Source organism: Dreissena polymorpha, chromosome 13 (genome assembly GCF_020536995.1).
Source record: "Dreissena polymorpha isolate Duluth1 chromosome 13, UMN_Dpol_1.0, whole genome shotgun sequence".
Lineage (NCBI taxonomy): Eukaryota > Metazoa > Mollusca > Bivalvia > Myida > Dreissenidae > Dreissena > Dreissena polymorpha.
Window position 1 is genome coordinate 33,275,332 of NC_068367.1, and position 144,179 is coordinate 33,419,510.

The window sequence follows — 144,179 nt, forward strand, 5'->3', positions numbered from 1 at the left end:
CGGCATTGTTTAATGTGGTTGTTAATTGACTTTAATCTACTACGTCATTATTTCCCGCTGCGTAAGGGCAAAGGATAGTTGTTCACACATCTGAAGTCCAACATCGCTGAGTAAAAAATTAAAAGCAGTTTATGTTCGCACGTTACTGTTTTGTTGTATTTGTTTTATTGTGATTGGTTGTATGTATTGTGAATTGATTTGAGTTGACGATCTAACTGTACTGTATTGTTGTAATTTTTCGGCGTAAGCTGTATTAAGCCAGCTTTTCACCCTGACTTGACCTTTGTAAGTGTCCAATAATATTCAAATAAAATTTCCCGCGGCTAGGTACGAATGAATACACTTCATTTATTCCATTGGCTGATTTGAGTATAACACCAGAACATTGGAAACATATCCGCGTCTTTGTAACACTGTTTTCCTGCATGAAACAATTTTATCTCTGATGAAAAGGCTCAATAGATAGAACAGTTTTACAATCAATTTTCGACATAAATACAGTTTGTGCGTTCACCTTTTATTTTCTGAGAATTACCAGCGCAAAAGCGTTTATACTAAAGGCTATATTCTCATATTTAGTACTTACTTGCATTGCATTTCAACCCGCGAGGTTTCGGGTCAATTCGCGGCCAGTGTGTGAAAGTCAGAGTTTATATACAGTTCATCACCGGAGTTCGCAGAAGGGGTTGCGATCTTTTCATTGAAGGAAAAAATTGGAATATATGCTGTTTTTGTCTGATGTAGTAAATAGTTCGTTTAGTCGCTTTGTCGATATATCAATATTTTAGGCACAGCTGTTGCCTTGGTCGTGTACAGTTGGCGTTAACAAGCCGTCGTTTCAGCAGCAGAATTGTTACCTAACTTTAATGCATCGCATTCCAATCCGCAAGGTATCAAGGTCAGTTTGCGGTCAGTTGCAGAAATCTTTATATAAACGCCGTCTCGTAAACTTTGTGCACTTGAAGTCTGTTTTGAACAGAAAGATACTAAATAAAGATATTCGGCGATATTATTGTGGTATGTCAATCATCGATATTTAATATGTTTTCAACATTTGCATGATAAGGACCAATTTTGATAAAATTAATTAGAAATATTTATCCATTTAGACCAGTTTATTAAGAATGAGCACAATAATTCACTATACTATAATTATGCAATTAAATAAGATTCGAGTATTGCCGGCTGACCTATATGCACTCGTTTATTTTCATTTTTCTTGTGTTTTTCTATTCTGTAAATATAGATATCTGAGTAATAATATCACATAAAGCAAAATAAGCCACGAAATCTGGCGCAACAACTCGTAATTGATTTGCTTGTGATGTAGCTAAGAACTGCGCAGAAAAAAGGCATCCGCTACTTTTTATCTCATAGAGATAACTTTTGATCGTTCATAAACATCGACCACAATCAACGCCGTATATCTTTTTTAAAGATATTTCTTGTTTATTATATAAATGTCATAAATGAATAAAGGCGTATCAACAACTACGCGTTACACACCGGTCTTAATAACAATAACGCAGTGACGTCACCATCTATGTTTAGAACGCTTTCACTGAAAACACGTGGCTTGTATCTAGTAACGGAAGTAGTAATGTTTAATTTGACGTTAATAGATCAAGTGTATTTCGGATAGGCTTTCGAACTTTTGCAATTAACGAATTAACGATGCGAAACAAAAAAAAAAGTACCCCAAATGCATATGTCTATAAATATCGCTACATTTTATACATGTCCCGGAAAATCGGCAAAAGTCCCGGACATTTTAACTCAATGTCCCGAAATTGGTCTGAAAAATTATGGCATGTATGAATTTTCAACATGAAAACATGCACCTTAGTATGAAAGTGAACCACACAAAACACACACAAAATATGTGCTAACAGACCCTGGCATACCAACCAACACAAAACTGTGTACTATATTAATGTCGTTGGCACACATTTTTTGGATTAATACCATTAGGCATCTTTATTTGATCTTAATTTGTAGATTTTTTCATAATTTATAATATAAAACTCTAGGCGTAAATATTTGTTTAACACATGATTTAGCAGGCCCACATAAATCCACAGAAGTGTCTAACAATTAATATTGGCTTTCATAGTAATAACCGTTGAGTGGTAATTATTCTACTTTTTTTCATTTCCCCAGAAACATGGATTTCATCAAATAATTAAAGCTTTTACTGGAAATGTGAGGTAGAGGGGCTAACATATTCTTTAACATAAAATAAAGACTGACATGTCAAACACAAATAAGCAGCAGTTCTTCACACAAATTAAGTTGGAAATACAAATAAATGCAAGGTCCTCTTCGTAACAAAACATATACATATTGAGAATTAAATGTGAACAGTCATTACATTATAAGATCACTTTATGATGATCTATCTGAATCTGTTTATATTTCTAGCAGTGTTAAAAGCATCAAGACTACAAGCCACACAAAATATACATCTCATAGAAACCATCCATGAAATGCTCTGTCAATTATCCTGTATCAAACCAAAGACAAATTAGCATTTTGTGTACAGGATACACTACAAATATTATCTTTTAAAGTGAGAGTAAGTGAAAATACTAAAGCTGAAATACCAAAGTCAATTATGGAGGCAATAAAATATTATATTACTTGCTTACTGTCAACATCCCCCACCCCACAATACAATAAGGCCACGACCTTCTGCTCAGATGAGCTAAAAATATGTCAGAAGGGAAATATATTAAATATATTTAAGACAACAATATATATTGCTCTTTTAGTAAAATAAAATAATTTATGCATCTTTAGGTATGGTAACTGAGTTTTGAGACACCTTTCATAAAAATCTGTATTAAACACTTTGATAAGCTAACAATATTAGACAAATAATTAATATTTAAACCCTAAGTAGTCATGTTACAAATAAATTGTCAAGGGTTATCACAATATCAGAACAAATATTTTCCACACATTAAAATTGCTTGATTATTTCATTAATTGATGAATATGTGCCAGTAGCAAAACCTATTACTCCAATTAGAACAATTGTTACATTCTTGATCCAGATCAAAGTTCCACGTTTGAAAGTAACAAGGTCTATGATTGGTGGAATTATGAGTGCAAGGGATGAGCAGGCAAAGGCTCCAACCAATGAAATCAGTAGATCCAGATGAGGCACTAGCACAGCCAGAGCAACTGAAATAAGAAATTAATATGTCTATTCAATTTAAGAGAGAACAAGTATAACAAGAGCTGTCAAAGGACAGCGCGCTCGGCTATTCTAGTGCTCGTCAGTATAACGTAAGCCATCATGAAGAGGGGGGGGGGGGGGGTATAATGTGGGTGTGTGATCATTTAATAGATCATCTTTCAAAAATATTTTTTTTTTGGGGGGGGGGGGGTTGGGGGGGGGGGGTGGGGGGAGAGGGGGGGGGTGTGTGTAATGTGGGTTTGTGCACATTTAATAGATGATCTTTCAAAAATAAGAAAAAAAAATATTGTTTTTTTGGGTGGGGATTGGGGGGGGGGGGGTTTCTGGGGGGGGGGGATGGGGATTTTGGTTTGGGTGGAGAGCATTGTGGTATGTCAGGTAAGTGTTGTTTTGTCAAACTTTAACATAGATGTATCAATAATATGCATATTCTAAGTATAAAAGGGGCCATAATTTTGTCAAAATGCTTGATACAGTTGTCTGCTCTTGTTTATAGGTTGGGGTCATGTTGGTAAACAAGTATGCAAAATATGAAAGCAATATGTCCAGGGACACAGGAAATATTTGGAGTAGTACGCAAACTTTAACATAGATTTATCAATAATATGCTTATTCTAAGTATAAAAGGGGCAATAATTCTGTTAAAATGCTTGATACAGTTGTCTGCTCTTGTTTATAGGTTGGGGTCATGATGGTAAACAAGTATGCAAAATATGAAAGCAATATGCTAAGGGACACAGGAAATATTTGGGGTAGTACGCAAACTTTAACATAGATTTATCAATAATATGCATATTCTAAGTATAAAAGGGGCCATAATTCTGTCAAAATGCTTGATACAGTTGTCTGCTCTTGTTTATAGGTTGGGGTCATGATGGTAAACAAGTATGCAAATATGAAAGCAAAATGTCAAGGGACAATGAAAATAATTGGGGTAGTACGCAAACTTTAACATTTCCATGCTCACGGAAACGCCAACGCCGGGGTGAGTAGGATAGCTCCACTATATATATTTCATATATAATAGTCGAGCTAAAATACAGTTTTTTGTTGTTTTTTCTTCTAGGAAATCATAAATAACTTGACTGTATTAATGTATTCTGAAAAATTGTAGGTGTATATTGAAAACTCAGCTTCCATAAGAATGTCAATACAATAAGCCCTGCTCTGCGAAATGTGGGCTTAATGAATATGCTTTAAGTATTAGCCCAGATTAGAATGTGCAGTCCTCAAAGCCTAATCAGGGACTACATTTGCCGCTTAATGAAATTCTTTCATTTAAAGGAAATCTCTTCTAAACAAAAATCCAGTTTGGCAGAAAGTGTTGTCCCTGTGAACTGCAAAGGCTAATCTGGGATGACACTTAACGCACATGCAATAAGCCTGATTGCTTCCAAAACAAGACTCAATTCATACAAGGTCATATAGCGTTTAAAAGCAACAACCTAAAAAATAATAATTGCAGAAATCATTTATAATCTGCATTTTATTATTAAAGATACCATGCAATTGGTCAAATAATAACAGTCTGGTAATTATGAATCATATACCATGGGTTTATGGTGTATGTACAAGCAACAACTGCTGCTTACTCTGGAGAAAATATTGAGGAGGTATAAAATGTATGAGCTGCTATTGCACTAGACCAGCCTGAGCATTTGTGCCCATTTTTGCAAGACACAGGTCATATACAAATTGTTTTTGTGTTTTTAAATTGTCATTTAGGAAATCTTTGATAAAGTGCCTTCAAAAAGTTTTTCATTATAAATAAAGTAGATACATGAACAGAGTTTTGTGACGAATAGCCTTCAGTAAGAATTAAATGCATATACGAGTATGTACTTACAAGGATACCATATATATTTTATAGACAAATCAAGCCATTTTATAATACTCCAAGATCAAGAGAAAATGACTCTGTGTAAAGAAACAAACACAGACTAATAAGGATCACACAGATCAAAAATATTCTTCGGGTCAGGTTGGCGGGTCAAAATTTAAATACCGGAAAAAAATTTGGTTCAGGTTGGGTCGGATGATACATAAGTTAATTAAAATAAAACTACATTAATTGTCATAGCATGTTTTAGCGTTCTTAAATATTCAACTGTTTGTCAAGTATATTGTTTAGAATATTATACTTTTTATTATTTTGATTTATTTAATTGTGAATGAAATACTGAACTGCATATAACTATTTATAAGGTTTACACAATGTTGTTGAACTTAATCAGCAAATGTTAGTATTACTTGGAATAGCAATCAAAAGTGCATGTATAGGAAAAACAACCTGTCAAGCAAAAATTAAGCTTGTCTCATTTTAAGGAGAGAAGCCAAAATAACTTAACCCTTTGCATGCTGGGAAATTTGTCGTCTGCTAAAATGTCGTCTGCTCAATTTCTAAAAATAGCATTTTCTTCATTTTTTTTCAAAGAATACTATCCGAAAAGCAAACAGTTTGGATTCAGATGAATCTGACGTTCTGTGGCGTCTCATCTGGATCCAAACTGTTTGCAAAGGCCTTCAAAATTCGGTTCCCGCACTGAAAGAGATAAACTGTAAGCTACCTTTTCTAATTTGAAGTCGATATATTTTATAATACAAGCTTTGTTTTTTTAACGTCGCCATATTGGGATCTGAATAACAAATTAAACGGTTCGTTAATGCTTGTGGTGCGTCACGTCTATTCATTTATGACTGTTTGTAATAACAACACTGCTTAAATGATAAAGGATGTGATTTTTTCTTCATTTGTTTAAAATAGATGATTTGACTACACGTTCAACATGTAATCTTGAACTTCGTAACTTGCGACTCGAACCGGTATCGTTTGCAGAAACTTTGACCCAGATCTGCAGGTATTTTTTTGACCCGCAGAATCGTTTTTTTTTGGGTACCTGTTTGAACACTACAGACTAACATTCCATTCAAGCATAAAATACAAAATTGAAAAATGTATATTTTATAGATTTTTTTTTTAAGCAGATCAACAGTTTGACACTCAATTCTTGATATTTTAACTCAAAATTCTTCAAATCTTACATGTAAATATAACAAGGCCAGCTCTGAATGCATATTCCATCTTCTTGTTGAGACGGGGATATTTCTCCTCTATGAAAGGCCATATGATGTATATGGGAACGTACAGCTGTAGAGCGTAGCTGATGAACAGCGACAAGGCAAACATCAGCTTCACCGACAGATAGAGCCTGAATTGGAAGGAAATTGAGTTAGAGCCTCGCTTTGGGAAAACAGTGTTTAACACTTGTGTTTAAAGTGCTGTCCTACATTAACCTGTGCCGTTTGTACAGGCTAATCAGAGACAACATTTCCCCTCAAAACTGGATTTTTGCTATAAAGAGACTTCCTTAACCCTGTGCATGCTGGGAAATTTGTCGTCTGCTAAAATGTCGTCTGCTGAATTTCTAAAATTAGCATTTTCTTTGATTTTTTTTCAAAGAATACTATCAGAATAGCAAACAGTTTGGATCCAGATGAGATGCCACGTTCTGTGGCATCTCATCTGGATCCAAACTGTTTGCAAAGGCCTTTAAAATTCGGTTCCCGCACTGAAAGGGTTAAAAAGAAAATACCATAAAAGCTGCAAGTGTCGTCCCTGATAAGCCTGCGTATACTGCACAGGCTCATCTTGGATCACACTTTATGCACATGCATTACGTACAGTTTGGGCGGAGAACAACTCTTATATAATTTTCTAAAATGGCAAGATCATCTCACAAGGAAATAATTAAACATGAGTATTTGATGCTAATTTTCATGTTAAAATAAAGTGCTGGGAAATCTGAACTGTCGTTGTTTACCATAAGTTGCATGAATTTATATATAGAAAGTTAGATGAATATCATATCATAATAATTTAATGTTTTTTTAAAAAATAAAATAACTTTGATAAGTCTAAATCAATAATTGCACTAAAACAAACATAAAGTACACCATGAAGCAAATTTCACGACAGCAAACTTAGTACTAGCACACGTATACTAACCACTCATCATTCGGCAAGTTCAAGGTCACGCTTCCCTTGGCATCGTCACCATACTTCAAGTAACCATAGAAACCCACCGCCGAGTACAGGCATATAACGATTGTTAGTCCCAGATTAAGGACACCAGCCTTCCCCAGAAATGCTTCCTTCTCCTTCATTTTGTTGTGAAGTGGTAGCACCTGAAAAATAAAAGTATAGAGTGAAAAAACAAACTGAACTGAGTGAAAACATTTCAAATGACTACCCATTAGCCCCATAAAAAGAAAATAGGATCTAAGAAATTTACATGGGCCTTTCTCTCGATAAATGAGGTTTAAAATTGTGAACGTCTTTTGAGGATTAACATCATTTCATTTACTGCTAATATTTATCTGCTTATAAACTGTATGTAAAACCCATGAATATTTTATGAACAATTTCTATTTAAGCAGACCATCTTGCTCGAAGGCCTGTTTCGCAGCTTGTTGAAACTGATCCTTACAATGAAAATATTCATTAAGAGTAGACATTTGATGTCTTGAAATATTAGATACTTGATGTATAAGCAGTGCTCCAGCTAGGATTTGAAAAGGGCAGGGGGGCTTTTTTGTCAAAAGGCCACTTTCAACGCGCAGTATTTTGTCAAAAGGGAACTTTCGAGCGCGCCGGCCTTTCAGGAATGCTTCCTGTTGCATGTTCATAAATATGTTATTAATAATTGTTATAATATATTATTCCCATTATTATTAAACCATTATTAAACCATTTAAGTATAATGGCATCAATGAGGAATAAATTAAATACAATGTAATAAGGGATTTATTAAAAATCATATGTAAACAAAAAAAATATTTGTGGGGGGGGGGGGGGGGGGGGCAGGGGGCGCCCTAGAAAGGACAGGGCGGAGGTTCAGAAAGGCAGGGCGGGGCGCCTTTCAAATAAGGCCTAGCTGGAGCACTGATACGACTTTGATACTTGATGTATAAGGCATTGATACTTGATGTATTTAATAAGAAGACCATTTATTATAAATTCAACCTAATTGGCTTAAAATATTTTGACATGTTTGTTTTACAGCCCTGACAACAAAGCTGGACTTCCTTTAAACAAAAAAGCCATAAAAGCGGAAAAAGTCATCCCTGAATAGCATGTGCAATTTGCACAAGCTAATCTGGGACGACAATTTAGGAACATGAATTAAGCACCATTTTCCCAGAGCAATACATATTTTAATTTTCTGTAAACAAAGATTGTCAGCTGTTCTATACACATACCAAACCAATCCCTTCGAAGGCGAACATAGCCTGACCAAAGAACACTGGCAGATTGGAGATATCCCCGGTGGCTGGTCTGGTAGGGAAGTCCGGAAACGTTTGGAACAAGTTCACCATGATGATCACCAGCCCCACAGAATTGAGCAGGTTGGCGAAGGTGGAGAAGGGAGCCAGCCGCTTCAAACTTCGCACCATCACATACGGAATCAAGAATGCGGTAACAAGGCTCATATAGATTTTCTTATCCAATGAAAAAGTGCCTTTATATTCAATTACCTGTAAAGAAAAAAAAATAATGATAATGAAATAGTTTCATCACATCTTAAACACTTTACCACTAATTTATGTATTTTAATGCATTTGTAGTCCCTTAGGAGTTTAATTTAATTAAAGACCTTTCTTACTAGATTTATTTTTTAAAGGCTTCATTTCCAACCCTTAGATATTGATGAGCAGCAAACAGCATAAAACCTGAACAGACTGCCAATTACTCGCAGGCTGTTCTGGTTTTATGCTGTTTGCACATAGCCATGTTCACTTTGTTTCTGAGTGGGAAAGCTTTAATACATGCTGTTCTCTAAAAGCAAATATGTTTAAGAAATGATTGCTGCCAGAATGCTCTTTCCAGAAAAATGGCTTTAATTTCTCAAACATTCTCACGCATGTATTAACAGTATTAATTGATCAAGTTGAACAGTTTCATCTTGCAACACAGTGTGCATTAATGTACATAGTATTCACCATATTCAATTTCAAATTAAAGAGGTGTTGCTGATATAGTGTCCTTCTAGGGACCGGGAGGTCATGGGGTTGATCCCACCTGTATGAGCGTTCTTTAAATTACTCAAAAAGACACCAAATACTAGTTCTACCGGAAAACAGACACAAGACGTTTAAATAAGCTTTAAATAATAAATATGTTTCAACTGAATAAGTCAGATGTTTTATACTTATAAATCATATTATCTGCTGTAACATGAACTGAAAATACACTTATCTGTAGAACTGCTATGCCCAATAAATTTTGGAAAAGATATCACCCATAGAACACCAAGTTTTGTGGAAGTATGAATGTTACCTGTTTCATATTCTCAGCAACAAACACAATGTACACACAGCAGAAGCCTAGCTGGGTGATGATCAGGAACACATTCACAAATTGCCTGAAATCAAGAACCGTATGAGATGTGCTATGGGAAAAGGGTGCTTAAGGCATATGTGCAAGCTGCGCAGGCTACTCTGGGTCAAATGTACATGCATGCGTTAAGCCCGCTTTTTCCACAGCGCAGCTCAAATACATGTCAGGGCCCTCAATCTATCAAATCTTCCGCTGAATTTCGGCCACAGTCCCCCACCTGAAAAGTTGTTTTTTTTTTCAAAAAAAAACCAACTGATTTTTTTCCCCTCAGAAAATAAAAATCAAAAGAAATCGCTGATTTATAGACCGTTTTCACGCTCAGCGAGCATGCGCGGCAGCCATCTTGGCGATAGAGCTTCCTGATCGAACAATAGCAGTAAAAATTGATTTCCGATTAATTCAACAAAATGGTAAATTATTGCCGTGTCATTGGCTGTCATAAAAGGTCGGACAGAGAAAAAGACAGGTCCTTCTACAGGATACCCGAAGTAATAACGAATCAATGTGAAAAGACCCATGAATTGTCCGAAGAAAGACGGCGAAAATGGCTTGCAAGTCTCAATCAGGATCTGACTGGCAAAACTGTGAAGAACATTCGAATATGCTCCGATCACTTTATTGGAAGTAAGTTGATTTTATAACTGATAAGAGCAGAACAGACAGTTTATTAAGACTTATACGAATGTGCATCGTCTAAATACACACAATATAATACAAAATAAGCACAAGTAGATTATATATATTATACATGCTTAAAAAAATGTTTTAAGAGGAATGTATTAAATACATTATTACTGATAAAATACTTTAAATACTTCCAAGTCTTATGAAGGAATGATTTCAAACCATTTATTTATTAATTCATTTAAAACCATATTAACCAATGTGTCATTTTGTTTTTCAGAGAAAAAGGCAGATCTGTTTGCCAGGGATAATCCAGACTGGACTCCTTCCTTAAACATGGGAACCAGTAGGCAGGTCAATACACCTGACAACATGTCCAGCCGGTACTTCCGTAAGAAGGGGCGTGCAGAGAAGTCTGACGCAGCCAAGACTTTATTAATGTTCGCTGAAAACATGTCGACAGATGAGCCGGTTGAAGATTTAACCCCACTACCTTCAGAAGAGCCATTGCCAGAAACTGAGGTAGAAATGCTACAAAAGCAGCTTGCTTTAGCCAAAGAGGAAAATGAAAAACTGAAGTGTAAAAATCATGAATTGAAGGAAAAATTGAAGAACACAAATCCTTATTCAGAAAGCGCCTTAGAAGGAAATGATGAAAAAGTAAGATCGCTAACAGGCTTACCATGCTTCGCATTGTTAATGGCACTGTTTCGACTTGTTGAAGAATGTTTACCACCGAAAATGACCTTGGGAAAATTTGAGTGCTTGGTTTTGACACTGGCTAGATTAAGGCTGAACTTGACTATTAGCTTCCTGGCCTTTCAGTTGGCGGTCTCAAAATCCACAATATCCAGAATTTTTGTAGATGTTATTGATGTGCTGTATGTACGGACACAAGGTATTGTCAGATGGCCAGAACGAGAAGAACTACAGAAGACAATGCCACTTCAATTTCAAAAGCATTTTGGGAAAAAGTGTTGTGTTATAATAGACTGTTTTGAAGTGTTTATTGAATGTCCCTCCAATTTAATGGCACGCAGTGAAACATGTTCCAATTATAAGCACCACAACACCGTGAAATTCCTTATAGGTATTGCGCCTCAAGGAGTTGTGTCGTTCATTTCTAAGTCATGGGGAGGACGGACCAGCGATAAATTCATTACCGAGCACTGTGGTTTTTTGAACAAGCTGTTACCGGGGGATTTGATTCTTGCTGACAGGGGTTTTGACATTGGCGACAGTGTTGGAACGCTTTGTGCATCAGTCAACATCCCAGCATTAACAAAAGGCAAGGGTCAAATCTCGCCACTTGATTTAGAAGAAACCAGGAAAATTGCTAATGTAAGAATTCGTGTGGAACGTGTCATAGGATTGGTTAGACAGAAGTTCACATTCCTTAATGGGACTCAACCAATTGATGTTGTAATGACCAAAGACGAACGCGGCCTAACAACTATTGACAAAGTGGCATATGTATGTTGTGCACTAGTGAACATGTGCGAGTCTGTTGTAGACTTCAACTAATCATGAACAGTATTATATGATTGGACAAATTTTATCCAACATAGTTGAAGTCACAATTAATTATGTCTTGACAAATAGTAGACATAGCTTTGAGACTTTTAGTGATGAATCAGTCTGCGTTTTGTCATTTTTATGCATTTTATTATATTTGGCATGCACATTTGTATTTATGATTAATAATGTTTTGTTTTTACTGTTACAAATAAATTAACCTTTTCCCACGTTGGTTAAAGTTTAAACAAGCTTTTTTAATTACTGACATTGTAGAAATTGAGTTATTAAGATGAAACCTTGGTTTTTATTCAGTTATCATTGCTTTCTTGATTTGAAATGACACATTTTAAAAGTACAATGGCATTTCAGAGTCTGACTCGCAGGAGTGACACCGGAGTGCAGGGTGTATTCCTGCTTATTTTTAATAGTATAGACAGTTATCACAACTGTATCTAAGCGAAAGATCTGAAGGAAATTAAATGCCATGTTACTATTAAAAATCGCAATCTATTAATGAGTATTATCAGCAACACATTCATAAAAGAAGAAGAGTCTTCATTAAACAACTATTTGTGTAGTGTTCTGAGAAAACTGGGCATAATGCATGTGCGTAAAGTGTCGTCCCAGATTAGCCTGTGCAGTCCACACAGGCTAATCGGGGACGACACTTCCGCCTTTATTGGATTTTTGCTAAGAAGAGACTTCATTTAAACAAAAAATGTCATAAAAGCGGAAAGTGTTGTCCCTGATTAGCCTGTGCGGACTGCACTGGTTAATCTGGGATGACAATTTACGCACAAGCATTATGCCCAGTTTTCTCAGAACACGACAAATTTTATTAGAAATAATGAATGCAGAAAACACAATCATGAAGAATGTGCAAAATACATTTAACAAATCAATCCACCTTTCTAAGCCCTGAAAACAATATTTCATAAAATCTGTTTTGATTTCAAACAACACATACAGATTTAATGTACACAACATTCATTGAATAACTGTTGTAGCATTTAAGATTTAGGTACTGAAACACATGTAAGGAGTTTTCATAATGAGTTTCAATACTAAACAATACTTATAAAAGCCACTAGAGTTAACATTTGTGTTCCCAAAGTTCAACTAATCCTGACATGAAGGGCAAAACCATAATTTGGTTTTTGGACGTTTGATCATCTTCAGACGTGAAGTGATACCACCCAATATCACAATTTTCATTGTCACAGCAGATCATTCTTCCCTTCTCTGGTCCATTGCACAAGCAGTAACACTCAGCAGGCGGGTCAACATTATCATCAGTTGCCACCATATTGTTGTTGGCACTACTGACACACAAAGCATTGGCTTTTGTAGTGAGGTTGTCATGAGGATCACTTGGCGTTGGAAGTCTCGTATATATTTTCCCTACCAACTCTGGCAATATCGCATACTTGAACAGTTTTTCTGCTTTAATTGTTGCCTCATTCTAGAATTTGACATCAAATGATATCAGTTCAATGAACATGTCTTTATCCGTCCACACAACAAAAAAACATGACTCAAGACCAGTTACTCCCATTTGTGTTTGAACCTGGTAATAATATTCATGGTCAATATCCAAACACAGTTCTCCATTCGAATTCTTCTGTAAGCATGACACAGAATCATCAATCATCATACCCTTTTTAGTGTAAGGACATTTCACTTCAAGACAGCTTACCCCGCAGCAGTCACAATGAACAAATCCATCTGGAGAAGCTGCAATGAATGACAGTGTTTCTGAAATATGAAGGCCGCTCATTTCCACGCGAAGATTAGAGTGTGATGTGCTCAATACTTCACAACACTGTCTGGTTGCTTTTTTCTCATTCTGGGTTCCCCATTTTGTGGCATTGTTGCTGAATTTGTCATGAGGGTAACAGATTTTCTTTATGAGACTTTTTGATGGATTTGACTCATCAGTTCTGCACACAGCTTTCATGTTAGATGCTGTTATGCGACCAGCTCTCAGATCAAACCAAATGTTAGAATATGATTGTTCTTTCGTTAGTTTTTCGCAGTTAATGACTTCTTCATCGGTTACACATATATTTGGGAAAATTGAGCAACATTTATCCCTAATTTCCTCATCGTATAAGTGATCCCAATCTTTGTTACGAAGTCCATTCAACAGTTTTGGGAGGTGAACTTTTTTTACAACAGGCACATAGTCATCTGAAAAGCCTGGCACAATTGACAACACAGCTGGTTTTTTTCCGGAGAGTTTTAACGCACTGAAAAAATCATTAAGTTCTTCAGTTGTTGGCGCTGGAATTTTTTTCTTTGGCTTCCTTGCACTTACTGGCTGGGTGACAGTCGGTGTGCCCGCCAATATGTCATTGAATTTCCTTTTCAAGTTTTTTTTACTGGTGAAGTCAATTCGACTGGTTTCTTTGTATTGGACGTTTTTAAGGTTAGGTGGGGGCTTCCAGTAGGCAGCTTTCTGTGTTACAGTACGCTCATCACGCATCTGAAAATAAAGAGGTTTATATTGTGCATTATTGTTTTACTTGTCCTGATTTTAATTATTATACTGTTTACATAAAGTTAAAACATTTTAGGTCCTTAATAATATGATTTCTTAAAAAAAAGGCAGATCTTATTCATAAATCGAAAAATTAAAGACTGTCCTTTGGACAACTGAAATACCGGTAACTAAAACTGGTTGTCCGATTTATATTTTGGTACTGGACAACCGTTTAATTTAGCTGACTGTTCAAAGCATGCGAATAAGATTTCTGGGCAAATACATCCTGACAGTTGTAAGTTAAATGACTCTTCGTTCTTACCTTGACGGTTGCGGATACCCAGAACATCAACGCTGCTACATGCGTACATGTTTCGCCACAGCCTGCCATGCAGTCGCAGTGGCTGGCCAAGACTGAACCATTCTTCTCCGCGATGAACCATGGGGTTAGGGCTTTGTCACGTAAACGTTGTGAGTGGAGCACCTGAAATAAATTTGATTTAATTGTTTTGATATCGTGTATCAAAGAAATAAAACATTAATTCTAAACTGGTACTTGTTTAATGTACCTAGTACATCAAATTATTGATGTAACTTATACATACATGTAATGATGTAAACATTGACTGCTGACTTAATTTACTGTGACTTTCTTATGAAATCGTTTAGCAATTAAATTAAATTTACATAATCAATACAATATCTTATATATAAATTTATTAAATATTATGAAATAAAACTTAAAAACAAAATTGAAAATATAAGATACCGGTACTAACACTTGAACAAATATGATAATGCAGTGCAAACTCACCCTTCCTCTAACCACATGTTTCTTGTCAATCACCACGGATTTTACGTCCGACACCCATCCACATTCAACCTGATTCACTGCATCTAAACTTTTATAATTCTTAAAATCATCATGCGTGTACACACTCGGAGTAAACAATAAATAAAACACAATATCTGGATACGACAACGCAGGCAGCAGTTCAACATCATTTGAGAGGATTTTCAGTTCAAATGGATCATTCTCTGATATTAACTTCAGCTTTTCGTCGTATCTTGCCTGAACAATGGGAATTAATTTATCTCTGTAGTGTTTACTTGCTATTTTTAGAGCTATTACGCTTCATAAATCATGCTGTTGAAATGAGTCATCCGCTATATTTAATTTAACTGAGAATACATGTACCCCCAAGATGGCCGCCAGCCGGTGTTACGGTAAAAAAATACCTCGTCGTGAAAAGGGTCTATTGTTGAAAATTTACTCCAATATATCAAACTAGTATTTTACCCTTTTTTCACCCACTTTAATTTTGAGTTTAATCCGACATTCATAATCCAGTTTTGACCAGATTGTATGCTTTCATTGTACATCAATAACACCATTTGCCAAACATCACAGGTCATTTTGGGTGTTACCATTCTCTCTTGAATTTGCTTTGAACTGCCGAAACACACCAGTGCACACATGAAGGTGTATAAAATAATAACTGTAAATGTCACAAGTCAATACTGACCTATCTCAACAATCTTTGCGTGTTAAATACAGTGTAAACTACTTGCTTTTAATTAAAAGGTACTATTAAAGCCCATGCTTTCCATGAGAATGAATGACGCCATTTTGTACATGGGTCTAATTTGTGCATGCTTTCTTGAACAATCAAACTTGACATTGTTTTCGGATCACAAATTTAATTATACGCATTTGAAAATACTTACATGGAATAATGTTTTGTTTTATACCAATGAATAACATATGGATATAACACATACTTCAATAAGGTAGGTAAATAGCGTGTTTTGAGATTGCCAAATTAAGCTAATACATACATAAACATGCATGAATAACCTGACAATTTATATTGCACGCTGGATATATCATGGTCGTGATCTTTGGTTTATGACAGACTTTGCATGCAAATGGACACAGCACTAGCTTGTTTTAGGAACAAAAAGGACATAATGGTGGACTTTTAAATAAGATTACTGTTATATAGATTGAGTAAAAGTCCACCTTTCTGTCCTATATAGACAGTCGCATATATAGAAATATATGTTTATAACAGTTAAACATAGTTGTTGTTTTCTTTCGTTATAAAAATTACCCCATTTACAAAAGATTCCCCCTCCTAAGGGCTGCAGACCCCTTTCCCCAAAGTTGTGTGAGGGTGCTGCATGTAAATGAGGTTACAGAACAAAATACTTGATGCACATGGTGCCCCCTTGGTGCTGGACAGCACTTTTGATAATAACAGGCTTATGGCATTTCTCCTTATATGTCCCTTGGCCCATAAAAACCACTGGTTTGGTACCTGTAAGTTGAATGTTGGTTCTGTTTTTTTCTCATTTTGATACTTCAGGATTTTGTTTTTTATTTTGTCATATTAATTTTAAACAAGCAAATTCATTGAATTGATATCCCCCGCCAATATACTTCTGTACATAAAAGTTTTCTGGACGGATGGACAACGCCAACGTGCATCATCCTCTTATCCATATATATACTCATACCAAGTTTGAATGAAATCCATCAAAGCACTTACAAGATATGGCTCCGGACACACAAAAAAAGCATTTTATCAAGATACAAAGGGCAATAACTCCTTTAATATCCAATGGTGTACAATGCCATCATTTGGCGTGCACCATCCTCTTATCCATATATATACTCAAACAAAGTTTCAATGAAATCTGCCAAAGCACTACCAAGACATAGCTCCGGACACAAAAAAGCATTTTTTTTCAAGATACGAAGGGCCATAACTCTGTTATTAATAGATGGAGTCCAATGCCATTTGGTGTGCATCATCCGTTTATCCATATATATTCTCATACCAAGTTTCAATGAAATCCGCCAAAGCACTTCCAAGATATGGCTCCGGACACAAAAGTGCCGGCCGGCCGGACAGAAAGATGGACGGACGGAAAGACGGACAAGGCCAAAACAATATCCCTCCGCCTATGGCGCAGAATATTTAAGCATCTAACAGTAGAAGGTTTATCAAAATACATATGTTTCAAAAGCATATATCCATACGCACAATCAAATAGCTTCACAAATTACAGCTATTATAGATACTGTATCGTGCAATACATAAGAAACAATGAGCCACACTTAACAAATATAAGGATTTATATGTTTCTAATGACTTGTCAGGGGAGGTAACTAACTATGGTAACTGACTATCGTCTTCTATTGAGATGAATTACAAGTATCCAATGGTCATGTATTCATAATATGGTGCAGGAGAAAATGGTTTAATCATGTTCAACATTACAGACGGACATATAGATTAATTGACATACAGGATAATCCCTATATGCCTTCTGCAGTCACAGAGACCAGGGGCTTTATCATATTTCTAAACAACATAATCTCACCACTTATGTTATAAAATGTGATAAACAATGAAGACATTGTCACATTGGATAGTCCTTCTGATATTTCTGGTGCACATGGCAACATATAACCTGTAGATTAGACATGTACCAGGTGCATGATAAGAATGTTTTTATTTCCTTCTGAAATAATTTTAAAAACATTTAATTACAAATTATCATGAGCATGAAAATAAAAAGTGCAGAAACTTTTTCATTATTTTTGCTGCACTTATTATTTTAATGAAAACAAAGTGATGCATATTTAAATCAAATTACTGTTGTAATTTGATTTATACCTAAAATAAACAAGGGCGGTTTGTAAAACACGCGTGCCCTCCAAATGGGCTGTCATTTGTAATGGCAGCCATTGTGTGAATACGTTAAGTTTTTTTCAGCATTTAGGGAAGATAGCCCATGGCTTTGACATTGGTAATTTTATATACATTTTCAAGAAATTGGGAAAATAAATTGGGATTTAAAACTACATGAAAGAGTTCAACATTTTGAATCACAAGCAGTAGCTTCTTTGGCAACACTACAGTACAACCATGTATACCTGGCCTCAAATTTTGTCAAATAAAACAATCCTGCATCAGGCACCATTTTATTAGGAGGCGCTTCTTCTTCTTCAGAAGAACTACTGCTTTCAACATGTTGAATGCCAGTCAGAACGTTGCTTTCAGAAATCAACGATGACGAGATTCAAGAGTCACTTGTTATTAAATTACTATCATTAACAATGGAAGGAGTTTCAATAATACGACTTGTACGAGTTGACGATGTTAGTTTATTTAATGACGCTTGCTTAAAAAAAATCAACAGTTTTCGTTTGACCAGAATTTTGCTAAAGAATCTTTTTCACGTTATATTTCGAATTGCGCAACATAAGAGTTTTTCATTCAGTCGCATCACAAAATGTTTGAATTTCATTGCAAATATCGTAAGCGCCTATACAACACGAAGAATATCGGGCACAAGAATAATGCAGATGTTATCCAAATCGAAGTCAAGTCGACATCCGGCACAAGACCGGATCGGACTACAATTCGTTAAAAAAGCAAAACAGCCGATGTCATAAGCATTTTTTTTTCTGATTGGGATTTTTTTAAAGCAAATTTTGGGAAAAAAGTATATTTTTTGCGATTGGAAATATAGTCTAATTTCATCTATAAAATCGGGTAAAAAAAACCCCTGATGTTAGACCTAAGTATCAATAGTAATATATACATATACATATATATATATATATATATATATAATATATATATATATATATATATATCATCCAGAAACCATTTTACTGCTTCAGGTCACTGTGACCTTGACCTTGGACTTTATGACCTGAAAATCAATAGGGGTCATCTGCCAGTCATGATCAATGTACCTATAAAGTTTCATGATCCTAGGCCTAACAGGCTAATTCAGGAATGACACTTTCTGCTTTTAAGTATTTTTTAAGTCTCTTCATAGGGAACATCCAGTTAAGGCCAAAAGTGAGGCTCATATTTTTAATCAAGAGTTGTCTACCTTCCAGCCCGACTCCATCTTTGCAGCAGATGATGTCTACTCAGTGCGACCTCCATCGTAGACGCAAAGTCCAGGTGTGTCCTGGACTGACTAGAATAATATATACAGACTAGAATAATATGCACAAACTTGTTTGTATTTACCATGTACTGTGAAACATTAATTATTTGTCAGGAATTAATTTGTGTTTATTTCGTCAGTGGACCGAGTGAAGAATTTAGGATCCCAATGAATAATTATGTCCAATGTTTAAACAAAAGTCAATTGAATTACCGTAGACACAAGGCATTAAAATCAACCGTATTGCCCACATACATACTTTGTCGATTTTATTATCAAGATAAATCCGGTGTTGACACAAAGGGGTGTACATAATACAGTGTACTTAACTGACACATGACATTGCTGTAAAACGCGAACGCAGTAAAAATGTATCAAATGCGTTGACTTCCTTTAGGTAGAATAGTAATGATTAGTGCTAATTGTTAACAACTTTATTACCCATTGTGATTATTGTGTTTTTCAGGGGGGCTGCAGATTATACAGCCTTCACCCAGCGGATCAAAGTCAAAGACAATAAACAAAATTAAAAGATGACAATGTGTGATCTACACCTGACTGAATTAAATTATGCATATTTATTACAAATTAATAAAGAACATTTTTATTTGTGTTGTTTGCATTTAACTATGAACTTGTAAATGACATACATTAATAAGGGTCCATTACTATCACCTGATAACAATAGATTCATTAATTGGCATGTGACAAACAGGCCTCACCTCCTGCAAGTGACTCCCAAGTGTCCTCCCCCTTTCCCCACCACAATTTGTATTACAAACAAATCGAATATTGACTGGCGCTTTTTTTCAAAATCAGACATTGGTGAATTTTAGTGCTGGCAAATAGTCCTTTTTTTATGACGAAATTTTGTGTTTGCAAAAATTAATGGTTTCACAGTATTTGCCCACCTTTATTTTTTACACTTCAGGCTTATACATGATTCATGTAAATTTATGAATAAAATATTAGCATATTTTGCTTTATAGTCAATTTTTTTTTCTCATCTCACAGTAGAATACAAGCCAGGCTTTAAGAAAAAAAGGCTAAATGCATGTGCATTAAGTGTATTGCAAGAGTAGCCTGTGCAGTCAGCACAGGCTAATCTGGGATGACACTTTTTGCCTTAACTATTATTTCTGTTTAAAGAGATTTATATAAATAACATTAATCCATAACAGCAGACAGTGTCTTCCCTGATAAGTCTTTGTGGACTGCACAGGCTTATCTCAGACAACCAGTTTATGCACACACATCAAGCCAAGTTTTCCCAGAACGCGACCAAAACTATACCCACTCTTTGCACAGTTTGTTGCCCGCCTCGACAAGCATGTGCATGCAGTGCAGGGAAGTGATCCCTATGAGGAATATGATCACAAAGCTGACCCAGAGCCCTCCATTCTTGAATGCCACGGGCATGGCCAGGATACCTGTCCCTATCATGCCCTTGAGAAGGTGCATCAATGTCTCCAGGTTGCTAGAAATATATAAGAAGAACATATCAATAATATAACAAATGCTTATATACATGTATGTACCATAATAAAAATGTTGTCTGATTTTTGTTTTTTTGCAAAGTAAGGTTTGCTAAGCTAAGCACGATATTTCATATAATTTATTAACTGCATGTGCACTCAAGTATAATATACATGTACCAATGAACATAAACGTGTATGTTACTTAAGCCATTAAAAGATTTCTTGCTTTCCGTGTTTGTTCCTTTTAATGAGGATGATACTATTCAGCTGACCAATCATTTCAAATGTGGCCACCTGCCTTACAAGGCCGCCTCCCGTGGCTGGCTGCTTAACCCTTTACAACTTAGATACGTATTTAACCCTTTACCACTTAGATACATTTATATACATGTATTTAACCCTGTACCACTTAGATACGTTTTTAACCCTTTACCACTTAGATATGTATTTAACCCTTTACCACTTCGATAAGTATTTTACCCTCTACCACTAAGATAAAATTATGTATTTAACCATTTACCTCTTATATACATATTTAACCCTTTACCACTTAGATACATATTTTGAGCATTTGTAGTCCCTTAGAAAGTTAAATTAAAGTAAAGACCTTTCTTACTAGATTCAAGTTTTAAAGGCTTCATTTCCAACCCTTAAATACTGTACTGATGAGCAGCAAACAGCATAAAACCTGAACAGACTGTGAGTTACTCGCGGGCTGTTCTGGTTTTATGCTGTTTGCACAAAGCCATTTTCACTTCGCTTCTGAGTGGGAAAGGGTTAACACAGGTTAGACTGTACACAAGTTTTGCTAGACTTCTTTCTCCAATATCTTGGTAACACAAACCGTAAAAGAATTATTGTTCTTTTTCCAATTAAATTTTTCGAAAAAAGTGTGTTACCATATAATTTTTGCAATCTTAAACTAGTAAGTTTACATTTGGAACAACTAACTTATTATTAAATCATAATATTTATCAAGCAACATAAATCTTTACACGATAATATTCCTGGTACTGCCTTATTTAAGCCCCAGGTCTTCTGTAATATTGAGTGATATGCATATATGACTACATATAATGTTATCAGCAGATAAGAAATTAACACTCAATGACGCAAACTTCGATGCACTTTGCAAGCAGATGTCAAAAGGAGCGATTGTTGTATAAACATAACTTGCTGTCCCTAAGCTCAGTTAGTCAGTTGTTAGGAACATAATCAGTCAAAGTGTTATCAGCACTTCATGGAAAACATGGACAAACATGGTGTGAATTTTGTTAAAATTTCATGCAATGCAGTGATGATTCATCACCAATTCATGATTCCCAAAATACACAGTGAATATATAGAGAATATTATGTGAGTTTTGGATAAAGATCAAGTTTATCATGCGAGGCTTATAGCCGAGGTAGTGCGAGGCTTGCTGAGCGCTAACATGGTTCGAGCCAAGCATGATAAACTTGATCTTTATCCAAAACTCACATAATATTCTATTTATTCTATTATTTCCTCCTATTTTCCATTAATACTTATAAAATATCGCATTTTTTGACGATTTTGTTTTTCTGTAGTTGACAAAAATGTATAATTCAATTTTTTGAAAAACCCAAATCTGATAAAACTAGAGCTTTGTCACAGACGTAACGAATACCCCCACATGCCGCATTGACACATAATATTTTGCATGTTGTTTTCACAAAAAACAGCGGACACCATGCTCAATTTTTAAAACGCACTAAGTGACCCCTTGACCTAGTTTTTGACCCAGAAAGGCCCATGTTCAAATTGGCCTTAAGATCATCTCCATAAAACTTCTGACCAAGTTTGATGAATATCGGATGTAAACTACTTGAATTAGAGAGCAGACACCATGCTGAATGTTAAAAACGCACTAAGTGACCCTGTGGCCTAGTTTTAGGCCCAGAATGGCCCATTTTCAAACTTGTCCTAGAGATCATTTAGATAAAACTTGTGACCAAGTTTGGTGAGGATTGGATGAAAACTACTTGAATTAGAGAGCGGACAACATGGCAAGGTTTAAAACGCACTAAGATACCCCGTGACTTGTTTTTGACCCAGCATGACCCATATTCTAACATGACCTAGACATCATCTAGATACAACTTCTGACCAAGTTTGGTGAAGATTGGATGAAACCTACTTGAATTAGAGAGCGGACAACATTGTGATGTTTAAAACGCACTAAGTGACCCCGTGACCTTGTTTTTGATCCGGCATGACCCATATTCAAACTTGCCCTAGACATTATCAAGATACAACTTCTGACCAATTTTGGTGAAGATTGGATAAAAACTACTTGAATTAGAGAGTGGACAACATGGTGACGTTTAAAACACACTAAGTGACCCCGTGAACTAGTTTTTGACCCGGCATGGCCCATGTTCGAACTTTACCTACAAATCATCTAGTTACAACTTCAGACCAAGTGTGGTAAAGATCGGATTTAAACTACTTGAAATAGAGAGCGGACACCATGCTCAATGTGTAAAACTTATTAAGTGACCCTGTGACCTAGTTTTTGATCTGGCATGGCCCATGTTAAAACTTGGCCTTCAGATCATCTAGATAAAACTTCTGACCAAGTTTGGTGAAGATCGGATGAAAACTACTTGAATAAGAGAGAGGACACCATGCTGAATGTTAAAAAACGCACTAAGTGACCCCGTGACCTAGTTTTTGACCCGGCAAGGCCCATGTTCGAACTTCGCCTTAAGATCATCTAGATACAACTTTTGACCAAGTTTGGAGAAGATCGGATGAAAACTACTTGAATTAGAGAGTGGACAACATGCTGAATGTTTAAAACGCACTAAGTGGCCCCGTGACCTAGTTTTTGACCCGGCAAGGCCCATGTTCGAACTTGGCCTAGACATCATGTAGATATAACTTCTGACCAAGTTTGGTGAAGATCGGATGAAAACTACTTAAATTAGAGAGCGGACACTTAATACGGACCGACAGACAGACTGACCAACCGACAAGTTCACTCCTATATACCCCCCTAGACTTCGTTTGTGGGGGTATAAAAATAGCGATAGTATAAAGCTCAAGTTAATACGATTGTTGTTATACTATTGATTCTCATCTGGTAATAGGATAAAAACATTAAGCATTGTGTGAATAATAGATTAAAAACTGTGAATACAGCATTAAACACAGTGAATAACAGATTAAACACTGTGAATACAGCATTAAACACAGTGAATAATAGATTAAACACTGTGAATGAAGCATTAAACTCAGTGAATAATAGATTAAACACTGTGAATGAAGCATTTAACACAGTGAATAATAGATTAAACAGGCTAATCTGCGATAATACGATAAAAAGAACATGCCTCATCCTGGGTGAGCCAGGCTTCCTCTAGTTTTCCAAGACAGGCTGATATTGTTTTCCTGTTTTGGGTGATATTTGTTTCAAATTGGATATATTATGAGCTTTGTAAAAAGTGACTAAAAGTACCCTTATAATACTGCTTTGTTAAAGGCAAAGCAGGCATGCCCATGTTTAAATTCAAGGGTACATAACTCAGCAAAATATAATTATAACATGTGACTTGCACAATCAGTCATTCTTCAATTAATTGTGATAACATACCGGTTTGTTGGGTTTCAATTCAATCACTTGAGAAATGTGATTTATTTTGCTTTAGAAACGTATACATTTTAAAATATTTAAGGTAAAGGGCATTTAACTCACAAACTTGTTGATCACTGGCATTTACACCCTTTACCACTTAGATATGAACAATGTATTTTAACGCATTAATTGTAGTGTCTTAGAAAGTTAGGGCCTTCCACAGGCCATTTAATGATCCCTCGCCGGGGCGCTTGAATTTAGAAATCAGAGTCCCCGGGGTGCTTGAAATTTTCCGAGCAGTGTATTTTTCAGTAAAAGAAAGTGGAGATTGTCAAAAAAAAGAAAGAAGGTTTCTCTATCAGTGTATCAATATGCCCTGTTTTAAAAGAGCACTCGGTACCTACTTCCGCAAGTAATCGCCATTAACACCACATGGGTTAATGGATAATCCACTGATAAGAGAATAGCATGATGCGAGTATCGATTATTCTAGCCACATTACACAATCATTTATGCTATCACAGGAAACTCTCAGGTAATATTCCAGTGGTCAAACTGTGATGTTCATTGTCGAATCAGTTACGCGAATGCTTATAAGGGCGGGTTAACTATCAGCCATTATTTTTTATTGACATCGGGCACGAAGTAAGAGTTTATCGCAGCTTGATTAGCAAGAAGTTGTACCATTTACTTAATATAAAACTGGTAACTAGTACAGTACAGTACATTTAAGACGGTTTCGGGCATCATCATCACACCTTTTTACTGTAAACAAGTGTTACCTATGACTTATAATGAATACGAGAAATTAATTGCAAGTGGTAAAGAATCAATTACTTATAGCCAGTAAGTTGTGCAAATAACTCCCGGTTACAATTATGCGATAACAATTTATTTCCAGTACATGTATATTTCATCAAGTCCATTTATAGAACTGATTTACCTCGTTTTTCTGACATTTATTCAACACGTAATGCGCTTTAACAAATTTTCGTTGAATTAATTACGCACACTTGTAAATGTTTTGTCCAATAATCGATACTAAGAAGACTGATGATGGCAACTGTTAATATTTGTTGAAATCTGAAATGGGAATAAATAAATTTGTAATCCGAAACCCATTCCCGTAAGTCGATGTTAACGCGTTTTTAATCCGAAACACACTTTCAAATGTAAATGTTACTGCAACGTTAAAACTTTAAATATTCTTGCTTTAAATTAGCAGTGAAATTTATTTTGTGTCAAATCTTTTTCTCAATTCAAAAGAGCGCGAAAATTATTCAGCATGTACAACGTCGCATCATTTGCATAGAAAGCGTGCGTGTAATTAGCGTTTTAACAAGCACACAACATGGGATAGATGCATGTTAAGAGGCAATATTTCATCAAATCTATAAATATTCACTTAAAATTTATTTGATACTATAGAAAATGGCAAGGTTTGTGTTAAAGAAATAATTGAGAGCTTTTATCGTAAATTTTTACCAGAAAGTGATTTATAAAAATGAAATAAACGGGATTATCGGGTAATAAATAGAAACTTGAAAAGTAGTAAGTATACAGTAATAGAGTTGGGTTTAAACTAATGTATTCGGGAATCTTTCGAGTTGGGATTTTACTATCTGTGCGGGAAAGTTTTAAAACAATTAAACAATATAAAAAATTATATATATTTTTAAATAACTGGGGGATTTTCTTGAAGAGTCATAGCGCACCAAATGACGTCTTTTGATTTTGTTTTTTTGAGTTATAATGCACCACAGAACGAGAATTTACACGTTGAATTAAAAAAAATAAAGTCGGCAGGAGACACCCCTCCCGAACCACCCCTATCAGCCCCGGGGCGCCTGACAAAAATCCTGTGGAAAGCACTGAAAGTTATATGTAATTGAATACCTTTCTTACTAGATTCAAGTTTTAAAGGCTTCATTTCCCACCCTTAGCTACTGATGAGCATCAAACAGGTGTCTTGCAATTCTACTTTTGATTGTAATGACATATCGATTATGGAATAATTTGAGCTTTCAATTCAATCACTTGAGAAATGTATACCATTTATAAAGTTCACTTTTGTTTTACATGCTATGCAATATTTATACGCTGCAAAATAGCGCCCCTTTGATGCCTCAGATCAATGGCTTCCTTGTAACATTTGGTTCAGCCTTTACCACTTAGATTATGTATTTTGTCTGATTTGTAGTCCCATAGAAAGTTACATTTAATTAAAGAACTTTCTTACTAAATTCAAGTTTTAAAGGCTTCATTTCCAACCCTGAGTTACTGATGAGCAGCAAACAGCATAAAACCTGAACAAACTGCGAGTTACTCGCAGGCTGATCTGGTTTTATGCTGGTTGCAAAAGCCATTTCCACTTTGCTCTTATGGGGGAAAGGGTTAACTGAAGATCACTCAAGATTTAAGTGTAGCTATCCTGTTTTTAATAATTTGTAATTGCAAATGCCCTCCATTTGTAGAACTTTGTACTGTTAAGTGTGTTGACAAATATCAATCAGCATAAGTGGCCAGTATTTCTCAACAAAACCTTAGAATTGCTAATCAATGAAATTGCTAATCAATGAAACACATACATTGCAAAATATATTAAATTCAGTTTAAAATTATTTAAATAGAATACAAAATACATGTATAACGTAAAATGTACCTCATTTTTTTCTGATTCTTATATTTAAGTGATTTCCACATTACACAAATTATTCAGTGGTTTTATCATTTTATCTCCGGATAGTTTCTAATATATATATAGTTATTTGTACAGCATAATATTATGTTTGTTTCTTACTCTGCCAAATTTTACTTTCATATCATACTTTTTGTAGTGAACATTTCATGACAGCTGCTTTATGGCCCTATTCCACTACGAAAACAAGCCCACAATTCGCTATGATGTATCCCATTTATTGAATCGGGAAGATTCGTGAAGTCTACGATACAGTTACGACACTGGTACGATCAATTGAGTTACAACAAATCGTGGAGTTTGGTTCAAATCTTGTGAATAGTGCCGCGACTTCACTACAATGTGCAAGTATCTACTGCGACTGTATAACTACGAACGATGCAGATCGGTCACGAATAAAGCTTGGACCTCACCGGACGCACCCATGAATTAGGCGCCAATATCTATTGATATTGATCATTCTTTACAATGTGACCTACATTCTTCTGTGCATGTACATGTGTAAGAAGCCCAGTGGGCATCCAATGTTGCTGCAACGTTGTATTTAGGTTGCATTCGAACGTTGCAGTTAGGTTGTACCAATGGTCTATATGAAAGTTTTCCTGACGTTTTTTCCCACGGTTGCTGCAACGTTTTTTCCCAACGTTGCTGCAACGTTGTATTTAGGTCGCATTAAAACGCAGTATTTTTAAATTCTATTTTTTTAAATAATATTAAAAAATAAATATTTACTGCCAACCGCTCTTTCGATTAGCATCGGCAGTTATGGACATTTTCAAGTTTGTTTCTTGAAAAGAACCATTATTTGGTGTCTATAGAGGAGTTAATGAAACGCTCCCTAAGTGGGAATCGAACCCACCAACTCCCAATCGCTAGGCGGACACCTCATCCACTACACCATGGCGACAATTGAAAGTTTCAGACAAAAATGTTGACTATTTATTTTTTGTTGAAACTTAACTATAGATTCTACCATTTTAATGCATAACACAACTTAAACAAAATATTTTATCCGGCTATTTTGAGTTAAAGTTCATCTTTAGCATCTTGAAGTTTAAGCAACTGATCTGTAAAATTTAAAAAATTGAATTTCTAAAATTTACAATAAATCATATTATTTTTCGTAAAGCCTACAGCTTTTCGCATATTTAATTTAGCATGTTTCCCAAACTGCTTTACCACTGCATTGCTGTTCAAAAAACGTGAAAAACGTGAAACGGGCACCTGCTGCTCCGTATATAACCATATGTAAACCCCGTCGCGCTCATAGTTTTCCAAGCGTTTCCGCTGCATCAATGTCTCTCGTGTTGACAGTGTTTTTCTTCGCCATCTTATTTTACGCTGGTTTGGGTAAGTTTGAGATGTTATGAATTGTTGTTTTTGAAATTTGTTGAAAGAAATGGTTGCTTTATAACCTAGGACATTGTGTCCAGGTAGTTTAAAGAAATTATTTACGATTTTTGAAGGAAAACTTGATCGATGTTTTCGAAAAGCGTTCGGACGTAGTCCGCGCATTTATGTCTGTAAATATTCGGACGTTGTCAATGTATTCACAAATCTAAATTGAAATAAAGTAATTAAGCTTTTATTTTTCTTATTTTCCTAGGACATGGTCCAGGAGATATGGCAGAACAACAGGTTCAGACCCGTAAAGTGGCTCACATATCTGTTGAGGAAATTGACGAGCACGTGGTTGGTGATCAAAATGATGTGCTTAGTCTTAATCAAGACTCGGAGGAAGAATTTTCAGGATTTGAATCCGATGACGTTCCTCGAAATATATCTAAGGAAAAGACAATTGGCAAGACAGTGAAGTCTGTCGTTAAAAAAGTGACGTCAAAGGACGCTAGTGGTGGTAAGAAACAGACTAGATCAAGTACTAAAAAACCACAGAAAAAAGGTAAATCTACTAATAACCCTAGTTGTATGGTTCAAATAGATTTGAACAATTTGTCATCAAGGAATCTTAACTTACTGAAGGAAAAATTAGGTTTGTCTCAACCAGAAAATTCCAATGATTGTTATTATGATGACTATGATGCGTATGAAAATGAGACTGAATGGGATGAAAATGTAGACATTCATACTGCACCTAATTTGCGTGTTCAGGTGGAAAATGATGAATCTGAAGATGATATTGGAATAATTCCTTCTGTAAGACCTAACGTAAAGGACATGTCAAAGAAATTGATGAATGACTTATTTGGCGATAAAAGCGATAAAGAAAATAACTCGGATGATGAAAATGAATGGAAGCTGCCAAAAATAAAAAAGAAGTCCAGAGGACCGCCAGTATCTAAATCATTGGCTGAATTAATGAATACTGCATGTACAGCGTCATGCGATACGCAATCAATTAGAGAAAGTCATTTAGTTCCTGAAAACTGTGACATGATGTTTCCACCCTCTGTTAACTTAGAAATGTGGAGAAACCTTGATAAAAGAACACGTTCAGTAGACCGATTATTCCAAGATTTACAGAATCTTCTGGCTGCCGGTATGGTACCAGTTATGAAACTGGCTGAGATGCTAAGGGGCAATTTGCCAGCAAAAGAACAAACTAAACAATTGGTTTCTGACTCGCTTACTTTGTTATGTCAGGTTCAATATAATTTGAGTATAAGGAGGAGGTTCTTGATTAGACCAAACATTCCAAACAAGAAGTATAGAGCGTTGTGCAACTTTGATACACCGATAACATGCCTGTTATTTGGTGATGACATTTCAAAGGAAATGAAAAACTGCGATGCAGGGGTGATGTTGAGTAACAGTCTCAGGGCCTATCAGAATTTTTCCATGCACGAGAATTTGAGAAGAAGTCGTGGGAGGTTTCCCCGTAATTTCCGGGGTCGTGGACGATTCATGCCATACGGAAACCCACATTATGGGAATCCCAATTTCAACACCCGAGGTTTCAGAGGTGGTTATGGAGGTGGTCGTCCGTTTAGAGGTCTGTGACGTTCGAGGACTTCTGCTATAGTGTCAAGTGCCCCAAACTAAGAACGGTAGGTAAATTAAAACACTGTTTGAATGTATGGAAACAATTTACAAATGACCCTTGGATTTTAGAAAGCGTTCAGGGCTATAAATTGGAATTTGAAACAGAACCGAGACAATTTTATATACCTAAAGAAATAAAATTTAACAAAGAAACCATGGAAATTATTGATAATGACATTTCTGAGTTGTTGTCAAAAGGAGCAATTATCAAATCTGATAATGAAGTAAATCAATTTATTTCCAATATTTTTGTGGTAAAAAAGCCAAATAATAAATTTCGACCAATTATTAACTTAAAGAAATTAAATAAACACGTATGTTATGAACATTTTAAACAAGAACATTTTAAAGTGGTGTTGGACCTTGTTCAAGAGAATGATTTTTTTTGCTCTGTAGACCTGAAAGATGCATATTTTTCTATACCAGTACATACAGATTTTCACAAATATCTTAAATTTTGTTGGAGGACTGTTTTGTATGCATTTGTTTGTTTACCTTTCGGATATAGTGCAGCTCCCAGGTTGTTTACAAAGCTTTTAAAGCCAATTTATGCGTGGTTCAGGTCTTGTAATATTAGATGTAGTTATTATATTGATGATTCTTTGACTATGAATCAAAACGACAAAGTGTGTGGTGAAAATGCACATACAATTTGTACAACATTAGAATCCTTGGGTTATACTTTCAATGAAAAGAAATCTGTTTTAGTGCCAACACAAAAAATTGTGTTTTTTGGTTTTATTTTAGATTCAGTTCAATACAAAGTTTTCTTGACAGAAGAAAAAGTACAAAAGATCCTTCTTAAAGCAACATTGTTGTTGAAAGCAGAACGAATTGTAGTCAGAGAGTTAGCTTCTTTTATTGGATTACTGATAAATGCATTTTTTGCTGTATTAGAAGCACCTTTGCATTACAGAAATTTAGAAAAATGTAAAATTTCAGGTTTAGGTCATAATATGAATTATGATAATAAAATTACTTTGGATGATAAAAGTATTTTAGAAGTAAATTGGTGGATTCAAAATGTCATAAGCGAGAATGGGAAAGCAATTAGGCCAAAAAAGGTTGACATTACATGCCAAACAGATGCAAGTTTGAGTGGTTGGTCTTGTTTTGATAAGGACACAAAATGTTATGTTAATGGTCGTTGGTCAAGAGATGAAGCTCAGAATCAAATAAACTATCTTGAGCTTCAAGCCATTTTCTTTGGTACATGTATTACATCCTTGAACAAAAATATTACCGATTCACACATTCATGTATGTTCAGACAATGTTTCTGCTGTAGCATATATCAATGATATGGGAGGTATGACCTCTTTCCTTTTGAATGAGTTAGCATTTGAAATATGGACCTGGTGCTTGGATAGAAATATATATATATCAGCTTCTTATATTAAAGGTTCAGAAAATCATCAAGCTGACTTTTATTCTCGAAATTTTACGGGATCAAATGAGTGGATGTTGAAAAAAGATGTTTTTCAAAGAGTCTGTTTAGACTGTTTTACACCAGATATAGATATGTTTGCATCTAGATTAAACTTTCAGATTGATAAATATGTTACCTATGGTCCGTCTCCAGGTAGTTTCAAAAATGATGCTTTCTCGTTTATATGGACAGGTTTTGAACCGTATTTATTCCCACCTTTCTCCTTGATTGGCAAGGTGGTGAATAAACTAACTCAAGATAAGGTGAAAAGAGCTATTTTGATCTTGCCTTTGTGGCGATCACAGTTTTGGTTTCCTTTGGTGTTAGATCTTTTGATGTCTATTCCTATCAGGTTACCACGACACAGGAACTTGTTGTCTCTCGCACACGATGGAACAGTACACCCACTTGGAAAGAAGATGACCATGGCCGCAGTGCAATTATCGGCCGATGTTTACAAGACCAAGGCCTTCAGAAAGAAGTTACAGACATTATCATTAAATCTTGGAGAGAAGGTACCTCCAAACAATATCAGTTGGCATGGAAACGATGGGTTCTTTGGTGTGATAGGACAGGTAATTGTGCCGATAAAACGTCTGAGGTTACGGTAATTTCTTATTTATACTCGTTGTTCAAAGACAAGAAGTCTTATTCAGTGATAAATACCCACAAATCGATGTTACTTCAGACTCTTATGATCCTTGGAAATAAGTGGTGTTCGAATCCGACATTAATTAGTCGTTTTATGAAGGGAGTTTTTGTTAAGAAGCCACCTTTACCAAAGTATAAATTCACATGGGATGTGACAGTAGTTTTGAGTTTACTATCATCATGGTTTCCTTTAGAAGATTTAAGTTTAAAAATGTTAACCCTAAAGTTGATTGCTTTAATTGCTTTGGCAATGGCGCCAAGGGCACAGACCTTGAAATCATTGAATTTGAACTATATGAAGGTTTATAAAAGTTATGCAGAGTTCTATTTTCCAAATCTTCTGAAATCTTCAAAAATTGGGAAAAGTAATAATTTTAGTTTGAAGTTGGAACATTTTATGGATGAACGAGTTTGTGTTTACCATACATTAAAACAGTATATTAAGGTAACTAAGCCTTTAAGATTAAATTCTCAGTATTTGTTTCGTATGTTACTTTTTTGGCTGTAACCTTGAGCACACTAGCTAGGTGGTTAAAATGTGTTTTGGAAATGGCTGGTATTGATGTCACTGTATTTAAAGCACACTCGTACCGGTCTGCCTCAACATCTGCAGCATTTCAGGGTAATTGTTCTTTGAAAAATATTCTAGACGTACACTGCTGGTTGGAAATCTGATGGGAATTTCTTTAAATTTTACCATAGATCAGTACTTAACAAGAAGGATGTGTCATTTATGGATGCAGTTTTTAAGAAATAAATGATATTTAGGGTATTAAATATTGTTTATTCAGTGGTTTTGAAAATGGATTATATAACTGTGTGGTATAACCGTTTATGGAGGAAATTAACTGTGAATTTTGATATAAACATGAAAGCACATGTTTTTGATGTTTTGTGATACTGAATATGTTGTACTTGAAGTATAATAGTGTTTCTTATTGTATGCATATATTGAGAACATGTGTTGTGACTATAATATGAGACATGTTTTGGTATTAAGTGATGCTTACAAGTACAATAATTATGATGTTATGGATGAACATGTGTATGTTTTGATTAATGTTCTACAAAATAATTATGGTCTATGAAGTTGATGTGTTTTGTTTTATTTTGTTGCCTTACTTTGAATATGCTAAATTAAATATGCGAAAAGCTGAAGGCTTTACGAAAAATAATGTCCCCCCATCCAAGCCTGGGTGATGGATGGGGGTCATTATTTAAGTGAAGCCGGAGGCTAAGCATATTTATTTACCCACCCTTTAATATTGGGTACTTAAAGATGTAATACAGGAGATTTTTGTTTAGCCCACCCTTGTTTCATGTCTTGCGGCAACAAATATTTATGCTTTGAATTATGAGCGCGACGGGGTTTACATATGGTTATATACGGAGCAGCAAATGCCCGTTTCACGTTTTTCACGTTTTTTGAACAGCGATGCAGTGGTAAAGCAGTTTGGGAAACATGCTAAATTAAATATGCTCAGCCTCCGGCTTCACTTAAAAAATGACCCCCATCCATCACCCAGGCTTGGATGGGGGGACATTTTCATTGATGCTACAGTCTAACCTGTCAATAAAGACCATTCAAGGGATTTGGTCGATGTGGTCTTTGTTCACAGGTGGTCTTTATTCCCAGGGTCGATTGAAACTTTGCAAAATATGCTAGTAGTTTTTTAACAGGTAGCTTATTTATGAATGTGCTCTTTTGTATAAATGTTTGAATACTTTTGCATGTATAATGAAATAAAAGGATTGAAAACACAGTTTTGTTTTTATATTTATTGTTTCCATTCGCTTATGTTTTTATTATTTATTTCATTAATCATATACATGTATAAATAACTATTGACATACACGTATATATGCATGTAATTCAGAATGTTTTGGATTTGATTTTTGTCTACACCAAGATCACTTTGAGCCACTTGTCTACAACTGCGTCCTTTGACTTACAAAATAATGACCTTAACGCGTTCTTCCAACGTCAGAACTTACGCTTGGAAGCCATGATAGTTATAATGAACTGAAAATTTACTTATCTATAATCTATTCACGACTTTTTACGGAGAATTTAAGAAGGGAATGACTATCAAAATGTTTTTACTAAGGCATCGTAATTGATATGAAACCGTTAATTTCCGCAATGAGTTGATGAAAGCCCCAAGCCTGTCTTTGATATTTTCGGCCATTAGTTCTTTAATCGCGAGTCACTTAAATACAAAGGCAACTTTTTACACTTTTGACAAACAGTCAAATTCATAAAAGAAGCAGGCGAATAATAATTAGCAATGCGTGTTAAATAAACAAACAACTGCTATCTAGAGCAATAAACTGTCACTTGCCAATATCTCCATAGCGACCAACAAGTCCACTGGTAAGATGTGTATCATGTGACTTCACAGCATCATGGCGGCCATTTTGTTTTTTTAAAGTTGCGAAATCGTTGATTTCTATGATTGCAGTGGTCGTTGTAAGCTATCAAAAAGGTCTTTTGGGAATGTAAAAGGGCGGTCTTTGTTCGCAGGTGGGCTTTATTCGCAGGTTTAATATATAGTGAAATCGTTCGGGAGGAAATCGGTGTGGTCGTTATTGACTGTTGGTCGCTATTAACAGGCGGTCGCTCGGGCAGGTTGGACTGTATGCATAAACTGTATTATTATAAAGTACGATTCCTACTCGGGCAGCGTTTTATTATCTCCTCTTTAGACACCAAGTACTGGTTCTTTCTAAGAAACGGACTTGACAGTGTGCATATCTGCCGATAATACTCGAAAGAGCGGTTGGCAGTAAATAGTTTGTTGATTTTTATTTTTTTATATTATTTAAAAAAAAGGATTAAAAAATACTACCTTTGAATGCAACCTTAATACAACGTTGCAGCAACGTTTGGAAAAAAACGTCGTGAAAACTTTCATATACACCATTGTGACAACCAAACTGCAACGTTTGAATGCAACCTAAATACAACGTTGGAAAAAAAACGTCTGGAAAACTTTCATTTACACCATTGTGACAACCAAACTGCAATGTTTGAATGCAACCTAAATACAACGTTGCAGCAACGTTTGAAAAAAACGTCGTGAAAACTTTCATATAGACCATTGGTACAACCAAACTCTAAAGTTCCAATGCAACCTAAATACAACGTTGCAGCAACGTTGGAAAAAAATGTCGGGAAAACTTTCATATACAACATTGTGACAACCAAACTGCAATGTTCGAATGCAACCTAAATACAACGTTGCAGCAACATTGGAAAAAAACGTCAGGAAAATTTTCATATACACCATTGTGACAACCAAGCTGCAACGTTTGATGAAACGTCCAGGTAATGTTTTGTATGCAACGTTGTGGCAATGTTCGGTAATGGTTGCCGACGTTGCGACCTAAATATTATGTTGCCACAACGTTGCATACAAAACATTACCCAGACGTCCGGTAATGTTTTGTATGCAACGTTGTGGCAATGTTTGGTAATGCTTGCCTACGTTGCTACCTAAATATTAAGTTGCAGCAACGTTCGCACAATGTTTGATGCCCACTGGGAGGCCTCCGTTCCTTTTTTGGCGGCAAAGCAAAAATGGAAGTTCGACGAAGAGCAGCTGTTGTATTTACCGGTTGCACCACAGGTCTCTGAATCTGCAACATCTAGTTCCACATCTTGATCTTCAAAATCCATAGGAGTCAGAGTTGCTCCTTTCGGAGGATTTTTTGTGCTTTCTATTTCGATTGTATTCTTACTGATCTCCCCCTGCCCTTGCCTCTTCTTGCCATTATTGATTATAAACAAATTACGTGTTATTCATACAAAGCCCTAACAACTGCATGACTGAACAAAATGAGAAGCTCTGTTTAGCAGGGGTGTGATTGAGGTGAAGTCTGAGGGGAGGAAAATTCTGAAGACTGATTTTGACTACCCAAATCGCGTGCATTACGCAATGACAAACCTTAAAACAGATTTTTTTAATAAACACCATCTTAAACTTATCAACAAGATTTTTTCTATGAAAATCTTTTTAAAATCCCTTTTAAAACATGTTATGCAAAGTCACCAGTATTAATTGTGATCAAAATCAACGAGTGTTCCGATACCTGTGAACGATGACGACAATCTTTTTACTTTGAGCTCAATGCCTTTATATTCTACATAAGGTCAACAATGTTACAAGTTTTAACTAACTACAATTTACCACAGTTTAAGTAGTTCAATATTTTTTCACAAGAATAGAATATGACTTCAGCCTTACCAAGACAGTAGATCTTCCGTACCCATTCAGAAAGTGGTATTGCTTTCTGATTTATATCCACTGTTGTTTCTTCCCTTTCCCATTTAAATTTGTTTTTCAATAGTTGTTAAATCTCCGAGATTTTGTGAGATTCGTTCGTTCGTCTTCATTAACGCTTCACAAAGTCGCCATTTGCAATCGAATCAGAAAAGAAATATGAAACACATTTTTAAAGACCGATTTTTATTGGAAGATTGGGAAACGACAGCCAACGCTCGTTTCAAAAAAATGCTAAGACAATATACCAGTGTAATATGCGGAGAGGTTTCCCAGGCCGCTAATCAAATACACCCTCAGATTCGGTCGTACTTTCAACCATTTTTTTCGAATTTACGCGAATTGCGGAAATGACCCTGGACAAGCCGATCCGCGGAAAAATCACACCCCATTTTATATACCACACCCTTTCTCCAAAAATCGTAACTGTTTCGTAACTAAATCGCGAGAATCTTAGCGGGCTTGCAACTAACTCGGGGACGAACTCGTGAGTCTTGCCAACGTCTTAGCTGATTCGTAGACAGATCACGTGATCACCGATTTCCTGATTGAGTAACGAATTACCTACGAATCCATTACGATGCCCAAGAACGCACTACAACGCTGTTACGAGTCAACTGCGATTAAATTCAGTCTTGGAGGTCCTGGCCAAATTTTAAACAGGTTTAAAATCTGGCCACGATTTTTCAGGAGTTCACAAGTTGCAGGAATCACTTACAACTGGCCCACAACTAGCTACAAATGAGTTAGGACTTTCGCCGATTGAGCTACGAATGTCCCCGACCTCAAAATATTGGAAATCGGGACAAATCGTGGGGAATCAGGTCGTAGTGAAATACCCCTATTAAATAGACCTTAATGATGTGACTGGGGTCACCCTGTGAATATTCAGTCAGGATCCAGCAAGTAATTACCTTTCAAAATACTATGCAAGAGTGGAATTTAAGTCTCTTTAGCAGGACATAGAAAAAGTGAAACAAAAGGTTTAGTACATTTACCTAATATTCTATGTCTCCCATCATTTTTCAAAAATGGTGTCTTTATTTTTAAAATAACTGATCGAAAGTGCCTTTAATAAAAAGATAAACAACACATGACATAATGAAATAAACCCAATATCACCATATTAGTCTGCATGTGACAGCTTTCCCTGTGCAATGGTGAAATATAAAAAAAAGAATCAATTGAGCCTTGTTCTTTGAAAACTGAGCTTACAGCATGTGCATAGAGTGAAGTGCTAGATTAGCCGAATAAGTCCCCACTGGCTTATAATGGACGACACTTTTCACCTAAACTTGATTTTTGCTAAGAAGAGTCTTTCTTGAAACAAATATGCCATCAAAAGCGGAAAGAATCCTCCTTGATTAGTCTACTCAGACTGCACATGCTAATCTAGTACAAAACTTTTCACAAATGCATTTAGCCCAAATTTCAAAGAATGATACACAATTTATTCCATGGGATTTATTTCGACATTATGTAAACCTGTTGATGGGACAAAAACATGTACTCACGTTGTGCTGCTTCCGAGTCCACCGTGGGCATCTTCCACAACAATATGGCTTCCTGAGCATGTCAATATAGATTCGCCTTTGTCCTCTCTAGTTGGGCCACTGTGCATCTGTTGATGAACAGGACTTGGCCTGGACTGAAGGTTTCCTATGTCACAATCATCTTCATACTCCGTATTGCTGTACGGCATAGATGATTTTTGTTTGCCAGCTGGTAACAACAGTGTCTCAGTGTCATTGTCATTGAACGACATCTTGTTCATAGCCACAGCATTAATATACAGAATTGAAATTCATTAATATTGAGTGACCCTCAATATACTAAGCAATAACACTGCTACTTTTCAGTTCATAATAACACTGCTACTTTTCAGTTCATAACAACACTGCTACTTTTTAGTTCAAAATAAAACTGCTACTTTTCAGTTGACAATAACACAGCTACTTTTCAGTTCATAATAACAGCTAATTTTTAATTCACAATTAATACTGAGCAGTTATGAATTAACATCGTAGATCATTTTAACATTGTAGTATTTGATTATTGGCACAGTAAATATTTTATCAGATTTTATCCATACACAATGTACATGCAGATACACATAAAATGCTTTTTACAAAGCTAAATATACTACTATCAATACACTGTAACATGCACACTATTCCTTGATCAAGTACTGTACTTGCTTTGACAGCTATCATCATGTGTATGGTGAGGTACCACCATCCCATCCTGATAAAGGTTTATAATGATGCACTCAGTTCGGTGTCCGTGTCCTTTATGTGGTTCAGTGGTATTGATACAGAGTGAATCTGTTCAAACTTTCCACTGATTACACCCACACTCAGCAGTTAAGAATCTGAAATGAACAGATAATGTCATAATTACATCAAAATTCAATGTAAGGCAAACATATCTAATGAATATCGTTTCATTCACTTACTCACCCTTTATCTTTAAGAACTAGAAAACAAAACTGTCACTGTGCCCTTTGATATAATCGTGACGCCAAAGGCTAAGGTTCATATACAGTTTTGGGCTGCCTTGATTGTCACTATAAGGTCACTCAGTCCAAATAAAGGTTTTCTATTTTGTGTATTGTATAGCAGTGTATAATTAACAAACTAAACTGCTCATCTTGACAAAATTGCATAAATATGTTTAATATGAAATGTATGATTTTACAAAAAAATCATGTTAAATAATAATTGATAAAAAATAATTGTTCATTGTTAAACAATTGCTACTGTTATACAACAAGAGATTGCCAAGCAATATGGTCCCCTACCGGTGAAACTCCACCATTGTCAGTAAAATAATAATAAATTATTTGTTGCCATAGCAACCAGAATTTTTGACGTAGGAACAAAATGATATGACGTGCATAATCTCCATATTGCCATCTATTCATGTTTCAAGTTTCAGGAAAAAATATGAAGAACTTTTAAAGTTATCGCAGGATCCAGAAAAATGTGACAGACAGACTGAGTGTAAACCATAAGTCCCCTCCGGTTTCACCGGTAGGGGACAATAAATAGCGCTAAGTGCATCTCAGCTAAGTGTAGCTATGACTATGATGTAATTTGTCAATACAAAAGGGACAGGTTATATGAAAGATATTTTACAAACAGAAGTTAAAAAGACATACTGCATGTTTATAATCAGGGGCCCTTCCTCAAGATGTGCTGAATGCCATTGGCATAGACCAACAGTTGACAATGGGTTCAATTTTTTCTTAATTTAATGTGTCTTATATAAATGGCTAAATTACTCAAGACCTTAAAAAAGGCAAACAAAGATAATGATTGGAAATTTAGATACAGGCGTACTCTGACCTTGAACGATGACCTTGACCTTTAGCCACTCAAAATGTGCAGCTCCATGAGATACACATGCATGCCAAATATCAAGTTGCTATCTTCAAAATTCAAAAAGTTATGACCAAACTTTTATGAAGGTTAAAGTTTTAAGAACGAAAAATATTTGACCTTTGACCTTGAAGGATGACCTTGACCTTGACTTTTCACCACTCAAAATGTGCAGCTCCATGAGGTACACATGAATGCCAAAGATGAAGTTGCTATCTTCAATATTGCAAAAGTTATAAAACTTTAACTAGGTTAAAGTTTTGTGACACACACAATGACTGCCTGACACAATGACAGACAGGCCAAAAACAATATACCCCCGATCTTTCGATCCGGGGGCATAACAATTCAGGCACAAGGGTTACCTGATTTCTATATTCAGGCAATAAGTTGCCACTGTGCATAAAAATTGGAAAGGAATACAATCAGAACACCACGCCATCTACTATGTATAAAAGTAACACTTTTATGTTATTTAGCATGCATGGTCCATATTTAGCGCAAGTGATCCATGTAAAAAAATCGAAACCGTACCAAGTACTTTAAGAGTCTGTTTTGCATTTTATGGACATAGATTGGTTAGAATCTTACCAATCTGTAGTACACAGTACCATATGTCACCACAAAAGACGAGCACGAAAACAGGGCAAGAAAGCCCATACTAAGAGATAGGACCCCAGACGAAGCATGGATATGGGCCTACACATATGGGTAAGCAACAGTGGCATTCAATAGAGGGAGAGCTGGAGCCTATCTGCAGTACCCATACAGACAGGCAAGGCAAAGGCAAAACTATCAGGTTTCTTCTGCACAAACTACAGACCTGATGCAGGAGCCTTTATCCTTGCTGCAAACACCATCAGAAGCAGAGTAAACCAAGACTCCTAGATAGTCTACTTAACAATGCTTTGTCAGTCCATGAAGTAGCAACAGCCAACAAACTGCCTCTCCTCACAGCAGCACTACAAAATAAGAAGTAAACAATTGTAATCTACTGTATCTCCTCCCACTGCGGGATGAATGGAAATGATGAAGCAGACAGATGGGCCAAGCTGGGAGCAGAAGCAGACAAAGAATGAACAAGAGCACTGCATAACGGGTGCCACGCTCGGCTGCGGGTGCAGTTTTGAATAAATGAAAGCTTGTCAGAATTATTTTTTTAGAGGTCACAGTGACCTTGACCTTTGACCAAGTGACCCAAAAATGGGTGTGGGATGTAGAACTCATGAAGGTGCAGCTACATATGAAGTTTCAAAGTTGTAGACTGAAGCCAGGCTTTTTCCGCTCCATTTTGGGAAAACGCCACACTGGAATTTTGGGAATTTCGCGTCGTGAAAACACCCATTTTGGGGAAAAAAATAATCGCAAAATTGGCTCAATTGGGAAAAATTATCGCATGTAAATAGTGTTTCTTATATTTCAAAGAAGCCGTTAACTGGTAAATAACGACTATTTTGATAACTTATTATTAAAATTTTACAAAATATTATGAACATGTGTGATAAGTGCAGGTTTTTTAATTTGAATTTGGGGAAAAGGCCTGGCCTTTTTTGAGTGGAAAAAAAATCGCACGAAGCGCCGGACTTTGAGGAAAATAAGGAAAGTCTTGAATAATCATTAACATAATTTACAGTTTTTAAAACAAATTCAAGGCAACAGATAATTTAATTATGCAATACTTTCTATTTTCTACACCGGATCAGGTTAACTTACATATTTTTAGGCTAAAAAAAATATTTTTTTTTTTTGTTTTTTTGTTTTTTTGGAATTGGTAATTTTTTTTTTCAATTGGGAAAAAAACAACCAGATTTGCATTGGGAATGGGGCCGAATTTCGGACCCGTGGCATAGGGCGGAAAAAGCCTGGAAGCACTTTGATTTTAGAGCCAATTTTCAAAACCTTAACAAAATGTTAAGGTCTTAGCACGACGCGGACGATGAGCTGGCTATGACAATACTTCGGGTTTTCCGAAAGTACATAAAATTAAAAAAATGAGTAAAAATCTCTGACCCGACCCCACCCCCATAACTTTTGACCCTGTGGCTGTGGTCAGATCAAAATTCCAAATAGTGCAGGGTCGCACATATGCTCAAAGATACCAAGTGTGTACGTTTTAAGGTTCTAGTGCTTATAGTGAAGGAGGAGATAGTGGCCAGGACGGACGGATAGACAGACAGACGGACGGCAGAGATCACCACAATATCCCCACGCTTTTCAAAAGGCGTGGGGATAAAAATTCAACTTGTGCCATCTCCATCATGCCTTTGTGCAGAAATAGAGCAAACAGCTTACCACATCCCCCAAAATGCAGGGAAACAAACCACTTAGAGAAGTATATGGCTGGAACTAGCACCCCTGCAGTCTAAATGTAGGCGTGATCGAAATAGATGAAGAAGAAGCACATCAATCCCAAAACCGATCTCCCCACAATTGGGGCAATTGAAATCACACTTAAAAGTTTTCAGTATTAAAATTAACCGCTTTTCGTATTTTTTTGTACAATTGTATAATTGAATATTCAGAAATAATAAGGGCATCATTAGGTGTATTGGGGGTATTGAAATTGAATGCTTTTGATGACACACAAATTAAAACAAGGGCTGATGGTAAAACATGTGTGCCCGGCATATGGGCTGTCAGTTGTAGTGGCAGCCATTGTGTGAATGTGTTTTTGTCACTGTGACCTTGACCTTTTACCTAGTGACCTGAAAACCAATAGGGGTCATCTGCCAGTCATGGTAATGTACCTATGAAGTTTCATGATCCTAGACCTAATTATTCTTGAGTTATCATCAGAAAACCATTTTACTGTTTTGAGTCACTGTGACCTTGACCATTGACCTAGTGACCTGAAAATCAATAGGGGTCATTTGCCAGTCATGATCAATGTTCCTATGAAGTTTCATGATCCTAGGCGTAAGCATTCTTGAGTTATCATCCGGAAACCAATTTACTATTTCGAGTCACTGTGACCTTGACCTTTGACCTAGTGACCTGAAAATCAATAGGGGTCATCTGCCATTCATGATCAATGTTCCTATTGAGTTTCATGATCCTAGGCGTAAGCATTCTTGAGTTATCATCCGGAAACCATTTTACTGTTTCGAGTCACTGTGACCTTGACCTTTGACCAAGCCACCTGAAAATCAATAGGGGTCATCTGCCAGTCATGATCAATGTACCTATGAAGTTTCATGATCCTAGGCCTAAGCATTCTTGAGTTATCATCCGGAAACCAATTTACTATTTCGAGTCACTGTGACCTTGACCTTTGACCTAGTGACCTGAAAATCAATAGGGGTCATCTGCCAGTAATGATCAATGTACCTATGAAGTTTCATAATCCTAGGCCTAAGCGTTCTTGAGTTATCATCTGGAAACCATCTAGTGGACGGACGGACAGACCAACAGACTGACATGTGCAAAACAAAATACCCTTCTTCTTCGAAGGGGGGCATAATTATTTAAAATGCAGTGCAAAAATATAACTGTAATTTATACTATATGGCATGGTATTTTTCAAGCGCGTGCTATTACCGGTAGTCGTTGATACAATGGACGCTTTTTTCGGACACTTTAATTTTTGACTCTAAGTTTTCGGACACCTGTATTTTGTGAGTATTTTTCGTATCTAAGTTTTCGGACACGAACAAATTTTTTTATTTTTAAGTGTCCGAAGTGTCTGTGTATAGAAATTACGGTATATCAAATTCATACATTGTATTTTGTTACAAATATTTGTTTTAAACTAAAAAGTCATTTAAAATCTCATTTTACAGCAGAGATTGCAAATGTGACCTGTAAATGAGTCCCATATTTATTGCAAGTGCTAGGTTACCTCTTCCCATTTGATCATTCTTGAATATTGTTTTTATAATGGGCCATTTAACTTAGCTTAAGCATAGTTATTTGTAGCCAGCACAAGGAAATTAATCAAGGCGTCTCTATAAACAATTGCAAGAACTCTTAATTATAGCTCCAGACTGTTCATTTGAATGTTCAACTTTGCATGACCTGTAAATGTAGCAACTTATGGCTGAGAATTCTCCTGTGTCCAATTCTCCACATCAAATTGATTTTAATCAGTCAATGTCTGGCACAAAGTAAATCATTTAAAGGGGGAGATTTTACTTTGCCTTCATGAAATTAATGTGCAAAATTAATATTCCCTGGGCGAACAAATCGCCCACTTTGCCCACTAGCGAGACCCCTGAAGTTTGCAACTCAAATTTTCACAAAAATGGGAAAAGGCCTTGATAAGATATGATAATTATTTGACTTAAAAACAAGAGCTGTCACCATTGTATGACAAATGCCCCCTAAAAACGCTTTGATAGAAGTTATGAGCATTTTTTGAAACCTAAACGCAGATTTCAAAACCTAAAGGCGGACCCTAAGTTCAAGGTCAAGGTCACAGGGGTAAAAATGTGTGTGTGTGTATTGAAAGGCCTTGTCCATATACACATGCATACCAAATATGAAGGTTATATCTCAAGGGATATAGAAGTTATAAGCATTTTTCGAAACCTAAACGCAGATTTCGAAACCTAAACGCGGACCCTAAGTTCATGGTCAAGGTCACAGGGGTAAAAATGTTTATGCGTATGGAAAGGCCTTCTTCATATACATGTACACATGCATACCAAATATGAAGGTTATATCTCAAGGGACATACATGTAGAAGTTATGAGCATTTTCGAAACCTAAACACAGATTTCGAAACCTAAACACGGACCCTAAGTTAAAGGTCAACGTCACAGGGGTCAAAATTTTTGTGCATATTGAAAGGCCTTTTCCATATACACATGCATACTAAATATGAAGATTACCTTAATTACTCTAAGCTTTCTGACATTCTAAGTTTGCGAAAACCCTCTTTTTTAGCACAAATAATTATTTTTCGTGACTCTTAATTTTCGGACATAGGAGTTTTCGTCCATAATAAATGTCTCTTAATTTTCGGACAGTATATTTTACCGCGCTTTTCTAAAGACTTCGGCCCTGTTTTCACTTATCCTGTGACACTTCGATCATGGATTTTTACAATGGGATTAAGGTCATAAAACCTGGCAGATTCAAGCGTGAGGGCAATGGACCATTACATAAGTGTAATTGGGTAAATAACCATGTATACCAGTATAAAATAATTACCCAACAGCATTTGAAACAGTGTAGTCCTATTAAAGAAGCAGAATGTTTTCTGTTTGAACGTATTTGTTCTATATCATTTCTGGCAAGAATTAGCAAAGCTGTGCAGTTGCTTTTATTTGTTTCAGCAGAAAAAGAAGAGTTAATCACAAGAAAATTATTGTACATTGATTTATTGCATTTATCTCAAAATAATTATAATTTTCGGACACCTTAATTTTTGTCTCTAAATTTTCGGACACCTGTCATTTTTGAATATTTTTCGTATCTAAATTTTCGGACATAAAAAAAATTAATTATTTATAAGTGTCCGAAAACATAGAGTAATTACGGTATATCTCAAGGGACATAGAAGTCATGAGCAATTTGAGAAACCTAAACACAAAGTGTGGCAGAAGAACAGACGGACGGACGGTCCGATCACTATATGCCCTCCTTCTGGGGCATAAAAAAAGAACAGTTCATTTTTTATTGAATGGGAATGAAAAAAATATTATTTTTTTTAAATAAATTTGTTTAATGGACCCATAGATTCACAGGCTTTTTCCTCCCTATGCCACGGGTACGAAATTCGGCCCCATTCCCAATGCAAATCTGGTTGTTTTTTTCCCAATTGAAAAAAAAAATCCCAATTCCAAAAAAAAAAAAAAATTTTTTTTTTTTTTTTTTTACCTTAAAATTTATAAGTTAACCTGATCCGGTGTAGAAAATAGAAAGTGTTGCATAATTAAATTATCTGTTGCCTTGAATTTGTTTTAAAAACTGTAAAATATCCTCGAAGGACCAAATTCCGTGGGGGTAAGAATCGATTTTCCAACACAAAATTGTGTACATACCTTGATGGAAAAATCCTCTATTTACATTTACCAAACCGAATTTGGCAAATATGTGCTTAAATAAATAAGATTCGGCTTCGTAAAGTAGCCCTGGTCGAAGCTGTCTGCCATTTTTTAGAGAGGACCTAATTCCGGTGACGTCATTCAAAGGGAAATTACTCAAACCTAATGGTGTATTTAGGCCAAGCAACTGCTATTTGTTAGTTTTTCTGTATTTTTTTTTAAAATTGGAAATATTCTTTTTTTTTTTATAACAGTCAAAATATATAAACTTATTTACAATTAGTTTATGAATTTGTATTTTCATTCGTTTTTTTCTTCCTTATCACAACACAAACAGAGTAAAGTGTCACCCCTCCTTAGAGCTCCAACTTATAAATATTCTTTTAAAATAACTCTTTTAACAGTCAAACACATAAATAGGTTAACTTATTTACAATTCATATGTGCCAGCAGTTTATTCTTCATGATCTTCACATTCAGCAATTAATTGCATATAATTGAAAAAATAGAAAAAAGTAGTCTAAGGGATACGACCAGCAACCTAATAGAAAAAATAGGTTGGCCTAATTGAAAAAACGAAAACTTCCGGTCTACTTCTACAAGTCAACTCCAGCCGACAATGCAAACGGACTGTCACATGTTTAAAAGCGAGTTTGGGACCAAATAAAGGGGTTTAAAGGGGGCCATGAATTAGGAATAGTAGAAAACATACAAATTAAGGTGTGAGAAACATTATACAGGAGTGTTACATGTTTTGGTCTCATTTCGAAAGTCTTTTCGTAAGTGACAGTTGCGTTGGCATCTGTCAATATTTATCGAACTGCGCGTGCGTGACGTCATCTTAACTCTCGCGATACGAGACAAAAACAAATGTCACCGGAATTCCGACCCCCACGGAATTCGGGCCTTCGAGGATATGTTAATGATTATTTAAGACTTTCCTTATTTTCCTCAAAATCCGGCGCTTCGCACGATTTTTTTCACCTCAAAAAAGGCCAGGCCTTTTCCCAAAAGTCAGATTAAAACACCTGCACTTATCTCAGATGTTCATGATACTATGTAAAATTTTAATAATAAGTTATCAAAATAGTCGTTATTTACCAGTTAACGGCTTCTTTGAAATATAAGAAACACTATTTACATGCGAAAATTTTTCCCGATTGAGCCAATTTTGCGAATATTTTTTTCCCAAAATGGGGGTTTTCACGACGCAAATTTCCCAAAATTCCAGTGTGGCGTATTCCCAAAATGGAGCGGAAAAAGCCTGATTCAATGGAAAATGGCCAGATGGAAGCTTTGTATCTTATGATTTTATAAACAAATCCATGTTATGTAACAAAATATAACGATATCAAAATAACTCTCCAAATTATTCAACCATTTCGCTTTTGTTATGCTTTTATCAATATCTAACCATGAAAGCGTGATTATTTGATAATGCCATTTCGGATTTTAGTATTTTTACTTAAATTTTTACTTAATAAACCACATTTCGGTAGTTCATTTCAAAACAAAATGTTGTACACAAGTTACAAGCAATGAAGATACTTACATATAGGTAGATGTTAAACGAATGCTGATTGTTTGTTTTACGTTGTTGTTTTTATCGCTAACTTTTACTTCTTTGAGAAAGTGAAAGTAACTCTCTCCTGCTCTTAAAATAGTGCGTCTAGTGGGTTACTCCGCTTTATATATATTTTTTCAACTATATATAAGTATATATTTAACATTTTTGAATAAGTCAAAAGAACTTAATAAACAATAAAGACGTGGCATTATTGTAAATATTTATTTTTATGATACAACTATATAAAAACTATAAATTTATTATGCACTATTTTATGGAGAATGTATGTTGTGACTGAATTGACAAAAGGGTCGTTTACTGCACAAAGACGAACCCCATTCTTTATTCGGCAAAGCTGTATACGCAAGCTTTTCCCCTTACCTGACCTTTGTAACTGTCCAATAAAATTCAAATAAAACTTCCCGCGGATAGTTTAGAATGAATAGACTAAATTTATCCCATAGGCTGATTTGAGCATTCCACCAGAACATTGGAAACATGTCCGCGTCTTTGTAACACTGTTTTACTGCGTGTTCAGCATGAAACATTTTTATCTCTAATGAAAAGGCTTAATAGATAGAACAGTTTTACACTCAATCTCGACATCAATACAGTTTGTGCGTGCACCTTTTATTTTCAGAGGCAACAGCGTTTATACTTAAAGGCTATGTTCTCATATTTAAAGAGTAGTGGAAGCGTGGCCTCACTTTAATTCATTGCATCTCAACCCGCGAGGTATCACGGGTCAGTTTGCGGTTAGTGTGCGGTTTATTTACAGGTCATAGCTGCGTCTTCGAATACGCTTATGTGCTGACCTGAAATCTTCACGGAGTAAAGGGCAACTTCCTTACAAAGTTCATGTAGCTCGATACCATAATTCAATAAAACGTATGAAAAACATTATTACCGTTCTTGTCGTTACATTATGCATGAAGACTAACTGTCCAGCGCCGTTTGAAACCTTTGTTTACATACATTTCAACTAACTGACATTTTAAACATACGAGTAATTTCATTGGTCCAATGCGGAGGTGTGTCTTTACAACTGGAGATTTCATTCATAAAGACTGCATAATCATTGTCAACTGGGTCGTGCGAGTTGTGTATCGTGTTATTTCTTAAAAGTTGGCCCAGCACTTGTAAAAATATTGCAAGAAATATACATTTCCAGAAAGGAAATTCATTTCTGCGTTGAATAAGACCGAGATCGTGAAAATCGCTGCACCATTGATGAAGATATGGCTGTTCAAAGCGATGCACCCCGTTTTGGGGTGATTTTGAGTTGCATACCTTGTTATATATATATTTGATAGTGATTTTTTTCAGAAAAGTTAATTTTTCGTTATAATATGATTATTTATCATTCAAAATGATGTTTTCACTAATTTATATCATAGCCACACGCTAACCATATGTGGTATGAAACTTCTCTGATTGAACGAAAGTCCGAATGTAGGTTGAGAAAGTAACTAATTATTGATGTTATATTAAATTTGTTTAAGTGATTGTGGCAAACTACCGATTGAAAAGGCATTTTTTATTTCAACAAATGAAACTGTTTAAGCAGACGCCATGCTGATTTAATGTAAACATAATACTCCAGAATTTGATTTGTTATCGTGGTCAGCTGATAGATAGTAGACTTCCGAGTTTCTGCGAATATTGCCGATCTCCTGGTGAAATGGGCTATGCAGGTTACAATATTCTAAATCTTTTTGGAGTGCAATGCTATACTCTCAAAAAACATGAACATCATTTATAAGAAGACACAATTCTCTGTAGGGGCACTTGCCATGACTTTATTTTAGAATGTTTCTTTGTGCATGTGGCATGAAAAACATTGATGTTTAACAGAAATTCACTCTTTTGCTTGAAGGTTGGAGACTACATGAGACTTTGACAGATGGCGGGAAACCCTCATCCACTGGTACGAAGCCGGTAAACAGATGGCTGTAAAACAGTGACCGCTGATTCGTGTCGAGTTCTTTCTTGCAAAACGCATGACCTATCTTTTTTATTGTTTAAATCAACTCGGCTTGGAGTGCTCTTTAAGAAAAGGTGTGGGTATGAGGGTGTCTATGCGCAAAAGTTTGACTTTATTTTGTGTTAAAGTTATTGCTTTCACATTGAATTTGTGTAGTAAATCTTTTGGTATATTGTGACCTACAGGCGCTCATTTTTTCCTTCCGTCACCACTCGGTCATCAGCTGGAGCGTTCGCGTCGCGACCGAGGCGAGAGTCGCCCGCAGAAGATTTTCTCGCATGTACATATTTCCTTATAGAGGGGAACTTCTGCGGGTGGCTCTGCTAATCCAGCTGAGTCCGTCACTCTCGAGCCGGACGTCTTCTACACTGCTGGTTTTGCTGTCTTCTCCAAGATGCAGCGGACTTGTCACCCGCTGTTTATCGTCGAGAGTTCGCCGGCCCGGACCTGCCAAAGGTCCCGTCTGAAGAGGGCCGGGGACGGCGGGACAGCGAGACCACCAGTTTGGGGGACATACGGGACGGACCTGGGTCTGTGCACTGCGCGGGGGGAAACCCAAGAACATCGAGGGGTGGCTTTAGAGAGGGACGCCGGGACAGCGGTACTCAGTAAGCTCAACGCACTGGGGAAACTGTCTCGGGGATGAAGACGACGGCCGGTGACAACAAGTGGGCCATAATGGCGGAGCTGTGTGCTGCAGCAATGCTGCGTTCAGACATGAATTTATCTTGAGATTGTCTATCTACCAGTGCACATTAAGGTCTCATTGGCCACCGTGCACTGGTCTTTTTGGATCTAAATTATATCTTTGGCGAATACACGGGAAGCCGGGGTAAATTTGACCTACTTTGGCAATAAATTAAACTTTCTCCCCTGATAGGTCACAGGGGCAGGTCGGGTTACAAAGACCTCGTGAAGAGGCCAGTAGGACCTGTAAATAAACGCTGATACACACACACACCTTTCGTCACCAGACTGCGGAATCAACTCCAAGCACAGCCGACACAAAGTGACTTCGCTGAGGGTTTTAATGTGACCTCATCACATTGTGTACACAGAGCAACGCGTTTTAACCGGTTGAAAGACGACCCGAACCTCACGCTTAGCTTTTAGATTATAACATATACTAATGTAATGCACGTCTTTAATTATTAGGGTACATATTTTTCGACTTGCCACTCAATTTTGTTATATATGCCGATAGAAAAAATGTATTCACATAACTTGATATCTAGAGGAAATATTTAAAATATGCAATTCAAGCTTTCGAAGTTGATACAAATCAAGAAAATGGCTATTGTTATTTTCCGGTCGGTTCTGTTAAAGAAATTATAAATATTCAATTAAAAAACACACTATAAATCGCATTTCTAACGAAACACTTATACATTTCGTCGTTGCTCAATTATATTTCAAGAAATTTCGTCAAAGCCTGGAATGTGAACGTAATCAAGCTTTATAATATTCTAAGTATTAAATTCGAACACGATTCGTAGGAATAATTCGTTGGTAAATGAGAACTATCAATCTAAAATAACTCGAAATGTATCTGTTCGACACGATGGCCCCACATGTTATGCTTTTGTCTCAAATCTTCACTAAGGTCGAAAATTTCCGGACAAACATATGCAGTTTGGTGCTTAAGTTCACATAACCGTTAATTTAATAAAGTTCCATACCTCAAGAAGCAATACTTGCAGAGTTACGCACGACACATGTTAACAAAGTATGGTGAAAAGGGTCTTGAACGCCAGTTATTTCGATAACATCCGGACCAAAATACAAATCTGTGCATGTGCATATGCTGGTATTTTTTTCTATTGGGTCATAACTTTGTATATGTCGAAAAGATCTGACAACCAAAATACAGAGGTGCACTAGTACACGCTGGTCACTATGTTTGTGAAGTGTCAGCCCTGTAGCAGAAATACTTTTTGATCAATTCTCGACACAATTTAAAACGTGTCTTTTTGTATAAAGACAAGGGCATTTCACTAGGGAGGCGGAAAACTACAACGGGCGAGGCATGGTCAGGGGTGATAACCCCAAAAAAGGGTTAGTGTAAGGGTTAGGATTAGGGGTCGGGTTAGGGTTAGGGTTGGGTTTAGGCTAACCCAAACCCTAAACCGACCCCTAACACTAACCCAAACCCTAACCCTAACCCTCTAACCCCCCCTTGCGCAATACCATACCATGCCTCGCCCGTTGTAGTTTTCCGCCTCCCAATTCACTATGCCCGATCCCACTGAAATTGGGGCCATACAATTAAAAATGACGCAATTTCAAAATATTTACTTTCAGTGGAAATCATTAAGTGCATCTCATCATGATGACTTGTGCAAGTAAACGCATCAATGATCCATAAAGCGTGATGAATGCCTCTTGAATGTTTATCCTTGCCCGTATCCCATTACAGGTCGTGTTCTAAATGCATATTTAATTCTTCATATAAGTGTTAACTTATACTTGAATCATGATCGGTTGATAATGATGACAGAGCAAACGTTTGCTATAAGTCGGGGAGGGAGAGATTTATCAAACGGAATATTTGGGGATTCTCTAAAGCTGTAAATGTTGTCACTATTTTTAAAATTTATCAATAACATTGCAAATAAATGTGTGTTTTTTTCGATTGGTTCACCGAAATGGGTTGGTTAAAAAAGATGACATTGATTGTATGACGACACCCAAAAATATTGTGTACAAACAATACATATATAATTGAATTGACTTTGATGGAGATCTGCGTGCAAGGGTTTGCCACTTACAATTTAACAACACGTATTTGTTTGTAGGCAATGTTTTAGTTCCCATGAGAACGAAGTAAGTCTAAATATTTTGTAATTCTATGTCCGAAGACCGTCGTCATGTGTCGTGCGTCGTATATATATGATGTAAACGTTTTGCTATTTACTACTCTTGAGACCACATTTTTATTCGATCTTGTTGAAAATTGGCCAAAATTTTTATAATAACAATATCTTGATCGACTTCGAATCTGGCCTTCTAAAACTAGGTGCCCAGGTCAAATCTTAAAAAAAACACACACACTCTTATAGCCACTTTATATCTCAATTATGAAGAATCTTCGGCATCATTTTATATTGACAATATCAATGCTATTTTTGACTATGGGTCAGGTCGATTTAAGGTGGTAAAAAGCTTGATTGATAAGTCAAGTAGTAGACAAAAGGTGGACCTTGAAGTCGGAGGAGCGCATAAGGTTGCCATCGTGATCCTTTTTCTCTGTGTTCACCACCTGTCTGAATAATCTATTTGCTTTTGCTCAGTATACAAGTTGTAAAATTATGAAAGTATCGCTCTGGGATATAGTTGAACATGTAAACACAGAATTCCGTCATGGTATCCAACTTTATTTCCCGTTCATGGTTTGCTTTTAAAAATCCGTAGAAATGACGGAGCATGTACCATACTGGCTTCAGCAATACTTGGCAGTGTCTCAATCATACACGCATCGTTAAAACCCTCGCAACGGCGACGTTACACTTGAACACGACCGTCAGTTTGCGGCATTTTTTTGCGCAATTCTTCGGATTATTCTGATCTATTGAATTTGAACATATTGCTAAATGATGGGTTGCGATTAAGCATTTTGTAAATAAGGATATTGTCGATGTCCATAAATATGAAGGGTTCGTTATACTGATATACAATTCCAATACACACTCTTCAACATCACATTAGATCTATTAAAGTTTTTCAGGTATGTATCTTTTAAATGTTTTATGCTATTTGTTAAACAAAATAACACGTTTAAGTTGTTAAATTTTGGTGAATTAAAGCAATGCGGATGCGATAAGCCAAAGACCTATAAAATACTATTTTATTGGTCGTTGGATAAGCGTTTTGATTTTCTTTTACAAAGGACTTGTCCTTATAAAGAGTTTGTCTAAAATGAAGGTAAGTTAACTTTTGTCAATTTCTAGAACAGCGCCCTTGCTTAAACAACAAAGCCGTTCATTTTCTTTAATCGTTGCACAGTGAAAAGTGTAATAACGGGATGAAGTAACTTGTGTAAAATACATTACTTTTGAATCAGAAAGGCTCAACTTGAATTGTAGTGAATAATACCTGTATTTACAGATTTTTTTTATTGTGGACATTAGAGAGGTCAATATACGCTCCATGGTTTTTGTCAGTGTGTTGAGATTTCAAGTATCTAGTTTATACCGATCTCTTTGTGCCATTTGGTGTGTACATTTTACAAGATGGACGAATGAAAACAGGAAGTGATGATTCTCTCAAAACGGAGGTCTACCTTTTAAAATGTTAACCATTTTCTTTGCAGTCGCATGAATAAAAAATCGTTGTAATTTTGTCAATCTCATTTGATGAAGGTTTATTGCAAAATGCTTTAATGTGCGTGTCCGTGCGAATGTTGTACATTTCGGACAGTTTCATTTTCGGATATTGTTGGTTAAGTTGGTTTTTAGGGTTTGGATTGTAGATTAAGTTCATGATTATCAATAAAATGTGCGATGTCGGTCAGAGAAGTTTGCAGTCTTTTTGTATATATGGATATTCAATGTTTTGGAAGCAGATCTTGAAAGGCAGTGCTTGGCAAATATTGACCATACAAGTGAATTGATAATTTATTTAAATTGTAATTTAAACATCATCTTTGAAATATGTGTACTGACAATCATTATTTTCATATAGTAAACAATTTCATTACATATCAATGTATCTATAAGCTCATTTGAGCACAAACTCACAAATTGCTTAACCAATTAATGAATGTATTAGTTCACCTGAGCACAAATCTAGAAAGTGCATTAAAAAGATGAATGTTTTTATTACTTAGATTGAGCACAAACTGAAAAATTGCTCAAGATAAGCTAAAATCATGTCATATGGTATTTGTAATGCAAATTCACTTGTTGTATGATTCACACTCTAGAGGCCATATTTTTCAATCAATCGTAATAGACATAAACATGTTTATTGGGTACAGTACAGTCCCTCCGCGGGGCATTTGTCTGCTAGAGAGTGATTTCGCGGCGGGGAATGCGAGGTGTACTCGCTAAAACGCTCAGCGTTCCGCCAAATTAGATAATACCTGCGGCGTTTATTACTTAAGCATAGTTGGTAAATGCTTTCCATTCTTATCAGGACACTGCCGCCCGACACCGCGGTAGCACTGTGCTACTGAGCATGCCAAAAAATTAAAACATTGTAATTAAAAATTGTTTAAATACTGTGGCTCATAAAAATAAAGATATTGTATAAAAAATTAATATATGTTTTTATTCACAGGTACGTCTACAATATGAATGAATATACGACACCTAAAGCGTTTTGACAAATAAATATTTAATTAATAACACATATAACACAAGAATAAATGTTCTATTAAATTTCCAAATAAGAAAAATAGTTTGTAATCGGAAACACGCTTCCGATTTTTAATATTAACACGACGTTTACAAATGCTTCCAATATGCATTCATCATGTATATTTCCCATCAAAAGCGTGCAAAAATTATGCTGCAATGTACAAGTTCAAGGTTTATGCGTGGAAAGCGTGCTTGTATTGATTTTTTGATACAAACTTTGTAGCGCAGAGAACACTGAATTCTGTTGATTTGGGTTAAAAGTTTCTTTGGTATTTTTTAACACAATTAAATCCAGATTAATTTGTTATTTCCTCCAAATTAATTTCATTTCAAACACGCCGTTTCTTTATCGTTATGGTATTTTAGTAGAGTAATTATTGAAACAGTTATTGTACTGTATACTGATTAAAGGGAACATCTGGACGGAACTGGATGAAAACACGCAAAGCTTGTCTACTGACCTATTGTGTAGACTGCTGTCTGTAGTGTTTTGACAAAAGGGATTAACATGTGTGAATGTCACTCTGCTGTTTGGTCCATTATTGACCACTCGCCAGCTGTCAATCAAACTCACGAAATAATCAATAAGATTTCGTTTATTCCGGCCACATGGTCCGACAAACAAAGACCGTCGGAGTAATGGATAAAGCGTTTTATGAAAACACAACTTTGTGGGCAGAGCGATCTCGCATTTGGCGACTGGTCAATGATAATTACCGTTAATTCATTGTTTCGAATGTCATTATTTTATATACATTATGTACTTGTAATGAATGTTATTTTATTTGAAAATCAGGAAGTCAAACAAAGTTAAATTGATCGTTATCTCGTTAAACACGAAGTTTTCTCCGCGTTGCCCAACGCAGAGGGCCGCCACTTCGGCTTATTAATTTGCCGATCCAGGTTTTTTTTCTCCACTTTTTGGGAAGATAGCCCATGGCTTTAGAATTGGGAATTTTATATCGGCATTTTCATGAAATTGGAAAAATAAATTCATTAGCTTTTTTATTCCAAACGAAAAGTCCACTGATTAGGGAAATACTAAATTTGCTATAACTCTTTATAATCATTCAAATTTAAAGAACAAAATCATATAATACTTTGTTAGATGTAATTGAATTGAAATTGAGATAAAATACGCATTAGACACTTCTTTCTAAAAAACAAAAAAACAACATTTTTTTTGTGGAAATTGGGAATTTTTGCCACATTTTGGGAAAAAATTATACTTTTTGGGATTGAAAACATAGCTGAATTTCGGCTCTAAAATCGGGCCAAAAAAAACCCTGCGATCGTTGACCTCGGCTGCACCAATCGTGCAAACTCTGCGTATCGCGGGACGTTCTTAATCTCCCTCCGCGGAGTAGCGAGGGAAATTGGGGAAAACGCATGGACTGTACTGTAATATAGGGCACTGGCCCAAAATACAGCATTTACATGAAAATATGTCAAACAGAATGGAACTTAGTGACCTGGTCAGATTTCAAACATTTTTCTAGGCAAAATTGATGCTAAGTTCTAATATGGGTGATGTGCATCCAAAAATTGGTTTCCATGTTGAAGCTTAAACTTGTTATCATTGAGTTTTAGCTTTCCATCTAGAGGCATGTATCCAAAATGATAATTTAATAATTGAAATAATCAATGTATTCTAAACTTAAAAGTTATGTACGCACGAGCCCCGGTGCTATTTCGAGCCCATTTACTTGTAATATCGGCACTAGACAGGGCGAATTGTGCTCGCCGAGTATTTTTATTTTATTCATTTATTCGACAAAAGTGCGATACTGGATTATTTGTAACAAACGATATCCCTGACATATTTTGTATACTTTTTGCTGATGATATTGCAAATTGTGCAGATACTGCTGTAAATCTTCAGTTGCAGATAAATGCTATTGCAGAATTTTGTACCTTAACAAGCATGAATTTAAATCTTAAAAAAACTGAGGTTATGGTTTTTAGAAATGGGGGTCCATTACGCCACTATGAAAAATGGTATTTCAATAATTGTCGAATAAATATAACATCCGTCTATAAATATATGGGCATCCTATATACCCGAAAGTTATGCTGGTCGGCTGCAAAAACTAAATTAGCCGCTCAGGGGCGAAAAGCATTATTTGCCATTAAAGAATACCAAATTCTGTTCAGATATTTCTGATGTACAGAGTTCTTTAAATTATTTGATGCCATGGTAACACCCATACTCACATTCGGATCAGAAATCTGGGGATTCACATTTAGTAATTCAAAAGAGTGTGCACAGATTGAAGCTTGCAAGTACTTTCTGGGCGTAAAAACTACGGTCAATAACTGTGTAGCTTAAGGAGAATGTGGTCGTTTACCAATGTACGTCATTTATCACTCAAAATGTATAAAATACTGGTGTAAACTTCTTCAGATGCCTGATAAAAGATATCCAAAAAACTGTTATAAAATGTTAAAGTCATTAGATGATATCGGAAGGCGAAATTGGGCTACGGATGTAAAGGAGCATATTTTTAAATATGGGTTCGGCTTTATTTGGCTCTCACAGGATGTTGGTGATATTGATTTATTCATGCTCCGTTTTAAACAACGCCTTACTGATTGTGCAACTCAAACCTGGCACGAAAATATAAATGACTCTTCAAGATTATTTTCAAGGTTTCAAATAGAGTTAGGTAGACAATTAGGAATACCAAGAAATCTTAGAATATGTGCACATTGTCAATTAGAAAATGAATCTGTAAAAACAGAGAATGAATATCATGTATTTTTTGAATGCTCTAAATATGCTGAAATTAGGCAAATCTATTTGTATAATTAAATTGTATCATGGCAGGCAAACTGTTTCAAATTTCTTTGATCTGTTAAGAAATGAAAATGAGTTTGTTATTAAAAAAATAGCCTTTCATGTTTACCATTTAATACGTTCTTCATATGGAACGTAATACTTGTAGTTGAAGTATTTTTGTATTTTTGTTCGTATTTGTTTTTTTGTTTTCTCCATTCAATGATATTATATATATATATAGTGCTTTGCATTGTTAATATCTGCTTATTTTAATTACATAAGAATTTTATAGACATGCCACTTGTAAAGTGGAAACAGGATGAGGTTTTACAAGAAATGTTAAGTACACAGTGTGCTGTACTTCAGTTTAATAGTATCTAGATTTATCCAAATTGCAAACAAAACACGCGATGGACGTGTGCAAAGATACATCAATGGACATCTTTGGTATAAAGACTACAAAGGATATTTATGTCAGTCTTTAAACGTTTGGAATAATCGTTAGGATCATAAATACGTGGATTGGTGGAAAAATGAAATGAATGAAAATAATTGTCACAAAAATGATCATGATTTATTTTGCAGTATTGCAGACAGCGCTTTGGCAGTAAGCTTGATGTAGATGTGTGTTATTGCAGATTGTGTGTAGGCAGTTAGCTCAATGGATCAGCAGCAGCTGAGCGAGCTGCTAGAGTGCTCCGTGTGTCTGGAACAGCTCGACGACACCAGTAAGGTGTTGCCATGCCAACACACCTTCTGCAAGCGCTGCCTGGAGAATATCTTCAACACAAAACATGAGCTAAGATGTCCAGAATGCAGGTTTCTGGTACGTTTTAATGTCCTATTTTTGCCTACACTGTCATTGACATTAGAAGTTTGACCAGTTTGAAGATTCAATATACAGTTTTTTTTTAAATAAAATTTCGGGCATTGTGCTGGGTCCCTTTGGATTGGGAAAATTCGTAGCATTTTAGCTAAGAGTGGGATATGTTTGTTGTTGTTGTTTTGCTAAAAATGTTTCAACATTGACAATAAAAGTGTTTTTATGCCCCCGGATCGAATGATCAGGGGTATATTGTTTTGGCCTGTCTGTCTGTCTGTCATTGTATGTGTCTGTCATGTACGTGTCACAAAACTTTAACCTTGGTCATAACTTTTGCAATATTGATGATAGCAACTTGATATTTGGCAGGCATGTGTATCTCATGGAGGCTCCATGCTACACATTTTGAGTGTTGAAAGGTCAAGTTCAAGGTTATCATTTAAGGTCAAAGGTAAAAAAAGAAATCAAAGCGGAGCATTAGGGGGCATTGTGATTCTGACAAACCCATCTCTTGTTATTGTTATATTTACTAAGGTTGAGCATATAGCTGGATGGGAGATGAACAAAATGTTGAGATCTTAAAAAACAGATTTGGAGCGAAAAAAAAAACTCACTCCTAATACCACAACATAGTCACTGTATGAATGGGTCATGCACTGTTTTGGAAAGATGACATATTGAGTAAATTTTGAGTGCAAATTTGAGATGCTTTTCAATAAACATTAACAAAAATAGTCAATTTGAGGAAATTTCATTTTGATACAAATTATCTGTGGTCTATGCCTAGTGGTGGTGACCCTTTGCAATAAAGTATCTAGAAATCCAGTACTGACCCGTACATGTTTATTGCAATAAACAAGGTGTCATAAAAATAAAGGAGCTTTCCACTAACCTATTGCCTTTTGGAGCATTGCATTCATCAATTGATGCATATTCTGTTGAATTAAAAAATAATTACAGGGCTCAACATTAACCGAAAAACTTACTTGCCCTGAACGTAAAGCCACTTGCCCAAACATGAAATATCACATCAACTGTAAACCTCATATTTTTTAATAAACCAAAATGATACACTACAAAATCTTTTTTATTTTTCAACATTTAACAAAATGATTAGAGCAATTAAAGTCTAATTAAAGTCTAAATTAAATGCTCTTTGTTCTTTTTTGCACTTTTCCGGGCGGACAACTAGATTATAAAATAACTTGCCCGGACCCAACTTTTACTTGCCAGGTGCAATAGGACAACCGTTAATGTTGAGCCCTGAATTATAAAAAATTACATTGTGCAAATATAAGATGGGATGAATGTCTGCAGTTGAACGTGAGCTTAATGTGAACCCCTCAAATTCAAGTGATTCCCAATAGTGGAACATTTGTATAATTGAACACATACTAGGCCATCAATTGATGATTGGCACTTTTTTGTAAAATTTATTGAAGTTTGTTTTGTTTACAAAAAAGAGGTTATCTGTATGTATATCTTGAGCCCCAGCTTGAATTTGAGCCGTGCTGTGGGAAAACTGGGCTTAATGCATGTATGATAAGTGTTGTCCCAGATGAAAATGTGCAGTTCGTATTGGCTAATCATGGACGATACTTTCCCCTCAGACTGGATTTTCAATTAGAGTAGACTAACTTGAAGCAAAAAATTCCATAAAAGCAGAAAGTGTTGTCCTTGATAAGCCTATGCAAACTGTACAGGCCTTTCTGGCACGACACTTTACATTTATGAGACACTTAACATTTATGCATTAAGCCCCATTTTGCCAGAGTTTGGCTGATTTTAATTAAGTGTAGATTAATTAATAATCAGGTGGAGATGAGAGTTGAGGACTTGCCGTGCAATATCCTCCTAATACGACTGCTGGAAGGCTTGAAGACCCAGGCCAGGGGGACCAGTAGCCTAGTCCAGGAGCGGCGTAGAGACCCAGTAGGCTCGCCGGCCAAGGCCGATAACTCTGTCGAAGCTGTAACTGCCTTTGCACGGCAACAACAGCAAAGGCAGGCGGTAGCTGGCACTCGACCCTGTGCAAAAGCCTTGTATAACTATGATGCAAAAGAAGCGAGGTTAGTTTTTGTTAAGTTTTTACTCTTGGACACGTGTCTGAACGATGTTTGATTGACATGAATATTTTATGAGAATTTGTTATGGCTTTTTAGATTCTCATAAAATAAATTGTATTCCTGGAACATTTTGTTATGTCTTAACCTGCCGGAAATGAGTCTTAATTCTAGCATCTTACTTTCTTGCATATATAGTTTGGACTGGTTGAGTCAATACAGTTTCATCTTCAAGATTCAAATGTTGAGTGCCCAACTGTTTTATCTGCATAACGTTTCAATATCAAGTTGCATCGCTGATACTTCGATGTGCACTATGATCTAACATCTGTGGAGCCTCGCTCTGGGACAACTGGGCTTAATGCATAGTCATAAAGTGTCATCCCCAATTAGCATGTGCAGTCAGCATAGGCATATCAGGGACAACACTTTCGGCTTTTATACAATTTTCCATTTAAAGAAGTCTCTTATATAAAAAATCCAGTGTATATGGAAAGTGTTGTCCCTGATTAGCCTGTGTTCACTGCATAGGCTAAACTGGACATTTTCCAAGAACAAGACTCATAATGATAGAAAGAGATGCAGAAGATGTATTCAAAGGCCTTTTATTGCTTAACCTTGACTTTTATTCGCTTAAATCTTAATTTGTAGTGATCTGACGTTCATGAAGGGCGATATTGTATACTTGCGTAAGCAAGTGGATGAGAATTGGTACCACGGGGAATTCAACAGTCAGCATGGATATTTCCCTGTTAGCTATGTCCAGGTACACATATATGTTGCATTCTGGGAAAACTGGGCTTAATGCATGTGCGTCAAGTGTGTCCCAAGTTGGCCTGTGCAGTTCGCAAAGGCTAATCAGGGATGACACTTTCTGCTTTTTATTTTTTTAAAGTTTGATTGAGCCTCTAGAGGCATAACTATTTGTTTTTCTAAACCTAAGCTTGAAACCATCTGTTGGGTTTAATAAGTCCGTCATTGTGTTTAAATGAGGCTTGCTGTTGGATAACAAGGCTTAATGCATGTGAGTAAAGTGACGTCCCAGATGAGCCTGTCCACAGCCACAGTTTGCTTAGGCTAATCAAGGACAACACTTTCTGCCTTTAAATGTATTTTTGTGCAAAGGGTGTTTGTTTCAGTTTAGGCAGAATGTGTTGTCCCTTATAAACTCGTGCAGACTGCACAAGCTACAGGTAAACTGAGACGACACTTTACCCACATGCATTAAGACACTGCACAAGCTACCGGTAAACTGAGACGACACTTTACCCACATGCATTAAGACACTGCACAAGCTACCGGTAAACTGAGACGACACTTTACCCACATGCATTAAGACACTGCACAAGCTACCGGTAAACTGAGACGACACTTTACCCACATGCATTAAGACACTGCACAAGCTACCGGTAAACTGAGACGACACTTTACCCACATGCATTAAGACCTGTTTTCCAAGAAAGAGGCTTAAAATGTTTCATTAAGAGTTTGTTAAGGTAATTTGCATCTTTTGAGAATGATTTGATTTCCTTTCTTAACTTTTCTACAAATTTCTGTCTTTATTCAATTACAAAATATTATGAGTTAGTAATTTAAAATGATGAAACAAAGGCAATATCATTTCTATTTTACACAAAGTTCGTAGATAAGTTTTAAAAAAGCAAAATTTTAGAGGCAGTAATGCAGTTGTTGGTTGATTTTGAGTGCTAAATATTCACTTTTTAAATCCACTTGTCAAACAAAAATTAATTTATCCTGACCTTAAAATGTAAACAACTATTCTATATAAGTTTTCAGTTATTTACAACATATAGAGTGATATTGTTGCAGAAGTTTTATTTCACAAATTTCAACTGCTGGACTAAAAGTGTGCAATTATGTTGTCACTCAATCTTTCTATATAATCAGGAACTAACCCCGAGAGTGTTGTGAAATGAACTTAATTATTTATCTTCCTTTTTTAACAGTGCACAATAACAACATGATAATTTTGAAGGAAATTCAATTTTTAACTAACTTTTGGGAATGTGAATTACAATTACAGGTAAACAGGAGAAGACCTTATCTTTTTTCACTACATGTAGTCCTGTTGGACTAGCGGAATATTTGTTCAGTTGATGAGACCTATGATTTGGTGATCCTTGACTACTGTTATTGTTGCTTTAGGGTTGCTTAATTGTTTAAAAAGGGAGACTACCTGTTTTCTGCTTTTATCAATATTTGTTAACCCTTACCCAAAAAGCAAAGTGAAAATGGCTATGTGCAAACAGCATAAAACCAGAACAGCCTATGAGTACATGTAACTCGCAGTCTGTTAAGGTTTTATGCTGTTTGCTGCTAATCAGTATCTAAGAGTTGGAAATGAAGCCTTTACAACCTGAATTTAGTAAGAAAGGTATTTAATTAAATTTAACTTTCTATGGGACTACAAATGCGTCAAAATACGTATGTAAGTGGTAAAAGGTTAAGAGAGTTCATGTGAGTTTGTCTTCTTCCAGGTGATCACTCCACTACCCAGCACCATACCACAGTGTAAAGGACTGTTTGACTTCAACTCGGACAAGGATGACGACTGCCTCTCATTTAAGAAGGTCTGCAGACATTAGACGAGTGTCATATCATACTTCTTTGATTGTAATGTGTTTGCTTTCCAGTGTATCAATAACTTGTTTTGTAATTATCATCAAATACTTTGTTTCATTTAGTGCTTGTCTAAGGTATATAGGTAAATATCAGTGATTATAAAATTATAATTCACTGTTTAAAGCAGTGAAATATAACTGTGAAATAACACTGTTTTACTGCAAAATGACGTTGTTTCTAATGTCATGACATCATTATTCTAACATAATTCTTTCGTTCAATTTTTTCAAATAGACAATACATGGAGGAAAATCATTAGTTAAAACGAAAGACTTGTTGGTTTTCCGTTGATTATCAATTTTTTAGCTCGGCTGTTTTCGGAGAGAACCCAAGGTATTGTCATAGTCAGCTCGTCCGCCGTGCTAAAACCTTAACATGGGCTCTAAAATCAAAGTGCTTCCACCTACAACTTCGAAACTTAATATTTAGATGCACCTTGATGAGTTCTACATGCCACACCTATTTTTGGACCACTAGGTCAAAGGTCAAGGTCACTGTGACCTCTAAAAACAATATTCTGACAAGCTTTTATTTATTCAAAACTGCACCTGCAGCCGAGCATTGACACCCGTTATGCGGTGCTCTTGTTTTCACTACTGATATTAACAAATAATTCTTTAGTTATTTTTTTTTAAATAGACAATACATGGAGGAAAAATCATAAGTTTAAACGAACTACTGATATTAACAAATAAATATTCTTACTTGTGGCTTTGCGGGTAGTGAGCATACTAATTTCTTTGATCACTCAAGAATTAAAAGTGAACATCTACTGAAACAAACAAATATCCTCTATTATACCTATTGAGTTTTGTAAAACTTTTTAAAAATGTATTATTATTAATTTAATTTATATTTATTAATAATATAGTTAATAAATATTATTATTAAGTATTGATTTTCATTTATTTCAATTCTGTTAATACAAATTTAGTGCTGTGTAAGAGAATTATTAGATATCGATGCTTTTATGGTATTTGTCCTTTAAAGGAAGTCTCTTCTTAGCAACAATCCAGTTTTGGGGAGAAGTGTTGTCCCTGATAGGCCTGTGCTGACTGAACAGGCTAATCTGGGATGACACTTAAAGCAAATGCATTAAGCCCAGTTTTCCCAGAGCGAGGCTCAATCAAGGCTTATTCCAGGATGAGATCGTGACAGTCTTAAGGAAAGTGGATGAGAACTGGTTGGAGGGAAAGAAAGGAGACAAGATTGGAATCTTCCCAGTTTCCTTTGTGGAGGTAAGAAATAATGGATGATGCAGGCACTCTTTAGAGGTTACACAACTTGTGATTTAAATTGGGGTTTCATTGCTTTTAATACTCACCACTGTTTTAATTTTTTATTTGCTAGGTAATTATAGCATTGTTGGAAATATCCAGCTTTCTATACATTCTGAGTACTGTTATATTGAAATATTTACTTGAAGTTTTATGTATGTTGAAGTTGGCATTGATATCAATCAGTACTTCAAACTTATTTGAGATGCACTCTTGGAAAATGGAGATTAATGTATTTGCGTAAAGTGTCAACCCAGATAAGCATGTGCAGTCAGTTATTTGAAGACTAGCAGCAAGTATGACCTCACATGTTCAGCTTTATCATTATTGCAATCATGGATGCATGTTTTGTCATAACTAAAGTAATACCTCAACAGTCTTCTGTAGTAACAATGCTTTTTTTCAGTTGAATGATCCTGCTAAAGTGCTCTTGCGACTGACTGATAAAAATGGGTGAGAATGTGATAACACAAATTATTTTCTTACTAATTTCTGTTAATATTCAAAACCAAATGTTTTAACTTTAAAATGGTTGTTAATATCAATAAGATGCAAGCTGTAGGAAGTAAACACATTTTCCAATTCAGCTGCGTTTTGAAAAATGGGCTTAATGTATGTGCGTAAAGTGTTATCCTAGACTAGCCTGTGCAGTTCACACAGGCTAATCAGGGAAAACACTATTCACTTTTACTTTTTTTTATTTTAAGAAAGTCTTCTAAGCAAAAATCAAGTCTCAGAGCGACATTGTTTTCGCTGATTAGCATGTGCGGACATCACGCACATGCATTAAGCCCAATTTACTCAGATTAAAGCTATATGTTTTCCACATCCTATTTAGTACGGATCCCACCAGCAGTAGCAGTGTTCCACCAATTACCCCTGTGCACCCTAGCCCCACCGCCCGCGCCCTCCAGTCAGCCGCTGTGCGACCTTCCTCGCGCCCGGGCTCCAAGGAGGGCTCGCCCGTCCATGTCATGTCAGTGTCGGCACCCAAGCGCCACTCTCTCACCAACATGTCCCAGAACTCTCCACCGCTGCATTCCCAGGCCTTGCAGCGTCGTTCTTTAGATGGCAGCACCACAGACGGTGACCTTGTTGCTGTGGGAGGTCAGGCTGTTGATGTGGTTACGAGATCATCCCTGGTGACCTCCATCCCTCCTTTACTTTCCTCATCTCCATTTTCTTCCATGAATGCTCAGGACACCAGGAAGCTTACCAGTGGTGAGTGTTTTGTATTACTGAATATTATCTGTGTTCTGGGAAAACAGGGCTTAATGCATTTGCTTAAAGCTAATCAGGGACAACACTTTCTGTACTTATGTTACTTATTATTTAAGGATGTCTTTTTTGAAAATTTCTATTTAAGACTAAAGTGTTGTCCCTGATTAGCCTGTGTAGACTGAACAGTCTTATCAAAGACAACACTTATTCCACATGCATTAAGCCCAATTTTCCCAGAGCAAGGCTCAAATTAAGCAGGTTAAAAATGTTTATCCAGTATTTTCTGTGCTTTGTTAAGTTTTGCTCTAGAACATGCAGTTCCCTGGTTCCCTGTTTTCAGAAGGCAGCCAGCAGGGAGACAATGGATCCCCACAGGAGACATCCTTCCCTGTCCCCACCACTGCCAGACCGGTCCCCGAGCCTGCTGTACCGACGCCATATGGGCCCAAACAGGTTCCAGAGGATCCATTAGGTGTTGGGGTTTCCACTGTACAAATGTAGGCATCATTTAAAGTACTTTCATCAAAGGCTCCTGAATAAGATTTTCAGATCCTTACCAAATACACCTTGCTTTTATCTTCCTATTTTTTTAATAATCACTATAGGACCAGTATTCCTTAAGCATTGTTTGCAGTTATGCAACTTTGGTCATGAAAAATTGTTTGGTGCAGCTGTATTTGCAATACATGTTTACAGACTAAGTTCAGTGTATGTAGACAACTTTGGTTTACAGTTCTTAGTTCATGTAGGTTGCTTTTGGGTAAAATTGCTTGGTTCATTTTAGCATCTAGTGTTTTCAGTACTCAGTTCTTGAATGCTACTTTTGTTTACAGTAGTATGTTCATCTTACATCTATAAAGCTTTGTTCACATGCTATATGTGACGGCTATGAATCTCTGTTAACATTCCACATATGACAGCTGTAAAACTTTGTTCAACGACTAAATGTGTCAACTATAAATCTCATTTTACGTCGTATGTGTTACTGCTATAAAGCTCTGTTCACATACTACATATTACACCTCTGAAGCTCTGTTCACATACTACATGTTAAAACTATAAAGCTCTGTTCACATCCTACATTTAACAGTTATAAAGCTCTGTTCACATACTACATTTTCAAACTATAAAGCTCTGTTCACATCCTACATTTAACAGTTATAAAGCTCTGTTCACATACTACATGTTAAAACTATAAAGCTCTGTTCACATCCTACATTTAACAGCTATAAAGCTCTGTTCACATACTACATGTTCAAACTATAAAGCTCTGTTCACATCCTACATTTAACAGTTATAAAGCTCTGTTCACATACTACATGTTAAAACTATAAAGCTCTGTTCACATCCTACTTTTGACAGTTATAAAGCTCTGTTCACCTACTCAATGTTAAAACTATTAAGCTCTGTTCACATACTACATTTAACAGTTATAAAGCTCTGTTCACATACTACATGTTAAAACTATAAAGCTCTGTTCACATCCTACATTTAACAGTTATAAAGCTCTGTTCACATACTACATGTTAAAACTATAAAGCTCTGTTCACATCCTACATTTAACAGTTATAAAGCTCTGTTCACATACTACATATTAAAACTATAAAGCTCTGTTCACATCCTACATTTAACAGCTATAAAGGTCTGTTCACATACTAAATGTTAAAACTATAAAGCTCTGTTAACATACTACATTTAACAGTTATAAAGCTCTGTTCACATACTACATGTAAAAACTATAAAGCTCTGTTCACATCCTAAATTTAACAGTTATAAAGCTCTGTTCACATACTACATGTTAAAACTATAAAGCTCTGTTCACATCCTACATTTAACAGTTATAAAGCTCTGTTCACATACTACATGTTAAAACTATAAAGCTCTGTTCACATACTACATTTAACAGTTATAAAGCTCTGTTCACACACTACATGTTACAACTATACAGCTCTGTTTGCATAATACATGTTACAGCTATAAAGGTCTGTTCACACCCTATGTGTTACAGATATAAAGCTCTGTCCATATTCTACTTTTTTCAGCTATAAAGCCCAGTTAGCATTCTACACGTTACAGCTATAAAGCTCTGTGCACATCCTACATGTGACAGTTTTTCTATGTTCACATGCTACATGTTGCAGTTATAAAGCTCTGTTAACATCATACTGGTGAAAGCTATAAAGCTATCTTCACATCATACTGGTGACAGCTATAAAGCTCTGTTCACATCATACTGGTGACAGCTATAAAGCTATGTTCACATCCTACATGTAACAGTAATAAAGCTATGTTCACATCCAACATGTTACAGCTATAAAGTTATTTTCACATGCTACATGTTACAGTTATAAAGCTATGTTCACATGCAGCATGTTTCAGTTATTAAGCTCTATTCACATCCTACATGTTCCAGCTATAAAGCTCTGTTCAACTACAAACCAGAGAAGGTTGATGAGCTAGAGCTTATAAAGGGAGACTACTACTCCGTGTCGGACAAATGTCTCGACGGCTGGTTCAAGGGAGTGGCAATAAAGACCTCCATCGCAGGAGTCTTCCCAGGAAACTATGTGCAGGCAGTCAAGTGAGTGACATAATCTGATGTTATTTGAGCAACGTTATGGGAAAACTGGGCTTAATGCATGCGCTTAATGTGTCATCCCAGTTTAGCCTTTGCAGTCTGCACTTTCCGCGTTGATGAAATTTCTTTATACAGGTGTCTTCTCAACAAAAATCCTATGTACCGGTAGTCGGAAAGTGCCATACCTGAATAGCCTGTGCTCACTGCACAGGCTCATCAGAGACAAAACTTTATGCACATGCATAAAGCACCATTTTCCCAGAGTAAGGATCATTTAATAAACAAATAAGTTATTTAGAAGCCTGCAGATATCTTGTATCCACAAACAGCTGATGTTTCAGTGATTTTGTTCATTCTTTATAAAATATCTGTAATAGGTACTTTCCAAATTGAGGTAAACACTACAAAATTCCCAATCGCCATCTGAAAAATTCCCAGAAAAGGGGATATAGTTGCGGAAAATTGACATGAAATATATTGTCACACAAAAAATACGAACAAACATTTTGTACCTTGTTAAATCTATGTTAGCATACTACATCTAGCCATGACATTTTGGCTGTTGCTATAAGGAACACTGATTTGTTATGGGTTAACTTTATTTTATGAAATATTTTACGAAATATTCGTTGATTTTTAGTGTTAATGTGGCTTTAATTCTCTAATAACACTCAATGCACTTCTGTCCCTCTGTCCCTGCCCAGGACCCATGTGTTGCCAGGGAAGCCCCAGCCCCAGGGGGCCAGTGCCCCTCTAAATCCCACGATCAGTCCGCCCCGTCCCCAGACCAGCAGCTCAGAGGCCATTGGTCGATCTCGGGCGCGGTTGGAGGTGGGTGAGCGGAGGTCAAGCAGCGCTGACCGCGGTGACCGACATGCCAACCCTCCGCCTGTGGTACCAAGGATTGCCCTGCCAACAGCTATAAGTAAGTGGATCAATATACAGGGGTGTGATTTTTCCGCGGATCCACGGATTTCCGTGGATCGGGCTTTCCGGGGTCATTTACGCGATTCGTGTAAATTTGAAAAAAAATAGGTGAAAATACGACCGAATCCAAGGGTGTATTTCATAAGCGGCCTAGGAAACCTATCTGCATATTACACTGGTATTCTGTCTTAGCATTTTTTATAACAAGCGATGTTATTGGCTGTCATATCCCAATCTTCCATTTTCTTTTCGATTGCAAATGGCGCCTTTGTGAAGCGTTAATGAAAACGAATGAATGAATCTCACAAAATCTCGGAGATTTAACAATTATTGAAAAACAAATTTAAATGGAAAAGGGAAGAAACAACAGTGGATATAAATCATAAAGCGATACCACTTTCTGAATGGGTACGGAAGATCGACTGTCTTGATAAGGCTGAAGTCATATTCTATTAATGTGAAAAAATCTTGAACTACGTAAACTGTGGTAAATTGTCATTAGTTGTACACTGTAACATTGTTGACCTTATGTAGAATTAAAAGGCATTGAGCTTAAACGAAAGATTGCCATCATCGTTCACAGGTATTGGAACACTCATTGATTTTGATCACAATTAATACTGGTGACTTTGCATAACATGTTAAGTGATTTTAAAAAGATTTTCATAAACAAGTCTTATTGATAAGTTTAAGATGGTGTTTATTTAAATGTCTGTTTTAAGGTTTTGTCATTGCGTTATGCACGCGATTCGGGTAGTCAAAATTAGTCTACAGAATTTTCCTCCCCTCAGACTTCACCTCAATCACACCCCTGATATAGGAATAGTCAAACTCCAGAAACATTATTTAGGAATAATGAAGCTTCAGAAAAATTATAATAGAACAATTCTTCTTGTCATTTGCTTGATTTTTTTTCAAGCTAGTGACCAATTGCCTATTCTATGACTTGGCCTGATTCCTGAAAACTTTAATCACTATATAAGGTAACAGTATTAACTTCACACTCAAATAACAAATAATTTTTAAAGTCAAATATTAGTATGAAATATTGTCAAATTATTTAAGCAAACAAATTCGTTTACAATTAACAGATATATTTAAGAGTTAACAATTAAGCCACATAGATAACTCGATCCAAAAAAAAAGCGCTGTTGGCTTAACTGGAGTTTAAAGTTTTTAACAACCAGGCCCAGTATTATGATACTCATAAAACTATTTTCCAGTAATGGTATATCACCAATCATTTTAATTAAACACCAACAAACCTCTGTTATTTTCAGGCAAACCGTCATCCAATTCGAGCCCCAGCAGTCCTGTGCTGGCCACAGGACCCAAGACCACGCGCTACGTGCGTGCCTCCAAACCAACAAGTCCCAACGTGGCCGGCGCCAAGACAGAACCCTCCACCCCCAACCCTGCCAGCAGCCCCGTGTGGAAACACGCCATGTCAGCCTGTGCCACCATCACGCCGCCCAATGTTGTTGTAGGCGCCACTGGTGGGTCTGGGCCGGGTGTGAAGGAGAAAGAGAAGGTTAGTTGTTCTCATATTTGTAAGGTTTTGATAATTTTGTTGATTTAGTTGTAGTAATCAAGAATGTCTGTTAAATGACTTAGTTGTAGTAATGAAGAATGTCTGTTAAATGACTTAGTTGTAGTAATCAAGAATGTCTATTAAATGACTTAGTTGTAGTAATCAAGAATGTCTGTTAAATGAATTAGTTGTAGTAATCAAGAATGTCTGTTAAATGACTTAGTTGTAGTAATCAAGAATGTCTGTTAAATGACTTAGTTGTAGTAATCAAGAATGTCTGTTAAATGACTTAGTTATAGTAATCAAGAATGTCTGTTAAATGACTTAGTTGTAGTAATCAAGAATGTCTGTTAAATGACTTAGTTGTAGTAATCAAGAATGTCTGTTAAATGACTTAGTTGTAGTAATCAAGAATGTCTGTTAAATGACTTAGTTGTAGTAATCAAGAATGTCTGTTAAATGACTTAGTTGTAGTAATCAAGAATGTCTGTTAAATGACTTAGTTGTAGTAATCAAGAATGTCTGTTAAATGACTTAGTTGTAGTAATCAAGAATGTCTGTTAAATGAATTAGTTGTAGTAATCAAGAATGTCTGTTAAATGACTTAGTTGTAGTAATCAAGAATGTCTGTTAAATCAATTAAGGATCAATATTAGCAGTGTTATTGGCAAATGGGGCTTAATATATGTACGTAAAGTATCGTCCCAGATAAGCCTGTGAAGACTGCACAGGCTAATATGGGATGACATTTTTTCTCACAACGCAGCTGATATTTATTTATGATGACAATATCTATATGCATTTCTAATAAAGTGGACATTATTCCCCTCACTTTATTATTAAAAAAATATAATATATTTTCCAAATTAATATTTAATGTAAGAATCGAGCTCTGGGAAGACATGACTCAAATCATGTGTTTAAAGTCAGCACAGGGTAAACAGGGATGACAAAAGGAAGCATCTTCAAATTGATTTTAACATCAAGGCGGAGAGTGGCATCCCTGATTAGCCTGTGGGGACTGCATAGGCTAATCTGGGACAACACTTATCACATGCATTGAGCCCCATTTTCCCAGAGCCATTTTGTTTTCATCTTAATATTCAATATTTGTGATCGCTTACCCAGAAGAAGGATAAGGAGAAGATGGGCCTGATCAAGCGGCTTGCGTCTGGGGGCAAGGCCAAGAAACCAAAGTCTGTGGACCTGGGCAGCTCACATCCCCTGGGGGACACCTCCATCAACCACAGCAGGTGGGTGAGGTCAAGGTTGTGCAAGGAGCATTGTCCAGACACTGCCAAAGTCCTAAAACCATTTGGAAATTATTTTTGGACCTTGTTCAGTTTTACTGGCTTTGTTCAAGGGTTTGCTGATTTTTGCCAAGATTTCATTTCACCTAGAAAATCATTATCAAAGCATTTGTGTTATTTTATATGAAGTCCTTAACAATTTATTTTCATTAAAAAAAATATTTTAAGTAGTAACATCGGAAAAGTAAAACCTTTAATATATATTAGATGGTTATTTAACATTTGGTAGTGCAGCTTCATTACATGAAAAGTGTACAATTTACTTATGAATGTGTAAAAGTTTGGTATATCATCTTGCACAATTCACTTATAAGATCTTATATACACGAAAATTCAGGGTCTGGGAAAATGGACCTTAATGCATTTGCGTAAAGACCCTTTGCAAAGAGTTTTTTGTAAACAAGAGACTTCCGAATGAAAAACTCCAGAAAAGCAGAACATGTAATTCCTGATTAGCCTATGCAGATTGCAAAGGCTTATCTTATCAGACACTTTCTGCTTTGAGCCTGAGCAGTTGGCACAGGCTAATCAGGGACGACATTAAACACTATTATCGAAAATTATATTTCAAGGTCTTTCAAGGTCTTCCTAAACAAAAATCCACAAGCTAATCAGGGATTACACCTTCTACTTTTATGGTATTTTTCGTTTAAATGAAGTCTTCTTTTGAGTTGAAATCCTGTTAATGCTCAAAGGGTCCTCCCTGATTTGCTTGTGCAGACTTCACTGGGCATCACTTTTTGCACATTCAATAAGCCCCGCTTTTCCAGTGTTCAGCTCAGATGCTTGTTTCACATCATGTTCACACTGGTTTTCTCCTCCCCAGGTCAGGGTCTTTCCCCAGTGACCTGACCGTGTCTGTTGCTCCTGACAATGCCCACAGGAAGACGGGCTCCTTTGATGCCTTGTCCTCCACTAACCTGCAGCAGAAACCAGCCCGACCCAAACCACCTGTGCAAGAGAAGTAAGCCTTGTTCATTATGCCGTCCATTGAAGATGTTGCAAACTGTTGAATCATTATTATTCCTCAGCATGAAATTTTGTAATTTTAAATAAAGTTTCTTTTTCTTAGACTACTTATAATCTAAAATCTTTAATATATGTCTGAATTAGGTTTCGTGTTAAAAAAAAAGACTTTTTTTTGGACACATCAATTTATGGAATTCTGATTTTGGTATAAAAACAAATTGAACAGTTTCAATTAGTCATTTCCTATGCGTTTGTGTTGAAATATTGGATTGGTTCACCCACCAAATCAATGAAAATTAATGACCCACAAGCACAAATGATTCTACAGTACTGGCATGCTTATGAAGGGATCCTTCTACTCATCTTCTTAACCAAATGCGGCATAAAATTAAATGACTCAAACCACTTGTTTGGAGTTATGTGCCCTTCAACTTTGGCAAATTTTGAAAAATGACATTATTGTACATGTTTATTTTTATCCCCCGCCATAGGGGGAGGGATATTGATTTGGCGTTGTCCGTCCATCCGTCTTTCCGTCCTTCCGTGTTTCCATCCGTCCGGCACTTTTGTGTCCGGAGCCATATCTTGAAAGTGCTGCGGCAGATTTCATTTAAATTTGGTATGAGTATATATATGGATAAGAGGATGATGCAAACCAAATGGCATTGTACACCATTGGATAATAACAGAGTTATGGCCCTTTGTATCTTAAAAAAATGCTTTTTGTGTGATTCCGGAGCCATATCTTGGAAGTGCTTTGACGGATTTCATTGAAACTTGGTATGAGTATATATATGGATAAGAGGATGATGCACGTTGGCGTTGTCCATCAGTCCAAAAAACTTTTGTGTTCAGAAGTATATTGGCGGGGGATATCAATTCAACGAATTTACTTGTTTGTCATGAATTTATCTCGCATTTTTCTGTGTATCAACATGACACGTAATATATATGTTGTTTGTACTATGTAAAAGTGCAAAACATTTAGTTTTGTGAATGGTGCAATAGTCTTTGCAGAGTTAGGTTCCTTGAAGTAAGACAAATTGTGATACTTTATTGTATATGTCTACTTTGTATTTCGAAGTAGTCTATAATTTTTCTGTGTATCACAACAACCTTTATCTTGTTTATTCTATTTAGAATTGATATATATTATTTTTTTCTGTATGTCAGCTTCAATAAGTGTTGTAGTGATATTAGAACTTAGAACATTAAACATTTATTATCTTAGTTCATTAATGAGATAAAATTGTATACGAGCCTCCATCTTGGATAACGAGGTTTAAAACAAGAGAATAAAAGTCGTCCCAGATAAGCCTGTGCAGTCTGCACAGGCTAATCAGGGACGACACTTTCCACCTAGACTAGAGTTTTGTTTTGATAAAAGTGATAAAAGGAAAAATTCCATAAAAGCGGAAAGAATCGTCTATGATTAGCCTGTATATACTTCACAGGCTAACCAGGGACGACACTTTTTGAACATGCATTAAACATGTTTTCTCAGAGCAATGCTCATATTAATTGACATAGAATAAGTATTAATAGGCTACATCAATGTTGTAGGTACATAGGCATCAAGATTTCCCGGTTTAATGAAGTTTAATGCATGTGCGTTAAGTCTTCCCAGATTAGCCTGTGCAGACCACACAGGATAAGCTAGGATGACACTTTTTGCATTGACAGGATTTTTGATTAGATAAAAGAGATTTAAGGAAACACTCCATAAAAGCGGAAAGTATTGTCCCTTATAAGCATGCGCGGACTGCACAGGCTTATCTGGGAAATACTTTACTCACATGCATTAAACCCTGTTTTCTGAAACATCAATTGTGTAGGTACAGATGCTCTGAAACATCAATTGTGTAGGTACAGATGCTCTGAAACATCAATTGTGTAGGTACAGATGCTCTGAAACATCAATTGTGTAGGTACAGATGCTCTGAAACTTACCAGGTTTAATGAGGTTTATTGCATGTGCGTCAAGTGTTGTCCCTGATTAGCTTGTGCATACCCCACAGGCTAATCAAGAACGACACTTTCCGCCTAAGCTGGTTTTTCGTTTTTGTAGGTACAGATGCACGGAGACCTATCCGGCCCAGACTGAGCTCGAACTCGACCTCAAGGTGGGTGACATCATCTTTGTGAGTAAGAAACGTGATGATGGATGGTACAAGGGCACTTTGCAGCGCACAGGAAAGACGGGCCTCTTCCCAGGCAGCTTTGTTGTTAAACATTGATAGGTTATAGAGGGCTGACAAGGGATACTAGGACATTCATTACCAGGATTGACCTCTTTCCAGAGAGCTTTGTTGTCAAAAATGGATACGTTTGGTAGAGACAGAGAAGGGAATGTGAACGGCCATTGTGTTCTGTGTGTTAAGACTTTGTGCATTGTAGTGGTTAGTTTTGACTTTATAATAGTAACCCAACGTGATTGTTAAAGATATTACTTTTGTAGATATTTTTAAGCATCAAGCTTTTATTTTTGAAAAAGAGCTTTTTACACTTAAGTTTCATGTATACATGTTAACAGGCCTCTTTCCAATAACCTTTGTGGTCAATCATGGATACGTTGTAGGGGGCTGACAATCGACGATGGATAGTATGACATTCATAGCCGTGCTAACATATGACCCACGCTCCGGGAAAACGGGGCTTAATGTATGTGCGTTAAGTGTCGTCCAAGATTAAGCTTGTGTGTTACTATTTTTGTAGACTATTTTAAGCATCATGTTTTGAGTCCAGAAAAAGTAATGTTTCAGAGAAAATTAACAGAAAACGTGAGGCTATAAATCCATGAAATTAATAAGGTCTTTATCTCATGGGTTAATAGCCTGTTGTTTTCTGTTAATGGTTTGCCTTTCAAGATGACCTTATAAAATCCCTGCATACATAATATGTGCCTCTTTATGGGAAAACTGGGCTTAATGCATGTGCAAAAAATGCAGTCCACATAGGCTTATCAGGGACATCAGTTTCTGCTTTTATGGATTTTTTTGTTTAATTAAAGTCTTCATGACAAAAATCCAGCTTTGGCGGAAAGTTTTGTCTCAAATTATTCTGTGCGGACTGCACATGCTATTCTTGGACAAAACTTGGCGCACAATTTAGCCCAATTTCCTCAGAACCAGGCTCGTATTGTGTGCCTTGAGAGCCAGAAGACATTATAAGCCTTCTTTTCACTGATACTGATTGGGCCTTCTGGCTTTAAGGGTTAAGATTTGTCCTTAATCAGTACAGTGTCTTAGAGCACACACAAATTATGTTTACTGCGGCATAATACTTATGTTCTGTATGCTTGTATTTAGTCCCTATTGAATGTAGATTTTTTTTGGCGTGTTTATAGTTTTGTCCCATTTTCAAATGCAATTGTTCAAATTATATCATATTTTTAACAAATATAGAGCCTTGTTTTGGGAAAACGGGGCTTAATGCATTTGTGTAAAGTGTCATCCCAGATGAGCTTGTGCAGACTTTACGCACATGCCTCATGCCCAGTTTTTCCTAATATGCAACTCAACATACTTTTGTTTGTGAGAAACATTATTTGCTTAGTGTGGAACTGTGGTAACTGCTTTACATTTAAATACATGTATTTCAAACTCTACTTTGAACAAAATTACAATAACTGGGTTATGTTTGCATACATATTTCAGTGAAATGTCCCAATACAAAAATCTTTTAATAATGGTCACCTCTAAAAAAGGTGAAGAACAGGTGTATGTTTGGCAGTGTTAGGGCCAGCGGCATTGTGCACTACATCTGATCTTGTTTGAGCAGAATTGCTTTTATCTCACTTGAGATATGCCCATCCAGACACATATGACTTCAGGAGTTTTAAATAAACCATTTGTTTATGTTGAAAAAGAATGCAATAGTTCTTAGTTAAAACAGAAATCTCATTCTGAATAGTATAGTATGTAAGTTAAAGCTGCCTGTAAATGTATCAAGTCTTGCTTTGTCATTCATAACCATACCAATTTGTTTCGACAGTTTTTTGTAGAGTGGGCCAATGCAAAAATACCTCAGATCATTCATGAATGTTGTTTTGTATATAAAGTTGCTTTCAGGACCACAAGTTGCTATTGTGTTGCCAAAATGTCCAGTCTTACCCAGCAAAACCATGTTCAATTCTTCCAATATCACATGACATACTGAGCCAGCCTCGCTCAGTGAAAACAGCTAAATACATGTGCACAGGCTAATCAAAGATGACACTATGCACATATATTAAGTCTGGTTTTCCCAGTGCGAGGGTCATTGGTATTGAAAACATTTTCTTATTCACTTAAGCTCCCCCCCCTGATTTGGCTCTGTGTGATCATTTAAATGAAACATAAAATTTCAACAACACAGTAAAGGATTTACAATTTTAATTTATGAGATTTCTAAAATTCAGTATCACAAAAATTAACTACTATTATTATTTTGTTTAATTATAATCAATTTTGATATAAATTAACTGTGGCTACAAATACTACCACTATTATGTTAGTTATATTATATTAAATTTTGATAGAAATTAACTTTGGCCACAAATACAACTAGTATTATGGTTTTTTAGTATAATTTAATTTTGATAACTGAATAAATGTTTTGTATGTATTTAAAAATTAAATAATTTCAGACGTATCATTCTTTTATTATCAAAGAAACAACAATTTGGAGTTCTAATGAATAGGAATTAAACCACCAATGTTTTAGCCTGAGTTGATTTTGCAGCAAACCACTAAAATTACGTGTGAGTTGTGTATTGGGGGATTGATGATGATAATGAGAGAATGATTTAGATTTTAATACAATCTGTCAAATGTTGTTGCAATTGAATGACAACTTTACATGTGTTATACTGTGCAGCGCTAAGGACCATGGTCCCTATTTAAAAAGCTCCTTAGAGCAAATCTTGAGATTCTAAGTTTGTACAATGTTGGAGTCTCTCGCTCTTTTGTGTGGAGGACTTGTCATATTTGCATAATTTAAATAGGTTAATATTGCTCAATTGATTAATATTATATTCTATTGTAAGCAGAAAACATTGCATCTCTTACATCAAATTTATTCTGACATTTTCATGTTAGTGTGACTTAGGTTCAGATTTCTCTAAGAAACTTTGTGAATGCAGGCCAAAGACTTGTGTTTGTGTTGTTTATTGGTTATTTTAAAACCAGAATTATGTTCTATTAAATGATGTGTGTTATGCGAAAATAGGTCTTAAGCTATATTTTGATAGTGTAGCCCCAGACCAGCCCCATAACCTGGTAAGGATCGAGCTATTCTCTCCAAAAACTAGACTACGAAATATTGAGTGACTATAGCGAACAGGGCTACCCAGGCTGCTTACTGCATAAGACCGATTTTTGCATGACACCGCTAAATTCAGTGAGTATCTTGTAAGAATGACACGTACTTAATGTTTGAAATACACTTTAGTCACATTGTACAACCATAGTGTTTTCTTAGCCAATTACACGCATCTTTGTTATTTTATTTTTTGTTCATTATTTGCTCATGATGTGTTCACATTTTTGTACTGTAAGTTTTGTTTCTTGATAAAATTTGATGAAAATATACATTTTTAACCATGTGATAATGCTTGATTTGTTGTTACAGGAGACTATGAGAGAGAACTATACCTTTATATATTACATGTTTTGAATACAGAAAATGGTGGAATAAATTAGATAGATATAAATGTGTTTCGTTTTGTATGTACCGGTGATATAAAGGATAGTGGAACTGCAGAACAAAATCAGTAGAGAAATTCTAGAGTATGTATCTTTTGTTTCATGATAAGGGGTCTAGCATACATTTAATTTAAGGCGTCAAATGTTGCAATTCTACTTCTTTGGTGTTTCATAACAATTCAATTATAAAATTGTAATTAAATTAAAGTATTTCTCTCTTTTATTGCTTTTGAATTTGAAAAACAATGTAATTAGGTTAACGTTTATTTACTTGTTTATTTACTTGTGCGTGTTTTGTGAGTAATTCTGGCTAGATGTGAATCATCGAATTCACTGGTATATTAAGCATTATAGAATCAAACAAGGGCTGTCCAATTGCCGTTCAATTCTTTCGTAATCTCATCACATCTGGAATGTTGAACAGACCATGTCTCCAATGTCCAACATACTTGACCGATCATAGGGGGCGTTACACAATGACAGTGATGACGCACATAATCAATTAATTGATTATTTGTGTTAACTTATTTATATTACTTAAATCAAGTTTATTGGCGTATTGACCGCTGATTGTGATTTTAATTATCCGCTGAACATGATGAGATTTAGAACAATCCTGCTGCTGATGGTGACGAATTTGATTCTAATGATGCTGGTAGTGGTGTCGCCACTGATCATAATAAAAATGTGCTTGAAGCTGTGAATGACGGAGTTTTGATGACACACGCCAGTGCTTAAGTGCTTATAAATTGCTTTCAAGATATGTTCACAATTAATTATAAAACGATATATGCGACCTCAGGAAGCCAAAATCTTGCAGTATTATCGCCCGTTAATTAATAAAAATGAGTGAATTATACAATGAACTGAACTTTTGTGGTTTCAAGGTATCGGGGCTATTGAAGAAGTTTTACAATAAACAATTAAGTGATATCAATGCATGTTAAATGTTGATTTAGTGAATCTAAATGTAAACAAATTATATATGCGACACTATACAACAACTTTGTCAAACACATTTTCAACATATACATATAAATACTTATGGAAAAGAAAAAAAGCAAATTAATGGATTTAAATGGGCTTATCTGATGTAAGACTCGATAAGACTGTATGTTAAATACTGTACACTATGTTATTTGCTGAAAACCATTATATACCACTTACTCCGATATATATATCCAGTTAAAAACCGGTATCATTATTATCTTGTAATAAAACATTATTAAAATATAGTAACATGACTTATTGACAAAAATATTGTCACACATGAAATGGTTCCCTTGACATATTGACATGTTTGATTTACACATTGTCACATTTAGCATCAAGTTAGATATTGTTCGCAATCTTGAAATAATGTAGCTAATGAAAAGCACAGGTGGTTAGCGTGTTGCTATGATATTAATAAGTGAAAACATCATTTTGAATGATAAATAATCATATAATATGACGAAAAATTAACTGAAGAAAGAAAATTCACTATCAAATATATATATATATAACAAGGTATGCAACTCAAAACACCCCAAAACGGTGTGCATCGCTTTGAACAGCCATATCTTCATCAATTGTGCAGCGATTTTCACGATCTTGGTCTTATTCAACGCAGAAATGAATATCCTTTCTGGAAATGTATATCATTGTCAGCTGGGTCATGCGAGTTGTGTATCGTGTTTTTTCTTAAAAGTTGACTCAGCATTTGTAAAAATAGTGCAAGACATATACATTTCCAGAAAGAAAATTCATTTCTGCGTTGAATAAGACCAAGATCGTGAAAATCGCTGCACAATTGATGAAGATATGGCTGTTCAAAGCGATGCACCCCGTTTTGGGGTGATTTTGAGTTGCATACCTTGTTATATATATATTTGATCGTGATTTTTTTCATACAATTTAATTTTTCGTTATAATATGATTATTTATCATTCAAAATGATGTTTTCACTAATTAATATCATAGCCACACGCTAACCACCTATGGTGAAAAGTATTGAAATTTTCCAAATTAAAAAAAGATCTCACTCAGGAACGCTATTAAATATTTAAATATTATTAGTAATACATTATCTAATATGTGATGATAATGCGACTCTATAAGCGGTCGAAAAGCAATGAATACAAAATGGCAGATCCATGTCAGTAAGATAACTGATATCATATACCATACGCAATGCAAATGATATTGTGTTCACAGTCAGGTATCAGAACATCTCAACGGTCAAAGACTCGTTTGTCAATATTACAACGATGATATATGGAACATACATTTACTCCGGAATAGATCAGCATGTGATAAGTGAAACATGACCCAGTTATATTGTTTGTAGAGAGAAATTAAACCATTTTATCAACAATGCCGTCATGAGCAATGTGCAGTTTGCACAGTTTCATGTCCACATACATTAGTTGACACATACATTTTACTATATAAATGCATTGTAAAAACAAAAGCATCATAATACACGGAAATAAATTAAAATACGATGACGAGACGAAATAAACAATATAATAATTAATTGCTCTTCCTTGCCAGTCAGGAAAGATGTTAATTTTGATAAACATATGATATAGGAAAATAATCGATCACAATTATGACAGAAAGAAATAAAATAAAATTAATAAAAGCCACCCCAGTTCAAAACAAATGACGTAGCACCATAAGGTTATATTTCCCGATTTATTGAACGCTTTATTGACATACGCTTACAGTATCATTAACGTTTTAAAGAAATTGTTAAAGTATAACATATACACATTTGATTGATCAGGCACCTTTGCATTAGAGGTTTACATTAGAACGCGATGTCTATTTCAGTCAAACATATACGATATTTACACTACTGGGAAATTCCCAACAGGAGATGCACAGACGTGTTCATACGAAATAGGATTTTAACCCACTTTACCACATTGTAACGTATTTATGACTCATTTATCAAGGTCAGAGGTTAATATCACACTTGTTACAGTTTACGACTAGTTTAATTTCGCTCCAAAAGCTACCTCGTACATACCTGTAATGCTATCACTATAAGTTCCGATAATAGCTTTCGCACACATTGTTCAAGCAAATCAGTCACAGGTCAATGTCAAAAATCAAGTCCAGAGAAAAACTATGCAAGCATGATATCCACTTGTCCACTTCTATTTGCATTTCATGACACTTTTTCTCCTATGCGTGTTTGTTAACTGTCTAAAGATTAAAAAAACACCTCAACATCTGTTTTACAACGGATATTAATTGCAAATATTTAGATGCTATGCATCTCATGTCATCCTAAATACACGTTCATACGTATTGGTGAATAGTTGCCCTATATGTTTGACGATCCAATAAAACACTGTCAACACTAGACGGTGAACATCAGAGCTGAATATACTTTTATACGTACATACTTGGAATGTTAGATACCGTATCGCATCAAATACTATTTTAGGCAATTAAAGGTAAGCTGATCTTCCTTTCCTGTTGTCGTATCCTCCACAATTACTCGCAGCTCTGTGTCCCCAAACATGAACGTCACATTGTACTTTTGGTCATCCAGCGGTACGTCTTGCGGTATGCGTATGAAAAGTGTTCCCAGAATTTCACATTCTTTGTTTGTAACAAACTTTGGGTCCAGCAACACTGTTCTGTATACAATTAAATAACTGTTACTTTCCGTAGGCGTAACTAAATGGGTCACACGATGATTTACATTTATATTTTCATTGACTTGAACAAATTCTTTAAAACAATTGCCCACATACCATCTACCACCTTTATTAATTTTATTTCCTCCAAAATGTTTCTTTGGGTCAAATAACTCTAGGCACTCAATGCCATATGTGTAGGGCAGTATTTGTGATGCGACTAACGAAGGATTGTGTCCATATATCACAGCTCCTTTTCGAACTGCCAGACCAGCGTCCTCCGGAACAACTAAACGCATTTCAGGAAGTTCACGTCTGATTTTCTCTTGTACGTAAGTTAATTCGGCAAATCACCCAACAAGCATAACCGTACGTATGTCTTAAAGTTCGGTGCTCAAACACTGCCTTTTTATATGTATTATTAGCATGTCGGTAGGTGTTAACGGACGACTTATGACCCAGTAATAAGGGACAAAATGTAAAGCGCCTTTGAACACACATCTTGAGTATGAAAAGGGCGCTATATAAATGTGGTATATATAAAAAAATTAAAAAAATGTCTGCATTAGATTTTGTGTTTAAAAAAATGACTTTTTTGTGGACACATAAATTCATGGATTTCTGATTTTGGTATAAAAACAAACTGAACATTTCCCATCAGTCATTTTCCTATGCGTTTGTGTAGAAATATTGGATTGGTCAACCCACCAAATCAATGAAAATTAATGTCCCACAAGCACTAATGATTCTACAGTACTGGAATGCTTATTAAGGGATCCTTGTACTCATCTTCTTCCACAAAATGCAGCTTAAAATTAAATGACCCAAACCATTTGTTTGGAGTTATGTGCCCTCCAACTTTTGCAAATTTTGAAAAGTTATATTATTGTACATGTTTATTTTGTCTGTGTATCAACATTACACTTAATAGGTATGGTGTTTATACTATGTAAAAGTGCAAGACATTTATTTTTGTGAATGGTGCACTAGTCTTTGCAGAGTGACGTGTCCTTGAAGTAAGAATAATTGTGAACACTTTATTGTATATATGTATTTTGTATTGCGAAGTAGTCTCTAATTTTTCGGTGTATCACAACAAACTTTATGTATAATATTTAGAAGTGAAATGCATTTTTTTTCTGTATGTCAGCTTCAATTATTGTTGTAGTGATATTACAAGAAAAGTCAAAGTCGTTTTTATGATTAATAATTTTTAGACAATTAAACACATATTATATTTGTTCATGTACGAGATAAAATTGTATATGATCCTCCCAGATTAGCCTGTGCAGTCTGCACTGGCTTATCAGGGACAACACTTTCCGCTTAGACTGGATTTTTGTTTAGATACAGGATTATCTTGAAAATATTATCCTGTGCAGTCCGCATATTCTGATCAGAGACAATACTTTCCGCTTTTATGGAATTTTTCCTTTTATCTCAAAAGAAAAAAATCCATAAAAGTGGAAAGTATTGTCCCTGATTAGCATGTGAAGACTGCACAGGCTAATCTTTGACGGTACGTCACTCATATACATTAAACCCTGTTTTTTGAAACATCAATTGTGTAGGTACAGACGCTGCGAAACTTACCAGGTTTAATGAGGTTAAATACATGTGCGTTAAGTGTCGTCCCAGATTAGACTGTGCCGATTTTTGTTTTTGTAGAAACAGATGCACAGAGACCTACCCGGCCCAGAATGAGCTAGAACTCGACCTCAAGGTGGGAGACATCATCTTCGTGAGTAAGAAACGTGATGATGGATGGTACAAGGGCACATTGCAGCGCACAGGAAAGACGGGCCTCTTCCCAGGCAGCTTTGTTGTTAAACATTGATAAGTTGTAGAGAGCTGACAAGGGATACTAGGACATTCATCACCATGATGGACCTTTAACAGGGAGTCTTGTTTTCAAATATTGATACTTTTTTAGAGACAGAGAAGGGAATGTGAACGGCCATTGTGTTCTGTGTGTTAAGACTTTGTGCATTGTAGTGGCTAGTTTTGATTTTATAATAGTAACCCAACGCGATTGTTAAAGATATTACTTTTGTAGATATTTTTAAGCATCAAGTTTTATTTCCTAAAGAGAGTTTTTGCACTGAAGTTTTATGTATACATGTTAACAGGCCTCTTCCCAAGTAGCTTTGTGGTCAATCATGGATAAGTTGTACGGGGGCTGACACTGGAAGATAGATAGTATGACATTCATAGCGTGGTGCTAACACATGACCCACGCTCCGGGAAAACAGGGCTTAATGTATGTGCGTGAAGTGTCGTCCCAGATTAGCTTGTGCGTTAATACTTTTGTAGACTTTTTTTAAGCATCAAGTTTTGAATTTAAAAAGAGTAATGTTGCAGGGAAAATTTACATTAAACATGTGTGTATTAATCCATGAAATGTATACTGGTCTTCATATCATGGGTTAATTGCCTGATGTTTTCTTGCCTTACATGATGACATAAAATCCCTGCATACATAATATGTGGCTCTTTCTGGAAAAACTGGGCTTAATGCATGTGTGGAAAGTGCAGTCCACACAGGCTTATCAGGGACATCAGTGTCTGCTTTTATGGAAATGTTTGTTTAATGAAAATCTTCATGAAGAAAATCCAGCTTTGGCAGAAAGTTTTGTCCCTGATTAGCCTGTACGGACTGCACATGCTATTCTTGGACAAAACTTGACGCACAATTTAGCACAATTTCAGCAGAACCAGGTTCGTATTGTGTGCCTTGAGAGCCAGAAGACATTATAAGCCTTCTTTTCACTGATACTGATTGGGCCTTCTGGCTTTAAGGGTTAAGATTTGTCCTTAGTCAGTACAGTGTTTTAGAGCACACACAAGTTATGTTTACAGTGGCATAATACTTATGTTCTGAATACTTGTATTTAGTCCCTATTAAATGTAGGTATTTTTGGCTTGTTTATAGTTTTGTCCCATTTTTAAATGCAATTGTTCAAATTATATCATAATTTTAACAAAAAAAGAGCCTTGTTTTGGGAAAACTTGGCTTAATGCATTTGTGTAAAGTGTCATCCCAGATTAGCCTGTGCAGACTTTACGCACATGCCTCATGCCCAGTTTTTCCTTATATGCAACTGAACATACTTTTGTTTGTGAGAAACATTTTTTGCTTAGTGTGGAACTGTGGTTACTGCTTTACATTTAAATACACGTATTTCAAGCTCTATTTTGAACAAAATTACAATAACTGGGTTATGTTTGCAAACATATTTCAGTGAAATGTCCCAATACAAAAATCTTTTGAATAATGATCACCTCTAAAAAGGGGAAGAACAGGTGTATGTTTGGCAGTATTAGGGCCAGTGGCATTGTGCACTCCATCTGATCTTGTTTGAGCACAATTGCTTTTATCTCACTTGAGATATGCCCAGACAGACACATCTGTCTTGAGGAGTTTTAAATAAACCATTTGTTTATATTGGAAATGATTGCTAAAGTTCTAAGTGAAAATAGAAATCTCATTTTGAATTTTAGTGTATGTAAGGCATCAATGCTGCATGTAAATGTATCAAGTCTTGCTTTGTGATTCATAACCATAGCAATTTGTTTCGACAGTTTTTTGTAGAGTGGGCCAATGCAAAAAAACTGAAATCATTCATGAATGTTGTTTTGTATATAAAGTTGCATTCAGGACCACAAGTTGCTGTTGTGTTGCCAAAATGTCAAGTCTTATCCAGCAAAACCATGTTCAATTCTTCCAATATCACATGACATACTGAGCCAGCCTCGCTCAGTGAAAACAGCTAAATACATGTGCACAGGCTAATCAAAGATGACACTATGCACATATATTAAGTCTGGTTTTCCCAGTGCGAGGGTCATTGGTATTGAAAACATTTTCTTATTCAATTAAGGTCCCCCCCCTGATTTGGCTATATGTGATCATTACAATGAATCATAACATTACAACAACACAGTAAAGGCTTTACGATTTTAATTTATGAGATTTCTAAAAATCAATGTTACAAAAATTAAATGTGGCTATAAATACTACAAGTATTATTTTTGTTTAATTATATTTGATATTGATAGCTGAATACATGTTTTGTATTTATTTTGAAATGTTTAAGTAATTGCAGACGTATCATAGTTTATTGTCCAAGAAACAACAATTTAGAGTTCTAATGCATAGGAATTAAACCATCAATGTTTAAGCCTAAGTTAATTATGCAGCAAACCACCAAGATTACATGTGAGTAGTGTTTTGGGCGTTTGATGATGATAATGGGATAATTATGTAAATTCTAAAACGATCTATCAAATGTTGTTGCAATTGAATGACAACTATACATGTGTTATAATGTGCAGCGCTAAGGATCATGGCCCCTATTCACAAAGCTCCTTAGAGTAAATCTTGGAGATTTTAAGTTTGTACAATTTTGGAGGCTTTCGCTCTTTTGTGTGTAGAACTTTTCACATTTGCATAATTTAAACATGTGAATATTGCTCAAATGATAACTATTTTATTATATTGTAAGCAGAAAACATTGGATGTCTTACATCAAATTTATTCTGAAACTATCCAGTTAGTGTAACTTAAGTTAAGATTTCCCTAAGATGCTTTGCAGACACAGGCCAAAGACTTGTGTTTGTGTTGTTTATTGGTTATTTTAAAACCGGAATTATGTTCTCTAAAATGATGCGTGATTTGCGAAAATGGGTCTTAAGCTATATTTTGATAGTGTAGCTCGAGACGAGCCTGCCCACCCTAACAGCTTGGCAAGGAGCTACCCGCTCCAAAAAAGCACCACAAAATATTGAGTGAATAAAGCGGACAGGTAGAACCTACCCAGGCCGCTTACGGCATAAGACCGATTTTTGCATGACACGGCTTAATTCAGTGAGTATCTTGTAAGAATGACAAGTACTGAATGTTTGAAATACATTTTAGTCACATTGTACAACCATAGTGTTTGCTTAGCCAATTACAAGGATCTTTGTTATTTTAATTTTGTTCAATATTTGTTCATGATGTGTTCACATTTTTGTACTGTAAGTTTTGTTTCTTGATAAACTTTGATGAAAATATACATTTATAACCATTTGATAACGCTTGATTGGTTGTTACAGGAGACTATGAGATAGAACTATACCTTTATATATTACATGTTTTAAATTCAGAAAATGGTGGAATAAATTAGATAGATATAAATGTGTTTTGTTTTGTACGTACCAGTTATATAAAGGATAGTGGAACTCCAGAAAAAATCAGTAGAGAAATTCTTGATGTATTTTATAGCATTTTGTTGCTATTTTTTATGCTCCCCCAAAATTTATTTTGGGGGGAGCATAAAGTCGCCGCTTCGTCTGTCCGTGTGTGCGTCTGTCTGTCCGTCCGTGCACAATTTTTGTCCGGGCTATTTCTCAGCAACTAATGACCGGAATTCAATAAAACTTTTTGGGAAGCTTCACTACCAAAAGGAGATGTGCATATTATCAGGGGGTTCTGGTCGGATGATTTTTCACAGAGTTATGGCCCTTTGACATTTTTGAAATTTTCCATTAACTGTACATATAGTGCAATTCTCGTCCGGGCTATTTCTCAGCAACTAATGACCGGAATTCAATGAAACTTTATGGGAAGCTTCACTACAAAGAGGAGATGTGCATCACCCGTCCCCGACGGTTTCTTTTTCACAGAGTTATGGCCCTTTGAAATTTTCTATAAACTGTACATATAGTGAAATTCTTGTCCGGGCTATTTCTCCCCAACTACTGACTGGAATTCAATGAAGCTTTATGGGAAGCTTAACTAGCTTGAGGAGATGCGCATGTTATTTGTGGGTTCTGGTTAGATGATTTATTTGAGAGTTATGGCCCTTTGAAATTTTTAAGTTGCTAAACCATCCATCGTATTATTTGTTCAAAGTTATGTCCCTCAAGACGTTTCCTTTTATCTGAATATATAGTGCAATTTTGTGACAAAAAAAACTTTTGTGAGCATCACCCGTTTCCCACGGTTTCTTGTTTATTTAAGGCAGATGACAAATTGCAAGAAAATATATTTATATAAAATATCACATGAAACATGAAATGATAATTAAATATAGGGTCACCGCATTGGAACGGTCAATGTAATAATTAATTTGCACGGTCTGATAAAACTGAGTTTAAAATAAAGTCTCCATGCAAGAAAAGATACAAAGTATGTATCTTTTGTTTTGATAATAAGGGGTCTAGCATACATTTAATTTAAGGCGTCAAATGTTGCAATTCTGCTGCTGTGGTGTTTCTTAACAATTTAATAATAACATTGTAATTAAATTAAATTGTTTTTCTCTTTTATTACTTTTGACATTGACAAACAATGTTATAAGGTCAACGTGTTTACTTGTGCGTGTTTTGTAAGTAATTCGGGCTAGATGTGAATCCTCGAATTCGCTGGACAGGTATATTTTAGCATAATAGTATCAAACAAGGACTGTCCAATTGCCGTTCAATTCTTTCGTAGTCTCATCACATCTGGAATGTTGAACAGACCTCGTCTCCAGTCTCTAACATACTTAACCGATCATAGGTGGCTGTACAGGATGGCATTGATGATGCCCATAACCAATAAATTAATTATTTGTGTTTTTTATATTACTTGAATCAAGTTTATTGGGAATGCGTGTTGATGACTGATAGTGGTTTTAATTATCCGCTGTTCATGACGAGATTAAGAACAATGATGCTGCTGATGATGATGATTTTGATCTTAATGTTGCCTAATGTTGCTATTAGTGTTGCTGCCGCTGCTTGTGATAATGCGGTTGAAGCTAAAAATGATGAGTTTTGATGACAAACGGCAGTGCTTTAGTGCCTATAAATTGTGTTCAAGATTTGTTCACAATTAATAAATAAACGATATATGTTGCACCAGGAAGCTAAAAGCTTGATAGTATTATTGCCCGTTAATAAAAAAAAAATGAGCAAAGTAAATATTGTATTGATTTTGGTCGCTTCAAATAATTTTACAATAAACAATTATGTGATATCAATGTATGTTAAATGGTGATTTATTGAATCTAAATGAAAAAAATGCTATATGCGATATTAAACAACAACTTTGTCAGGCACATTTTAAAAATAATATTATAAATACTTGCGGATTTCAATTGGCTTCTTTGATGTAAGACTCTATAACACTGTATGTTAAATACCATATACTATGCTATTCTTGCTGCGAAATTTTTCGTGTACCGATATGTATCCAGTTTAAAACCGGTATAATTATTATCTTGTAATAAACCAAATAAAAAATAGTAACATGACTGATTGACAAAAAATGTCACAAATGAAATGGTTAATGTTTAACAGTCTTAAGGAAAACAAACAATAGAGATAACAATTCCATTAACATTTGGTTTAGACATTGTCACATTTAGCATCAAGTTAAATATTGGTCACAATCTTTAAATAATGTAGCTAATGAAGAGTATTCAAATTATCCAAATTTAAATTGAATCTCACTCAGGATCGCTTTTTAATATTTAAATACTATTTAGTTATACATTATCTAATATGTGATGATAATGCGAATCTATAAGCGGTCGAAAAGTAATGAAAACAAAATGGCAGATTCATGTCAGTAAGATAACTGATATCATATACCATACGCTATGCAGATGATCATATGTGCACAGTCAGGTAACAGAGCATCTCAACGGTCAAAGACTCGTTTGTCAATATTACAACGATGATATGTGGATAAAGACTTAATATCGAATATAAGCACATACATTAACTCCGCCGCAATAGCTCAGTATGTGATGGAGTGAAACATGACCAAGTTATATTGTGTGAAGGCAGAAATTATACCATTTTATCAACAATGCCGTTATAAGCAATGTGCAGTTTGCACAGGTTCATGTCCACATACATCAAGTTAACACATACACTCCTATACAAATGTATTGTACACACAAAATACGTCATAACAAACAGGAATAAAATAAAATACGATGACGAGACGAAATAAACAAACAATTTCATATAAATGGACAATTGCTCTTTCGTGCCAGTGAGGAAAGATGTTAATTTTGATAGACATATGATATATGAACACAATTAATCACAATGTAATAGAAAGGAACGATCATTAATTAATAATAAGCCACCCCAGTTTAAAACAAATGAACTTGCACACTTAGTTTATATTTCCCGATTATTGAACGCTTTTGAACGCACATGTTACATAAGGTTGCAACGGACATGTAGTATCACTTAAACGTTTCAAAGAAATGGTGGAAATTAAACAGACACACGTTGGGTTGATCTGGCAATCCTATGTATTACAGTTTTACAACAAGAGAATGCGATGTATATTTCAGTCAAACACATACGATATTTACACTACTGGGAAATTCGCAACATGATTTGCGCATGTGTTTGTACGAAATATGATTATTATCCCGTTGGCACCATTGTTACGTTTTTATGACTCATGCATTATGGGCAAAGGTTAATACCACAATTGTAACAGTTTACGATCAAAGATAATGACTGGTGTAATTTCGCTCCTAAAGTTACTTCCTACATGCCTGGAAAGCTATCACTATAAGTTCCGATTATAGCTTTCGCACACATTGTTCACGCAAATAAGTAAAAGGTCAATGTCACAAATCAAGTCCAGAGAAAAACTATGCAAGCATGATATACACTTGTCCCCTTCTATTTGTATTTCATGACACTTTTCTTCCTATGCGTGTTTTTTTTAACAGTCTGTAGATTGGTAATTTTTTAATCTTAACACATGTTTTACAACGGCATGTGGGGTTATTAATTGGAAATAGATTTAGATCCTATGCATCTCATGTCAACCTAAATACACGTTAATACGTATTGGTGAATAGTTGCCATATATGTTTGACGATCCAATTAAACACTGTCTACACTAGACGGTGTTCATCGAAGCTGAATATACGTACGTACATACTTGCAATGTTAGAAACCGTATCATTCAAGGCAATTTAAGGTAAGCTGATCTTCCTTTCCTGTTGTCGTATCCTTCACAATTACTAGCAGCTCTGTGTCTCCAAACATGAACGTCACATTGTACGTTTGATCACCCAGCGGAACGTCTTCCCGTACGCGTATGGAAAGTGTTCCCAGCAGTTCACATTCCTTATCTGTTACAAACTCTGGGTCCGGCAATACTGTTCTGTATACACAGGTACAAGGCATCGTTGAAACAGGGTTAAATGAATAGGTCACTCGATGATTTTCATTGATCTGTTCATTAATTTTAACAAATACTCGAAAACTTCTCACCAACCATTTACCATCTTTATTAGTTTTAATTCGTCCAAAATGTTTCTTTGGGTCAAATAACTTTAGGCACTCTATGCCATATGTGTAAGGCATAATTCGTGATGCAACTAACGAAGGATTATGTCCGTATATCACAGCTCCTTTTAGAACTGCCAGACCAGCATCTTCCGGAACAACTAAACGAATTTCAGGAAGTTCACGTCTGATTTTCTCTTGTACGAAAGTGGATTCGGCAAATCCCCCAACAAGCATAACTGTACGCAGGTCGTTAAGTTCGGTGCTCAAACACTGCTTTTTTATATGCATTATTAGCATGTCGGTAGGTTCCGCAAACCATGAGACAAAAGTAGAAGAGTCAATTGGTAGTTTATCTCTTTCAATGGGATTTTGTTTTTTCGCCTTTCTGAATGTAAACAACTTTGTTTTTGTTTTTGAATTGATCGACGTATTAAGCGACATTGGAATGCGCAAATAAAACGAACTGTCTGATTTTGATCGCTTCTTCGTTTCAAAACTTTGTAGCAAGTCAAAGTAATCACATAATTCATTTTTCTGAAATTCTGCAAAATTGTGTTTTGCAAACGTCGTTTCCAAAAAAGCGATGAAGTTCTTATCAACACAAGTACCACCCCATGGGCCACCACTTGCTTTTTGAATCACACGTATCTGGTTGTATGGTAAACGCTCCTGGATGGATACATCAGCAGTGCCTCCTTAAATTTAAAATGAAAACAATTAAAATTTGTAAATATTGTTTGTACAAACAAATAAATGATTATAACGTGTTTTTCCGTAAACAACTTAACATGGTTATTATTGATGTTAATTGTTTATATATTTCGAAACGCAACACTTAAACAAAGATCAATATATAAAAAAAAGTTTAACAATATGCTATTCCTTATGCCACTGCGGACTGCTACACATAAGGACAAATCTGAATTGTTTAAAACACAAAACATTCATTTATCACGTTCGGGCTTCTTATACTCTGCATAACGGTTGCTTTTGAGATGTATTTCGATGTTCTCCGGTATGTACTTTATGATTCTAGCTCAAATCTTGTAAACAAGGACTTTAGTTTATATTTACAAATGTATTGTCATCGTGCCTCAGAAGATGGTAATTCTGTTATCTAGTACAAATAAAACAATTGAGTAATTAAAAAGCAATAACAAAGTCTTGTTTTGCTTTAAAAACTGAATAACCACGATATGAGGCTAGTCATTAAACCAGTTAAAGGCCACAATTTGTTTATTCATGGAGTCGATGACAACAAAAGTAATCACATGGGTTTATTTACTGTCTGTTTTATAATATCTGTTTTGTCAACAGTGTACATTCCCTTTAGTTTAGTTTAAACCGATTTATTTTAGCTCGATTGCATTAAAAGCCTACGGCTTACTGAAATTCTCTCGAGTCCGCTTCCTGAGACTAAGAACCAGTACTTGGTGTCTTTGGAGAAGATCGAAAGAACGCTCCCACAGTGGTAATCGAACCATTGACCTCCCGATCGCTAGGTGGACACCATATCCAATACACCATGGCGACCACACCTTCCCTTTCAATTGATTCATGCTGGGCCCACACCTTCCCTTTTAATTGATTCATGCTGGGCTACGTCATTCAACCAGTTTAACGCCACCCCCCTCTCCCCGATAGTTTGCATTGACCGTTCCAAGATGCTGACCCCAGCTTAAATCCTTTTTATAGTATCGCCCTGTAATGTATATATCATCGGTCACTTGCCTTGATTAAAATAACTAGCGCGGTTAATAAGAATTTCTCTCCCGATTATGTTTCTGGAGTTACACTATTCCTACATCTTGTTCTTATATAAAATGATGCCATGAATGACAAACCTCCAAGGTCGACCACCATATATTTACTCCCGACCGGAACTGTTTGTACGCTCTGGTTTCCCTCAGCATTCATGTACCAGAGAGGAGCTACTTCCGGCTCAAGTACCATCTTCAGTCTGTGGCCATCAATTCCAGCCTGAAATACATATACGGTTTAAACGACCTTTTTATTTCACCACAGGTAGACTTATTGGTCAACAAATATTTCATGAAATAACCAATAACTTGAACACAACAGCAACATAAATGAAAATTTCTGAGGAATGATGAATTAAAACTAAAATGAGCATAAATGATATCTTATCTTTGATTTATTTTTTAGAGATATATAAATATATTGTTAAATATTCAGATCACGGTCAAGTGCTTTCAGGAGAGAAAGAAGCTGCATAGACAAAATTCCATGGCTTAACCTGGGGTGACGTAATACGATCGCGCGCATGGCTTCACGGCCGATTAATTCGTAATTTGTAATTTGTAAATAATGTTTAAAGCTACATGTTCACCATACTTAAAACACATATGTAAATATATATATATATAAGTAATGGTCATCATAAGGATATAATTATTTTATGTTCCGTATTCAATTTGTCTTCCCTAAGCTAACGCGCTTAAAACATAATTGTGATATTATTTAATGGATATTTCATAAATCGTTTTGATGGCACATTTTATTTACAATCTATACTATATGATATTTTTGTGTATAGAATAAGCCAATTTTATCACAAAGGTCATGAAAATCTACCTTTATAATACCTTTGTTGATATAAGGCATGTTATGATATGTTTTGTGTTGACATATGACATAATATTATATAAGCTTTAATCATGGAAATTATATATTTCTTTTAATCGTGCACATGCTAACTATACTTCTAGAAAACAAGCCAAGACATAATGGGAATGCATCTGTGCTATTTCAGAAATGCAAGCGTCTGTGTTTGAATTTATTGTCCAACCCTCATATACGTTACTATAAGCACAATAATGTAATGATTTAGGCGCATAGTTGAAATTTGTTTAAATAACACTGCAAATGTTTGGTTAGCTCTCAAGCTCAGACTTAAATGATGAATGGCGGCTCGTTAAACGTAAGATGGTTGGATATTGGATCAACAACGTACGAAATAATAGATACTGATAAATTATTTACGCGCTTTAATAGGAAAGAACAAAGTTTTAAGATATGTATCCTTTTGATTTTATATTTGAGATGTTTACAACCTATAGCAGTTGGTAAGTGTACACTATGGTTAATGGTGGAATGGACAATTTGTAAACGATGATGAGTTCATGCTTGTATCAACACTTATTGTTTGAAGTGCAATTAATAACGGACACAAACTGCAAGAAAAAAGTAAATTCATACATTTATGGCAGCTTCTCTCATGAACTGTTTTGCGTTGTCATCCCAAATTGCAGGAACGGTCACAACATACTTAAAACATGCTTCTGGCATTTCCGGAACTTGCAGACGAACTGCCTCAAGGAGTTGCTCATAGAGATAACGTATTGCCATGGAGAAAATTGGCATGGCAGGGTGGCTATCGCCACTAAGATCTTCAATTGTCGTTCTTCTAGATAATGCCTTGAAAACAAAAATATAATTTGTAAATATTTGTCTACCGAACTTTATAAAAAATACTGTACCATAAATTAATTATATTGTAAGACACGTGTTAATGTGTTTCACAAATATTATTCGTTCATACGTGTATTGCAACATAAAGTACATATAGATTAATAAATTTATGTAATCAATATAAAAATGTGGACGTACGAAAGCACGGTTAAAGGCGTAATACTAAACGGTATATGTTATGAATTATTGAATTGATTAATAGTTGATATGTGCAAGATAATAATTGCATACATGTGTATTTGTTTTTAATTCTGATTAACAACCTTCTTTCCATGAAGAATCATTTTGAAGTGTCTAAAAAGTCTCCATCCTTTTCTCGAATCGAGGCTCGCAATGTGGTTTTCAGCTTCAAAACCAAATGAGTGGAATTGTCCTTCAGGATTCAGTAGGACGCAAGTCGGAGCTTTCAGGGTAGTCAGTGCAGCCGAAGGACCACAAGCGTACCAATTCTTTGTCTGCACTTTGCGCGGGTTATGGATAAAGGAAAAGGCATATCCACTGTAGGTTGTGCCTATATCAAACGCGCCTACTACTTGAATTGTTGGATTTTGCTGCAAAGAAAGTGATGCAAAAATTCACACATAACTACGTTTTCGTATTGGACCTTTCAAATGAATTTTATCCGGTGATGCCGAATACTTCACCTTATCATAGAACAAGTACTAGGCTGAATTTAATATTCAATATGTATAGATAATTATGTGTACATTTAAAAAAGAGCCTAGTATTTCTATATTTTGTAATTCAATTCGTACGTTTAATGTTTTACTTTGATGGCTTTCAATTTGAGTTCTGAAACGGTAGGTACCTGGATGGCTGCAGGAGATGTCTCATAAACAGTCATCACGCTTATCAATGCCCCGCGTAAAACTTCATCCACAATTTCGCCTTTTTCAATAAGAACAACATTCGAATACTCGAGCAGTATTTGACGCTGAATATAAGGACAGCGTCCTAATGCGCCGGTCATTAAAATAACTCGAACAGCTTTTGCTGATGTTATAAAATGCCTTAGACATTTCAAAATGGATGTCACGCAAAGTTTAAACCATTGTTTCACAATAGTTGCTTTTATTTTGATTTTGTTTGAAATAACAGTGGCGTACTCGGACGAGCGGAAGCTGTGTAGTAATCTCAAAGGTGGGCGAACAGTTACAGATTTTAGTCCATCAAATGTATTTTTGTGAGATTGGAAGTGATTGATAAGGTCCTCGTTTTCCGGATCCTTGATATCACATACTGGATTGGATGCACCGAAATCAGTATGACTATACAGAAACTCGATCAGTTGTTTGTCGATACATCCACCACCGCAATGACTCGCACGCTTTAAATCTAGCCTTCGAATGCTCCCATTTATTAACGTCTCGAATAAGTTCATTTCGACGTTTTCGCCTGCAAAACAAAATTATAATTCCATGTGTTATTTCAGAAATAATGTACAGCGAATTGTCGGAGCAGTAATAGTCAACGGTTTAGAGTTCTAGTGCGCACGAATTAAACCAAGAGGACAAAATCACAACGACAAATGAATGCTTATACTCGCAATAACACACACTTAGCTTTCAAGTATTTTGTAACTCTACAATTAAAAAAATGTTCCCCTTTTAACCCTATGGCACTAGGTTATGAGTAGCAACACGGAAGCAACAAATAAAATGACCTTACGCATGATAAACTTGAACACCGATATATTTAAAAAAAAGAGATAATGTCCTTGACCGGTCTGGCCGGTGTGTGTAGGGGGGAAATTAGGGACGACGATACAGAAAACTTCCTCCAGTCAGGTCTGTTGTAGGCTGCTGAGAGTAATTCATTCACGAGAAGGGATGTCCACTCTTTCGTATTGTACATCCAGTATTTTTTTCTGACGGCCTCGACAGTGACCTCCCTCTAACGTGCCCTGGAGGACAGTCTTGCACAGAGAGTCGTGTCTGGTGACTTGTGCAAACCAAGCAAGCTTTCATCGTTTGACGGTCACCAGTAGGGGCTCTTCTGGACCAACAACTGTTGCAGTCATGTTCCGGATTTACTCGTTGGTCTTGTTCTCCATGAAGAAGATGCGGAGCAGTCTTCTGGTGCATTAAGTACAAATGCCTGTATCGTGCGTCCTGTGCCCGCGTACATAGGATGGTGACTACGAGAGACTTGTAGGTCCTGTACTTGATGGGGAAGCTGGTGGAACTGCTTGTCCAAAACAAGCTCATTCTGGCTATTGTTGCGGTCGTCATGACAATTCTTATTGGGACCTCCGCGGAACTGGTACCATCAATGGACAGTGTTGATCCCAAGTACTTGATTCTGGACACTTCTGCCAGCTTTTTAACGTTCATCGTGATGCCTGTAATGGTGTTGGTCTTGCTGTTTACCATGATCTTCGACTCCACCGTGATGACCTCCATCCCGTATGCTCTGTTTGGTCCTCCACACATGAAGATAGAGGTGTGGCGGTCATGAAGTCTTCTTCATTATCTTTTCAAGAAATAGGTTAAACAGGACGGCAGAGATCAGCCATCCCTGACGAATTTCGACTGAAGTCATGAGGATATCTCCCTGCTTTTCATTGAGAAGTACTGTGCTGCTGGCGTTTCCGTAGAGTTCTTGAATGACTTGCACCAGCCGTTCGCCAATGTTGAATCCTCTCATAACATGCCATAGGCCATCATCCGCACGCGTCGACAACGTTCTTAATATCGATGAGTTGTGGAAGAGCTTACATTGGCATTGCAAGTGTTTCTCAATGATGACACTGCGGTTGAAGATTTGTTCCACCGTGCTCCACCCAGCTTTTAATCCAGACTGCTCTTCGGCCAGCAGTTCTTTGGTCGTTCTTTTTAATCGATTGAGGATCATCCGTAGCATGACTTTGCTGCGATGACTCATGAGGCTAATGTTGCACTACCTGTGTGGTCATTCTTGCACAACTTTAAGTTGCCCTTTTCCAGTAGGGGGATAGTCAGAGACAAGGTTCATTCCTTGGATCAATTTTTGGCCTCCAATATCTTTTGGCAAAGTGCCGTCATTGCTGCAGTCGTTGCCTCTCCCCGTGCTTCATCAGCTCCGAAGGGACGTTGTCGAATCCCGGAGATTTTCCTGCCTTAAGACAACGCCCTGCCTTTTTCACCTCTGCCTTAAGTATGGACGAACTTTTGTTGTAGAGGTCGCTGCAGTGTTCAGTTCACCTGTTTAGGACTGCGTCAATCTCGGTCAGGAGACGTCTATCAGCGTCTGCTATAACACTGGCCTTGGGCTAACTCGTCTCCGTGAGGGTCTTAATGGTGTTGAAGATCTTCTTACTGTTTCCTAAGGTCATCTCTTTGTTAATGTTTGTTACATTTCTCCTCAATTCACTTCTCCCTCATTGGCCTCTATCATTTTATTCCTTACCTCCCTGTTCGCTTTCTGGTTATCTGCCATAGAGTCCAAGCTGGTGTACTTCTCATGCCTCAGCTCTCTTTCTTTTGTCACAGACGTCTATGCTGTCGGTCGTCATCCGTGGCTTGTTCTTGCTTCTCTCTCTCTCTCGCAAGAACTTCTTAGGTCGTTGACAGCAGGACATCCTTGATGTTGTTGGTTATGGTGTCTTGTTTAAGATGTTCAGGGCTGCAAACTTGCCACCTACCTGCGCTTGAAATGCCTCTGCTATCTCTGGATCTTTCAATTTTTCAAGTCAAATCTTATGCAAGGGATCTTGGTGATCACGCTTGCTCTTTAACTTCAGCTTGATGGTGGTGAGTACTAAGTAATGATCACTGCCAATGTCTGCGCATGGAAAGTTTAGAGTGTTCGGCTTATTGATGCTAAACTTGACCTGTTGCTCGCAAGTATGAAATCGATCTGCTTGTGCATTTGCCCGTTAGGAGCATGCCAGGTCGCTGTAATGGACGCTCGTCTGCACTATTTCGCTCCACGTAATTTTGACATAATCTAAACACAAGTTAAAATGTATTTTACATATTTATTGAATAGAATTAAAAAAGACATGACGACATTTACCTTCTGTGTCAATCACTAAAAACTTGCTCCCATTAGCCTTCAATTCATCCTTCAAGCGTGTGTTGACTTTCGCACTCCATAGAGCGGCTACCTCTTTTTCCATTGCTATCGTTAATACTTCGGGGTCTATACCAGCCTTATAATTTATTTAAGATATATATTAAACTTGACTACAATATAAGAACACTTAAAGAGTAACATAATGTTTTTCATTAATCAATAAGTAATATAGTAAACATATTCCAAGTAAAAAGGAATTCGACAAACATGCTTAAATATTAAAGAGTTAGGGATTAATATTTGCTTACAACATAACAATGATTCCCTTCAAACTGTTTAAAAAACGTAAAAATGCGTCCCAATATATTAATTGATTCCAAAGAATTGTCAAAAGCGACTTTTATAAATCAAATATCTACTAAAAATATTTTCTAAATTCATCATAAAATGAACTAGAAGGCAATTTTGGGTGGGCAAGGACTATGTTGGTGGGGACCCGGAGTGGATAATGTGGACATGGATGGTCGAGATGGACCGTGTTGTCATAAGAGATGTTCAGTATAAATATGAAGTCAATTGGTGAAAAAGTTATGTTAAAACAAAATTTTGGATAAGAATAAAAATTTGGGTGCGAAAATTTTGGGTACGAAAAAAATTATGCCAAAAAAAATTAGGTACGAAAGAATTTGGGTTAAAAAAAAAATAGGGTACGAAATCTTTTTGGGTACGAAACAAAATTTGGGAACGAAACGAAATTGAGTACGAAAAAAATATGGGTTAGAAAAAAAAATTGGATACGAAAAAAATTGGGTACGAAAAAGATTTGGGTACGAAACAATTATGGAAAAAATTTTGGGTACGAAATAAAATTTAGGTACGAAAAAAAATTTGGTTGCGAAAACATTTTGGTACGAAATAAAATGGGTACGGAAGAAAATTGGGTGATAAAAAAATTAAGGTACGAAAAAATTTGGGCACGAAAAAGAAATGGGTAAGAAAAAAATTGGGGTACGAATTTTTTTGGGTACGAACAAATTTGGGTACAAAAAAAAATGGGTACGAAAAAAAAATTGTGGTACTAAAACAAATTTGGGTAGGAAAAAATATTTTGGTACGAAAAAATTTGGGTACGATAAAAATTTGGGTACGAAAACAATATAGCGTACGAAAAAAAAAAGTTGGGTACGAAAAAATTTGGGTACGAAAAAAATCTGGGTACGAAAAAAAAATGGGTTCGAAAATTTAGGGGTACGGGGAAGCTGCCTTTACCTTTATCAATGGCCCTGGGTGGATAATGTGGACATGGATGGTCGAGATAGACCGTGTTGTCATAAGAGATTTTCAGTATTTATTTGAAGTAAATTCATGAATAAATGAAGAAGTTATGTTTAAACAAAATTTTCGGTGGGCGTGGTCGGCCACTATCTCCTCCTACACTATTAGCACTAGAACCTTAAAACTTACGCACATGGTAGCTATAAGCATATGTGCGACGGTGCACTATTTTGAATTTTGATCTGACCCTTGGGTCAAAATTTATTAACATGTGCGTCGCATGTTAGTAAAATTATTTTTTTTACCCATTTTACCCATTTATTTACCCATAACTTTTAACCCAGGGGTCAGATAAAAATTCCGTCGCCGTCACCGTCGAATATATGTTCATAGCTACCATATGTTTAAGTTTCAAGGTTCTAGTGCTAATAGTGTAGGAGGAGGTAGTGGCCGAACGGACGGACAGAAAGATGGAGACCTTTACAATATTCACACGTTTTTAAAAGCGTGGGGATAACTACTGTCGACCAAACATACATTATATACTTAAAACTATACAATGCAAATATTTTATTTGTAGATGTGATCCAATCTTAGCCGCAACAAGTTTGATTAAGTGTGTGGAAAAATGTTGCCCCAAACTTTGGATCGAGCGGTCGCAATAAAAAGGATTAATCCAGTTTAGTTTCGATATAATTAAAAGCAAAATTTATTGTGTTCATATTTTATTTAACAATTCTGTTAAGCGCATCTGGCTTTTTAAAGTCTGTATTGTTTTTCTATTTTCTGTTAAACGAAAAATAAAAAGTCTTTGCTGTCAAATATGAAGACTTAACCAATATGCATTGAACAAATTCCACAACAACAGCACAACAATTCTGCTTTGCGAAATTTGAATCCAGGGCGTCATTGACCATAGAGCTCAAAAAAGAAAATCAATTTTACAATGAAGGTGCGGAAAATCCGACGAATATCTGATCAATTTGTTGAAGTCTTACCTCTTTCGCAGCATCGATGACAAATAATTTAGCAGTTTCATTGTTTAATCCTCCCGGAATTGTTATAACATACTGAACATCTGTTTCCTTTTCACCTTCCAAAATGGTCAAAGCTTTGTTTTTTAAATACCGAAGAAGCTGTGCAATTATTTGAAATGCACTGTGCAAATTTCCCTTTGCGTCCTGTATGGTCGTGCTTCGTGATAAGTCCTGCAATACACGATTTAATAGGAATTGCAAAACATTTAAAAATGTTATGCGATGCATTCGTGTATTTGTATTATCATATCACGATACACATTACTCACTATCTAAAACACATAACATTGCCAATTATGATGTTTTATAGATGTTGAGAATTATTTTTCAACTGCAATTAAATTACACATGGCCCTGTATGAAAATGGGGATTAATCTTAATAATGGTCAACTTATATCATGATATCCTTAATACCGATATAGTAAACCCCGAATATTGCCCCTGAGTGTGTTTTCATTCAATACATGAATTTGCTAAACAACCATATCGATCGAATGAAATGCTGTTTAAGAAATTGCTGTACTGGATTGTATTGAAAGAAACAGAAGCAAACTGCAACGCTTATCAACACACGGATTACACACGGGTATCAAAACTAACGTTACACGGCCAACGTGTGGGAAAGATCGAGTTGCTTGCAGTTTTACTGTTAAAAGGTCGTAACAAACTTTGCAAGTATGTTCATAAAGGTACGTGCCATTAATCGTGTTAACGGCGTAACGTCCTTTTTGCACCAGACGTTTTGGACAAAAGATTCAGTTCCCGTGCGTAAAGCAAAAGTATAGTCACTAATGTTAAATCGAAAGTATAGTCTCTCATGTTAAAACACATCAATATGTAGGGAAAATAAACTTTATGAAACACTTTCAGATGAGAATGTTTTGTTACCATCCGTCACATATTGTCATATTGAAAGTTAAGCTTGGGACGTGGGTCTTCCACACGAAACGCTGTTTCCATATGGTCAACATAATTGAAAATAAAATTGCATCACGAGTGATAAAGTTAAAGTGACTTTGCTTTTGACCTCTGATTGTGGCGTTGACCTGTGAACACAGAGGACGGTTGTTACGTGTGACACACTGTCTCATGTTGATCATTTATGTATGAGATGGTACGTTATTTGAAAATTAAACTTTACCTTTGATCTTAAAGTGTGACCTTGACCTTTGTTGTAGAGAGACGGGTGTTACACGCGACTCGCGACATTCTTTCTCCGCCGTTCCCCGCTTAGTTTTGCAGTTATTTTTAAAAATTGCATACCTCATAATAAAGCTACAGTCAGGTAGCTGTTTAATGACGAAATTTGACCTTGACCCTTGAGATAGGTGTTACATGCGACAACACGCCGTCAACTTATGGTGGAAATTTGTAGTAAGTGATTTCGTAATTGTATGATAAATGATGGATTTACAGCCCGGACAAGTATTTATGTTTACATTTGACCTTTATATCTAAGTGTGACCTAGATATTGTAGGCAAACAAAGAGACGCGTTTAACAAACGATATGCCATCTCGTCATGGTGGGAAGGTGTTTTGAAAGTAACACTCCAGACAAGTTGTACATGCCCAAAATTTAAACCTCGACCACAAAGTGTGACGTTTCTCTTTCGGGAAAGGCGATGAGTGTTTCACGCGACACGTTGTTTTCTCATGATAAACACATGTGTTTGTTTTTTTAATTGTATGATAAATGAATATCTACAGTCTGGATAATCTCGGACGGAGTAACGTGACGGCTGTATTGAGCTTTCCGGAAGCGGACTCTACAAACAATATTTAAGAGGTTGCGTTACCGTCTTGGAACGGTAAATGATAAACAATAGGGTTTTTTACCGGTTTCATGGCGCGCCAAACATCACACTTATTCAAGTTATATTTAAAAAAAAACATATAAGTTAAAATAAACAATAAGTTTTACTTGAACAAATTGAATATTATCAAAAGTATATTTTGTGGAACAAAACTGTTTAGTAAATGTATTCCATGCGACCACGCATAATTAAGTAATGCATTTGATTAGTTATCGTTAGCGCATACCTGTTCTTCTTGGAGGAAGGCTATAAACTCATTTAACAGTATCCATCCTTGGGCTGTATCTTGCTTCTCCAAAAGAGCATAGCGTTCTCTCGCTTCAAATCCGAAAGAGATTAGTTTGTGCATTGGATCTAAGAGTATGCTTGAAGGTTCTTTTTGTATTCTATAGGCGTCAACTGATTTGACGGTACCATGTAGCAACTCGTTTATGCTGGATCGGCGAACAAATGCATTCCCGCATTCTTGTATTCCCAGCTCGAACGCTACCAAAATTGGTTTTTCAAGTTCCATTTTGACCAATAAGTCCTTGAATTATTCGTCAAAACACGTTCACGAATACAGTCGATTCATGTTTTCCGCTATATCTACACGAGAACATTTACTTATACAGTTCAAAAACATCGCCAATCCGTGAACAAGTACTTCTAACTTTCAAGCCCGCGAACATTACATTAAAATTAACACAAAGAAAAAGATAACATTTGTTCCATTATATTGATTTTCTTCGTATAAATGCACCATGAACTAAATGACATCAACATATTCATTAAGCGGAATATTCTTACATAGAAAGAGGGTGGCGATTTAAATTTGGAAAGTTACGTAATCATCGTAAGGGCATATTAAAGAATATTTACACACCGTTAAGGAATAACTTTCATTTAAATTTGAACAAATAACTGGCACAATGACGATATTTAATATCCATATAACAGTCACTATCTTATCACTTCATCTTTATCTGTATTATGAACACATACTGTGATATCACATTTGGTATTGTATAATGTCCAGATTCAATATCCAGTTCCGCAGGCGCAAAATCTTTTATCTAGAAGGAGTGCTTTATCTGAAGAAGAAGAAAACCGCATCATCGTTTCACGTCACATTAAAAGGTCACTCTAAAATACGTTGCATTCAAACGAAAATATGTCATTTAAAAATTGCATTTATATCACAGTCGTCGCTTTCAGCAGAGATATAGCAGAGTCGTTCTTTAGATTATTTAAATGAAATGTACACGATGAACTTACACTTGAAGGCATTTGTATAACACGTTTCAAATAATCAGACACTCAATGCAGATCATATAAATAGCTTACTCTGAAGTTGCATTATTTGTACTTACATGCGAGTCCATAAATCTTGACACAAACTCTGGTATAATCGATCTGAATGGACTGGATGGGTATATGGAATCGATCTGAATGGACGGGATGGGTATATGGAATCAATCTGAATGAACTGGATGGGTATACGGAATCGATCTTAATGAACTGGATGGGTAAATGGAATCGATCTGAATGAACTGGATGGGTACATGGAATCGATCTGAATGGACTGGATGGGTATATGGAATCGATCTGAATGAAATGGATGGGTATATGGAATCGATCTGAATGGACTGGATGGGTATATGGAATCGATCTGAATGAAATGGTTTTGATAAATGTTTTTCAAAGCTCATACATCAGGTGTCTATAAGCATACCGGGTATAACTTCAAGATAAACAAGTATTTTGCATGGAATCATTGTTTTTCGCTTGAAACAGTCTGTATCGAATGTATGGATTGTAAACTATTACGCATCGATTCGCCCAATGAGCAACACATTGATTAACAAATTGCCCTATACAAGTATAGCGATTCGTCCTCTAAATATACTATTGAGACAACTTATGCAAAATAGTGACAACATTATGTTGATGATGATGATGATAATGATGATGATGATGATGATGATGATGATGATGATGATGATGATGATGATGATGATGATGATGATGATGATGATGATGATGATGATGATGATGATGATAATGATGATGATGATGATGATGATGATGATGATGATGATGATGATGATGATGATGATGAGAACAAAAGCGTTTATGCTGAAATGTTCAAACTATTTATGCTTAAAAAATATATATGCATACGAATTGCACAGAATACATTTGTTTAACACCACTGGCATCTCAAAAAGTTTCATGAATGTGTTTAAAGTTAGATACAATAAATTACAATAGATATAACAGTTGTGGTTCTTGAGCTATACTTTAATATTGTTTATAATTTGTTCCAAAAAAGCATTCAAAGCATATGCATATGTATATACATAATATAAAGTGTGGTTGAATAAATTATCTACATATCAATAAACTAACTATCTAACATACTTACTTACACATGTTCCAATTTTATCTGCACATATATAATTTTGTCTAACGAATGATTACACTTGATAAGAAACGCATCATTGAATTTATTTTTACGTAATCCATTTTTTGATTTCAACAACGATACCGGGACATCAAATCAAATAAACCCACAAGCATAGCGTTTATCGATTTAAATTCGCACCGTACCGTCTAAATCAAACCCATAAATTTGTGTTATGATAAGGTAAATAACAGCGAATGATTTTCTTTACGTTCTTAACTTCCTTATAAATGTATTTATTATCGTTGTGTGAATGAATAAACTGGTTATACAGGTTTTTGAAGGTGATATATGTCCAATGGTGCGGAAATCAAGATTTCCTCGTGCACAGATTTGTAGGTTTAGTCATTCGACAGGCAAGCAGGGTAGAGCGAAGACTTGATTTAAATCGTTTTATTTATTTATGCTCTGTTTGTATGTTGATGTTAATATTATGTTTTATGTGTTTCAGTGAGTTTTATGAGAGCAGACGGATGACTGACTTGAGATAGAAAGGGGCATTGGTTCCGGACATTTTACCATGGGATTTACATAGTTTTCTAAAAAGAATACTTAACGTTCACGATATAGTGACAGCTGATTATTTGTAGATTTCTCTAAAATTAGAGGTTTCAGGAGGTGATGAAGGCACCTAGACACCGGTCTTGAGCCATGGGTCCTCATACGTCCCCCTGCCATTAAAAGAAAAATAAAAAATGAGCAGTAGGGTTGCGTATCCCGCTCGCGGTTACACCTGAATCGTTCGTTACCACTGATTGTTGTTTGGGGTGTACGTGAAGTCATGTGCACTTCTCTTAATTGATGGTAATGAATAAATCTTGTAATGATCGCAGCTGCTTTTATCAAAACTAATGCTTCACTTTATGTACTTTTCGCAAATAGGCGTTGTGGATGGGCATAGGGGGCGTCCTCGGTGCGCTTTGGGCATCGGCGGCGGACGGGCGGTTGTTAGGGCCGTGGCGTCCTTAGTTGGGCTTGTGATTTTGAATTGTGTAGTTAAATTGTGCAATTGTATGATTTTGAGTTTAGGCTTGACGTCTGATGGGTATTAATAATATTCAATTATTCACATGTAACGCATGAGCATGTTTAATGATACGTATAACGACGTGTTCTACAGAATGGATTTAGTATCGTTTCAGTTCTTAAATATATGAGAAGGATGTCGCAACGTTTACTGACGTCTCGAGACTCTTCAACTGAGAGGTGCCATTGGGGTCGATATCTGTTGCTCATTGAACACATACGATCGTCAGAAGATTTGTTTTTTTTGCATTTATGTGTAGAAAGCCCTGTCAGATACAAACACCCACTCTGTGCGTGTGTTTCAAGAAATAAAATACCCTGCTTGTCATGACACCTAAACAAATGTGTTTGTTTTTATTCTAAATGGTTAGATGATAAATAATTTATGTTTGTCATAAAATGTAATGGAATATAAAACATAACTGATCTCATTTCAACAAGAGAGAATTAATGCTGCTTAGAGTGTTTGTGCTATACGTTTCTCCACACATGCGTTGGCCTTACTGATTTATTGATAAAAAATATTAAGATCATAACGGTGTCAAGGGAAAAAACGGGTAGCAACAATCTCCACGCAGAGTTGTCGTTCATTGCTCTCACATAAACCTCTGCGAAAGGCTCCGCATTCCATCTTGCCTAGAATTTGGGCAAAACCGAACAAACGCATTCAATGTATATTTGGTTGGATATTTAAGATCGCATGCATTAAATTAAGTTATATGACGTTTAAATTTTAGATTCATCGGGCAAAAACTTGGTAGTATTCATGCATCTCCTTGGAACTATTTGTTGCCCATTTACGCAGGCGGAATAATTCCGCACACTTCACAAATGTAAACAAAATGGACAAATTGAGTGACGTTAGGTATTGCTTCGACGGTAAACGTGTATTTACAGAGAGGAGACGGACAGTTCTGTTGTATATATCGAGCAAATAAGGGGATCTTATGTTGCTAGTTTTATACGGGAAAAGAATAGTTTACCATTTTACATTTTTTAATTCATATTTAAAATGTGATCATATCTAAATTCTGATTACCCATGCATACTTTTTCCACCCTTTAAACTTAACGATGGCATATATACACACCTGTTTTTTTCCTCTGACAAAAAAAATGTGAACTCATTGGACAAAAAGCAAAAAGTGCTCTCAGGCTAGTGAGACAAATATATGACAGAAAAGACTGCCTATGAAGAACGGCATATTTTAGATAATCAAATATCCTCCTTGTTACAATATGATCAGGCTCCGATTGTTGTTGATTCAGGTGCTACATGTACTTCACTTGAAAGTACCCCGGGTACTCTGAAGTATACTACAATTCATCCGGCTTAGGAAAATACAGCTTGCCATATTCGGGGGTACTTTTTAGTATATTTTCCATACCCCGGGTACTTGTTAATATACTTAAGAGTACTTGGGGTACAAAAATGTTGTACCTGAGTCGACAAATACCAAATGAGCATTAGTGGTTACTGTCCTTTCTCAACACTCCAGTTTCAGATGAGCATTACTGAAATTATAAAGATGAGTTCAAACATTACTACCACTACCACCTGTGATTGTAGCGAACAGTCAACCTTTGACGCATTCATTTATAGTCATCTGATCTACATGTAACAGGAAATTCCACACTCCAATTATTTAATTACGTTGTACTTGTACTGATAGGTTTGATACTAGCAAATGTATATTTGTAATCAGAACTGTTCTCAGACTGGTATAAAAAAAACACTCTTTTTTCTTATTAGATTCCTGTGATTATATTGGTGTTTCAGTATTTTAATATTTCAATTGTGGTAGTCAAACAAAATTGACATTCTTAAAAAAATACATGAGAACAAGTCCCTTAAAATGGTGGCATATTAACAGAGAAAAACAAAACCATACTATCTTGTTAGATTTTAATAACAGTATTAAAAACCTGTGTTTTGGAGATTCCATTCAATAGGGATAAACAGAATACTTGAAAATACCGGTTGTTCTGCAGGGAAATTGTTGGATTTGCAATTAACCACGAAGTTCATAAAACATTATGTTGCCTGTTGTTTACATTAATATCACTCTGTTGAAAGAGCATTACTATTTCAATGCTCTTGTTTATACTGCAGCAAATTGATTTCCTGAATAGATGTTTGACATTTAAAAAGCTGTTATAATAAGCTTTGATAGACTGGCAGTTTAGTTTAGTATTTGGTTTTATAGAGAAAGGATATACATGGAAATATTTTATAGAAACAATAGAAACAATAGAAAAAAGTTGTGTAATGCTATACATGAAAAGTCTAGTATTGTGCGAATATTTAAATAACTATACAGTGTGAATAAAGGTATTATATAGTTAAAAGTGCAATAGTGTGCGTGTCTTATTTTCCTGAGGTGGATTAAATAGACCCTATAGAACACCGGTAGATGAACAATTAAAAAAACTGAAGTTAAGCTGTAATGTATTGCAGATTCACAGATGCGTGTTATTTAAGAAAGATCCAGTTAATAAAATTATCTTAAGAAAAGTTTAACATTATACCACAGATAATTTTTTTAAGGTTTATAGTCTTTAAAATGCTTATTTTCCTCTAACATGCCCTTGTATTTTAAGATAGAATACTTTCCTTGCCAGAGGAAGGAGGTCTGTGTTTAAATCCCAGCAGGGCTTCAGAGGAGATGCATTTGGAACAAATGACAAATCAACATGCAAATGTATTGAAAGTAATCTTTGTTTTTACATAAACTAAAAGACATCAACCTTATGAATGGACATCATTTTAATTCGTTTTAGTCACTTAAACTATCACGCAAAATTCATATGCAAAAGAATAACATTTATGATTTTAATATACTAAATACAATACAAACACAGCATAATGCAAAAAAGGAGAAAACAAAATAAACTCAATAATTACATGTATACAACAATTTCACAATTTATAACAATTTAAATAACTTGATGATAACTGATTACAGTAATGTACAGGTATTTTAATACATCCAAGTAATAAAAACTTGACAAATGTCATACTATGACTCATACAACCATTAAACCATTGATGACATTGCCTAAAATTCCTTTTTATCCATGACCACATTTGTGAATTTAAGGTTTAAAACTGTGATTAATGAATAAGATTTTTGTATGTGTGCACATGAACCGCCTAAAAAGAGGCAAAAACAATTATGGGTTTACAACTGACTTCTGGATATCTTCTCACTGAACTAATGCAGTATGTGGCTTGGAACTGGATTACCATGTTGTTAACAAGCCATATATATTTTATGTCCTGGGTTTTGTAAAAGCAGATCAGTGAAAGAATGCAGCTACAAAGTACTTAACTTTTTCTGTACAATGTTTCTTCATAATCACTTATCCCTTTTTTAGCTCATCTATATTTTGAAAAAAATCAACTATTGTCATCACCTGAGCGTCAGCCTCCGGTTAAGTTTTGTGTTAAGGTTAAGTTTTGTACTTAGGTCCACTTTTCTTATAAAGTATCAAAGCTTTTGCATTAAAACAAGGCACACTTACTAACTATCATGAGGGGACTTGGCAGGCAAAGTTATGTAACTCTGACTGGCATTTTGATAGAATTATGGCCCCTTTTATACTTAGAAAATTGAAAATTTGGGTAAGTTTTGTGTTTAGGTCCACTTTAAACCTAAAGTTTAAAAAAAATGCTTTCTTACTTGCAAAATTTACTAACAATCATAAGGGGACTATACAGGACAACTCCCACAAGTTGCATAACTCTGGTTGGCAGTTTGATGGAATTATGGCCCTTTTTGACTTAGTAACTTTGAATATTTTGTTAAATTTTGTTTGTAGATCCACTCTACTTCTGCAGTATCAAGGCTTTTGCTATCAAACTTTTAATACTTTCTTACTGTCATGAGGATACTGTACTTGGCATGTTGAATTTGACCTTGACCTTTGAACGACATTGACTCTCAGCATCAAATTATAAAATTTTGCTAAAATTGCCATAACGTCTTTATTTATGATCAGATTTGATTCATACTTTGACAAAACAACACTTACCTGACATACCACAATGGACTCCACCCAAACCAGGGTTACGGCACGGCAGTGAACGAGAGATAATTGACGACGCTGCCAACAATGACATCTATATTGTCGTTTCTAGTGGAGATGAAGACAATGGCGGAGATGAATCTGACAGTGTATATAGTGTTGAACCAGATTCACGAGAAGTCGTGGTGAATACATCTCGATATATTACTCGGGTTTGGAATTTTGCAGTCTCGAAGCGTGTTTGCGTTTGTGACGGACGGGAACATGTTCTGCGAGTGGATACGCAGTTTGACTATTTTGAACAAGACAATTGAACTGATATAAAAACAAAATTGTGTGAATAAATAAAGTGCTCTACCAATAATTAACATTAAATGTTTCTATTTCTTGAATATATTATCAAAATGTTATATGTAATTGAGATGTACATCTTACTTCGAGTTATAACCATTATTGTTTTAGTTTATATAATCAGTAGTATTGTTAGTTTGTAAACTTCGTTTGGTGGGAGTGTCGCGAATAGCGAATACGTTAGTTTGTTTTCTTGCTGACGGAGCTTAAGCTCCGTCGGAACTCCGCCTGAGCTCCGCCGGAGCCGTCATGCTTATCTCAAGATTATTGATTCTCACGATTTTATGACGTTTCCTTTGTTATAAACTCGTATATAAGCAAGTTGTTAATAAGTCTTTTTTCCCCTTCAGTTAAGTTTAACAGTTCATACAAATGTGATGTTAAAATACTAAAATAAAATAAATATGAAATTGTGTACGTTGAATAAAATAAGAATGTTTGGATTTTATTGGGAATATTAAAAGATGGAAATCAATAGAAGTGTTTATTTGTGTTTGGAAATGGATTTAAACTAAAGTAAATTCCAATGTGGCAGTGAAATTTGTGATACTACAGTCCGCCATTAAAACAACGAAATGTTCGCCACATTGTTTGGTCCCGCGAACCGGAATTAACGTTCAGTGAAAATTGTGTATTCTTGGATTGACGTCTGTGATTGTGATTAAAAATGGCTAGTGTTGCGCATTTGAAAGGCGTAAGGACAAGATTTAGGAATGTTCTGGAAAAGAATATTTCCGATGGAAAGGAGTTACTTACTTGTGAAACAGACAGCTCTGAGATTGAAAAATACATTTTTGAATCAAGTAAGTGTATTAAAAGTTTAGAAATTTATTGTGAAAAATAAGAGTTGCAAAGTGAAAAGTTGGCGACAGCAATCGATGAAAGTGATCCTGAGTTTTTAGAACAAATAACCGAAGATAGTAAATTGTGTTCAGAGGCTATTGAGTGTTCTTTAAATTTGCAACAGTGTAAAGAGGTGTTGCTTAGTATGAAGGTGAAAAGAGAAAAACAACAATTGATGAATGAACCAAGTAAGGTAGCGCATTCTGCCGAGTTTATGGAGTTGCACAAAGACATGCAAAAACTAATGCAGATACAAATTCAACAACAAGAAAAACTGATGGAAAGTCAGTTGAACAAAGGTAAACATTCCATGAAGTTACCAAAATTGGAATGTATACCATTCGGAGGAGATAAAACAAAATAGAGTGAATTCTGGGATTCCTTCAAGTGCTCTGTGCATGAAAATAAAACGCTTTCAAACAGTGAAAAGTTTAATTACTTAAAGAGCAAGTTATACGGAGAGGCACAACGAGCAGTGTCAGGTCTGACATTATCAGACATAAATTACAAAATAGCCATTGAAATTCTTAGAGATCGATTCGGAAATGTACAAGAGGTTGTCGATTTACATTACAGTAAATTGATTATTCTACCACCAGCATCGAACAAAACCGGTAGTTTAAGATCTCTATTTGATACAGTGAACCAGCATTTACGCAGTTTGGAGGTTTTGGATCAAGATATCGATCAAGCTGTATTTGTGTCGATGATAAGAGCTAAACTCCCAGAGGATGTTCTCGTCCAACTTGAAATACATCATGGTGCAAATAATAAATGGACTATCCCAACGCTCAGAGATTCATTGCACGAATATATTCTTGCCAGAGAAAGAGCAGAGAAGAAAGGAAAGGAAAATGAGAATGGAGCTGTTGATTCGTGGCATATTAATAAAGGATATAAACATAACGTGCCTTCTATCCAGCAATCAACACAGCCGTATAAAAGGCCTCCTATGAAATATTCGTCACAACCGTATAAAGGTACAGCTCATGTGCTAACTGCCAATAAACCAAAGACGTCTCCAATGAGCAAATCAACTGAAAACTATGCTGATAAATGTCGGTATTGTCAGCAAAGACACTGGAGTGATGAGTGTACGAAGTATAGGACAATATCCGAGAGAAAGCAACAATTAAAGGATAGTTGTTTCAAGTGCTTGAAGATAGGTCACGAAGCCAGCGAGTGCAAGAGGGGCGGCAGAACTTGCACCTACTGTGGGGAAATGAACAAACACCACAGAAGTCTCTGCCCAAAGAAATTCAGAATAAAGGAATCAATGTCACAGTTAGCGAATGAAATATCAGAGGACAATGAGAATCAAGTCTCAAAGGAAAATGTGCTCGTATCATCTAATGAAATGGTACTTATGCAGACAGCAACCACGGATATAAAGAATCCAAATACATATGACACCTTGCCCGTAAGACTTTTGTTGGATTCGGGATCTCACCGTACATACATAACTGAAAAATTAGCGCGTAAATAACACCTCAAAGAAACAGGAGAACAGGAAATAATATTATTTACGTTTGGTAGTAACACTACTCAGTGTATCAAAACAAAGTGTGCTAACATTGATGTTAAATTAAAAAGCGGTGAATACAAATCAATTAGTGTTAATATCGTTTCGACGATTAGTGGACAGTTGCACCGAAGCCCCGTAAGTGTTTTGAAAACCATTTGGACCATGTATGCTCATCATGACACAAGCCAATGACATTGCAAATACAAGTTTGTTTACAAATATAGATAGTGTGTTGCCAATCAAGCCTAACCTAGAGGATTTTTGGAAACGCGAGTCTATAGGCATCATAGATAAACAAGATGTTTCAGATGACGAAGTCGCAATGAAAATGTTTCTGGATACTATTCACTTTGAAGATGGACGTTACCAAGTCACTTGGCCTTGGGCTGAGGAGTTTCCAGATTTACCAGTGAACCGAGAGTTGGCCATCGGTCGCTTGAAAAGTTGTGTGAATAAACTGAAAACAAAACCAGACTTAATGATGAAGTATGATGCCGTGATAAAAGATCAACTAAACAAGGGAATGATTGAAAAGGTTGAAAGGTTATCAGTTAATGGTTTGGTTCATTTTTTGCCGCATCATGCCGTTATATCACCACAAAAGACAACCACCAAATTACGAGTCGTATACGACGCTTCAGCACGGACAAAGAAAGAGAATAAAAGCCTGAACGAGTGCATGTATAGGGGTCCGGTAATGTTACAAGACCTTTGTGGAATGTTGTTGCGATTTAGGATGCAATGTATAGCTGTCGTTGCTGATATAGAGAAGGCGTTTCTGCAGATTGGACTGCAACCTAGTCAGCGCGAAGTTACTCGATTCCTATGGTTAAAGGACTGTGATAACCCGTCTGTGCTCAAGGAAAACGTCCAGGAATATAGGTTTTGTAGGGTGCCCTTCGGAGTCATCAGTAGTCCGTTCTTACTAGGAGCAGTAGTGGATTACCACCTAAAGTGTTATAATGACCTAGTAGCTGAAAAACTAAGAAACAACATCTATGTGGACAACGTGATTACTGGAGCAGAAACCACCAGTGAAGCAATAGAATTGTACACAAAGTCTAAATCAATGTTCGCTGATGCTTCAATGAACCTGAGGGAATGGGTAACGAACATCGATCTTGTGAATAAAATTATTCCTAAAGAAGACAGAGCTGACACTGAAACTGTAAAAGTACTTGGTCACCAATGGAATGTCAAAGAAGACACAATTAATGTAACTGGTCCTAAATTGAAAAGTGATCCACCGGAATGGACTAAACGTTCTGTCTTGAAGAGAGTTGCCTCATTATTCGATCCGCTTGGATTACTATCACCAGTGCTTTTGCGAGGCAAAATACTTCTTCAATCATTATGGCAAAAACACTTTGACTGGGACAACGAGTTAACAGCTGAGGATAAAGAGAACTGGTCTACAATTTTGTCAGACATTCACAAAATGGAAACGATTCAGATTCCGAGGTGAATTTGTGTTATCCATGGCAACCAAAGGAAATACACACTATTTTGCTTCTGTGATGCTTCAGGATGTGCATGCTCTACTGTTATGTATTTATGCGTATCACAGACAAACGAAAATGATGTAAACATTATTTTCGCTAAGACGAGACTTGCACCTGTAAAGAAACTGACAATCCCGAGATTGGAACTTCTCGCTGTTGTGATAGGACTTAGATGTTTAAAGTTTGTCTCAGAACAATTAAGAGTGCCAGTAATAAAGCAATACTTGTGGACGGATTCGAAATGTGTGCTTCAATGGGTTACGTCAAAAAAGAAACTGTCTGTATTCGTGAAGAACAAAGTACATGAAATAAAGGAATATAACAACGTTACGTTAGCATACATACCAACAAAAGAGAATCCGGCGGATGTGGCGTCCAGAGGGACAACACTCAGCACCTTGACTACTGACAAAAGTTGGTGGCACGGCCCACAATGGTTATCAAAACCCATTTCAGACTGGCCAGAGTATAGTGCACAAAGAAGTGATAGTTCTGAAATAGTGTCTGAGGAGGAACAAACTCACCAAGAAAACAAAGAGGAAACAGTATTAATACTACCAGAGAGTGATAAAACAAGTGTGTCCAGTCCGCCGTTTGATATTGACTGCAATAAATTTTCATCACTTACTAAACTGTTAAGAGTAACGGTATTAGTGTTACGTTTCCTGCGTAAATTGAAGAAAGAGGAAAGTAAATGTGTTCCAATAGAAAGCGCAGAAATGTTAGAAGCGGAAACAATGTGGTTGAAGTACGTTCAGAAATGTCATTTTCAAGGTGATATTAACTGCATACGTAGCAAAGGCAAACAAGTCACAAGCAGACAACAACAGTTAGGACTGTTTCTTGATGAACAGGGGCTGTTACGTTGTACCGAGACTCGAATATTCAAGTTTAAATGAAGGAGCTAGAAGACCAATCTTTTTACCACAAAACGAACATTTAACCAAGTTAATTATTGAGAAAACACACAACGAGATATTGCATTGTGGTGTCTCACAAACACTTGCAAAAATAAGACAAAGATTCTGGATTATTAAAGGTCGCGCAACAGTGAAGGTTGTATTAAACAAATGTGTAGTGTGTAGACGTCATGAAGGCGGATGTTATAAACCACCACCGATGTCGTCGCTGCCGATGTCTAGAGTGACAGAATCAACGCCGTTTTCGAGAACAGGCTTGGACTACTTAGGTCCCATTTACTTAAAAACAACAGGTGAAAAGAAAAAAGCATGGATTTGCTTATTTACCTGCTTTGTTACACGTGCTGTGTACTTGGAACTAGTCTCAGACATGACCACAGATGAATTTTTGTTATGTTTACGACGTTTCATTGCTCAACGGGGTACTCCTGTGCAAATTACAAGTGATAATGCAAAACAATTCAAAGCAGCTAGTTCCGTTCTTGAAAAAGTTTGGCATGGCATACTACATAGTAACGAAGTTCAAAGTTACGTTGCAAATAAATATATCAAATGGAATTTCATTATTGAACTCGCGCCCTGGATGGGCGGATTTTATGAAAGGCTAGTTGGACAAGTAAAACGTTCTTTCAGAAAAGCAATCGGTCGGAAACTACTTACACTGATACAGACTCAAGCGTTGATTAAAGAGATTGAAGCCGTCGTCAACTCGCGACCTTTAGTTTATGTTGGTGACGACTTAAACTCAACAGTTGCATTAACTCCAAGTCATTTCCTGACGTTAAATACCAACATAGGTATTCCCGAAATGTCAGAAGAAAGTTACAGTGAATATTTGCCAACTGAGAGCTCTACGGACAAGTTATTACGTGTTTGGAAAAAAAGGTCAAACTCTTTTAGACAAGTTTTGGCAGATATGGAAAGATGAATACCTAACTAGCTTACGGGAGAGAATGCAAACGAGACTCAAAACAAGGAGAATTCAGTCAACTGCATATCCAAAGGTTGGTGATGTAGTGATTCTGAAAGAAAATAACCCCAGAGGCAGCTTGAAACCGGCCAAAATCGAAGAATTAAATATAAGTCGGGATGGTGAGATTAGATCATGTAAAGTGAGATTATCTTCCGGAAATGTATTGAATCGCCCACTTACTTTACTTTTTTCTGTAGAAACATCACAAAATACGGAAATCGCACAAGAAAATAGTGACAAAAAGTTATCTCAAAGGTGTGTTTTAAAAGACAAAGGCGAGCCCCAAGTTGAACGATTGCCCGATCGTAATATTCGTTCTGCAGCGTCAAAAGCATTGAAAGCAATTAAACAACAATTATCAGAAAAAAAAAATAGCCACCGTGGTGACTCCGCTGAAATAAAACTTGACGAAAAGTTCAGCGGAGCAAAGTTATCGCTTGAAAACTAACTGTGTAATTTGCACGAGAAAAACGTGAAACTCAACTTGATACTGTACATAACCGTGTACATATTGAATAGTGGTTCACAATAAAGTAGTTATATAGCAGTGATTCACAATTTATTCGAAAGATAACGTGAACGAATTCTTGAAAACAAAGTGTATAAATGCGACACTTGTCAAAAACTGTACAAGTACAAGACAAATCTTTTGAGACATGTACGTGAACATCATCAAGTTGTTGAACATTGGAGCTGTTCAGTAACAGACTGCAACATACGATTTATTCGTCGGAGTTATTTGTGCAAGCATTTAGTGCAGCAACATGGTATCGCGCCATTGAAGGCCCTGGAGGATGCTGTCTCAGCACCCAGGGGAAACCAGACCCCTCAGAACACATACTATGAGGACGTAAGTGAAGATGATTCGATTTTGGATTTACTTTCATACAATGACTTTGTAAAAGAGTTTGAGTCAGTTATTGAAGAATTTGACTTAAGCAAGTTTGAAGAAACCAAACCCATTGACGTCAGTGATACGCACGTGGATAACGAAAGTTCAGCTGTCAAAGGAACTGTCGACGACGTTGACGTCAGTGATACGCACGTCGATAACGAAAGTTCAGCTGTCGAAGGAACTGTCGACGACGTTGACGTCAGTGATATGCACGTGGATAACGAAAGTTCAGCTGTCGAAGGAACTGTCGACGACGTTGACGATTTTGACGTTTACGACGTTAGCGACGGCGATGAACAAAACACGCATGACGTCGAAAGTGAAATCGACGTTAATTTGAGTGACGACGTCGACCACGGCAGTGAACGAGAGATAATTGACGACGCTGCCAGCAATGATATGTTTATTGTCGTTTCTAGTGGAGATGAAGACAATGGCGGAGATGAATCTGACAGTGTATATAGTGTTGAACCAGATTCACGAGAAGTCGTGGTGAATACATCTCGATATATTACTCGGGTTTGGAAATTTGCAGTCTCGAAGCGTGTTTGCGTTTGTGACGGACGGGAACATGTTCTGCGAGTGGATACGCAGTTTGACTATTTTGAACAAGACAATTGAACTGATATAAAAACAAAATTGTGTGCATAAATAAAGTGCTCTACCAATAATTAACATTAAATGTTTCTATTTCTTGAATATATTATCAAAATGTTATATGTTGATGTAATTGAGATGTACATCTTATTTCCAGTTATAACCATTATTGTTTTAGTTTATATAATCAGTAGTATTGTTAGTTTGTAAACTTCGTTTGGTGAGAGTGTCGCGAATAGCGAATACGTTAGTTTGTTTTCTTGCTGACGGAGCTTAAGCTCCGTCGGAACTCCGCCTGAGCTCCGCCGGAGCCGTCATGCTTATATCAAGATTATTGATTCTCACGATTTTATGACGTTTCCTTTGTTATAAACTCGTATATAAGCAAGTTGTTAATAAGTCTTTTTTTCCCCTTCAGTTAAGTTTAACAGTTCATACAAATGTGATGTTAAAATACTAAAATAAAATAAATATGAAATTGTGAACGTTGAATAAAATAAGAATGTTTGGATTTTATTGGGAATATTAAAAGATGGAAATCAATAGAAGTGTTTATTTGTGTTTGGAAATTGATTTAAACTAAAGTAAATTCCAATGTGGCAGTAAAATTTGTGATACTACAGTCCGCCATTAAAACAACGAAATGTTCGCCACAATCCCAGGAACCACCTCAAAATCCCCCCCCCAAAAAAATGTATTGAAAAAATGGTTACGAAAAACACAAATATTTATTTTTATTATTTATTTTTTAAAAGACTTCAAACCATCCCACCCAAGAATCCCCCACCAAAAAACAAATTGTGTTTTTTGTTTTTCATTTTCGAAAGATAATGTAATTAATGACCACATCCCCACACTATACACCCCTCTCTACCCTCACCACCCCCTTTTGATTGAAGTATTTAGATAGGTCCCTTCACATTTAGAAAGAAAAAAGATGAGGGGTCTGCACCCACTGGACGGTTCTCTTGTTCACATTTGAACTCTTCAACATTGTACAAGGGGGACTGAATTTCTCACGTCTGATTTTGACCTTTTTCTAATGATTATGTTACTGGTGAACAAATGCCTTTCTATTTATGGGGAAATAATTTGTTTTTTTTTTCCATAAAATCCATGCAGTGTATTTCCTGAAAACAGGCATAATTTCATATTTATACAAATTTTAAGCTATACATTAATGATGGTGACATTATGTTTTTCATTATTTATATATTTTGCAGACAAAAAAATAATACCAACCCTTGTTATTAGAGTTGTTAAATGGCAAATTGACAGTATGCATGTTTCACTTGACTATTGCCTCATTTTGAAACAAGGCAATACAATTTGATTCTATGTTTATCGTCTAAGGTGTGCCCAAACTGTTTTGATCAAGCGGAAAATTGTGATTTGAAGTGTATGAAAAATAACTACATGTACAGTGACTCATATGACGACAATACCTGCGTTATTCCAGAAAAAACTTGTACCGGTATTCATGTTTGGTGAACAGGTGTTATCCAGGTCTCCTCTTTTGGAAAAAAATATTAACACCTTCGGCACAAATAAGGCTGACTGATTGAATCAATCGGTGATAGATTCATTAAAATTATAAGAAATTATATGGTAAGTGATTTTGAAAGCTTTGTACCCACAGATAAGTAGGTTTCGCAAAAATCTTGCCTTTATGGAGGTAGTCTGTACTTAAATAGCTCCAAGAGACTGCCAAACAAGTATTTTGTTTCGATTAAGATATAATCACTTCCAATATTCATCGTTGAGAATGGTGATTTTTCTCTGATTATCAATAACTGCATAGATTGAACATTGTGAATTTGCTGTTTAAAATGTCTCTTATATTAACTTTTTATATTTTATATATTGCCCTTTTAAGATTTACTTTCAAATATATACCCGGTTATTGTTGATCTTAAATATTCTTTGAGACAAAAATGTAGGTTTAACATCAAACAACCATATCCATATTATAATATTGAATAAAGACTGATATAAAATATTATGGTATGAGATGGGTTTAATGCAGTGATTGTAATGTAACCGTCGTGCAAGAGATAGTATGTTTAGTATACTGTAACCTTCATGATGAACGCTTGGAATGATCATGACATTAATGAGACGCTCTCATAAAAATAGTCCGTTCTGAGCCCATCACAGAGATGAATGTAATGTAACCGTCGTGTAAGAGATTGGAGTAGCAATTGTTTGTTGGTTCGGTTATTGTAAGTCGGGTCGGGTATTTTTGGGTCGGAACGTGTACTGTGATGACATTTATATTTCAAATAAGGCTTTCGAGTACCGCCATACTACGAGATTATTTCCTTGTTAAACTGAGCAGTTAAGTACTATGGCTATAGTTTCCAATCCCTCAAACTGAGCCGTAATTTCAATTCTTTCAAACGCACAACAACCTCGTTCGTGTTACGATCGATACATCACTTCCACTGGCGTCTCAAATGACGATTGATTGCTCACCATGGCAAAACTCAAAAACTTTATTCTCAAGCTAAACATCATGCAATGCCATTTTACTGGATACCCAAATTAATATTTTTATCAAGAGGTATGTTACTCATCATAACGGTGTTGCCGGCCTCGCCAGCCGCAGTGGGTGGAGAATAACATGTTTAACAACACAATATTATTTCAATATAATAATAATAATAATAATAATAATAATAATAATAATAATAATAATAATAATAATAATAATAATGATACTACTACTACTACAACAACTACTACTACTACTACTACTACTACTACTACTACTACTACTTCTTCTACTACTACTACTACTACTACTAATAATAATAATAATAATGATGAGTTTAAGCTCCGCTGATTGGTTGTCTCTGAAAAATGTAGATAAGAGATGCGTATCTATCTTTAGACACACTTTGAACCGCGGTTCAAACTCTTGAACTCGGGTTGAAGGAATAAATGTGCAAACTCGGGTTCAAAGTCTCTTAACCCTATAGTTTACTGTTAATTAATTAATGTGCATTCCGCGCGTCTTAACCCCAGTTTAAGACTTTGAACCACAGTTTAAGACTTTAAACCACAATTTAAGACTTTGATCCGCAGTTTAAGACTTTGAACCGCAGTTCAAAGTCTCTTAACCCTATAGTTAAGAGAGGACCGGTTTTAACTCGTGAACTCGGGTTTAAGGAATTAATGTCCAGACGGCACTTTGAACTCGGGTCCAACGTTTATTAACTATATAATTAACTGTTAAATAATCAATGTGCATTCCGCGCCTCTTAACCGCAGTTTAAGACTTTGAACCGCAGTTCAAAGTCTCTTAACCCTATAGTTAAGAGATGACCAATGAATTCGCGGCATTTACCTTCTAATTGTGGTTTAAGCTCCGTTGATTGGTTGTCTCAGATAACAGATTTGTATCTATTTTTAGACACACTTTAAACCGCGGTTCAAAGTATTGAACCCGGGTTTAAGGAATTAATGTGCAAACGGCACTTTGAACCCGGGTTCAAAGTCTCTTAACTATATAGTTAACTGTTAAACCGTGGTTCCGTGGTTTAGGGAATTAATGTGCATTTCGCTTGCCATAGAAATGGCCTCTATCTATCTTTGTGACGCTATCGTGTTTTAAAAGTGGCGCAAAGGATTAACCCTCAAGTGCTCGTGTGCATAAACGGTGTTAGCATGCACAATAACAATCATGGTTAAACACGACCAATACTACAAATATGATACTAATACGACTTCACTATGCATAATATAGTAGCTTGGTACTTGCAAGGTTTATAAGACAGAACTTTTAAAATTTAAAATTGTATTTATTCATCCTCTGACGACAGGAGCGTCTCAACTCGCTTTAGTTTCCATGCAACTCTACAGTGGTAAAGGAGCGTCTTGATGACACCAAATTGTGCAGTGGTCATGGAGCGCCCCAACTTGAACATTTTGAACTAGTTATTATTTAATCAAACCGTTGTCAACTCGCTGTATTTAACAGGCAAACAGGCAATTATGTATTGGTCATTGAGCCTTAATTTAAAGTTGAAGGTAAAGGCATGCGTTTATAGTCGAGGGACCGATAATGGTTTGTGGAAAGCACTGCCTGATATTATCATTTTGCATATAAGGTCAGTAGGTGCTTATATCAGACAATGTTTGGAGTAACGTTATATTACTTAGAAGCAGTCCTGAAGTAACCATTTGGGAAGAAATGTTTGGGATTCAACTCAACAGACAATTGTAAAGAAAGATGTATAAGATTTAGGATACAAGATAAGTATTGATGCAAAGCATCAAAGGGCGTCGGGAATTTCAGTGTAAAAGGCACTCAATGAAGTTACATGGAACGATTTTTTTCTACTGTAAATATTAATAAATTGGCCGATTATTTTAAACAAAATAGAAAAAGATACTGGTATAACCATTATCTATAATTTTGTGTTATAACTTATAAACCCCAAATAAACATTATTTATGATGTTGTGTTATAACCCCCAAATAACCATTATCTATGATTTTTGTTGTAACTCCCAAATATTTCATAACTCATTTTATTAACATTGGTTTCCTTTTTTACTGGCATCCGTGTGCAGTTTTCATTAATGGAACAGAACTGTGTAGTTTTAAAAAAAATCTGCTTCATCTTGTAAGCGTAATTTCATATTTTTCTCAACTTCAAGGGAATTGATTCTTAACTTATTCTTACGTTGCTCATTTACGATAGGGGTTGAGTACTCATTGATATGAAAACACTGTAAAAGTTTGAAAAAAATGAATGAAAACTGTAAATTGCATAAAGAAGCTGCATTTCACAATACTTTGAAATTCAGTAAAAGATCATAATATATTAATTGCTCTGATATTCATCATTTTCAATAGGGTTCAGTTATACTGATATAAATACTTAACAATTTTGGAAAGATTCAGACGAAAGTTGTGAAATCTTTTAAACAAGTGGAAATTGTTTATTTTGTCAAATTTAATAGAAACAATTCTGGACTTATTGCCTCGATGTTTCTCATTTTAAATGAGGTAAAAATGCTCATTGATATGAAGACAATGTAAGTTTGGAAAGAATCTGATGAAAAATGTTGACATAATCACTTACCAAGCAGTTTTTCGCTTTTATTTTTAAATTCAAAGAGACATAATTCTGGACTTATGGTCCAATATTGCTCATATAGAGTTTGGGTTGGGTCCTTATTGATAAAAAAAAACCTGTGCAAGTTTGGGAACAATCGGATGAAAATTTTTGAACTTCGAACAACGATTTCAAAATTTCTCAAATTCTAAGGAAGATAACTATGGACGTAATGGTCGGAAAATGCTAAAGGGCCCATACCACCTGGATAGTAATACGTGTCGCGCTTCGCGCTCTATATGTGGTTCTTATTAAAAAAATCCGAGGAGTGCTTGACTCTAGGAAAACGGGTTGCTGGGACACAGCTCCTCTTGATAAGCGGCATCCATAAATTTTAATAAAAATGTTCAATTGTAGTAAAATGGATTTTTAAATGTCTACATAAAATAAAGCTTTATTATATTTATTAACCTGACTAAAAAAATTGTCAGCCGCCGAACATTTCCGTTCGTGCCGGAACCCGGGATTGAACCGGGAGCCTTTAGATGATTGTTGCGTAAACAACTTCAGTCTAACGCTCTCCCAACTGAGCTATTCCGGCTGACATCATTTATGTACTGCTATTTGGTGAAGTTGTGTATAGCAATCGTTATTATAAGTCTATTAATAAACTAATACATTGTACGTTTTCGTACCACTACACCTTCCAATAAACTTTCTTGTGCGAAAGGTCGTCAAATATCGTACTACCTTGATACTCCACTAAATAAGCAAATTAGAAAAACCACAAAATAAATATATTTTGATTATGTTTTGTTTTTATACAAAACCAGAAAGTTTCGCGTATTTGCCCAGACCCTGTGATCTTTCCCCTGTGATCAGTTGTGGATCAGTTATTAATTAAAACAATTAGCTTTACATTATTGGCAATAAATGTTGTAATATATGTAATAAGCACAAATGCAGTACTTATTTACACTAATTTACACAAAAATCACCACTATGCAAGATATTCTTAAAACAAAAATATATACATTGATCCGTAAAATAACTTCTCCTCCCATAAGCGAAAAAAATGCATTACATACTAGTCGCCGCTCTCCAGAGCGACGCCAATGTCTAGTAACAAAAAACTGCAAAATACACATAACATGTTCATCACGTCAAAGTTAATAAAACACATTCATTCCCAGGAAAAATACATGTTCTTAGAGATTATATTTTATGATTTCTTTAAAAGTACAGATGAAGAAGTATGATGAACATAAAAAAGTTACTGCTTTATTGTTTTGTACTTAATCAGCCTCAGCATGAAAAAATACCCAGATTCGCTAGCCTTGCTCCTATTTTATTCTAAGCCTAACCTGTTATATTAAGATAGGGGGACTATCTGTTATTATCATAATGTCATTATATTGCAATATGCAGGGCTTACGCTGCCATTCACCAAATTAGCCAATGGCTACAACAAAGCAAATTTGGCTCAAGAAAATTATAATTAGCGACATCTGTTTTGTTTCATAAAACTGTCATAATGAAAATAATAATTTTTTTTCAGACAGGAGGAGCCCTGATATGCAAACATTCGGCTGTTAACTTTGCATAGGCTAAGCAGTGTTATTTACAAAATGTATGCAAAGTAGATGAATACTTCGTACTTGTATTTACTGTAAAAATTCAATTTATGTAAGCAACTATGTTGCTTGTTTCTCTTGATTTTCTCCTAACTCTCAATTCCTGTCTATCCCACTGCAGGACGCATGTGTTGCCATGGAAACCCCAGCCCCACCAGGGGGCCAGTGCCCCTCTAAATCCCACAATCAGTCCGTCCCGTCCCCAGACCAGCAGCTCAGAGGCCATTGGTCGATCTCGGGCGCGGTTGGAGGTGGGCGAACGGAGATTAAGCAGCGGCGACCGCACCACTGCCAGCAGCCCCGTGTGGAAACACGCCATGTCAGCCTGCGCACACGTCACGCCGCTCAATGTTGTTGTGGGCGCCACGGTTGGGTCTGTGCCGGCTGTAAAGGAGAAAGAGAAGGTTGGTAGTTTTCAGTTTTGTTAGGTTTAATAATAAGTCCCCTACCGGTGAAACCTGAGAGGGACTTATGGTTTGCGCTCTGTGTGTCTGTCACTCTGTCACACTTTTCTGGATCCTGCGATAACTTTCTTCTTTTTTTTATTAAACTTGAAACATGGACAGATGGCATTTTGTTCCTACATCAAGAATTATGGTTGCTATGGCAACAAATAGACTAGACATATTGCTGAAAATGGTGAATCCTGACGGAAGGTAGGGGACTTTTATTGCTTGGCAATAGTCTTTTTTTGTTTGTATCAGAATGTCTGTTAAATGAGTTAAGAATCAATATAAGCAGTGCTCTGGGAAAGTGGGGCTATATGCATGTGACTTAAATGTTGTCCTAGATAAGCCTGTGCAAACTGCACAATGTAATAAGGGACAACAGAACAGTTGTAGTGACTGGATTTTATTAAGAAGACTCCCTTTAAACGTAAAGATCCCTATATTACTGCATCTCTGTAAATCTCAAACCCTTTGCCAGACTCAAAATTCATCATCTATCAGCCATTGCTTAAATTACTATAAGTTATTACTATTTTATGCACAATAACTGGACCTACAGTTCAGAATTCAAGGTCACACTGACAGTTGTGATGTATATAGTAGAATAAAACTCCTTATCATGACTGTAGCTTTATCAAATATCAGGAAATATAAAGAATTGCCACACATGATTACAAGGTTTAGCTGGCATGTCACATGCAAGTTCAGTACTCAAAGGTCACATTAAAAGGTCAAAGTTCACATATGGACTCACTCGAGATTATCATAGTTTATCATAGTTTTTTCCAAATTAATTTTCAATGTATAAATCTGATCTGGAAAACAGGACTTAATGCATGTGTTTAAAGTGTCATCCCAGATTATCAGGGACAACACTTTCCGCTTTGACATAATTTTTGTTTAAAGAAAGCCTCAAATGAAAATGCAGTCAAGGCGGAAAGTGTTATCTCTGATTAACCCGTGTGACATGCATTCAGCCCTGTTTTCCCTGAGCGAGGTTAATTTTGCTTTCATCTTAATATTCAATTATTGTGATTGCTTACCCTGAGGAAGGATAAGGAGAAGATGGGCCTGATCAAGCGGCTGGCGTCTGGGGGCAAGGCCAAGAAGCGCAAGCCTGTGGACTCGGGCAGCTACCATCCCCTGGGGGACACCTCTATCAGCCACAGCAGGTGGGTGAGGTCAAAGGAGACATGTCCGATCACTGCCTAAGTCCTTAAACCATTCATGGACATGAGAGCTGTTATTCTGGAAATAATTATTGGACCTTGTTCAGTTTTACTGGCTTTGTTTAAGTGTTTGCTGATTTTTAAGAAAATCAAGAAAGTTGTGTGTTTTTGGGAAATTCTTTACAAAAATTGTTATGTTTTTTTAATGTATTGTCAGAAGTAAGGTAGTAAAAGTGACATCTTAAACATATGTTATAGTTATTTACATTTGATAGTGTAGTTTCACTACATGCACAAGTGTATAAGTTACTTGTGAATGTGTAAAAAGTTTGGTACATAATGTATATGATCTTGCACAAGTCACTTAAGAAATGATATTACACATATCAATTTGAACGGCCACCGGAAAAACTTTGCGAAACCGAAATTTCGCAAACTTAAGTAACCTTTTTCTTGAAGATTTGCTTATTTGTGATAAAGTATAAGATAAAAGTCTTACTTGTGATTAATAATTGGTTAGTTTTGCTTAAATAACGCATTTTCTTCACTATGAACTTTATTTGCAAAGTTGGGATACCCATGGGATTTTTGAATATCCCATGGGATTTTTCTTTTCCCATGGGATTTTCGGTTTTCCCATGGGATTTTTCTCCAGCTTTTTTATGGGAGAAAAAATCCCATGGGATTTTCAAAAAAATAAAACACGTTCGTTTAGGCTATATTATCGATTTAAAGATTTGTTAAAGCATTTGTGCTTATTTTCGTTCAATTTTCGTTGATAGAAAAAAAATCCCATTTTTTTATGGGAAAAAAAATCCCATGAGATTTTTTTCTGATTTTTAGAGATTTATTCATGTAACGTTCAGAAACACTACATTTTAACAAATGTTGAACAATTCTCGCGATTTTAACGCGTTAAATCGTGTTTTAATTTTATTTTTAAATCCCATGGGATTTTTTTAGGTATAAGTTTCTAAAAGCTATATAATAATAATAATAATAATAATAATAATAATAATAATAATAATAATAATAATAATAATAACAATAATAATCGTGCTCAATATGAGTAATTTGTACTTTTAAGCGACTAACATTTTTATTCGAGCCGATCGTCGAGTCCGAATGGTGAGAATGACAGCAATTTACCAGTACAAATAAATCTCACTTGTGTAGAGAACGCTACCGTACTATACAAATAATTTTGATAACAATTAATATCATTTCTCGACTGAAAATGAAAAGAGTATGAATATTGATGTCAGCAATATGATAAATATTGACAAAATGGAAAACCTTGACAATAATTCCGTGTCGAATACGCATTGGATTATAGCAATCAAATTCATATAAGCATTGATAAGATAATATGCGAAAATGGGTCTTATGTCATATACGGCCAGCGTAGCTCCATTCCGTATTGTTCGGTATTAAGTCACGTCAAGTTTCGTGGTCGAATTATAGCATGATAATTATTTTCACATTACGCGAATCATTTGAGTTTCCCTATATATATTGTATAAAAATTTATGTTACACTATTGTGCGATGATGAAAATTGTTTGGATTTTTCGAAACACGCTTTCCTGATTGTGTTAATATAAGCTATGCATTACCGAATGCGGTTGACGGTTAACACAGATCAAATAGAATGAGATAACCGTTATATAATGATGGAACACACAAAATGCAAGAGCGCCCAATATTTATTATTCTATTTGATATACATGTATACACACATCGGCCATCTTCATATAGTTTCACAGTCTTTTAAAAGACATATTCAATGTTGCGTCAACTTCACGAACTAAGAGAATGTTTAAGTGTTTTTTTGTTTTTTATTCCACGTTATACACAGTTGCAGTATTTCATTGTCTGGTGAAAACAATTGTTCCTCTCAATATTTATATCACATATGCTGTCGATTTGATTTCATCAGAATAAGTCAGCGAACACTCAGAAAAAAACCTGAAAACAGTGAAAATTATCCACTATACTATTCATTTTTCGATCATAGACGTTTTTGTTTTAATATTGGGATAAAAACAAAAAACAATCAGTGATTTGATTCTGATTATTGTGAAATGAGAAATAATTATTATTCCAGCCCAAAAAGTACACACCATATACATAACATAATTGATTTGGTAAACAATAATTCGAGAACATAATAAATATCATGCGAAAAATATAAAATAATGGAACATTTTACATTTTATATCGTTTATATATGTGTATATCTAATTAGTGTGCATAGTGAATGTTTTAAGATTTTTGGTACAAAAAAGGTGTATTATTTTAAAGATTTGCACTAATCTTAATAGATTAAATTCAAATCAATTCAATAAACGATGACAAATTCAATAGTAATACTTCTGGATACTTCTGGATAACACTTTAATCGGCTTAGCAAATCGACTAGGTTAAAATATGTTTCTTTTCTGCAAATACACGTTAATATTTAACCCAACAATACAGTCACTTATAACCTTTTCCAGACGCGGCACGTCTACGGTACATAGTTTACGGTGACACTGTGCATATGATGAAAATGCACTAATTTAACGAAGTACCTGCGCAGGCGTAAAAATAATTACACCAAACATATATCCACGATGGAGACACGATATTGTATTATATTATATTATATAATATTTTAGTATATTATAGTATATTATAGTATATTATAGTATAGTATAGTATAGTATAGTATAGTATAGTATAGTATAGTATAGTATAGTATGGTATGGTATGGTATGGTATGGTATGGTATGGTATGGTATGGTATGGTATGGTATGGTATGGTATGGTATGGTATGGTATGGTATGGTATGGTATGGTATGGTATGGTATGGTATGGTATGGTATGGTATGGTATGGTATGGTATGGTATGGTATGGTAGAGTAGAGTAGAGTAGAGTAGAGTAGAGTAGAGTAGAGTAGAGTAGAGTAGAGTAGAGTGGAGTGGAGTGGAGTGGAGTGGAGTGGAGTGGAGTGGAGTGGAGTGGAGTGGAGTGGAGTGGAGTGGAGTGGAGTGGAGTGGAGTGGAGTGGAGTGGAGTGGAGTGGAGTGGAGTGGAGTGGAGTGGAGTGGAGTGGAGTAGAGTAGAGCAGAGCAGAGCAGAGCATAGCATAGCATAGCATAGCATAGCATAGCATAGTATATATAAAATTGTGCGTACAATTAATTTTGGTTTTTCGTTTTGATGGCCTATCTGACAGCATATTCACAGAAAAAGACGATAAAGCCTACGTGATATGAAATCATACTCATTGTTTACTTTGCGAAAATTATAATATAATAGATATACAATATACCACAATTGTATCGTATCGTAACGAAGAGCTTTGATCTTGGTGATCGTGTTGATCGTTGAATTTCATTGACCGCATTGACATGTGTTCGTGTGCGGTTGCAAAACAGCGAGGACATAGAAAAAGCATATTTAAAAACCCATTTTTCTCAATTGGAACGCTCTTAACGGACCTATGTTATCGTAAACGGGTGACGCATGGACTTTTGTGTCAGAATAGATCACAAACGGGCGCAAAGCAATTTATCTTCACGGATGGACTGACTTCGCATCGTACCAAAGTCTAAACAATCAAATAAAGTCCACGATCAGTAATGTGTTGTTCGTAAAAGAAATTACGACAGTAGAAACATAGCACTTTAGAGAGACCACAATCTGGTTCATTTTATCAATCGTTGCGTCCTTGGCGGACAAAATATTTTGAAAAACAACAAAGCATAAAACAAGAAAACACAAAGTTCTTCAAAGGCGTGTTTCAATCTCAAATACACATTATCGACAGTAGTTCCAGTCAAGGACAATACTTCAGTCAGCACACTAGAGATCAAAATTGAGGATATTAATGTTTATTCAGGAATGTCAATTGTTTACAATCTGGAAAATAAAACCGTGAGTCTGGGAAAGTAGGTTCCTTACAGGGATGAAAGGGAGATCAGCCGCCCGAGCCGTGGCTAATTGTTTTATTGTAGTCTTCTAGTTGCTATTCCTTGTGAGTACATGCGGAATTTTATGCATGTGCATATGTCATTTTATAAAAAAAATGACAATGTAATTTACAACGTCAAAAATAAATTAAATCGTCGAACCATATCGTATCGGACAATGAATGTCCGAAAACATATTGAGATACGTCTTTTGCGCATAAAATGAAATATGCATGTCGTTTGACTGAAGAAAATTAAAACCAGTCACCAGTAATCTAGCAAATGAGCAATATATATATATATATATATATATATATATATATATATATATAATATGGTAAACATAGCGTTTACAATGCGCTACTGCAGTGATTTAATTTGCTTATCGATCATTTTAATTTTCAAGATGGCGGATATTTGCAATTGTAAGATTTTCGAAAAGTAGCGAAGAGGTTTCGTCAGTTAATGTTCATGTCCGTGACGGCAGCTAATTTATCAGAAATCAATAATAAAAGACCAGGGTAAATCGGTGTCAACATCATTTCTTGTCAAATGATCGCGCACTCGAACGAATTTGTCACTACGCCCCAATCCCCTTTAACATTTACATTGATCTCAAAATCGATCCTTGACGGCTCAAATACGATTTCCGGAATAATTTTGACTATTGACACCCCTTAATTATAAAAATGATCTTTCGAATAAAAAAGACACGCTATATTGTAACAAAATACTAACAGTTTAAAATAGTTAAACGTTGTCATTTTATAAAATAATTAAGTCTTATTCGTGATTTCAGCGACTGACATCGGGAGCGGCCGGTCGTAGACAAATACACTTTACCGCTACCGTGTACATGTACATGTATATTGAATATCTTGAAAAATAGTAATTTCAAAGCGTGAAATAATATTTAATTTTGAGTATGTTTATTTTTTCATGTTTTTTTTTGTATTGCTCAGATGTTAAGTGTTTCTTTGCAAAATACCAGCATCGGAAAATTGCAGAAGAACTAAGGTTAAGACTATCCCAATGAGCTTTTATGAACTCCGGCCGTGGTAAATAAAAAGTTCTTTCAAAAAGATCAGTAATACTTGACGTTGATGTTTAAGAAATATTTTGTTGTTGTTTCTCATATACATATGGTGCCTGTTATATGCTATTGGATGTTATGTAGATTGTATAATATATTATATTACATAAAGCTTACTTACACAAAAACTAAAACTAAAAGTGCAGCTAAACTTATAGCGGGGATTTCGGTAATTCTACATTCGCCCGCCTAGTACCGAAATCCCCATATTTACGCCTTAAAGGGTCAATAGGTCATCGGTATGAATGGTTTTTGACTTCACATGAATGTTAAGGTGCAAAAAATGATATTAATGTTAATTATTAAGCACTCTTGACAGCATTAAGTTGCCTCTCAGTGGGGATTTCGGTAATTCTACACAAGAACTTAAACGCGCGCCGGTACCGAAATCCTGCTGTACAAACCTTCAAGTGTCAACAAAATTATTATAGTGTGGTTTTTTTTTCATTAGCAACCAGTAACATGTATTATCTCCCATTCGGTTACTTCTTTTGGAAAATAATTAGCGGGGATTTCGGTACTGCTACACTCGTACGTCCAGAGCCGAAATCACCCATGTTTACGCCAATCCCCCATATTACGCCTTAAAGGGTCTATATGTCATTATGTTTGGGTTTTGGCTTTGCAGTAATGTTTATTTGCACACAATCATATTAGTGTTAATCATTAAAACACTCTTATCAGAATATTTTTTCCATTATTAAATAGTTTATTAATGTAAAATGTGTAAACGAATGTAAAAAAAGGAAAATGTACATTTAAAACATTGGTTACACAAAAGTATATGTAAATATAACATGACATAGTAATAATAAGTCTTCAGAAAGTATTTTCCAAACAAATCAGATGAAACAAATGATATCGTACTACCTTATTTACAATATGCTATACACTTTTGCAATTTAGTAATCAATGTTTAATCAACGCATAAATCAGCATATGTTGCCTCTTAGCGGGGATTTCGGTAATTCTTAACAAGCACATAAACCCGCGCCGGTACCGAAATCCCCGCTGTACAAACCTTCAAGTGTAAAAAAATACTGATTTAGGTTTAAATAAAGGGCACAATAGTATTTTTGGCCACCGAAAAGCACGTCCGCGTCAACAAAACGATTGAAATTATGTCAGAAACCCAGCTTTTCATTGTATATATTGCAATACACCATCGGCCGCCGAGAGCGGAATACTGCGCTTGGCCGCTAATCAATGTGTATTGCATAAAATTAAATGTCAATTTTCGATTTTATTACAAAAATAAACACTGCTATTTTATAAATATGTCAAGCACGTACACTTAACAAAAAAATCGATATATCTTTATGTAATGTAGAAAAGTAAAGCGCTTTATATATAACAATGTTTTATAATGTCTCTCTGGTTGAGTAAAAAAAACTAAACAAAACCATGTAGAACATATAATATGTTTTCATAATTAAAAAAATATTTAATGATGCACGTGATGTTTTATAATTGTTATAAGTTCACGTGTCATTGAACGAGTTAAGGGAAAGATGCGAATTAAATTACACATAATTAAAAACTGATACTATACTGTCAGCTTGATTTATAAATTGTGTTCCATCGCGCCAATATATTCATTGTTCCATGAAATTGTGTATAAAAGCAAAACGATTATAATTATGTCAGAAATCCTGCTTTTCACATGAAATGATCTTTAACACTTTATTTATTCCAATCAGGTAAATAACAAATACAATAATAGGGGAAGTCTATACTGTGTATTAGCAACCTGTTGTGGTGATCCCTATTTTATCCGCTCAATACACATCCACCTGGCTACTGTACAGAAAAAATTAGATTTACTTCCAAAATAACTGATTTCATTAATTGCTTACTTGTTGTCTACATTTTAAATTAACAACGATAAAAGATCAACATCACCGTTACACAATTATTAAGTTCACAGTAATCTGTACTTTAAATAGAGATAGCCTAATTAAAGACGGTGCTAATAAAGAACAAAGCGTGAATGTGGATATTAAGAAATAAGATCCTTTTTTGCATGACACTGGCAGTATATCATTTTATCTTATATGAATAAGCCACATTTAAGACATGGATAAAATTAAAATAAGACACATTTGCACCTTTCATGTCTTGAAAAAAAAATAAGCACGCAGTCACATATAAATAAGATACATTGAAGACACAGAAAAAATAAATAAGACACATTTGCATCTTTCATAAAATTTTCTTAAAAAAAACATGTGAAACTGAAGAAAAACATTTATTACTGACACATTACTCTAAAAGTCGACTAACAACTTAAGTTCAAAGAGGGATTTACAATTAAATAAGATCCATTTTCGCATGATGCTGGTTGTAGAGCAACCAATACATTTCTTACTGACACATTATTCTAAAAGTCGACAGGCAACATAAATTCAAAGAGGGAACCACAACTAAATAAGATCAATTTTCGCATGATACTGGTTGTTTAGCAAGTAGTCACATATTAATTACAGCTTGCATAAGTTGCAATAATTTTGTTAAGTGCGCGTGCCACTGAACGTTGCGTTAAGCGAGAGTGTTGTCATTTTGTTAGTTTTATATTTTGGTATTATGTATGATTATTGCTTGTTTTGAATTTGAAATAAACGCTTACTGGCAAATAAGCATCGTCTTAATTTTAATACAAATAATGAACATTTGACATACAAAATGTCCAATAACATACCGGCAATAACATTATATATATGTTAATTTCTTTGCATGTTTATACCGAAATTATAGCTGACATCGGGAGTTAGGGAAATTTTGTGACACACTTTAACACATCAAACATGCATGATAGTTCTTTTTTCATATGATATCCCCCTGGCTGCTTACCGGTGTATTGATGCAGTTGATAACGAGCACCCCGCCGGGACTACAGTAGGGTGCTAATACACACGTGTATCGTGTTCAATACCCGATCCATGCTACAACGTGTAAGAACGGGAATTTCGGTAATTCTACCTTTTAAGGCTCGGATATCGAAATCACCGTTACTCCGATAAACGATCATAATTAGGCTTATGTATGAAGTGAAAGGACAGTTGAAAGTTTCCATTTTGCACGTTAATGATTCTGATAATATGGTGACAAAGGCAGCAGTCCTATGTAGTATTGTTTTTGACCGGAGAGTAGAGTAGCGTGATCTGTGTCGGTGTTGGGCGCTCTGAGGGCGCAATCCGGCTACATAGGTACATAGGAACCTCTTGTGGCTATAGTCCATGGATCGGGTTCGGCAGACAGGGAACATGTAAATTTTTATATGTATGTTTTATACCTTAATTACCTAAACGTATATTTATCCTGGTAACTCATTTACTGAGGTTTGAGTTAGTCGCAATGATTGTAGATACGTTGTACTATATTTAGTAAGTAGTTGGAGGACGAGTGGCACGGGCACGCGCTTTATTATCACTTATGCAAGGACCGCGTTTTGTTTATATACGTATTTTTGATATTCCGATAGGCTTAAGGGAGGTAATTTATCCAAGTAAAACGCGAGATTTTTTGCGATGCCTTTTTATAACTCTTGTTAGATTAATTACATACGAATATACAGCTAAATTTAGGATGATTTTTACTAGATTTTATTTTCGGAGAAAGATATATTGAGATTTTGATATTCCATAGAATGCGAGTTTCCATATATATTTTCTATTGCAGGGGAGGTAATTTAAAATGTTAAAGTCTCCGAATTGGTCTTTGTTGTATCTATTTACGTTTATTTTCAAGCTAATGGCGATTAAAAAATTAATTATTAGTAGTATGTGATCACATGGATATTGGTACGGATATATCGTGTTCATATAATTGTTACTACATCCATTTCATTCATCATTCAGGTCGGGCTACACAAATCTCGTGAAGAGGCCAGTAGGACCTGTAAACAAAAAAGAAAAAAGTAGGACCTGTAAACAAACTCTGATACACACACTCTTCACTCATCGTGGCGCTCTCGCATGTCTGAGGCGATATATAAGACCGATGTCATATATAATACTGTATTCGCTGGTATTTTCGGTTAATATGTTAGATTGCTTAGGACACAATGAATCTATTGTATTTATATTTAATCGAAGTGAGCTCATTGTTGTTTCTGGCGGTATTCAATTTCTGGTAATAGTTTCGCGATTAAAGACGTCGGTTCTCGGTTAGGAGTTAGGTGTGGAATGTTCTTATTTGTTAATGTGCCAAGTGCTTAAAGGCGGTTTATCGCACTTTATTAGTCGGCGTTTCAAGAGAATGGGTAATAAATGCAAATCAGTAGGTGCTTAGAAGACTTAAGTACGGCAAGAACCACAGCTCACTCTGCTAGGAACGATTACCACTGCCTGTCTGCAGCAGACGACAAATGATTCTGCTCTAGCAGTGAATGTATATACCAGCTTGTAAACGCCATTGACCAGTCTAGTGTTTATCATTAAAAAATGTACATAATGGCTGCTTTCATGGAAAACGGGGCTTAATGCACGTCAAATAAGATTAGCCTGTGCACAATGATAAGCATATGCAATGCGAACAAGCTAATCAAGGACGACAACAGCGAACAACTTCAGTGCCTTCAGCGCTTTGATTTATAATATACATTATGTCCTATGTTATATGGCGTATAGCTGCTAATATATGTGTGTATAAAATATGTTAACCGTCTTTATTTTTTAAATAAATGAAATCATACTGAAACTCTACGAATTGAGGATTTACATGTTTTTATGAGCTGTAAAAGATTATTACAAACAACAATTATTATCTTTTTTAATGCAGACACTTCAAAAGACTGTGGGTGCGGACCCAAGATCCTGCGATAAATCAGGGACCTATACAAACAAAGGGATTAGCAACCTCGCGATATCCCGTTACAGCACGCAAAATAAACCGGTGCGCGAGATCAGGGACCTATACTTTAATCTCGATCGATTGGTCCCGGTGTAGCGATAATAAACCGGTGCGCGAGATTTGATAATCTCGATCGATTGGTCCCTGTGTAGCGATAATGCGGCTACACGATATCGATTGCGAGGGATTTCGCTTATTTAACGCGTTACGTTTTTTCGGATTCAAATTATATTATGTTAAATAAACAAGTACCTATTCGTTTAATTGTTGCGTTGTTGATCTCAAAATCAATCATTAATTAGTCTTATTATTACGCAGTATGTCAAATGGGCACCCAATTATCGGACTCTTTGATGAATATTAATTGCCGGTTGTTTCGCCAGGGTTAAATTGCCGTTGTTTATCGCACGTATGTGCATGTAAAAAAGACCGGTCTTTTAATAGAATTAAAATGTTACCATGTTTTGTTTAAAATAGCAACATTATCAAGACATGTTAAGTGCAAACAACTCAAAATGTATAATTGTTCTTTTAACCTCCGACGCAGCAAATTTTCGAATGTCATTTTGAAATTTATTTGGACTCCCTTAAGTCATAGTGAACGTTGGAATTCATGGAATTTACTGAAAATGTCTTCTAAACATAAAAATTTCCTTTTATGGGATGACGACATAGATTTAGATTTGGTATAAGGTTATTATACTGATGATGAGGCAAACAATAAATCGCAAGCAAGCACGAAAGAGCTGTGCTATATTTGTCCTGTTTGTGGTGCGGAGTATAAAAGTGTATCAGGATTTTGTTTGTATAGGTCCCTGGATAAATCAAACGGAAAGGTATTTTAGGTACTTAAGCTACGTTGATGAAACTCGGACATTGTTGACGCCCTGTCTTCAATAAATACTGTTTTTGAGTGAGGTAAAACTTACAAGTGTATTTGTTAGCCAATTGACGTGTATCGTGGTATTTTGAAATTATTTTTAAAATAACTGGGCTAAGCATTGGTTTCGGTAGAAAAGTACTGCAACAATTTCGCTAGATTTGAACACATTTTAACACACACTCCGCATTATGATATTTTGATTCAATTTTTCATATTTATACCAAGTGAGTTTTCATTTGACCGCCTTGCGGATACAGATCCATTAGCATGTGCTTGTGTATTATAATAACAATTAATGAGTTAATTTACTACTTACAGTATCGTTATTTTCATCAACATCATCGTTTTCATCGTTATCATCATCATCATCATCAACATCATCATCATCATCATCATCATCATCATCATCATCATCATCATCATCATCATCATCATCATCATCATCATCATCATCATCATCATCATCATCATCATCATCATCATCATCATCATCATCGTCATCATCATCGTCATCATCATCGTCATCATCATCGTCATCATCAATGTCATCATCATCGTCATCATCATCATCATCATCGTCGTCGTCGTCGTCGTCGCCCTCGTCCTCGTCCTCGTCCTCGTCCTGCTCATCCGCCTCCACCGCATCATCAGCAGCAGCATCGTCATCAGCAACAGCAGCAGCATTATCGTCACTATCACCAACAACATCGTTATGGTCGTCATCGTCGTGATCATCATCATCAGTGCCATCATCATCATCATCGTCATTGTCATCGTCGTTGTTCTCCTCCTCGTCGTCGTCATCGTTATCATCGTCGTCATCGTCATCATCGTTATCATCATGAACAATTTCAACAACCGTAAAACCTATCGCTCAGCTCATTTTTGCAGTGAATTCGGATGTTATATCAAATCTTTTTGATTAATAGAGTTTGCTGCTTAATGTATTAATAACTAAATAATAATCTTGATAATATTGAAAATAAATGGTTTCAATTTTATTTATCCGTTTAAGATGCAGTATTTGACCAAGTCAATTTGTCGCAAAAAGTATTCATTACACATTCAATCCAAAAAGCGTTACGAGTTGCTATTGAAACTATAATCGCATTCCGATAAAAATGGTGTCTGTATTAGGGCCTGTTTAATTTCTACGCTTTATTGCAATTCATAAAACTATAGATAAGGGTACCGGTATATCTAGACACACTCTGTTATCCAAACAATCCTTCTGATCATAAACAAATAAACAATGAAATATAAATAAAATAAGATGATAAAAAATGGTATCTTCCTTTTTGCTGTTGCTAGTTATCAACAGAGTAGCAAAACTTTTAAATATAAATTATATTCAATTCATAGCACGCTTAAAGATTTGAAGTTTATCTAAATCTTGAAAAGATGTGATTGTTGTTGTTGCATTAATAGTATCATTAGTTTGTATTTCCAGATTAGGTATTCCACCATACATTTTGTTTTTAATCAGATGTCTTATAATTGGCATTGCAATATTTCAATAACGAGTAATCAACACAATTGACTTTATGTATTTTTAATTGTTTATCCATATTATCATTAACACTTGAGGGAAAAATAAGCTGTGTCATTTTTTATTTTTTATTTTACTTATAGTTCAGACAACTCTGCTTTTACTATATGCCGTAATAATTATAAGTTTCCGGTCACTTAAAGATATTGTTTTTCGTGTTGGAAAATTTAAATACGAAAAATATTTAAAGACAAGTGTGTTATGTTTGTTTGTCAATTATTTAATTGAAATAGAAATAATACATCAATGTACATAATTTTATTGTGTTGTTCCCTTCGTTCTTTACTTTAAAAATACAACTTAACAGCTTTGCAATCAACTGAAATAATATATAAAAAGTATAAACAATAAACGTTTGGCTTTCTTAATACGATATCATTTCAAACGCTGTTGGAAGGAACCATTGCTTATTAGAGGTTTACAGAGTAATTTACCCAAGTACGCAAATGTAATGGTCGATTGCCCTTAGGCATGATTCTGTTTTATTACTTTAATCAGGTTGTAAAAATGCATGATCGAAGGGTCATCAGATAAGCAAATACAGGGCCAAAATCTGATAAAATAGCGCTGTTTAACTGACTGTACGAAAATCCGTATGTCCGAAAATTTAGATTCATGAAAAAAATAAATATTTTGGCTTAAAAAGGAAATGTAAGAAAATTTAGAATGTAAGAGAAAATAGGGTGGTTTTATGGTGTTTAAATCGATTAGAAATAGCAAAACCCAAAGACATTATCTCAAGTGTGATTTTTAAAAGATTTTATATGAATGTACACACACGGTAAAACTAGTCTATTAAAATGCAATACCTTCATTGGTTCTCATGTTTTTAATAATTATTAAACATAGGTATTTGTGAACACTTGTTGTTATATAATATTGAAATGTACACGCATACTGAAAATAAAAAATCATTAGCATAACGGCTAAGTTGGTTTTTACTAAGATTGCAATAGTGTTTATTTTATTATTATGAATCTTATGAGGATAACTTTGATAGTATGACACAGAGTATCTGAAGAAGATATATACATAATCACATATATTGTTGTTGTTGTTGTGGTTATTGTTTCAATATTTTTATGAGTATCATACATTCAATGACGAATAGCTATTAATTTGTCATACAAACACCATAATTATTATTGGATTGCGGAGATTAAACAAATCGATTCCCTAGTCACTGATATAACTGATACACATTTTGAGCGACAATTTGAAACTAAATCTAGTATTATTTAAATTTGATTATTTTAATTGCAGACTTTTTTTATTAACCCCAATTAATGTGTCCGCAACGTTTCTTTTATTTAAATCGCTGAGTACGAAGCATCAAGCAATTTTTTAATTAATTGACAGTGATCTTTAATGTATGTCATAATATAAATTGAAATCAATCTTAATTAAAGCTTGAGTGGTTGGTTTGTAATAAGTTTTGTAAATGTTGCTGTAGTATTAGTATGCACAATAAATACTAACGCTCTGGCATATTGTGATGGTGATATGATTATATATTGCACAATGAATATGTGATGATGTTCTTGTGATAATAATGAGGCTATAATTAGTTTTTGAATTAAGCTAGCTAATTTCAAATAAGATACAAACACATCCCAATCCTAAAATTATCAGTAAGTTATAGTATTGTTTGCCTCTCAGCGCATAATTAATTGAAGGCCTAGTTTATCTGTTAATCCTCGCCCCATGTGGTGTCCCAGTGGGTACACTGATATTAATATACGATGTATTGGTCCACAATTAAATCTCTTATAAAAACGTGTCTCTCAGGTGACTGAAAATAGATACAACAAATACTACTACAACGGAGACTAAGATAACACATGTTACAATTAATTTGTCTTCCTTGCGTTGTTCTTATACGACAAACACTTCTAAAACAAAAAGCAAAAAGCCGCTACTGCTACTGCTTCGGCTACTCTTACTGCTACTGCCACTGCTGCCGCTGCCGCTGCCACTGCCACTGCCTCTGCCGCTGCCACTGCCGCTGCCACTGCCACTGCCGCTGCCAGTGCTGCTGCTGCTGCTACTGCTACTGATAGTGCTACTGCTACTGCCACTGCTACTGCCACTGCTACTGCCACTGCTACTGCCACTGCTACTGCCACTGCTACTGCCACTGCTACTGCCACTGCTACTGCCACTGCTACTGCCACTGCTACTGCCACTGCCACTGCCACTGCTACTGCCACTGCTACTGCCACTGCTACTGCCACTGCCGCTGCCACTGCCGCTGCTGCTGCTGCTACTGCTACTGATAGTGCTACTGCTACTGCTGCTGCGGCTGCTTCTGCTGCTGTTGCTACTGCTACTGCTACTGTTACTGTTACTGTTACTGTTACTGCTACTGCTACTGATACGGCTACTGCTACTGCTACTGCTACTGCTACTTCTACTGCTACTTCTACTGCTACTGCTACTGCTACTGCTAGTGCTACTGCTACTGCAACTGATTCTGCTACTGCTACTGCTGCTGCTGCTACTACTGCTGCTGCTGCTGCTACGGCTATTGCTACTAATTATAATAATTCTCCTTCTACTTCTCTTTCTACTATTGCTAGCGATGCTTCATAATTTATTTTTAAATGTATCATTTCGTTAAAACAGGAAAGAACTGTTATATATATTTTCTTAAAGGTGTAAAGAATCTAAACTTTTCTGCGATTAAAGTTTTATTTAACTGGATTAGTATAGGCCACATAACGCTATTGTACTGATTTGTACTAAACAACATTTTGTCATAATCAACAGTTTTAACATGCCGCAGTTTTCTTGGAAGTTAACCTTTGATTGGACTTCTGTATAAAACATTAACAAGGTAATTGTTGACAGTTTGTCCTGTCACAATTATATATTAGTTGAGCCAAACGTGTGATAAAGATCCCTTTTGGGGTGGCGATAAATACTACAGTCCACTCTCGTTATCTCGAAGTCGGCGGGAACAAGAAAAAATATCGAGATAACGCGAGTTCGAGATATCCGATTAGGCGTTTTCAAAGAAATATGAGACGAAAATTTACCTTGTTTTTAACATCTAAATACCAGCTAAGAGGTCTAACTAAAGCCGTCACCGTGTGGAAAAATACTCTCTACCTAATATATATACGCGTTTTTACGAGGCACGATTAATTTTGCTATTTAAATGCTTTAAATGACGTTTTAAGTATAACATAATTTCATGCGGTTATAATATATTTCTAAACTGTCGAGAAGCCATCCGGTAATGTTGCTATTTCAAGTTATGATGCAATTGACGTCCAATCAAGACGAGGGTTTGCCATCTGATCATGCGTAAATCACGTTCCGGAATACTGAACTGTACATGTACATTTTGTAGTTTGAAATGCAAAGTTCAATCGATTATTAGTAAAAATATAACTCAATGCATTTTGGAATATTGTTTGTAAAAACAATTAGTATTTCGGCCTTTCGGCAGGCTGTGTATTAATTGCAGTTAATTGATGTAAAAGTGACAGTTTAAGTGACAGACCTTACTCAAGTGTAAATGGCTAACGACATTACACACGTGTGATTATTGATGCAATTAACGGATCAATTTCCTACCGCACAGTATCGGGAGCAGCCGGGCGAAGCGGAACGGTGAAGTATCAAAGGAAAAATTTCTCACCTTTTGCTGACACTGGAACAGTTATTCGCACTTCGAGATAAACCACAGTAAATACATGTAAAATCGGGACTCGGGACAAAGTTTTATATCGAGATATCGAATTATTCGACATAACGAAAATCGACATATGCGATGTTTATTTATATCGATAAAGAAGGAAAAAAGTTGGGACATTGAGCTTACTTCGACATATCGAGAATATCGAGATATCCGATGTCGAGATAACGAGAGTGGACTGTATTTATATTGTTCAACAGTGTGAGACTGAGAAAACATATGTTACAATTAATTTGTCTACTTTGCCTGCTTCTTCTTTATATATTTTTCTTGCTAATCGTTTAAGTTTAGTTTTAGTTAAGTAGGTATATCAATTTACATTTTTTGATAGATATTTATTTTGATAGTAATTGTATGTTTTATTTAACTTGACATCATTGAACCGGTTTATTCATTGATAAGATCGGGATCTCCACAGGTGTTTAATCTCGATTGTTAGTTGGGGAGAAGGGTCCGAATGATAATGTTGTCGTCGGCTGACGAATCACATTTCACAAGTTTTAGACAAATATGCATACGTTATAAACCTAATTTAAGTATTACATAGATAATAACTTATCTTTATTTTGATGAACTACGTTTAAGGTATAAAACTATAATTATCTATTTGTTGTGTGCCGCATACATACCATCTTGCTTTTTTAAATTTGATCACAACGGTCCGAAGTCATAAACATTCATTATGCATGGTTGCTAAAGCACAGTGTATACTAACTAACCTATGTTTATTGTTGTTTGCTAGGGTGATTATTATTTTTTTTATTGGGGGGGGGGCTTTTAAAGAAGATTTCAACTAGTCCTTCAATTAACGAAAAAAAAATATTGGTATAGGAAATATAAAAGAGTAATAGACAGCTTCCTTCATGCTGTTCTATTATGGTGTTTTAACGCATATAATTATGTATGGTTGATGAAGCACATTGTATGCTACCGATGTTTATTGTTGTTTGATGATGATGTTAAGTTGGTGTTGCTGTTGTTGTTGATGATAATGAGGAGGAGGAGGAGGAAGAAGAAGAAGATGATGATGATGATGACCATTGTTATAATTACAGGGACGTCAATAGGCCAAACTATTCAGGAAATATGATTTGAGTCGTCAAGGATAGATTTTGAGATCAATGTACGTCCGATGAGATTTTAAGGGAGTTGGAGGCGTAGGGACAGATTCGTTCGAGTACGCGATCATTTGAGAACAAATAATGTTGAAGCTTTATCGGAATTCCGGAAATTTGCGATCGGTACCGATTTTTCCTGGTTCTTATTTATTGATTCTGATAAGTTAGCGGCCGGCACGGACATGAATATTAACTGACGAAAACCTCTTCGCTACTTTCCGAAAATCTTCGACATGTTGCAAATATCCGTAATATTCCGCATTGTACTATCCAGAAATTGCAACAAGAAAGACTACAATAAATCAATTAGCTACGGCTCGGGCGGGGATTTACCTTTTATCCCTGTAAGGGACCTAATGCCCCAGACTACCGGCTATTTTTTCCGGAATTCGAACTTGATACACTTGATATCCCTGAATTAAATATTAATATCCGCAATTTTGATCTCTAGAGTGCTGACTGTTAGTATTGTATTTGACTGGAATGACTGTCGATTATGTGTTTTTAAGATTAAAACAAGCTTACGAAGAACTTTGTGTTTGCTTTTTTGTACGCTTTCTTTTTAAAAATGTATTGTCCGCCACGGACGCAACAATTGACCAAATGTACCAGATTGTGGTCTCTTTAAATTGCTATGTT

General features: G+C 35.7%; 4 protein-coding genes and 1 non-coding gene across 9 annotated transcripts; 1 reads left to right on the plus strand and 4 right to left on the minus strand.

Annotated features, from left to right (window-relative positions):
- Positions 1-1,962: 1,962 nt before the first annotated feature.
- LOC127855460 (proton-coupled amino acid transporter 4-like) lies at positions 1,963-47,407 on the minus strand. Of its 3 annotated transcripts, XM_052391041.1 has the most exons (10): positions 47,256-47,407; positions 40,540-40,678; positions 37,851-38,707; positions 20,498-20,677; positions 19,141-19,230; positions 9,540-9,624; positions 8,462-8,737; positions 7,209-7,387; positions 6,245-6,411; positions 1,963-3,186 (listed from the first exon to the last, which is right to left on the minus strand). In XM_052391041.1, the coding sequence occupies exons 3-10, from the start codon at positions 38,108-38,110 to the stop codon at positions 2,963-2,965; spliced, it is 1,461 nt and encodes a 486-aa protein (XP_052247001.1). In that variant the 5' UTR covers positions 38,111-38,707; positions 40,540-40,678; positions 47,256-47,407; the 3' UTR covers positions 1,963-2,962. The 3 variants fall into 3 exon arrangements, with proteins under 3 accessions (XP_052247001.1, XP_052247002.1, XP_052247003.1); XM_052391042.1 differs by lacking the exon at positions 40,540-40,678 and having other exon boundaries at positions 47,256-47,386; XM_052391043.1 differs by lacking the exons at positions 37,851-38,707; positions 40,540-40,678; positions 47,256-47,407 and adding an exon at positions 24,035-24,087.
- LOC127855462 (uncharacterized) lies at positions 9,625-17,818 on the minus strand. The gene is made up of 3 exons (XM_052391044.1): positions 15,038-17,818; positions 14,546-14,707; positions 9,625-14,226 (listed from the first exon to the last, which is right to left on the minus strand). The coding sequence occupies exons 2-3, from the start codon at positions 14,612-14,614 to the stop codon at positions 13,204-13,206; spliced, it is 1,092 nt and encodes a 363-aa protein (XP_052247004.1). The 5' UTR covers positions 14,615-14,707; positions 15,038-17,818; the 3' UTR covers positions 9,625-13,203.
- A 6,007-nt stretch (positions 47,408-53,414) lies between the features above and the next one.
- On the plus strand, positions 53,415-78,436 carry LOC127855317 (E3 ubiquitin-protein ligase SH3RF3-like). Its single transcript, XM_052390782.1, has 15 exons — positions 53,415-53,527; positions 58,029-58,216; positions 60,029-60,282; positions 60,928-61,042; positions 62,775-62,867; positions 64,062-64,157; positions 64,603-64,649; positions 65,035-65,417; positions 65,758-65,914; positions 67,831-67,998; positions 68,700-68,920; positions 70,203-70,453; positions 71,582-71,706; positions 72,590-72,727; positions 74,801-78,436. The coding sequence occupies exons 2-15, from the start codon at positions 58,052-58,054 to the stop codon at positions 74,967-74,969; spliced, it is 2,382 nt and encodes a 793-aa protein (XP_052246742.1). The 5' UTR covers positions 53,415-53,527; positions 58,029-58,051; the 3' UTR covers positions 74,970-78,436.
- An 11,522-nt stretch (positions 78,437-89,958) lies between these two features.
- LOC127855316 (heat shock 70 kDa protein 12A-like) lies at positions 89,959-105,633 on the minus strand. Of its 3 annotated transcripts, XM_052390779.1 has the most exons (10): positions 105,372-105,633; positions 104,317-104,391; positions 103,191-104,037; positions 101,110-101,319; positions 98,837-98,972; positions 95,649-96,235; positions 95,104-95,391; positions 94,568-94,786; positions 93,193-93,328; positions 89,959-92,043 (listed from the first exon to the last, which is right to left on the minus strand). In XM_052390779.1, the coding sequence occupies exons 3-10, from the start codon at positions 103,476-103,478 to the stop codon at positions 91,016-91,018; spliced, it is 2,892 nt and encodes a 963-aa protein (XP_052246739.1). In that variant the 5' UTR covers positions 103,479-104,037; positions 104,317-104,391; positions 105,372-105,633; the 3' UTR covers positions 89,959-91,015. The 3 variants fall into 3 exon arrangements, with proteins under 3 accessions (XP_052246739.1, XP_052246741.1, XP_052246740.1); XM_052390781.1 differs by lacking the exon at positions 104,317-104,391 and having other exon boundaries at positions 105,376-105,633; XM_052390780.1 differs by lacking the exon at positions 104,317-104,391.
- An 18,013-nt stretch (positions 105,634-123,646) lies between these two features.
- Trnaf-gaa (transfer RNA phenylalanine (anticodon GAA)) lies at positions 123,647-123,736 on the minus strand. Its single transcript is given in 2 exon segments — positions 123,647-123,682; positions 123,700-123,736. It is a non-coding gene; the product is annotated as a tRNA-Phe (tRNA).
- Positions 123,737-144,179: the final 20,443 nt, after the last annotated feature.

What these genes read in the sequence shown, in the direction of transcription:
- LOC127855462 (XM_052391044.1), bottom strand. Translation starts at nt 14,614, where the DNA reads ATGGCAGGCTGTGGCGAAACATGTACGCATGTAGCAGCGTTGATGTTC. An exon ending in GGGTATCCGCAACCGTCAAG is followed by an intron (nt 14,227 to 14,545) that starts GTAAGAACGAAG and finishes CTTTATTTTCAG; the next exon opens with ATGCGTGATGAGCGTACTGT.
- LOC127855460 (XM_052391041.1), bottom strand. Translation starts at nt 38,110, where the DNA reads ATGAACAAGATGTCGTTCAATGACAATGACACTGAGACACTGTTGTTA. An exon ending in GGACTCGGAAGCAGCACAAC is followed by an intron (nt 20,678 to 37,850) that starts GTGAGTACATGT and finishes ATATATTTCTAG; the next exon opens with CAACCTGGAGACATTGATGC. An exon ending in AGATGGAGTCGGGCTGGAAG is followed by an intron (nt 9,625 to 19,140) that starts GTAGACAACTCT and finishes TCTTGATTTCAG; the next exon opens with GCAATTTGTGAATGTGTTCC.
- LOC127855317 (XM_052390782.1), top strand. Translation starts at nt 58,052, where the DNA reads ATGGATCAGCAGCAGCTGAGCGAGCTGCTAGAGTGCTCCGTGTGTCTG. An exon ending in TATGATGCAAAAGAAGCGAG is followed by an intron (nt 60,283 to 60,927) that starts GTTAGTTTTTGT and finishes CTTAATTTGTAG; the next exon opens with TGATCTGACGTTCATGAAGG. An exon ending in AACTATGTGCAGGCAGTCAA is followed by an intron (nt 67,999 to 68,699) that starts GTGAGTGACATA and finishes GTCCCTGCCCAG; the next exon opens with GACCCATGTGTTGCCAGGGA.
- LOC127855316 (XM_052390781.1), bottom strand. Translation starts at nt 103,478, where the DNA reads ATGGAACTTGAAAAACCAATTTTGGTAGCGTTCGAGCTGGGAATACAA. An exon ending in CCTTCCTCCAAGAAGAACAG is followed by an intron (nt 101,320 to 103,190) that starts GTATGCGCTAAC and finishes CGTGTATTGCAG; the next exon opens with GACTTATCACGAAGCACGAC. An exon ending in TGATTCTTCATGGAAAGAAG is followed by an intron (nt 94,787 to 95,103) that starts GTTGTTAATCAG and finishes TTTGTTTTCAAG; the next exon opens with GCATTATCTAGAAGAACGAC.